This window comes from Triturus cristatus, chromosome 12, assembly GCF_964204655.1.
Source record: "Triturus cristatus chromosome 12, aTriCri1.1, whole genome shotgun sequence".
Classification (NCBI taxonomy): domain Eukaryota; kingdom Metazoa; phylum Chordata; class Amphibia; order Caudata; family Salamandridae; genus Triturus; species Triturus cristatus.
In genome coordinates, this window is record NC_140595.1 from 78,171,511 (window position 1) to 78,315,689 (window position 144,179).

The following is a 144,179-nucleotide window of genomic DNA, read 5'->3' on the forward strand; positions in this document are numbered from 1 at the left end:
CCGCCATCGTCAGACCTCACGGACTCAGCATAGTATCCTACGCAGACGACACCCAGCTCATCCTCTCTCTCACCAAGGACCCCATCATCACCAGACTCAGCTTCCAGGAAGGAATGAAGGATGTCACATCCTGGATGAGCAGCATCTGCCTGAAGCTCAACTCGGAGAAGACAGAAGTCCTCATCCTCGGACCCTCCCCCTCCGCATGGGACAACACCTGGTGGCTCTCAGCCCTCGGCAGCCCCCCGCACCCACGGACCATACCCAAAACCTCGGCATTGTACTCAACTCCTCCCTCTCCATGACCTGACAGGTTAACGCTGTTGCCACCAGCTGTTTTAACACACTCTGCATCCTCCGAAAGACCTTCAAATGGATCCCGCCCCCGAATCAAGGAAAACCGTCACCCACACCCTCATAACCAGCAGACTGGACTACGGCAACACCCTCTACGCCGGAATCAAGAAGGCGCTGCTCCAAAACCTCCAGACCATGCAAAACACAGCAGCCAGGCTCGTCCTCGGCATCCCCTGACACGAACACATCACCCAGCACCTGCGTAACCTCCACTGGCTCCCCGTCGAGAAGAGAATCACTTTCAAGATACTCACCCATGCCTACAAATGCCTCCACAACACCGGACCCCAATACCTCAATGAAAGAATCTCTTTCCACGTACCCAAGAGTAACCTCCGTTCCGCCAACCTCGCCCTCGCTGAACCCTCACAAATCCGGAAAGCCAGAACAGGTGGATGGGCCTTCTCCTACATCGCGGCCAAGACCTGAAACAATCTCCTGATCGACATCAGACGCGCCCACTCCCTGAACATTTTCAGGAAGACACATAAGAACTGGAGCTTCGACTGATCAGAGCTACACAAACTCCCCCCCCCAGCACCTTGAGACCCTCACGGGTGAGTAGCGCGCTTATAATTCACCTAATTGATTGTGAGGTTGAAGTCAGGAGTGCCGACGTCGACGGCATCGAGGCTGCGATGCGAAGTGTAGTGGTGTGACATGCTGGCAGCGGCTCGGTGGCGGCATGCAGCAGCGTCAGTGAGCCAGGGCTGTGGTGCGAAGTGGGACGGGGCGCATTGCAGTGCTGCAGGTCACGGTGCAGGAAGTGGCATCGTCATTGTTGAAGTGCTGTCATCGGCTGACGAACTGGAGTCACAGGCGCTGGTCGGTAGGTCAGGGCTGCAGTGTGGAACAGAGCGGTGCGTCGTGTAACTTACGGGTATTGCCCTCAAACCATGGTGCAGGCAGCGGCATTGATGAGGAGCGGCATCGTCGGGGATACCAGAGTGGCGGTGTGATGTGCGGTGGTGCGGTGTCCACAAGTTACAGTGCAAGCAGTGGCTCGGTGGCGGTATCGTCTGGTCATGGCATCGGCGGCGGTGTCGATGACGGTGTCTTGTTTCTTTTTCCTCTGTTGCAGCACAAAACACACATTTCCCAGTGCTGGTAGCAGATGAACTTGAAGTCTTCGCTTTTCCTGAGACTTCTTGAACAGGGGGCAGTCTCTACTTCACGACCTTGGAGAAACTCAGCAAAATAGGATGCAGAAAGTCCAGTTCTTTCCCTGCCCAAGACAGAAGCAGCCACTGCAAGCCAACACAGCAAAGTGGTACTCCCTCCTCACAGTTTCTTCAGCTCTTCTTCTTGGCAGGTTTCTTGGTCCAAAAGAGTTCTAAAGTTATGGGGTCAGGCCCCAAATAAATACACCACGTTTCCCTTTGACGCTGGTACAAAGTTCCACTGGCATATATAAACCAGTTCTGCCTGGTCCAGGCCAGGTTCACTCCTGGGGGTGGAGACAGCATTGTAGAAGGCAGGCACAGTCCATTCAGATGCAAGCAACAACTCCTTCCACTACTGCAGCTAGGTTTATTCAGCCTGGCTAGGAATCACCCAGGGAAGGCGGTATACACCTCAAACACCCCCCCCCCCTTGTGTCTGTCTAGTGTGAATGCACAAACCAGCCCCTGTCAGTCTAAAAGCCCAGACTGCTAATACACAAAACAGGCAGAGACACATGGATGGGTAGACATGGAAATACCCACTTTCTAAAAGTGGTATTTCCAAACACGCAATATAAAAATCATCTTTACTAAAAGATGTACTTTTAAATCCTGAGTTCAGGCATACTAAACTCCATTTCTCTATCTTTCCCAATTGAACATTATGCTTGTAATATGTTACAAAGCAACTCCCATGTTAGCCTATGGGACCGATGGCCTTCCAATAGTGAAAAACGAAATACCCAGTATTGTACTATCAGGACATGTAAAACACACCGGTACATGTCCAACCTTTCACATACACTGCACCCTGCCTAGGGGAGAATCGTGGGCCTACCTGAGGGGTGCCTTACATGTAAGAAGAGGGAAGGGTAGGGCCTGGCAAGTGGGTGTACTTGCCAGGTCGACATGGCAGTAAAAACTGTGCGCAGACACTGCACCGGCAGGTCTGAGACACCTTTGAAAAGCTACGTGTTTGGGTGGCACCATCAGTGCTGCAGACCCACTAGTAGCATTTGATTTACACGCCCTGGGCACACCTGTTCACTGTACGAGGGACTCAATAGTAAATCAAATATGCCATTCATGAAAAACCAATCATACCACAATTTACAGTAGGAGTACTTGTACTTTAACACTAGACAGCAGTAAAAAAGTGCGCAGAGACACTAAACCAGCAAAAACAAAGTCTGGCATACCATCAACCCAGGACGTCAGAAAGCAAAAAAGACAGGAGAAACATACCAAAAAATGCCAAGTCTAACAAACATTGATTAAGATGGTGGGGACACACAATGAAGGTAGTTTGTCTCCTGGATAGAGTACTTAGGTATAGTCGAGGGTGATCAACCCAGATGTCTGTCAAATAGGAGGAGCTTGAGGTCCTTTTTGAAGGTGACTATGCAGCTGGTTAGACAAAGGGAGGGAGGTAAGGAGTTTCAGATTCTTGTGGCACTGCCAGAGAGTGACTGGCTCATGTACTGTTCACGACTAAGGGTGGTGGGTTCCAGGAGCAGGGATTGGGAACCCCTATTTGCTCTAGAGATTTTCAGTTTATCACTTAGATAGGAGGGTGAAGAGGAGTGCAGGGTTCTGTGGGTAATGCAGGCGGTTTTAAATTGGGCCAGAGCTGAAATGTTAAGCCATTGGAGGGATAGCAGTGCTGGGAGAAATGTGGTCAAATTAATTGAGACCTAACACGAAGCACGTTGCTGCATATATAGTTGCTCTCAGTGGGCCTCGATGAACTTTGGGAATGCCTGAGAGAAGGGCTATTTCGTAATCTTCTCTGGAGAGGACGAGGGATTGCACCACTGTTTTCAGGTTTTGATCCGTTATCAGTTGTCTGACACCCCACAGCTGCCTGAGTTGATGTTGTGCAGTTTTGCACATGGCTGTGATGTGGCTTTGGAGATTTAGATGATTGTCCAGGGTGATACCAAGGGATTTAGCACTCTGGGCAATGGTGGGGCAGCCAATCAGGACGAGAAAGTTGGCCATCCTTTCCTGTACTCGGGTTTTTTGCTTCCGGAGGTGAGATCAAAAGAAATTCTGTGTCTAGTTGGGTTGAGTTTTAGATGGTGGTTTTACAGTTTTGAATCTTTAGGAGCGTTATTGAAACGAAGGCAAGATCTTCAGATGAAGAAATTTCCATGTATATTTGAGTGTTGTCAGCGTAGAGGTGGAGGAGAATCCCAGCTTTTCTGAGAATAACATATAGTGGTTCTAGGTACAGGTTAAAGAGAGTTGGGGAGAGGATTGAGCCTTGAGGGACCCTTTGATGTACATGTAACATCCTCATACAGGTGCTACATATGAAACACGTATTTATTTTTGCATAGTGTAGAAGTAACCATTATGGATTGTGTGTATGCACTTTACAAAGTATGTTGCTCTTCAGCAGCCACCTACAAGACATAGGGCTTTATTTGGACTCCCAGAGCATGGAGAACCAGATTCGAGTCTCCTCGTCAGCTCAACATCCTGAGATTCTAGGCAAATCACTTAATCTCCCCGTGTTTACCAAAAATGAATGTGTCCTTCTGTAATGTAACTGATGCTCATGTAAAGTACTCCAATACCTTCGGGTTGAGTTTGCGCTATATAAAAGTGCACAAAATAAAAAATGGCAGTGGAGAGTCCACCCTATTCAGAAATCCCAACCAGCCTGCCATAGATCTTCATGGCATGTAGGGGACTCACACGTAGTGTGAAGGGAGACACCCCTACAAAGACTTATGTCACAGGATTGAAGGTTTGCCAAGAACACCTTATTTATAGCACACACTCTGCAAACGTTTTTTGTGTTGTGAAAATAAACTCCACAAGTGGTACGAGTTTTGTCAGCACCAAAAATAAATGTCAGCGATGAGAAGGGATTTTATTCCGTGCAAGTGGGGGCCATTTGAATTTAGCCATTAGGGCAAATGAGTGATAGTTATTGTGCATTAAGTAGGGTAGGGTAGGGTGACTAACCGGTGTAACCCTGGTGGTGACTCCATCTCCAGTGCTTAAATTGAGTCAGTGGTTTTCAGTGCTCGGCACCGGCACTTATTTGTCAACACCTCTTATGACAGTTTGCCACATGGTGGCGCTGTCTGCCTAATTAGTAATGAGCACCACAACAACTCTTTATTATTGAATATACATGAACAATGACTCATAACTGCCACCCAAGCCATTCTTATAGCTTTGGGAGCCTGGGATAGTCTGGGTGGAGCAAGCTGCAGTGGCCTCCTGACAAGGGACCTGGGACTTATTTTATTACAAATTAAGCACTGCCCATCTTCAAATTGAGAAGGGGAACCGCAAGATTAATGAGGCGGGAGCACCGCCAGTTTACAGATATGCTTCAGCTTCCCTCAATCCTGATTAAGTCTTTTAATTCCGATTTCAATGACCCCTGAAAGATGAAATGCAGTGTCAGACTTACAGGGCACAAGCCTGAAACATGCAAGTGTCTGCAGTAAGTGTGTTAACCCGCCTAGCTGCCTTTCCAACATTATTAAAGAAAAGTCCAAAGAGTCAAATCAATAACACATTTCTTCCAGAGCACTTGACTGGTCTCCACAGAGTTAAATCCTTTCCCCAGTATTAATTAACAGAACTGCGTGAAAACGTTTTTATTTAAGAAAATAAAGAAAGGGAGGCTGTTGAAAAGTTCTGTTTGGTCTCGGCATGACAGAGGGCCAGCCAGGCTGCTCAGACAGCGCCCCTCCAGGGTGACTGGATTTCAGATGTCAACACCAGCTGTGCCCAGGGTGTGTGCGTGAGAAAAACCGCTGGTTTTACACACATGCCACGTTCGTCAGCTGGTATCGCGAGAATTAAGGCAGAGGACATGCAAAGAACAGGAAATGCCTGGCTTGGAATGTTTGTGGTGGACTTCAATGCGAGAGGCGCGCAGAAGGCGGGAAAATAAAACATCTTAATATGGTCATGGTTTGGGGAGTCAGGGGCCAGATTCGGGGGTCAGGCTTCTTACAGAATCCAGATGCCAGAGTTTGAAAATGAAAAAAATGTAATGTTGTCACTCCTGACTCAGGAATTGACACCTACTAGTTTAAAAGATTTGGAGTGGAGAAACTCGAACTGGAAGGCGATGGTAGGCACCGAATTCGGTGCATCGGGGACAGGGTTGTAAGAGTTGTCAGCCGTTCTGCTTATCCCCAATTCAGCAATGCAGTAACTTCTCATAGTAAGGTGGCAATCACAGTCAAACCACTGGCTAGCGCAGTGCTTGGTTTGTAATAATGTAAGTGCCAGGGCCCAGTGCTTTAAATGTAAATATAGAAATGCTGGTACTCACTAAATAGAGTACCTGTACGCTCCCATTAAATGTACTGCAGCAGTGCAAGTACTTTCCCTTTTAAATTAAATAAGTGCAGGTACTCCGTACCGGGCAGTGCCTGCCCATTTAAAGCACTGCCAGGGCCTCAGATATTTCCTCAGGAGGCCACATGGTTGGCATTACCCACTCAATCAACAAGGGGGGGGGACTATAGGGCCTTTTTTATATGGCGGTCCAGCATACATGCCCAGTCATATAGTAAGAAGAGAGGGTATGCAGTTCCTCTGGTGGTCGGACAAGGGAGGGAGATATGTCAGGAAGCCACAAAGTATGTGCTTATTCTGGATAAATCAAGAGGAGGGGAATTCCTCCTGTCGGAAACAGGGCCCTCACACACCCAGCCAGCTAGGTGTCATGCTTCATCATATGGGCCTGCTCCACGTCGGGTCGGCGCTGCAATACCCGACGGGCAGCCATAGAGGGGCTCTTTGGCGGAGATCTTTTGTTCCTTGCCGTTTGGTGCAGTAAGGGGCCTAGGAAGTGTAGATGTGGTGAGAAGTGATTAAAACAGGTTGGGTAGTCCAAAGACACTTTTATTCAAACTGGCTATCCACCTGATTAAAAACGAGGAAAGAGTGGCGGCTATCGGAAGTTATGGTTCAGTTTAACTACGCTCAACTCTATGGGTCAACATGTTTCAAGCCAATTGGTCAGGAGGATCCGTGGCAATTCATCAGGACCTAGTGGTTGAACTATCTACACATAGTGGTGGGTGTGTAATCTACCTACCACATATCAGCACTGTGAGTAAAGTACCTACAGTATCACGGATCGACCTAAGAGAAAAATACAGAATAAAACCACAACTGTATAAAATGGTAGTTAGGTCACGGCAAAGACAACTCTCTCTCTCCATGTCCAGACATACAGGTGACCATCCAACAGTGTGCAAAATATGGCAACGTCACATAATAAGTGGTAAGTGACAACAGTAGGTAGGTCAAGTGATAACCTACTACAAGTATAGGTAACTTATTCTAACGTTATTAAAAATCAGAAGACTAAGCTAGAAACAAGGGGGGTTCGCTATTTATAAAACCACTTGTTGTATGGGTGGATAGTGATGTGACTCCACTCCACTCACCTAACAGTGGTTAAAGTATCGCTTCTTTCAGTATCCGGCGGGATAGAAGGACATCTACAATGGGATAGAAGGGATAGAAGGACATCTGCAATGTAGTGTCCTAAGAAAACAATACACTGGTGCGGGCGAATTCCTTTGGCTCTCCATGTACTTCCATTCTTGACCAACCCCTCCTTAGTGCCGCTGTGAGACGGAAGGTGTACAGTGTGACAGACATGCGAGTTCCCCATCACCGACCCACAGTCATGCGATGGGCACTGGGGACACTAGGGATGCTTGAGTCTCCGCTTTCCTGCGCATTTGTGAGGAAGAAGTCGGCGATAGAGAAGGAAAAGGGAGCCAAGGGACACCGCAGCTCAGGAAAGTTATTTTAATTACTTTGCGCTTGCTTTTAAAAGTTTTGAACATTATCCCTGCATTTAAAAGAGGGCGGGAGGGAGGCGGATGTTGGGCAACTCCGCTCCGCCGTGGCGTGTGCGTAGCCTGCCTGCCCTACGCCTACTTCGCAGACCGCGAAGTAGGCAAAACTACGCACACTCTGCGGGCGGAGCGGAGCACTACGCCCAGGATTACTCTGAATCTCTAAAAGAGTCAAGTACCATAAAACTATTCATTGATAGCAGTAAATTGGAATTTTTCCACAAAAAGAGTTACGATTTTGACTTGTTTTGGCACTTCCTAAATCTCAGATGCTGAAATATGGCAACAGTTAAAAAATGTTATTTATATTTGGGTGGGTCTGAAGAGAGTAAGTTATTGAGCCAAGCCAAGGTGATGGATTGGCTAAACATTGAAGAGGATTTGTTGTTAAGAGGTGACAAATTAGATGCACCATCTGGAATTAGGATGTATTTAGTGTGGTTGGCTCACTCTGGGCCAGTGGGGGTCACGTCGACAAAGAAGAAGCTGCAGTTATACTGTTGGTGGCTAGGCATGGATGCACTTGTTGATGTTATTGTGGGAGCATGTTCTCCATGTCAGGATGCTGATAAGCAATTTCTTGATAGGAACGTGTCCTTGTCACCAATAGCGTTACCAAGGTTGCTATGGGAAAATATGGCAATTGATTTCATGGGTCTAATTTCAGTTTTCCCCATTGGAGTAACATTTTTGATTGTTCTCATTGACTACCATTCCAAGTGGATTTTTTACAGGCTTGTAGAATGGGAGGATTCTTGGTCATTGATTGACTTTTTGAAGTCAGTTTTTAGTAGTGAACATTTTGCTAAGTGGATAACGGGGTACAATTTGTATCATTAAAACACAGTAAGTTTCTAGAAGCTCCAGGGTTTCACACATTACTGTGTGTCTTTATAGCTCCAAGTCCTATGGGTTGGTAGAGAGGGCCAACAGGATGTTTAAAGAATGTTTGCAACTTACAGTGTAGTCCAAGTTATCGTTGAGAAAACTGTTCGCGAGCGAATTTGTAGTTATCCTTTAACTCCTCATTCCACAACTTGGGTTTCACCATTCAAGGTGCTGAGGGGTAGAGAACCACATTTAGGGTTGAAGCCATCACCGTTGTATGACCAGTTGGCCTGAGAGGACGTGGACATCAAAGTGGTCAGACAAACTGTGCATTTAGTTTGTTCAAAATGGCAGGGAAGTTGAGGCTGGTGGAGGTTAAACTGCACACAGTATTGTGACTGGTAGTGGCGGGTGTGGTGGTGGAGTTCATGGTTGCGATATTCAAATCCAGAATACTGCACTGGAAGAGCTGCAAGAATTGTGATTGGTTCATAATGTTTTTTACATTCAAAGTGGTGAGTACTCCGTTGGAGGGATCAGGGCCGGACTGGCCGTAGCGGGCACCAGGCAATCCCCCGGTGGGCCGCACGGGTGGGGGCCGGTTTTGGGCCCCTGGGTGCCGTGTTTTTGTTACAGGGCCGTTTTTTGCAGCTTTGCAAAACCAGCCCCGGCAAAAGAGCTCGGCGACACCCCCAAACCCCATGGGGGTCGGCCGAGCACTTTGCCAGGGCCGGTTTTGGTTCCCAGTATGTCCCTGGGAGGGATGCAACAGTTTGGATAGTGTTTCGGGGTATGATGACAGTGAAGATGTCCAGAGCAGTGATGGTGACAGTGAAGTCCCGTGAAGTATGCAAAAAGGTGATGGATGGAATGCTTCACTAATCTCAGCCACTGGTAATCACTCGGGCCCCATCCCAGTTCCCAGAGAGAAGGAGAAACATCGGGATGAACAGTTCATGGAAGACAAGAAATGCAAGAAAAAAAGATAAGAAAAGGAAAGACGCCGCTCAGAAGGTGTGTGACTTAGAATGCCTTTGATTATTTAATATCCGACGTATGGCTTTTTATCCGGGAAATGATGTTTGTGAAAATATGGCCCCATTTCATGGAAGGTTTATTAACTATACTTTGGCATTGTGTAGCGTACAGACCCTGTATCAGGGTTGACATACTCCAGGCTATGTTTAAAAGGCTGTCCTAGGATGGTACACAGCAGGCTAGACTCTTAATGATTAAGTGATGTGTACACTTGAACTAGCATGTTTTAAGCTGTCTGTATGGCGCACGATGTATAATGTTTTCTTTTTACAGCTTACATCCTCAGATTGCTTTCTGCAGCTTACATCCTCAGATTGCTTTCCGCAGCTCACATCCTTAGATTGGTTGCTATCCCAGAAAGCCGCTTTCCACCATACTTCCAAAACCCTGCAAGGAAAAAAATGAACTTGACTTAATTCCACTTGATTCCTTTAGGCTTCAAATCTCTCCTTTCTCTCTTCAGAGTGGCCCTCTTCTTCCCTTTCATCCTTCGCATGCTTTCCATAGCCAATGACCGCCTCCTCTCAGACTCATACGTACGTGCCTTTTTCTCTCTCATTGTAATTCTGCAAAAGGCTGACACCTCATTTCACAGATCACAGCATTTCCTGCTTTAAAACCCTATCCCTGCAACCTAGCATTACCTAGTCTCCCTTAACCTATCTCACCAATCATCAACTGAAACCGTGCAACCCCCACTAAAGATCGCACCAAACTGGTAATAATATAATCCATCACGAAGTAACTGACGTAAATGCATGAAGTGTTTTTTTCTTGAGAGCACATGACTAATCGCAATAACCAATATTTAACCACTGTATTAAACCTTGGGTTCTGGAGTAGCGTGATACTTGCTGTAAAGTGCTTGTCTGGGGGTAGTAAGCGCTATATAAATGCAATAACAAGTAATTTTGCACGCCATGCCACCTCAGTTGGACTCAGCCATATTCAAATCTGTCTTGACCCTGTTCCAACTGAGGTAGCATAGTGAGCAAAATAACAATGGACTGGGATGTGGATGCTCCAATGGGCGTGAACCTCAGCTACTCAGGAGCACTCCGTCATAGGTACACGCTCAGGCTCCGTTCTTCGATCCTTAATTGATCCATCAACCAAAATCTGTCGCACTGGATCTCTGTCTCCCTCAGTGTAACACTGGACTGATCTATAGTGCGCCGCAACCAATTGGCAGGGTGTTCATCCCTAGTGGCAACTGGAATTATGCACTTTTGCGGTCATAGCATTCTCCGCATAATTATGTGCTTGTCGCAGTTGCCACATAATCCATTATCTGAGCATAATCTGCAGATTTTAAATAACAAAAAAATGTGTTTCTAACTCAAATGGTTCAAACGTCCCTGAAAACCAGGCCACCCGCTTTGCTGCTAAGTGGAAGATCCCTTGCAAAGGCTGGCTGGCCACTTTTGCTTAATGCTGTATTTGGATTTTGAACTGGTACTAATGAAGCAAAACGCTTCCCCCAGACAGTGTTAGCATGTGTAAAAAGACAAAATATGGTAATATATCACAAAATAAATGTATCTTTTCTGCCCGCATAATGTAGTCAACTCTGCTGCTAATTTAGTACTCCCCTGCTGCATCATTAAAGTGGTCCTGCCCTTGATGTAACAAAGCTCAAGGCTCGCTCTAGAATCCAATGGGCATCCCCGGACTCCACACATCCCAGCCTAGAGTGGTGAAATCTTGTCATTGATGACCCTGACAGCCCCCACCCCCGCCCCCTCTGACTCCAGAGTGCTATCGTAACACGGTCCAAAGGTGCAGGCGACACCGCCCCAAACGGGCCTAACAGCGCTGATAAAAAGCCACCTTTTACAGGTGTTTCTGTTTTTAATGAGGAAGGTGTATGGTGTCTCGTGCTTTGCAGAGCGAACGGAGTAGGCCGTAAGCACGTGACGTCCCTATGCGCGTGTGTGGATTGAGTCTACGTCAGAGGCTCTCTAGTTGACTAGAACTAGAATCTACCACGCTGGTAGCTGGGGGTGGCACAGTGGAGGGGTAAAACGGCTATTTATACTCCTTGTGCGTTGTTTTCGCTAAAGATTTACTATTTTGTAATGTTTTACCTTGTATGAATATATTAGGTAATATTTGATGATGTTGAACCCTCTGTAGCTATCTGTGCACCACATACATTTATAATAAAGTGCACCAGCACCTTTGGATAATGTCGCCGATATAAAAAAAAGCAAAATAAATATATAAATACTCGACTTCTTCCTGTTCTGAGGGGGTTCCTCGTTAAGAAATTCCCACTCATTCCGCAGAGCTCGTGCGTATGTGTTCAGGCACAGCGCCGTCCTTGCACAGCTCGAGTTGCAGCGCTATCCTCCACCATACGTAACAGGGCATTTTTCCGTCATGAAACAATTGGCAGCGACGGGTGCTGTTCCGAGGACCTTTGTAACTTTGCTTCACCTGGAAGTGGGCGGGGCTGGACCAGTGGACCGGCTGAAGGCAGGGGGAGGGGCGGGGCCGAACCAGTGGACCGGCTGACTGCAGGGGGCGGGAGGCACCGGCTGCGATGGAGCCCGGCCCCCGTCGGTAGTAGAGGCCACCTGCCCGCAGTCCTTCAGTGTGCTCCGGGGCTCCTCTCCCAGTCACCAGTGAGTAAAGCGCCTTCTTCTCACCCCTAGCACCTGACCCGCGCGCCTCAAGATGACCGGCTACTCCACCAACATGCGGGTCAAGCTGCCCGTGATCTGCGCCATCCTGGAGGGCATCACCATCATCCTCTTCGCCATCTTCGTGCGCTACGACCACGAGACCGACTCCCGGGCGTGGCACGAGCACACCAAGAACCTTAGCGCCTCGGACATCGAGAACGACTTCTACTACCGCTATCCAAGTGAGTGGCGCCGACCTGTAGGGAGATGGCACTGGGACAGCGGATGCGGACTAGTAATTACGATTGCAGTTGTAGAACCAGAAAACTTCAATCCTGAGTTCTACACTGGACCAAGATGTGTGATCCTGGGCAGACTGCCCTGTAGGGAGAGGGTGCGGGGACGGGGGGTGGTGGGTGCGGACTAGAGATTAAGACCTACATTTGTAGAAATATAAAACTTCAATCCTGACTTCTACACTGGACCACGATGCGTGATCCTGGGCAGACTGCCCGAGGATCTCCGTGTTCATCGGCTTCTTTATCTGCTACAAGACTGGAGGGGAGCCTGGGTGAAATGCTGGACCTGCACGTGCACTGGGTGACCTAGCGTTCACAATTACCGCTAGTAAGCGAGAAAGGAAGGTAGGAGTATGAAGGAAGGTAGGACTATTCCTACAGCACACGAAAAAGTGCACCCTGTTAGGAAGAAGTGATCCCGATTTGTACAAGTCTAGGCTTCACGGGAGTCAGCGCAGAGTTGTTTTTAACCCTGTTGGTAATGTTCATGATTGTTAGTGGCATAGGTACGGAGGTCCATTTCTTTACCGACACACATTGAATGCGCACGTGGCATGTTTCATAATCTTGTCGCTTGGGGCTCTGTTGAATATGGGATATTCTGTGCCACTGAAGAGAGGTCAGCGGAAGGTATCCCAGGCATCTGCACGTGTCTCCTCAGATCCAGCGCTAGGGGGCTCGGGCTTGTCTCCTCGTCTACACCTGAGAAGGGATCTGTGTGACCCTCCTCTGTCGCACCTGTAGGGTGATCTCTGAGCATGCCTCGAGTAGATCACCTGTGCATGTTTTCAGACACAGCTGTAGGGGACCTGTGCATGACTGTTCATTCACACCTGAAGGGGGACCCGAGCCTGTCACCTGAGTCACATACGTACATGGAACTTTGTATGTCTCTTCAGTCACACCTGCAAAGGGACCTGTGCATTTCTCCTCAGCTACACATGTAGATGGACCTATGCATGTCTCTTTAGTCACACCTGCAGAGGGACCTGTGCATTTGTCTTCAGTGACACCTGTACAGGGACCTCTGCATGTCTCCTCCGTGACCTCTGCAAAGGAGCATATGTAGGCCTCTTTGGTCACACAGTCTCCTCAGTGACGTCTACAAATAATTTTGCGTATGTCTCTTTGACCACACATGTAGGGAGACCTGTGCATGTCTCCTCAGTCTAACTCCTATACTGGGACCTGTGCATATCTCTTAAGTCACTCCTGCAGATGAACATGTGCATGTCTCTTTAATCACACATGTAGAGAGACCTGTGCATGGCTTCTCAGTCACATCTGCAGAGGAACCAGTTGGTCTCCTCAGTCATGTGTGTAGAAGGATTTGTGCATGTCTCTTAAGTCATATATGTAGTGGGCCCTTTGCATGTTTCCTCAAACACAATGACAGAGGCTACTGTGCAAGTTTTTTTGGTTACACATGTAAAGGGACCTGTGTATATCTGTTCGTTTCACACATGTTGAGGGACCTATTCACGTATCATCAGTCACACCTGTCCAGGGGCCTGTGTAAGTCTCCTCGGTCGCATATTTAGAGGGACATATGTGTGGCTCTTCAGTCATACATGTAGAGGGATCTTGCATGTTTCCTCACACACTGACAGGCAACTCTGTAAGTCCCTTTGGTTGCACGCGCCAGAGGGCCCTGTGCATATCTATTCGTTCACACATGTTAAGGGACCTAAGCATGGATCTTCAGTCACACCTGTCCAGGGGCCTGTGTAAGTCTCCTCGGTCACATATTTAGAGGGACATATGTGTGGCTCTTCAGTCATACATGTAGAGGGAACTGACAAGGGGAACTCTGTAAGTCCCTTTGGTTGCACGTGCAGAGGGACCTATGCATATCTATTCGTTCCCACACATTGAGGGACATGTCTTTAGCCACACCTATCCAGGGCCTGTGTATGTCCTTATAGTCGGACATGGAGAGGAACTGTTGCATGTCTCCTCCGGCACGTCTCTAGATCGACCAGAGTATGGTTCCTCCGCTGCAACTGTAGAGGGTCCTGTGATTGTCTAACCTGCATAGGAACATATGTATGTCCCTTTAATCATACATGGAGATTACCAGTGCATGTCTTTTGAGTCACACATGTACATGCACATCTCCTCAGTCACACTTTACAGAGGGTTCTATGCACGTCTACGCAGTCATACCTGAGGAGAAACGTGTATGTCTCTTCGGTCACACATGTAGACGGACCAGTGCATGTCTGTCTGTTTCATAACATTATTTTTATTTATTTTATAACCAAACAACGTCATTCAAGACCTCCATAGATGGTGGGCGATATATATCTCATGGCAGCAGCAATACATTCGTAGGCGTTGGCCTGAATGCAACAATATTAGGCAACCTGTACATGAAAGTAGCCCCACCATTGCCCCATCTCCTGCGGGGCTTGCACGGACACCTACAGGCTCGGTTTATCCGTTCTTCCCGCGGGCACCATCTCTCCATTCCCCTCGTCCACAACTGTCCCAAGGCGTCTTCTTCGGATCTGCAGTCTTTAATCATGTCCCTTCTGGCTAACAGTGTGTCCAGTCCCAGCCAGGTTCTGTCCCTGAAACCCGCCAATGTCCTCCACAATCCCCAGCATGCCAAGCCCAGGAAAGGGGTCTGAGGGCCATCCACCCTCTTGGCCAGGCTTCTCCAACCAGAGGCTCGCGAGGGACTGGTAGCTCTCCAGCTACCTGCAGGTAGCCCACCTCGCCAATGTCCTCCACAATCCCCAGCATGCCAAGCCCAGGAAAGGGGTCTGAGGGCCATCCACCCTCTTGGCCAGGCTTCTCCAACCAGAGGCTCGCGAGGGACTGGTAGCTCTCCAGCTACCTGCAGGTAGCCCACCTCGCCAATGTCCTCCACAATCCCTAGCATGCCAAGCCCAGGAAAGGAGTCTGAGGGCCATCAAACCTCTTGACCAGGCTTGTCCAACGAAAGGCTCGCGAGGAACTGGTAGCTATCAAACTACATGCAAGTAACTCTCCTGGGTGCAGCCCAACCTCCTACACTGGAACCTTTTGCATGGTTGAATTAATGTACACATCCCACAATTATCAATTGAAGACGAAAATGTTTGGATTTGCACAGTTCATAAGCTGATGTTTGGAGGAAAATGGCTGGATTTCAAATATATTTTCAAAGTTAATTTTCGAGGGCTAAATCATTGGGAAGACTTGTTACTAATGTTACTGTTGTACCAGGGGCACTGCGACGTGGCTGGCATGTATCCCCTACATAGAGGCATTCCAAACAGACAAAGCCTTTTGTGCATTACTGATGGCAACTCTGCCTGATGCAGTTAGGCGGTCACTGCTGGTAAACTTGCATATGGTGACCACTAATGTAATCTTGTCTGATGTGGTCACTATTACAACACTAATAATAATAGCCGCTTGCAATGATTTCAACTGACCATAAGTAGCTCTTATTGCACAAGAGGCTGGAGACCCCCCTGGAATATGGTGAGCCAGTACTCCTGTATCATCGGGGAGCCCCTTGCCATGTGAAAGACATCAACCACTTCGCATGCCATCTGGAGCGGTCGGGTGAGGGGATCCCGCCCTTTTTACATAGCCTGTCTGTTGTATAATTCATTCTATGTAAATAATTTACTTGGATCCGGCACAGCCTAGTTGATATGCCTAGATCTCTAGCCACCATGCATGCATCTCTCTAGTCCTCCAGTCATCATTGGACCCACTCAATAAGATTCTAGATTTCCAAAGAGGTCGGGGTGCCGGAAATTGGATTTGGTAGAATCTTGAGATTTCTTTCCCGCCTAGGCTGTCTCTATTGTTAACTTTACCTAAAAAGATTGCATTCTGGAAGGATGTTTGCATCTGATCAGGGGAACTCCATTGTATATCTATGTTGTAAATGTTTGTGGAATTGGGATCTGTGTAGTTCAAATTGTTCCTGTAAAGTGCAATAACTTCATGTGGTCATTCGCCCACATATCTCCCAGGTTTGAGTTCTCTACTCGGTCTCTTTTCTTGAAACCAAATAGTCTGGGTGAGTGAAACAAGTGTGTGCCGCACCATAGTGAAGCCTCTTGTTCACCATCAATTTAAAATTGAATCAGACCTCATTCATTATATTTCATGCGCTGTAGAAAAACATGGTGGGTCAGAATCACTAAGCCCTTTATGGCCGCCAAACTAAGTTTATGGCTGAAAATGACTCCATTTATGCCAGTCCACAATCCACAAAATAATTGTAAATAGGGGTGGGCGGAATTTGCGTAGTTGCGCTATGCAAAGCTCCGCGAAATGGTAGAAAATCTCCGTGAGCACGCAGAAATTCCGCGAACACGCGGAATTGCTTGTTCGCGATGCTTTTTTCCTCTTCGTGAACGCTGTTTGCGTGCTCGGGGGGGGAAATATCTTGCGAACACGCATTTTGAGAACGCGAACAAGCAAAAAATTCAGCAGAACGCAGAATTTTGGGCAATTCCGCGTTCTCCGCGGAACACGAAATTACTCAAATTCCGCGAGCAGAACGGAATTTACCCCCAGGCCTACTTACTACTACATAATTGTATGTCATGACTGCATGTAATAGTAAACCCATTGCAAGCAGTGGGGAGTGGAAGGCTCAGGGGGTGTTTTGATAGGGAATTTGTGAATGCCTGCCAACCTTATGAGTATGTGGACATTCACATACCTCTCTCTGATACCTTCCCACCCTGGCAGAGTCAGGGATTTGCTCCAGAAAAAGGATGATGTTGACCCTTTGCCATCCTTGAGTGACTTCCCTTTCTAGGGTGTGAAAAGGAACAGAACATGTCCAGACGTTGTGGGAGTGCAGGGAAAGGGGCTTCACCACAGGCAAAAGTTCTTCTGAGTGGAGGAAAAAATGTGAATTTGTATATGGCCAGGTATCGCCGAGGCCCAGCCCTACCAATGAATGACCACAGATCCTCCCACCTGTACTTCCATCATCCCCCATTGCTAAAGACCGCACACACCACACTTTTAAAACCTTTGGGTTAGGGGTCGTAAACCTCTGGCTGTATTTATTATGATAACAAAAACATCTCACATTAAAATGCACTCAATATCACTTTATAAAAGTATCCTCAGAAACACCATAAAACAATATACAGTATTATTTACAATTTTGATGGATGGCGAACCTTAACAAAGACTGTAATACATAAAAATTCCTGACCATATCTAGTCTTGTCCCTGCGTATCCAGTGTTGAGCCTACGAGTGAGATCATGACTGGCCAACCTGTGTGGGCCTCTCCCTAAAGGGAGCAGCCCATCCCGTTTGCATTCCTCCCTCGAGTAAGTTACCTACCCCGGGCACCCCCTACACTATCCCCCCTCAAGGGCCTGTGCTAGCTTGGCGCCCATGCGGCCTTGCGGTGATTGGCTGTAAGGGTATGTTGGCAACGAGAACTTCCATACCCGCACCCTCTAGTGACTTGCTTCAAGCACCCCCTTGGAGGGCCTTGTGAGACGGCTGTCCCACCTATCCCAAGTAAAAGGATGCCTTCTATGGACCCGAAGCGCCCCACCAACATGACCTCACCGCCAACCTAAGATACAACAATAAATACGACAAAAACACAAACCGCTGCAAAAGATGAGTCAATGCGAAAGAAACAGAAGCATAGCGAACAAAAAACTCCAACTTAAATTATGTTAAGCTGAAAGAGAACATTTTATGGAAACATGACCGGAAAATTAAACTACACAACAATCTGCTGTCTAAGAGGATGGTGAGTGGGACAAAAAAATGTAGTTCTGGTCCCCCGTTTGGGGGACTAGCAGCTCCCTATAAGCAGAGCGGTGAGCAGAAAAGAGACCGCTTCACCCCACTGCAGCCCCTTTTAAGGGAGGGGGGGTGGCAAGAACCAGAATGGGCACAACCCAAAAATCACTTAAACTGTTTCCAGGTCTCATGGTGCCTGAGCCCCAATAATCAATCCACTATGGGCTGGTGGCGTCACACACCACCCCAACCCCGACGGGCTGGTCCCGTGCGGCCCCTAATTTGGGGGAGCCATGGCAAAGTAGGCTGGATATTCCCAATGAGAGGTTGCACCCTCCGTGCAACTCCTCGTAGGGGAAACAGCCATTGTTGCATGATGTGCCCAATAGTTCTGTGGAAAGATGTGACTGGCTGCTTCAGCGTGGAATTGGTCACATTTTCGAAGCATCCTTGGCCACGCTTCGGTTAAGACTGACATTGGCACAATTCAGATGGTATAGCTGTATACAACAGTTAATTCATTGATATGGTCACTTTTTCAGCAAAATAAAACCAGAATGTATGCCTCCAAATCATTAGAGGCCAACTTTGCCTCATTGGTCACCTGAAGACCCTCTTCAGTTCATCCTAGTTTGCTTCACTCATGTGCTAAATACTCGGGGCCAGATATCCGTGCCCAGCTAAATTGGGTGCAGATTGCCGATCTGCTAATTAACAATTGTCCGAGGTTTGCAAATTAGCAGGTGTGTAATTTGCCCTAGGTTACATGTTAAGCATCAGGGAGAGGGAATAACGCGCTAATCGCCCATTATAATCACCATGCCAATGTATGCAGAAATTTGCACATACTATATTTGTTCCAGCAACTTGCACCTAGTTTCACCAGTCACAAAACGTGGGAGCAAACACCTGAAATTTGCTCCCCAACTGTAATTCAGTTTTGAGATCAAAATGGAGTTTGCAACCAATACGGGACTAGAAAAAGCTCATGTAGAGAACTCCAAGCGAAACGTGTCGGCTGTCATGTGGGATAGTTATTGATTTATGACAACAATTACTCCAAAAAGACTCTTTGACTGGCTCTCTCCATTGTAAAGGGCCTCAGACGATTCAAAAAGTGTCTCTAATCACTATACCTAAACCAGTTTGTAAACTAGGTATTTAGGTAACCCGCAGCAAAACAGAAGACCATAAAAAAACAATTCTAAAAATTAGTTCCACAAGATCAAAATACAGAGATGGATTTTGCACTGTTTTAAGCTCTACACTGGTCTGTTGAGAGCAGGGCCTGGGTGAGGATTGGATGCAGCTGATTGGCAATGCAGGGAATGTTGGTAATCAAGCAAAATGGCATTTTGTCGTTGGAGTTTGTCATGCGTCTCACTACAAAGGCCACAATTTAGCATTTTCTTGTTCTTTGGCACTGTCCAGTGATAAAGCCCTGAGGCCTGGTCATTTGGAAGCACTGGCTCTGTGAGCGCTTGATGGGAGGGGGCTACTGGTCAATTGAATGCTCTCTATTGTATTAGGGCCTAGTATTTTTGCGTCCCTCGGTGAAGGGGCCTTATGTAATCTGCGACTGGGTTTAAGCGCATGATTTGCCATGGTACGCTCACCATACCTTATTTTGGTGGAGACATGCAACCGGATGTACCAATATTTTTTCTTTGAGGCAATGTGTGGTGTGAGGCGTATATAAGAAGTATGATACACGCACTCCTTTAAATATCTTTGAGAATAAGTCCCATTGATGGCCGCTTAGTTTTGACTTTGGGTGCAGCAGCCAGATGTGCCGCATCGAGAGCTAGGGATCCAAGTTCGAGTCTCGGTGTTGACGCAACATCCTGTGATTCTGGCTAAATCACTTAATCTACCATGCCCATGGATAGCGCCTGGATACCCTCGCGGGTGATTAGCCACACTATATAACTAAACAAACAAAAAAAAACTTGCACTAGAATAGGCCTTATTAGGGTCTCCTGTAGTGTTTGATGGCCTGATGGGGCATGCCATATTAGTTTCTTATATTGCACATGCTACCAACTACTGCATGCTTGCTGTTATGTTCAATGCCAGTTTGCCAGTTCTGCCACTCAAGTATTTGCCCGTTGGGCTGCAGGCGTGGGGGCTGCTTTCAGAGATGGATGGGCTGCCATGATCCAGCGTCTCCCCATGGTATACATCATGCATGCCAACATTTTAGAAGAGGAAAGAGGGAGATAAAAAAAAATATATTCCCCTCCCCCTTCACTTCTATTGAAAAAGAGGCGATTTCAGACGGGAGACGTCCAAAGGTAAAACATTTTTGGCTTTAAAAAATCGGGGATCTCCCTCTTGAACGGGGTCTAATGGCATGTATGATACATGCCAACATTTTGAAACTTGATCGTGGGAGATGCTGAAAAAGACATCTGGGGACTTTATTTACCGCATTGACATACATTGAAGCAAAGGCAGTATAAAGTGGGGAAAAGCTAAAATAAAGCCATTTTTGCTTATGAAATCAGGAGTGTCCCATCTGATTCGAGTCTGTTGGCATGTGTGCCATGGCAGCATTCAGTGGAGTTGTGGCCTCCTGCGCTCTGGGGCTAATTTGACATTTTTTACTAGGACTGTATTTGGTTTCCAGTCTGTTTTTAGTTATGTTGTGCTCAGTTATGTTATGGTAAGTTTTGCTATGCAGGATTAACCAATTTCTTTTTACTGCTGTCGCTGGTCCCGTTCCATACCTACAGAACGAGGTGCCCATTCCTGCCACCACTGCCCACCCCACCATGTTCCGATGGAGTGCTCACTTTTGAAAATTATCTCTGCCTCTTCCTGCCTGAGCATGCACACGGAGTTGAGCACCTGCCGTTCATGGTACTAAATCAGTTTGCAGTGTCTGTATAAAAGCCAGGGCGGGGCCCTTACTCGGGCTGTCAGACCAAGATTTGTGACCTTCACCAGGTGTGCTGCTGCACATAATCCCTGAGAACCTGAAGAACCTGATCCAAATGCTTCATTGTGAGGGAGAAAACAACGTGTTCGAGAAATGACTGTGAAGTCAGTGGCATATGTTCTGGACCTTGCAATCTTAGGTCGAAGCCTATCAGACAGCGCAGCTGGCTGGTTTGCTAAAGACATCTTGGGGACATTCAGAAATGTGATCTAGGAATGCATTCCGCCCATTGCTTACCATTGGCTCTGTGGTTTGTAACTCACGTTTTCTGACTTTCTATTTGCTGGCCGTATTTTCTTTAGGTTGTTCAGCTCGAGTTTCTCCCTCCCGTTGCGCAAACCTTGTTTACTGTATTCTTCCACGAACTCGCTTTCTGTAAACGGCCTTTAAATATTGTTCTTACCATGTTACATTTGCAGTACATTCAAAGACAGAGATCAATGTCAAAGTCTCTCTTCTGAGGGAGCTTGGTGTTTACTTTTCTTTCTCCGACTTCAAAGTGAGAGAATTTATGTAACAATCCTGAGTATGCATGTAAGAGGAGAGGGTGTGGGACGTATTTTTATTTTTCTAGTACACAAAAAAAATGAACTGGGCTGATGTCTCCGAATATATCAGAATTATTGCAAATGAAGCACATTTATTTTGTCATTCTAAAGTGTGGTGGATACAAATATTTGTATGCAATTAAAATATATCAGTACACTAGGTGTTAGTTTGTGTGCAGTAAAACCATATTTCGGTGCAAATGTAATGGTAATTTCAATAAAAAATGTGTTGTCTGTAATGGCAGTGCGCTACCAAGCCATGCATAGTCCCCACTAAGTCACTCCACTCTATGCCCTTCCATTCTGTGCCCCACCACTCCATTCTACAACAACTCACTCCACAACATGCCACTCTACTCTATACCTCTCAACTTTAAGACACTCTACGACACTCCACTCGACTCCGTCACTCTAATCTGTGCCACTCACTCCTCAACCTGCCCCTCTACACCACTTACCCCACTCTACTCCACTGTACCCCACCCCACTCTACTACAATCTACTCCACTCCAGTCTACCCCGCTCCATCCCAGTCTACCCCGCTCCATCCCAGTCTACCCATCTCCATCTCAATCTACTCCACCCCACTCCATTCAAATCTACTCCACTCAATCTACCATACTTCACTCAAATCTACCACACTCTGCTCGAATCTACCCGAGTCCAATCTATCCCAATCCACCCCACTCCAATCTACCCCAATCCAATCTACTCTAATCCACTGCACCCCAATTTACTCACTCTACCCCAGTATATACCACTCCACTTCACCCCATTCAATCTACCCCACTGCAATCTACCCAGATCTATTCCATTCAACTCTACCCCACTGCACTCTACTTCAATCTAGTCCACCCCGTCCGAATTTACCTCATTCCCCCAATCTATGCCACTCTAATCTACCCCACTCCACGCTGCTCTACTATATTCCTCCCAATCTACCCCACTACACTCTAACCCACTCCAGTCTACCACCTCACTCCACCCCAATCTTCTTTACTCCAATTTACCCCTGTCTACTCCACTCCAATCAACTCCTCTACCCCACTCAACACAATGTCACTGCAATCTACCCCACCCCACTCTATCCCACTCCAAACTACCCCACTCCATTCATCCCTCTTTGATCTACCCCACTCCTCTCCAATCTACCCTACTCAAATTCACCCAGTCTACCCCACTCCACTACACCCTAATCTACCCAATACACTTCACTCGAATCAACCCTCTTCAATCTACCTCATTTCAATCCAATCTACCATACTCGATTCCACCCAATATACCACACTCCACTTCAATCTACCCCACTCCACGCTTCCCCAGTCTACTTCACTCCACTCCAATCTCGACTTCACTCCAGTCTATCTAACCCCACCCCAATCTACCATACTCCAATCTACCCCACTCCAATCCACCCAATCTGCCCTACTCAACTCCAATCTACCAAACTCCATTCCACTTTACCCAGTCCACACTACTCCAACCTACCACATGCCACCCAAATCTACTCCACCCCAGGCCAATCTACTCCACTCCATACCAAGCCACCCAACTCCAATCTCTCCTACACAACCCCAAACTACCCTACTCCTGTATACCCCATGCAATCTGTCCCACTCCAACCTACCCTAATCTACCCCATCCCAATCTACCCTACTCCAAACTACTCCACTTCAATCTACCCTACCATAATCCACCCAATCAACCCCACTCCAGTCTACTCCACTCCAATCCACTGCACTCCACTCTTCCCCAATCTACTCCACTCCAATCTACCCCACTGCACTCCACTTCAGTCTAGTCCACCCCATCCCAATCTACCCCACACCACTCCAGTGTACGCCACTCCAAACAACTCCAATTCTCCCCACTCCATTCCTTCCATTGTACCCTACTACAATCCACTCAACCTACCCACTCCACTCCAATCTACCTGACTCCACTGCAATCTACTCCACTGCAATCTACCCCACTCCACTCTACCCCAATAGATATCCCACTCGACCCTACCTCGATCTACCCTACTCCCATCAACCCCACTCCAATCTGTACCCTCTAATCTACCCCGATCTACTCCACTTCAATCTACCTCACTCCAACCCTGTCTACCCCAAATCAATGTACCCCACTCCTATCTACCAGGCTAATCTACTCAACTCCAATCTAACCCACTCCAATTTGCCCCAATCCACTCCACTCTACCCCAATCCACTCCATCCCACTCTACCCCACTCCACTCTACACCAATCTACCTCACTCCACTCTACCCAATTTCACTCTACCCCACTCGAATGTACCCCACCCCACTAACTTTTAGCCATGATGAACAGTAGCACCACTGGTGTACATAATGGCTAAAACACATTGCCAAAGCCAATAGCTCTCGCACAGGTCAACGCTTGTTTTTTTTAAGTAACCTTACTTAGTGGGTGTGGGAAAGCAAATACTGCCTAATGTCCCCTGCAAATGGTAGTCTATGCGTTCAGTCGCAAAACGGAAAAACCAACTCCCCTGGCCCCATTCCTGCACGCTTCAGAGACTTTTATGTGTTTTTTTTACCATTAGGAACTTTTGCAGTGTATTCCACTACGTGTGTGCGTGCGCAGTGACTAGAAATGGAAACGAGGCAGTACATGTAACAGAGCAAAGGCTCTGCCCTTCACACTGCCCCAGCTCTCCCCAGGCCTGTCCTGGTGCGGCCCTCCTCTTCATTCGTACCAGCTGTGAGGTCAGTGTGTGCTGGAGAGTGAGAACGGAACCAGGCTCGCGCCTCCCTGCTACCATACATGCTGGTTGGAAGGTAAACCTGGTACCCGCCCCTTCCTCTTTATTCGAATCCTTTGTGATTTATGCCAGCCCCCTGGTTTCCAATTCAATGGACGTTATTTGACGAAACGTAATCCCCACGCACTCACCGTCAAAGTTTCGCAATATCTTGAGCTGTGGTCATTTTTCAGGTTATTATGGAATGTTGGGGTTTAAAGTAGGTTTGAGTCTGCACACAGGTTGTGAATTGGTGGTCGCTGTACGGCCAATAGGGAGCAGGGAGGTGCTTTGTAGGTCCATCTTGACAGTGCAGCTATTTATTACCTGTTGGTACAAAATCTTTAACATGTACATAGAGTTAGATTTGGCTCTACCCAGAGGAGTATCACACTTTCACTTTGTGCCATTGACTGTTTGCCATATCATTCCGCCATTTAGGAAGTTTTCCTTTGGAATGCATGATGGACTATTTTACATCAGAAAAGTATACTCTGCCATCACAGTGTTTGTCCCTGTCAGTTTTTATCTCCTACCGGTGGGGGCTCCTCCTCCAAGGCGGAGGAGCGTCACCCCACCAAACAAAAGGAAAAATAACATGATAATACCTATCGTTCTGTTATTTTTCCTATAGCTGTCAGTGCCTCTCGGGCGGGGCTGGCCAGAGCAGGGGAGGAGTGTTGTGCACTCCCAAAGTGCGCATGAACTGTTTGGCCGGCCCTCTCGGGCCAACCAAACAGTTCATGCACACTTTACATGATCCTACCAGGCTGCATTACACAGCCTAGTCAGGAACATGCACAGGCTCCCTGTTCCAGTCTGAGCGCCGACCAATCACAAAGCTGCATTGCAGTGTTGTGAATGGCTCAGGACAGCCTGTGTGCCGGGTGCTTCCTGCTGCTGGCCGGGAGTCTGCAGGAAGATGATGGAGGACGCAGGAGAGGTGGCAGCCAGCCGGTTGGTGGGCCGGCCGTGCCAGGTAAGTGTTTATGATTTTATTTTAAATTTTTCATCCCGTTCTTCGCCCTTCTTCCCCACGCCACACCACCCAGGTTCTGTAGCAGCCGCTACTGTCTACATGCATTTTAGGCAGAAAGCAATCCATATTGCAATTTTCCCAGAACGTGCAAAACATACAGGCCTGTCTGTAAAGGGATAAACAGCGTTTGTGCATGGAAACAGCATTTGTGCATGGAAACAGCGTTTGTGCATTTGTGCATGGAAACAGTTCAAGCTATCCTGGCTGAAGAGGAGTGAAACCCCCGAAACCGGTCCTAGGATGCTTGGTTCCAGTCCAGGGAGGACCTGGCTTGGCAGTTCGGGCTGGACTGTTCCCGTGAGGCACCGGGTCAAGACTGATTTGCATACGGCTGGGTTCAAACTGGAATGGCATGGTGAGCAAAAAAACGATGGATTTAGGCCCAGATCTCTGTACTGGGGTGAATGTATGACATTGTTCTGCATTCTGTCCATCAACTGTTGTTTTTGCATTGGAAACAGCAGTTGTGCATGCAGTGCATGGAAACAGCAGTTGTGCATGGAAACAGCAGTTGTGCATGGAAACAGCAGTTGTGCATGGAAGCTGCAGTTGTGCATGCAGTGCATGGAAGCTGCAGTTGTGCATGCAGTGCATGGAAGCTGCAGTTGTGCATGCAGTGCACGGAAGCTGCAGTTGTGCATGCAGTGCACGGAAGCGGCAGTTGTGCATGCAGTGCACGGAAGCGGCAGTTGTCCATGTAAACGGCATTTGTGCATGCAGTGCACGGAAGCGGCATTTGTGCATGTAAACTGCATTTTTGCATGCAACGCACGGAAACAGCATTTGTGCATGTAAAGAGCATTTGCGAATATCTGTGTTTACATACACTGGCACATTAAGCCAGACCTATTGACTTTGCCAAAGCTTCTTAGCCTTATGCTTATTGTGCAGTGGCATTCCCAGGGCCTAGACCAGTGCCATATAATGCCCCAGGTCCCTGGCTCTGTATATGATGTGCAGATGGCCCCAGTCTGTCATTGCTAGTGCAGTGACACTACAATATGCAGTGGCAAGCTTTGAACAATTTGGAAAGTCGTACCTGGACTACCTAACGAGCATCAATGCCATTTCAATGGGATTCTCTGCGCTATATTAATGGAGGCTAGCAATAACCCCAAAAGCGCTACACTTAGTAAAATTTTTATTTTACAGGACTTTATATAGTGCAAACTTAACCCAAAGGTATCCGGTATCAGAGCGCTTTACAAGAGCACCAGTTGCGTTACAAGAGGACACATTCATTTTAGTTAGGCACGGGGAGATTAAGTGATTTTCCCAGAATCACAGCATGTTGAGCGTCCTTACCGAGACTCGAACCTGTTCCCCAGATTTAAAGTCGACCGCCCTAGCCGTCAGGCTACATAAAAGCCGAAGGTGTATTGACAGCCGGTCTTGCCCAGGTAGGATCCCTGGGGTAAACGAGAAAAAAAGAGATGGGTAAAGGGCTTGAATTAATCTCAGTAACTGGTAATTACCCCGGGAACCAATCCAGTTCTCTTACAGCGCTGTCTAGATTGTACACCCAATATGGCATGACGCAGTGTACGTCTCTATTGACCGATTGCGGCAGAGAGAGAGAGAGGGAGGTAGATCTCTTGTGAGACCCAGGGGCTCAGTTTTCAGTGCCAGTTACTGTGTGGTTCCTTGTTTCACTTTCCTTCCCGGGGCCAGGACTATCTCTCCCATCAGGAGTTTTCAGCCAGATGGTGCCTCGTTTCGGCAGTCTCACAGACAACCTGTTTGTGGCAGGCAGAAGGAAGAGAGAAGGCATGTACCTTGTTTATACAGGCGAGAGGTTGTCCCACCGGCTCTCTCTGGAAGTTTTAAACACCAGTCTCTAGGACCCTTGCTGGGCCACCAGCAGCCACAATAGGGTAATTGGTTACCAGAATTAAACCTTGTTCCTGGGTAAAAGGGAACACGTGAACAGACAAATATTATTTTGCTGTGGGCTCTGTGAATCCCCGCACCAGGGCTACCCCTTTCCTTTGTAGCAAGGATTGCATGGGTCCTGGTGCATGCTAGGGAAAGGATCCCTTTGACTGCTGTCGGCTTAGTAAAATAAAGCAATCATTTTGGTTTAATAGGCTACTCAGGGTCTGAGCCCCGGAGCCTCTGCACCTGCTGCACCAATGGTATCTAGGCCTCTGTGTGCTACCACCTGAATGGGGAGAATACCGCCAGCAGCTTCCAAAGCAGGTTGGATGCACACAGTATGATAATGCCAGCAAAGTGTACTGGTGTACCGTGGAGGGGCTGGCACTGGTGCTCATTGAGCTAAAACATGATGGTAGATTGCGGAGGTGACGGGACGTCGGTCTAGCACACTGGAGGAGCCGGCACAGTTTGATCCAATCAATATCGATTGGTAGAGCACAGCTACTCACCCGATGTGGTATCCAGGCGCTTGCAGGTCCCGGAGGCTTATTCGAACAGGCAGGTCTTGAGGGCCATTCAGAACTCTGGGAGTGAGGTGATTGGTCTGGAGTTGCATGGGGAGGCAGTTCCAGGTCTTTGCTGCGATGTGGGAGAAGGCGCGTCCTCCACTTCTGCTTCCATAGATGTGGAGCGTATGGGCCAGTGATAGCAAGGCAGAGCGTAGTCTTCTCGACGGTGGTGGAAGTTCACGCAGTGGTTAATGTAGGCAGGTCCTTAGCTGTGTAGAGTCTGGTGTGCGTGGGTCAGCAGCTTGTATTGGTATCTCTCTTCTCTGGGCAGAGCCAGTGGAGTTATCTGAGGTGGGGTGTGATGTGGGTATGTCGGGGGAGGTCGATGAAGAGTCTGGCTGTGGCTTGAACTAGTGAGCAGTGTGAGAAGCGGGTGGTGTTGTGCAGAAAAGAGTGGGCATTTGAGAGTTGTGTGAAGTGCCTGCACTGACAGGAAGTATAACGGACAACGATGAAGGGTGTGAGAAACCAGCACCGGGGGCACTGTTCGGAGTGATAACTTGCTTGTAACAGTTTGCGGTGTGAGGAGTAGGAACTAATGGGCAATGGCTGCAGTCGCACTGATGTGAGGTGTTAAGGATGCAGCAGGAACCCCAAGTATGATGAGTAAGTAGAAAGTATGAGGAGCTGGCATTGGTGAGCAAATAGAAGGAGGATGTGGGACTATTGGTGTGAATAGGGGTCAATCGGTGACATCATCTGGTCTTAGGATGCATGATGTAACTTCCGCTAACCATGGTGTTTTAGTGAATCGCATCCATAGGCACAGGTGGGCAGTGTAAGGAGAATGAACCTGTGGGCAGTGTGAGACATCTGCGCTGGTGGAATATGTGAGGAGTTCATGTGGATGGGAAGCGTCAGACGCTGGCACTAGTGGGCAGTGCAGGGACTGCTATTGATTGGCATTGAGTCGTAAGCACGGACGAGCAGTGTGAAGAACAAGCATTGGTGGGTGGTGCAAGGAGTTCACTCTAGTAGGAAGCTTCAAAAGCCAGACCTGGACAGTGTTAAGAGGTGCAACCGGTACCTTGTGTGAGAAACAGGCACTGACATGAAATGAGATATGGAGGAACTTGCAAGAAGATGTGTGGGGCTGCTAGAGGTGGGAAGCGTGAGCAGTGGTATACGGTATATTCAAGACTGCGAGATATACGGTATATACAAGACTGCGAGATGCAGGTGGGCAGACTGTACCGTGAGCATATGTTTCTGCAGTGTGAGGGGCTCACAGTTTATGCGTTTGAGGAACTGCCGCAGGCATGCATTGTGGAGATGCCCTGCTTGGCAGCAAGAACAGTAGCCACTTGTCAGGATGATGAGCTGGTGATGGTGGCCAGTGTGTGAACCTTGTAGCTGGTTTCGTGGTAGCTTGTGGAACTGCCACCGATAAGCCGTGTGAAAAGATGGCACTGGAGGGTACCTTGAGAGTTTGCACTGCTCAGGATTGTAAAGTAAACATTGAGGAGCTACGACGGGTTACCAGTTTAAAGAGCAAGTGTACGGTCCCTGTCAAGGGCTGGTCGAGTAGAATTTGAAGTTCTTTGCTTGGTTTTGAGATATGCCTTGAAACTCTGTTCAGCCTGGGGAGACTCCAGATTGACGGACCAGCACTAGAAGCTAAAAAAACTCAAGAGAGAACTGGGATAAGAGGAAAATATCTATAAGTTAACAAAATCTCTAGTTTAGGGTAAAGCAAGATCACCAAGCAAAGGAGTAAGAAGGAGCAGCAGTAAAGAAGGAGCAAGTTGGGACCGATCAGACTGAACAACAATGTATCTATGTTGCGACATTTTGACTCCGCCTCGCGAATGTGTCTTTATACCGAAAGGTCACAGGGAATAAGGAGACGAACCAGAAGTTCCTTTCTGCCATCTTGGATTCGGAAGAAATGGATAAAGGTCATTCAGGCACACAGTTTCCAAAGTAATGTCAGGACTGGATTTCAGTTCAAGGAAGGAACTTTGAGTTTTCCTCTTTGGAAGCCAAACTCCTACTCACTAACATCCCTGAACACAAACTGTCGGAAATAAACTTAATGTTACTTCGATATATACAGGACTGTATGGCAGGAGTGAGGGAGGCATGGAAGCGGGACTTGGGCCCGCTCGACGAGGACTGGACCGAGGCTGTGGCTGCCCCAGAGAGGCAGTGAGAGCTTCCCAGTTCCACTGCTCCGACTGAAAAGAACTTCCCTCACCCATGATAAATTGTTCAGGATGGGTTTGATCACCTTGGGTGCCTGCATGCAGTGCAATGTCTGGGACTTGGTAAACACATTTTGGCACTGCCCAATCCTCCTGGAGTGGGGTGTTGGGGACCTTTGAGGGAGTTCTGGGGTGGGGGATACCCTGTGACCCCAAACTGACACTGCTCCACATAACAGACGATGTAGATTGAAATTGGTATCTTGGGGCACTGCTCTGGTTAGGCCTAATAAAAGCCAAGAGGGACATGGCACAGGCGTGTTAAGACTACAGCAGCCCCGTCTGTTGAGCGATGGGCCATGAATATGCATCAATGTATGGGACTAGAAGGTCCGATATACCTTTCGAGAGGGTGCCCTTAGAAACAACACAAAATCCGAGGGATGGGCCGACCTGCCCCCGCCATGGTCTGACCGAAAACCAGCTCTCCCCTCTCAGCGTTGTTACAGACTTGATAACGGGGGGGGGGCAGATTGCACGGGCCTGCCTCGCAATGCCGGCTTAAAGTATGTTTCTGTGGTTGCTTCCATGGGTGATTTATGTTTACTACGCAATGCCTTGTAATGCCTTTATACTGCATAGTATGTGATCGTGCCAAATGTGGGAGTTGACTTGGGTCCCAATAGGCAACCGATCATATAGCCGCATTTGAACCCTGCCTACCGTGATGAGTGCAGGATGTAACAGACACTACAATTTACCACCAAGAATTCTGGATTCGCAAATTTCACTTACTACCTTTTCCTCATCGCCATCTGCAAAAATAGTTTTGAGAAGTTGTGGAGCTGTCAGAAAATATCTAGGACAAGAAGGCTTTAGGAAAGACACTTGGAAAGAAGGATGAATATGGTAAAAACAAGATAACAAGGCAAAAATGACCTGCCTGGTCTATTTAATTGGCAGAATATCTCACCATAACCTAGGTATGGTAGCCAAACATCTAGGAGTCCCAATATATACATGTATTCATTGCAATAACTCTGGAATAGCATCAAAACTCATCGATTTCAATGTCCTAATTCTTATCAAAAGATGATGTTTGATGTTGTATAGCCAAACTTCACATATAGAAGTAAAGACTTCCAATTGGATTGAGTGCATTGACAAACCAACAAAGATCTCTTTCCATGGTTCTGTTAAATTTCTCTGTCATTGGTCTGAGGATGAAATCCAGAAGAGATGGCTCTGTGGATGCTGATGAAATGACAAAGCTAGGCCCAAAATTTGAAAACAAAATTGCACATCCTTGTCAGAAACTATCTTCGTTGGAAGTCAATGGAGTCTGACCATTTCAGAATATACGATGGTTATCTGTGGCTAATTTAGGCAAGAAAGAGAACTGAGCCGCCTTAGTGAAAAAATCTACAGTAACACTGATGGTATTACATTTCTTGAGTTTTAGGAAGATCCAATAATAACATCTATAGAAAGGACTTCCCATGGTTGATGATGTAACTCTAGAGGATGTAGAAGCCAAACCTTAAATTGAGTACTTTCCTTAGCTTGTGCACACATGCTGCAAGACTCAACGTAGTCTACTATGTCCTCATGGAGAGATGTCCACCAGAAATTTCTCCTGACTATATCTTCAGTGCTCTCCTGCTCTGTATCTTCGGTGCTCTCCTGCTCTTTATCTTCAGTGGTCTCCTGCTCTGTATCTTCAGTGCTCTCCTGTTCTATTTCTTCAGTGCTCTCCTGCTCTGTATCTTCAGTGCTCTCCTGCTCTGTATCTTCGGTGCTCTCCTGCTCTGTATCTTCAGTGCTCTCCTGCTCTGTATCTTCAGTGCTCTCCTGCTCTGTATCTTCGGTGCTCTCCTGCTCTGTATCTTCGGTGCTCTCCTTTCGGTGCTCTCCTGTTCTGTATCTTCGGTGCTCTCCTGCTCTGTATCTTCGGTGCTCTCCTGCTCTGTATCTTCGGTGCTCTCCTGCTCTGTATCTTCGGTGCTCTCCTGTTTTGTATCTTCGGTGCTCTCCTGTTTTGTATCTTCGGTGCTCTCCTGTTTTGTATCTTCGGTGCTCTCCTGTTTTGTATCTTCGGTGCTCTCCTGTTTTGTATCTTCGGTGCTCTCCTGTTTTGTATCTTCGGTGCTCTCCTGTTTTGTATCTTCGGTGCTCTCCTGTTTTGTATCTTCGGTGCTCTCCTGTTTTGTATCTTCGGTGCTCTCCTGTTTTGTATCTTCGGTGCTCTCCTGTTTTGTATCTTCGGTGCTCTCCTGTGCTGTATCTTCGGTGCTCTCCTGTGCTGTATCTTCGGTGCTCTCCTGTTACTAAAATGTTACTATCACAACTGCTTCTCGGGGCAGATCTATTGGCTTTGCCAATGCTTAATGCTCATGCCACAGCCCAACATGCTGTATGAAAGATACAAAAATTTGAAGCATGAAAGCATCTTTTTAATTTGCATCTTGATTTTTGTTTTGTTTTATAGTCTTTGATTTTTAACGCTGCCAACAATAAAATCAGTTGCTCTAGCTTCAATTTATATTTTCCCCTTATAAGCTTTAGTTTTAAAACTTAAAAAAAAATAAACTCTGGTGCATTATGATTTTACATTCTCAAACACATTTAACCTGTACATTTTTGATGTTTGGGGATAATGATCCTCCCGAACTATTACTTATACTTCATAAATATCAGTGAAAATATTTTTTTGATGGACAGAACCAGTGTATTCTCTTTTTAAATTAATATGCTGTGCAGAATGATACACAGTAATTTTGCAAAGGCAGGACATGGTGTATTTCCGCCAAGGTAGCCACCTGTGGGAAGTCTTTAGACCTGGGTCAGAAGTCAATGAGGACCATTAAGAATGAAAACAAGCATTTACAATGGCAATAGCTCAAACTCTTGCAAATGCAAGACCTATTTCACTTCAAAGAAGCGGCCACCATTATCTGGGGCTGCTTGAAAGTGAAAGCGCGCATGGAGAGTAAAGCATGTCGTGTGCTTACAGACTAAATCAGACATACCGTGTCGCAACAGAAGTAAAAGGACAAGTCCTCATGGGAGGTTACAAATGTAGACAAGGAGGGACTAACGAGCCTAATAACTTGCAAGACATCGTTTACGAAGGACAATGACACAAGTCAATGACAAATGTGGGCGAAAAGTGGGCGGGGCTTCAAAGCCATACTCCAATACTGCATAAAGCGCATGACCTGCCCAGGCTCGACCTAAAAATCGGCTTCTCCTCTTTCATCAAGACTAAAGATTGAATACACAGCTGCTTTTCCAGCTCGTTAGACTGAATCAATTCACTGGTTAAACTGACTGTGCTGGTTTGCAGCCCAGAATTTGGATCTCAGAAGTTTGCACCTCAGTGTACGAAACTTGTGTGCTGACGTGCAAGCAAAATGAACCTTTCGACCCGGATTCAGAATTGGCAGATGATGGGTTTTCCTGGTCTGCTAGATTTGGAAAATAAAATTAACAGATCAGGAGAATGCTAGTAAGACGGGGACAGGGTTTGAATTATGAGTTTGGTTTTATTTAGCGCAGTGGCGTAACATAAGTCCCTGCGGTGCTGGGGGGTCCGAGCTCCAGGGAGCCCCAACAGCAAAAGTGGTAGGTGGTGGGCCGGGGAGAGGGGGGGCCCCCTCCATGTACTAGGCACGGGGGGGGGGGCCTCAAGTTTTGTTACACCACTGATTTAATGCAAAAACAACAATTGATGGACAGAATGCAGAACAATGTCATACATTCACCCCAGTACAGAGATCTGGGCCTAAATCCATCGTTTTTTTGCTCACCATGCCGTTCCAGTTTGAACCCAGCCATATGCAAATCAGTCTTGACCCTGTGCCTCATGGGAACAGTCCAGCCCGAACTGCCAAGCCAGGTCCTCCCTGGACTGGAAACAAGCATCCTAGGACCGGTTTCGGGGTTTCACCCCTCTTCAGCCAGGATAGCTTGATTCCAGTGGCATGGAGAGCAAGGGACCCACAATTTGTTTGTTGTAGCGCTTTTCGCCCCAAGTGGGATGGGTATGCCCAGACGTGGGTCCCGTGCTCACTACGCCACTGGAGTCAAGCTATCCTGGCTGATTACGGCTGATAGCCAGAAACCGGTCCTAGGATGCTTGATTCCGGTCCAGGGAAGACATGGCTTGGCAGTTCGGGCTGGACTGTTCCCATGAGGCACAGGGTCAAGACTGATTTGCATATGGCCATGTCTGAACTGGGGTGGTGTAGTGGGCAAAAGAACGATGGATTTAACCCAGATCTCTTGACTGGGGGAGAATGTCTGCATTGTCAGCATTCCGTCCATCATTTGTTTGTTGTAACACCACTGATTTAACGCATCCATAATTATCAGCTGTGTTAAATAACAACCTTCGGAAGATTTAATGGGGGAAAAGCATGCAGTATTTACCATATCATGCAAATTTTGGGGTGTTATACACCAAATCGTGTGTTATTCCACAAAATCCTTTAATAGGTGCTATTTATCGCACCTGAAAAATAACGTACCCCACGGTGGTGGTGTTGGGTGCACTGAATAGCACCTAAACTCATGTCCAGCACTTAATTTTATCTAATCTGCTAATGACCTTGTATTTGGGCAGCATTGCCAGTACCACATGCCTCCTCTGATACACTGTACTTTGTAACTCTTCCTCTTTGATTGACCATCTGCCAATATCCCTGTCCACCAACTCTATGGTGTCCTTGCCCAAGCAAAATAAACACGAATGCTAAAGGGTTTTCGATAAAAGCTCAACTTCTCGTACACACATACATACACAAACCATTCTCTAGGCATGGATCCAAGTCAAACATTGGTATCTAAGAGGGCAACGGAGGGAACAGTACAAAAGAACAAATAGCTTTGAACAAGTAAATCAGAACTACTATCGAAACTCTACACAAAATGGACGCTCCCGGGAGCTATATATGCACCCAACCTTTAGTGTAGCATTATGAAATATCCGTAACCCTATTCATTGACCAATACATGACTTGTGTACCTGAGCTGCCGGTCAGGACACGTGACCAGGGTAACGGACAAAGATGAGCTTCAGTGATCAGCTCCAAGGTCAATAATACTCATGGCAGATTATTGATCCTCAAACAACTCTGCTTCTCTTCTCTCCGCTTCCTGTACTAGTAGCTATAGACTGCATTATCGACAACCTGGTTGGCTGCCCCCCCCTCTGAGCATTCCCACTTGCCAATAGTGATGTTGAGGAGAGTTACTGGTCACAGATCCAGTGGCGGCTCCTCCGCTAAGGCGGAAGAGCGTCGCCCCACTGCTCACAGAGCAGTGTATAAGAAAAAATAAAATGATAATAACTGAAGTTATCATTTTATTTTTAGTATCGTCCGGTTAGAACGTGGCTTGCATCCCCTGATGTCCGGGAAGAGGAGTGATTGCTGCCCTCTTAAGTGCGCATGACGCTTTGGCCGGGCAGCTTGTCCTGGCAAAACAGTCATGCACTCTTTGCATGTTTTCCATCCAGGTTGCATGCTCAGCCTCCTTGTCCAAGCGCTGAGCCACGGCACTCAGACCAATCATAACGCGGCATTGCAGCGTTGTGATTTGCTAAGGGGAGCCTGGGTGCTTACCAATCACAACACTGGCTATGGGGAGCCTGGGTGCTTCCTGGAAGACGCGCGGAGGAGACACGACGTGGGCGAGACAGAGAAGAGATGCAGCGATCAGGTAAGTGAAGTTGTGTTTTTTTTTTTTCTCCTCCCAATCCCCTCCCACCACGCCTACCAACCGCCACTGCACAGATCTTTTACTGTTTTTCTCATAGTTCTTTATTTAATTTCTGTAGTATGGCAACCTTTGCACATTCACTATTTTATTTGTTAGCATTTAGCTCTGAATTACAATTAAATCCAGCTTTTAAACGCCATAACATGTAAACAGTAAATACCATCATAGAATGGACAGTCGCATTTACTTAACTCTGGAAAAAGGCAAGGCGGAGGAGGTCCTCAATCATATCAAACATTGCTACAACAGCTGATGCATAACAAAATTCCCTATCACAGAAGGTAAAGCAACTTTTGTATTCCAATCTAAGCTTGAGCCTATTTCTGTTCAGTTGTTACCTTTACAACTATCTAGTAAAGGCAGTTAACCGAGGAATCCATGTCAGCGCAACTAGTACCCTTCCATTTGTGAAGATTCATCTTCTTCAGGGTCATAATTGTCTTCTGGATCCAGAGCTTTGATAGAGGGTACTGTAAAGGAATTTTGTAAACATCATGGAAAAAGCAGATTTTAATGAACACTTATTGTCTCAGCCAGTATCATTTTAATCTGTTCCATGGGGTATGGCTTGCTGGAAACCATAGTCTGGGGTTAAGGCTTTGCACCAATACACTCTTCGCTGCCACCATGCTGGTTCTATCAGTAAGGGTTTGTGGGAGGCTGCATACTCGCTGCAGAAGTTTTCAGAATGCCCCTGGATTACAATAAAATGTTACCAAACAAGAAATGCCGGCCTTTTACTGTTTGTCACCATTATGTAAAGTCAGTACAACTTGCACACAAGACATTCAGAGATACCACCAGCAGGTTTAAGAACAACATACAGCTTCTGATACATGTCCCACATTGCTTTAACCCCTATGTGTGGTACTCCCCATTTGAAGGGTGTTCACTACCTCGTTCGTGTCCTAATTGTGTTCCCCTCTTCATGAGCTGCTGACAGCTTCCAATGGTTCTTTATTGGTCCCCTTCCTCAGACTCTGCCCCCTTCCATTGACCCTTCTGCTCCCCCATTAACCCTTACAAACCTATCCAGTATGCCCCCTCATTTTTAAGTCCTCTTGCAGTTTTTTGTCATTCCTGGTTAGATGTGCTTTTCGTCCACTATATTTCATTCTCGCACATCACTACACCAGCTCCTGTTTTAAGACACAACCTAGGGCCCGATAGAGTCGGGAGGATGGGTTATATACGCCATCAGGGTGACTGAGTAAAATACTCCATTGCCCTGACGGAGTAAAGGTCCTCCGCGTTTAGAGTTGGCTGATGGCCCTGCGTACATCTCTAGTCATTGGCAGGAACCCCCATCACAGCAGTTGCTGTGAATGAGTTAAAGGTTTGACCGAAGGCTCCGTCACACATGACAGCTGTCCGTCAAACTTTTAACTTGTTTTTTTGATTGTTCAGAAACAAAATCCAAAACAGGATTTTCTTTTTGTAAAATCAAGAAAGAATAACCCCACTTTCATGGTGTGTGTGTGGGTGGGGGGGGGGGGTCATTAAATGTTTTTCTGCCCCTTACTGCCAGATTTTATATGGTGGTGAGAGAGAGAGTGAAAATTGGTTATTAGGCCGCCCACTCTAAATCGTGCAGGTGGTCAAATGGCAAAACTCTGATGGCCGTACTTTGGCAAGTATGTCAGCAAAGGAACCAGAGTGGACTCCATCACTGACATACTCTAGGTCCTCCTGCCAGTACATATTTTGGGTAGACCGAGGGTTTGGCGAAGAGGGTACTCTGTCCTAGTTTTGACAGAGTACGCTCTCCGTCAAACTTCAAATAAGTCCCTTACTTTTAATATGACTGGAGCATCTCCGCTGTGCAGAGACTTTTCAGCAATTTGTCCTGCCGGTCAGAAACCAACAATTCTAGCGGGGGGAGTTTCCATATGGGACACAAGGAAACCCCTAGTAGGCTAAGGACCCTGAGGCCGGTTTTGGGGGTGATGGAGGGAGGGATCATCAGTTAGCCACCCTGGCATGCACCCCACAGGGAACATAGAGAATTTTCTTTTGGATACATATATAACTTCCCTAACCTAAACTCCTCCTGGAGATGGTCGGATCCCATCGCTACACTCACTTGCTACACTATGAAGTTGAGCACATTTTCCAGGACTGTTTTTAGCTGCCAGTTCTCCGCTGCCGAGGATTCACAAAAGTGCCAGGGGCAGTACCCTTTAACCTACGATGACATCACAAAGCTTATCAGTTGTCCCAGCCTCTCAACTGCATCTGATCTACTGCAGGGAATCTCTGGAAAGGGCAAGGAATGGAAACCTACTGAAAACAAAGACAGACTGTTTCCTTTTATTCTGTTGCTGCTCTCGTGGCCTCTGAGACCAGGGGTAGAAAGGGCAGTGCTTGTGGTCTCAAAGAGCATGCCAGGTGTAGCAACTGCTACCCCTGGCCACCCATACATGAGGTTGATGGCTTCTCCTTTTGGTGCTCTGAAGCGTTTCAAAGCATCACATAATAAATGGCAATTAAATACAATGAATTCTGAGAAAATAAAAAAATACAGGTGTGCAAATTGTCAGTTTACAGGCTACGAGCAAATAATTATTTTATATCCGCCTCCTTAGTTGCATTGGGTTTGTTTTTAAAGGAGGTTGGTGCAGTATCTTTCAGTTCTTCCTGGCTTTCTTTGGATGACCACAGGGGGCAGTAGATGGTCTGTGAGTGGCATGCCTTCTCATGGAAGTGTGCCTTCACTAGGGAACAGAGCTTACACATGAGGTCAAGTCAACTGTTAGGGGCTCTCTCACTAAAAGCAAAGCAGTGCCCAATACAACGGCTGCAGGTCCCGGGACTTGATTAGCCCTGGCATCACCTTTCATTTCTTATCCGATTGCCAGAAGAGGGTAGGAGACTGGTCTGAGTGGGTGCTGCCAGGCTACCCCAGAGTGCATGGGGATGCTGGAGGGTGGGCACACCTATATAAATGTTAGTGTATGTAGGGATCCGTGCGTTAGATTAGACTTGTCAGAATCTGTAGAGTGACTTTGCAGTGAGGATAATGTTAAAACCTCTTTGGGCTACCACCATCACACCATCCCTGATTGGTCTGTAGCGAGGAAAACTTAGTTGAACAGATTCTGTTGAATATCCCCAAGCTCCAGAAAAAAAAAACTTATTGCTGTTTGTGAAAATGTGTGGTCCAACACCTTCAATATAAAGGAGACGATTGTGGTACATTCTAGGCAACCTAAAACAATAACATTTTTGTTTTACAGTGGTGTCTCATAATACAGCGTTTACTACAACTGTTGTTCCTATTAACAAGGGCAATGAGCTGGAGAGGTCAGCCTCTTGCTGGCACAGAGATCAGATGGTCTCCACCTAAGCAGAACTCATGCCCGTTGGAAGAGAATGCTGGGTAGTCTGCAATGTTTGTTATTGGAGTTCCATTATGGTACCTTTGAGAACTATTGTCTTTGACGACTTACAAAACGTGCTTTATCTGGTATTTTAGTCGAGGAGATATATCCATTAATCAAAGGTGGAGAAAATTAATACCCAAATATGTTAATTATTGGTTAATCGTACTCCTTGAGTAGATGTTGCAATATTAAGCAATCAACAGGAACCTTTTCCCCAACCTAAAAGACAAAGCAAATGCATCCGATTTTATTGATTGTGGGGCTAAGGCTAGGAAGGAGCAAGAATACTGGTGAAAACCCCACCACTGAAAGAATTTAAGAATGTCAGACTGGAAGCAGTCTTCTGTTATATGGTTGCCAACTCCAAAGATTCTCAGTCCTGGTTCTGATTCTGTAAATTAGAAGTCCAGTTTAGTAAACCAAGGTACCCAAGATTCGCTTTTCTGTCAAAGGGGAAATGCATAAGATCAAAAGTCTTAATAGGTATGCTGGGTTTGGTGGGGAATGCTCGCCAGATCCTGTGTAAAATTCGTGCTCCGTTTTCTACACTGCTAAGGTTTGAGAGTTAGAGAGTTTCACATCTTTCTTGGAAGTTGAATGGTCTTAAAACCAGTAACAGACCCACAATCGAGTACATCGTACTGCCCCAGCAGGGAGCTTGTCTTTACAATGTATCTGCTAAGGGCCCGATTCCGATGTCGTTCGGCAGGCCTCCGAATCGGATTTGGCTTTGCCAGATCCGCTTCGTAGCTCTTGTTTATGAACGAATCGTACACAGTACCGAACGACACGAAGATCGTTTAAGCGGCGACCAAATCGTTTCCGAACCCAAACCGCTCCTTACAACTCGTTCGTAGCTGAATCGTGCCGCGCAATGGAGCCAATTTCCGACCGAGTGAGTACGATGCACGATTTAGACAGCCGCTTCGCCTCAGTCTGAGCGGGACTAAATGGCTGTTGGAAGTGTTCTTCGGTGGGCCGTAGCAGGCCCCCCCCATCACCCGGGGCCCTCCGAATCTGTCACGGGGGTGTGCCCATGGGTCCCCCCAATCCAGGCATGTAGTGTGTTGGGCACCATGGGGTGCCCGCCACAAGGTGTACACTTTTCCCCACCCACCCCTTTTCTGCTATGGGATTCTGTGTAAGCGTCTGTACACAGGCTCCCATAGAGTTCAATTGGAGTCCGAGCGAACCGAGTCCGTAAGCATACGGCAGCATCGTACTTGCTCGTTTGAACTCCCGGAGCACATCTCGCTCAAAGTCCTCTGGATCCGAGTCGTACGGAGGGCTTTCCAAGCGAGATCGGAATGGGCCCTAAGTTGTGGTTCAAGTGTGTGAATACCACACTGGAGCCCTCATGGTGCATTAATTAGGCTTCAGCAACAACCTATTTTAGGCAAAAGTATCAAGAGCTCAATTGTGAACATTAGAGTGATTGTAAGGAAAGCTTCTTGATCAGGCTTGTCAGGTGTTTTTGCAATGGCTGGGGCCAAAACTCAATGCTAGGCCCTCTCAATGCTTCGTCCATTTTTTTGTCAGATGTCAAAATCACATACTTCGGTATATACATTTTTTTAATCCTGGGACAGAGAAAATATGGCATTTGGCAGCATCTAGAGGTCTTATCACATAAGCTGCCTCATTATTATTTAGGAAATCAAGCCTAATTGCAATTCAAAATCAATAAATAAATGTTGCTGAATAAGAGTGGGGCATTGGAACGCATGAGGCCGTGGACATAATGCCATCTTTCTGGTAACAAACCAGCATGTTTTCTCCAACCATTATTTATTTGTGTGTGTAGAAATTCATACAGAAAAGTCACTTGGGAAATACTGGCAAATGTATTAGGTCTAGTGCTGCAAAACTGACAGCGAGAAATAATCATAAAAAATTGTTCCAAAGGTTGTTGCCACACTTTATCAGACCTTTGCATAAATTATTTGAAGAACCATGCACTCCTGTATATCCACTGTGTACTATAACTGGTGTGCATCAACATGTTTCAGCCCATTGCACAATTTGAAAGGGGCCTTCATCAGGTCAGTATAATTAACAGTGCAAACTAACTGTTTTCCTTCAACTGCTGCAGTAAAGGTAAGATGTGACCTATATAGAACATCCGTAGTGGACTTCAGGATGAGTCTGCCAATATGACAGCCAAGGATGGGCACAAATCATCAGTTAATTCAGAGATCCATAGAGGAAGCAACATTGAATGTGTGTAATCGTAGTTTAAAAGGTTTAAAAAAACATTTAAAACCAATAAAAAATATTTTTGGACGTGACCCATTTTTTTTTATATCAAAAAGTCCTCTTCTCTCTAGAGTACCCTCTCCGATGTTAAACAAGGCCAGCTGTCATTAATTACAGCCATATAATTGAAAACGTCACGCTCGTGATAAGAGTGTGGCGATTACAGTTGAAGTGTATGGTCTCAGTGTTGGCGGCTTATCTTCTTTCGAGCTCTAATTTTGGATGGTGAATTTTTGGTTCTTTTTAGAAACACGTTTTAAAAGGGTTGTCTTGTAGCAACTTTATATATTCTCTATTGCAGGCTTCCAAGATGTTCACACAATGATATTCATCGGCTTTGGTTTCCTGATGACCTTCCTGAAGCGCTATGGCTTCAGTAGTGTTGCCTTCAACTTTCTTCTTGCGGCATTCGGCCTCCAGTGGTCAACGCTGATCCAAGGATTCTTCCACAGCTTCCACGATGGGAAGATCCACATTGGAGTTGAAAGGTAACCTGGTGCAACGTGACATGGTCTTCTGGAGTCAGACGTTCACAAAGAGAATTCTAGAATCACCCACAGACCAGATTTCTGATTTGATAGTTTTATAACCTGCTCTGCGGCACCTTAACTAGAATTTACCACAGTCCTGCTCTTTCGTTCCACGCCCTGGGTGATAGCAATGCTTCCAGAAAGGTTGTGTCACACTTTGCTAAGGTTATCTGCTCAACCTCATCTTCTACAAAGAGGTCCTCATATTCTTTCAAGTATGTATGAGCGGGCTGAATTCAAACCTTCGTATGAAGCACCAACATTATGATCACTTTTAAACACTTCTGACCCCTCAAATCAAAATCTTCTGAAAGCACCTGGAAATTTACTGATCACCATATTAAAGAAGATGAATTAATTTCTTGGTGCTTAAAAGACAATTAATCCTGTTACTAGATGCTCTAAGAAAAACTTGGTATTCACAATATAGATTCATTGAGTTTGTTAAATCCTATTTTATACACAATTTCAACTTCCAATCGTTTACAAATTTAATTTCATAATGACAGTTTGCTCATGTAACTCCTACTTTTTACAAAATTTCAACTTGCAAGTCTCCTACAAATTGAATTTAAATCACCCTTTGCCGAGAAACAACAACAATTCCAAAGATACCTACCCACCTAAGCATTTTCCTTCATTTTCTTTTTACCCTATTCTTTCCTATGACTGAGATGGACACACGTCGTGTGCATTTTTTTTATTATACTGAGTAGACATTTAAATTGACACTCCTCTCTGCTGCTGCTTTGCCTACTCCTTGCTATTGGTCGATGAAATCTACATGTTTGCCATCCTGTTATTAACCACAAATACCCCTTGTCCGTCTGATACAAATGCACGTTTGAACTCCTCCTGACCCCTTTCTTACAAGTAACACCATTTTTGCACTTTGTCACAAGGATTTAAAGCAACAAGGTGTGGGACCAAATGAAAACCTGGTGTTGTGTTGGTTTTTTGTCCTAGAATTTGTTGCTACATTTGAAGTGAGATCTAAGCATTTCAATCTATCCGCATAACAACCAACGGCCGTGCTTACAGAAAATAAATCTTTTTAGGTCTGGCATTATCCAAGACCTTCGATTCAAGGTAAATATCATATGAAATATACCTATAGGGGATTGAAACCAGCACTCTTCACCTTTTTAGGCTGTTGTGTCATTCACATTTTTCTTCCGCCCACTACTGAATATAGCATGGAGCATCGTGTCACCCACTTCAGCCATTGGCTAAGCGCACTGTGGGTGATGACACTACTCTCTTTCACAAGGAAAGCATCTGCACACTAAGCAGTTGGCTTCAGTGTCAAAAGTTAGTGTTGGAGTGTTTTTTTTTGTGTTTTTTTTTTAGACCAAAATAAACTGGTGGTTCTGGACAGTTTTCTTACTATGGTGAGACCCTGGTAGCTCCTTAAAAAATAAAGTTTTGCAAAAAAACATAACTAAACAAAACAAGCTTTGACAAAGTTAAAAAGATGGCAGCCAATGCCCGACCTAATATCTTTGCCAGTGCTTTGTTTTCAGTTCTGTACAAGTCTGCATCCTTTGGCCAGTAAGCACCTTGAAGTGTTTCATTTGGTACTACTGTGGAATAGTCCTTTATTCATTCCTTCACTCATTTTAAGGCCGAGCCTGGAAGCAGCACACATGCACTGTTGCCTGGCGAACTATTGAGTTTATATTTTTAAGAAAACCCTCAAAAAATGAGCTTTTGGCCCACTCATTACTTACCATTCATTGGCATCAATATCATTCTTGTTAGCTGTATTTTAATTCAGTAGTGCGTGCGAAGTGTCACTAGTCACTTCCTTTTCTTTTTGTGTTGCATGGACGAAGTACAGATTGATTTATCTTATTAGTGTCCGTCCGCTGCTCATACTGTGATTAAGGTACTATTTCTTCTTTTTTTAAATTTTGATATAGCGTACTTTACAAGAGAAGCAGTTACATTACAAAAAGTCACATTAGTTTTTGTAGGCACGGGGAGATTAACTGATTTACCCAGAATCACAAGTTGTTGAGCTGACGCCGGGACTTGAGTCTCGCTACTTGTCATGGTTGCATCTGTAAATAGACTGCATTGCGCCAGGTTAATACATTTCTTTAACACAACATAGGTTTGTACTGGCATGCAGGCAGCGACAGTAAAGCCTGTTTTTGGGTAGAAATAAAAATGAAAAAGGTACAAGGGGATAAACCTGTATTTCTTTTTCAGAAGACACAGATCAGTCAAACACACTATTCTGTAATTTCTTTAGTCAAATGTGAGATAAGGGTTTATTTTTACCAATTGTACCAAGTGCTATTGGCTGGGCCTAAAAGCCATTTCCTGTCTGAAGAAGTTGCACTGACATGCATACTTTCTGTAGTTACCATGCAGTAAACTCCACCTCCTTCTGCTAGGAAATGCTAGTTTCTTATAGGCTGTTACTCAATCAATCATTTGTAAAGCGCACTACATACCCGCGAGGGTCTCAAGGTGCTGGGGGGGGGGGGGGCGCTACTGATCGAACAGCCAGGTCTTGAGTATCCTCCTGAAGGTCGGCAGGTCTTGGGTCTGTTGTAGGCTCAGTGGGAGAGTGTTCCATGTCTTGGTGGCGAGGTGGGAGAAGGATCTCCCGCCGGTGGTTGTTCTTCGGATGCGCGGGAAGGTGGCGAGTGAGAGGTCGGCAAAGCGTAGCTGGCGGTTGGGGATGTAGAAGGAGAGCCGTCTGTTGAGGCAGGCTGGGCTGGTCTTGTGGAGTGCTTTGTGTGCGTGGATGAGGAGCTTGAAGGATATCCTCTTGTTGACGGGGAGCCAGTGCAGGTTTCTCAAGTGGAGGGTGATGTGGCCGTGTCGAGGAACAGTCGCGCCGAGGCGTTTTGGATGCGTTGTAGTCGTTTGAGCTTGGTCGGGGCTCCCACGTAGAGGGCGTTTCCGTAGTCGAGTCTGCTGCTGACGAGGGCCTGGGTGACTGTCTTTCTTGTATTTGTCGGGATCCATCTGTAAATCTTGCGGAGCAGGAGGAGGGTGTTAAAGCAGGAGGAGGAGACGGCGTTGACTTGCTTGGTCATTGAGAGCGTTGAGTCAAGGATGATTCCCAGGTTGCGTGCGTGGTTGGTGGGTGTTGGGGCTGCCCCCAGTGCCGTCGGCCACCAGGAGTCGTCCCAGGCTGAGGGGTTGGAGCCGAGGATGAGGACCTCTGTCTTGTCCGAGTTCAGCTTCAGGCGGCTGATCTTCATCCAGTCGGTGACGGCCTTCATTCCTTCGTGGAGGTTGGCTTTGGCGGTGATGGGGTCCTTGGTGAGGGAGAGGATCAGTTGAGTGTCGTCTGCGTAGGAGATTATGTTGAGGTCGGGCAACGTGTGCGAGCGGGGCCATGTAAATGTTGAACAGTGTCGGGCTGAGGGAGGATCCCTGGGGTACGCCGCAGATTATCTCGAAGGCTTTGGATTGGATGGATTGATTGATTGATTGAATGGTGTTGCGTGTGAAGTCTGTGGACGGTTAAACTGTGGGTGGGTGGGTGGGATGCCTTACCACCACATAGGGCCAGGCTCTGCCTGACCCAGTTGTTATGCAGACAGTGGACGCTACTCTAACCACAGCATTTTTTCTCCATTGCTCGTTATGCCTACTTCTCCTTTAGTTTCGCCTCCTTCTGAATCTCTATTTCTTTTTCTCCATTGTACGTGTGCTTTAAAATACCCGGCCTTTTTGACTCCGCGGGTTCAATACCCCAATGTTCAGAAACGCACAGGGCTTCAAGTGGACCGGGTCCCTCCGGCTCTCGGACCCAGTTCCAGATTACAAAATCAACATAGTAGGCACAGGCCTTTAGGCCCTACTCCTTTTAGGGATCCCGTAACAACAGATCAAAATTGGTAAAATTAAAAACGTATTGGGAGATAATTTGCGTGGGGGGAAATTTCAAATACCTAGGGGGCCGCCACAGGGTTTAATCGGCACTGCTCAGAGCAGATTGTATTTTATAACAGTCATTGAAACAGCTTCCTATCGGGCCCTATAGTCACGTCCTTAACTGTACTGGGAAAAACACTGATAATTTCTGAGGAATTAATGTAATAAATGTTCAGGTGATCTATGTCAGTGATTTAGTTCCTGTTTATATTTCACATGTTTCACTGAATCGTGCACTGCATTAGTGTTAGCTGTTCCAAGGATGATGTGTTCTTGCATTTGCCATGTAGCATGTTATTCCTGTATAGTTCATGTTTAGAACAGTCGCCTCCAGGTGTTCATAATGGCCACTAAAAAGGGCTCTGGTGTTCAGGCCTAAGGCAGTGCAAGTCATCGCAGTGCCTGTCACTGGGTCAAAAAGGTGTACAGAATACATGGTCATTCAAACCTTGGCCTCTCTAATGAGCGCATACAGACAACCATTGGCAAAGCCATAGTTATGCTGGTTTTAATTGTATGTCAGAATACATGGTCATCCAATCCTTGGCCTCTCTGCAGAGCACATACAGACAACTTTTGACAAAGGCATAGTCCTGGCTGGTTTTAGTTGTTAAAAAAAACCCACAGTTCACTGAATCGCGTAAAAACGACATCCCAAAGTGCTGGCAAGGACATTTTTTAAATAATCTCTGCGTTTGGCTTACTGTGTTGTAGGATTCTTGCTCTGCAACCTGATGCCTCACCCTGGACGGAAACTTTCACCCGAACTGGTTCTGCCAGCTTAGCAGTGGCACCTTTTACTTATTTACAGCTTTCTTTATTTTTAGCCAACAGTGCTCAAGCCCCTGACTTTAACAGATTAATAACACAGAGAGCAAACTGAAATCTACAGCACTTCGAGGGTCAATAGATTTTCAAAACCAAAAACCAGACAGCTAGTGAAACAAGCATTGGCAAAGCCAATAGGTTTCACCTAGGCAATGTCCCCACTGTTTCCTTTAGCTATGTTGTGCAACAGCGAGGCTGCTGTGAGGCATGGCAGAAAGTAAAGGAAAAGTGCTATGACTCAGCCAGCACCGATCGCACCACAGCGATTTTTGTTTGTTTACTTTCAGCCTTACTGCACAGCAGCCCCAGTGCTGTACAACATGGCTAAAACACATTGATTAAGGCTATTGCCCACGCATAGGCGAGACCTATTTGCTTTGCCAACGCTGGTTTAATTATAGTTTTCCAAAAGCACTTTCAGATTAGCCACCAACACTTGAAAGATATACTAGCATGAGGGGGTAATCTAGCGCAGGGGGGTCCAGAAGAGCTCCAGGAGGGCTGGACGCATGCCACATTCTTGGGACAACCAGTGAGTATGTAAATGATTTTCATTTCCATTCAAACTTATGCAAATTCATCTTCTTTGAATATTCTGATAGTCTGTCATGAATTCGACAATCCAGAACCTATGCTGGACCAGGGGCGTGGTGCAGCCTCTGCGCCGCAAAGCCTATGGATAGTGGTGAGATGTGGGAGCCTCAAGGACCCTTCATCACATTCTGCAAGGGGGGGCCATCATTTTGCGCTACGCCACGGTGTTGGACACCTCAGTCTGGTGGCTACTGACTTGGACTCATAGCGCTGGGGGCCCTTATGTATTAATGCATTCCCCCAGAGACGCAGAATGGTTAAGACCCTCTGATGCATAAGAAGACTTCCCTCCCACTTGACTGTGCTATGCAATGCTGGCTATATCCAGGGCCACTGGAATTATGCGGCAGCAGAGGGCCAAATTATGAGGTAGGGTTCAGTAAATTATGCAGCAAGAAAAGTCCTATTATGCAGCATATTTTGTGATAGTATTCCTTCATTTTTTTCGTCCTTTTTAAATTTAACACTGTCTGGGCATTGGTTGCACCTCTTTAGTTCCAGTTTGACACCCCAATATATCAATAAGCTACAGTAAGGTGACTAGTCAATGTTTGCAAAGTGCCTACGACTGTGCGGCAATGTGTCACAGCGTTTTTAGTAACTTTTGAACCATTTGAGCTAGAAACATTTTTTTGTTAACATCTGTAAATTATGGATTATGTGGCAAATGCGGCGAATCAATCATTATTAGTAAATTGCAGTGGCCGCTCAATTGCATAATTCTAGTGGCCCTGGCTATATCATTTCAACTGTGTGTGCGACGCTTCCTTCTGTGATCTCCATCTAAATTACCTACCGCATCTGCTCAGAACTGGAAGCGCTCTGGGGCACCTGAACATTTAAGGCCACCACGAGCTCCGGAATACTTTCTGAAAGTAAGGTGAAGTTGTGCTAGTTTCATGTGTTCACTTTGCAGAACGGCCTCTAAGCCCTATGCTTAAATAATGGGGACCCTGATGGACTAAAACGTACACTTCACGTATTCGCTAAATGATGCATTTCGAAGAAACTCCTATCACTTTTGCTACACATTGCCCTCTTTGATGTCAATCTCAGCAGGGAGACCAAAGAATGAATGAGCAGTTTTATCGTCCTGACTGGGTAGGCTGCACCCAGGTGGGCAGTAAGGGAAGTTCACATTGCAGCGGAGGACTTCAGCCTCAAGTACTCAGACTAAGGCTTTTTTTAATGGATGCACCTTTGTAAATTAAGCGTGTAGAAGTGCATCACGCTGCACTGTGCGCTATACTGAAAAAAATCCCGAAGAGCTGAGGAGACAGGGCAGAGGAAAATTACACCCATTCAACGCTTCTTACTTAACCCTATCTTTTTGGAAAAGTCTTCAGTGCCAGAACTTACATTTCCTAACTTTTAACCCCCACCCTCTCCCCAGTGATGATTAAACGAGTATTAACGTCATGCGATCCCAGGAGAAAAACATCAAAGGCATTTGTTGATTTTTCACTGGGTGAATTTCCAAACGCCCAGGTCATTGCACACCTGACATTGTTGTTGCCAGCACACCTGTGCTCTGTACATGCTTTGTGCAACAGCCAGGATATGTCCTAATCACTTCAAGGTCGTCACAAAATCACAGCTCTAGTCCTTGTGCCGGCCTCGCCTCAAGGAGATCCTGTGGAATAAGTTTTTCTTTTTTCTAAGTGCAGGTGTGAGAAAGGAGGCGGATTTTTTCTTGGAGTCTGCCACCAGAGTTGTGGAATGCCTGGGCTGCCAAATACCAAGTTTGCCCACTCTTTTTTTTTTTTGTTGTTTTTTTTTTGTTTGTTTCCAAAACCTTTATTAACGAAGTACATCAACTTTACAGCTTCACGCCTACAACCCCTCGGGCCGGCTACAATCCACCACATCTCTTGCCATCCTCTGTAAGATACACAGCCATTTGTCCGACAGCCCAGAGGCCCGGTGGCGAGAAGCTGCAACACATCCCACTTATCAGTGCAATTTTGTGCTTACTAATCTCAGGGTCATACAGGTGCACTTAGCTTATATTCGCATGTCTACCTTGTGTGGGATCGGCAGAGTCCGCCTGAAGGAGAAGCGTCCAATAATCTAATGCTAAATAGAAGGCACCGCCGTCGTAGTAATGTCTGATACACAGCAATGCCCCCACCATAGCCCGGGTGAACATGTCATGCGGCAGTCTCACACTTCCGCAGCTCCCGCCACAGCCACCTCGGGAGTAATCCGCAGTGATGGGCTAACCTCCCAGATACCCTTCCATAATCGCCACCACCCAACCATTTCCCTTCACATCCAGGAACTACGTGCTACCGTCCCTCCTACCACAACCACGTATGGACACCTCCACTCCTCTACTCCTAGAGAGTTCCCATACTGGGCAGCTCAGCCATCCAACTCCGCATCAGTGTTTTTCCCCTCGTAGCTGTAATGTCTCCCGCTAGAAACACAGCCCATCCTGTCAGCAGTCGTCCTCCAGCCAAGCATATCATCCCAGCAGATCCCGATCAAACTATCCCGCACCTTGCGCATCAGTCTCAGGGCCAGCCCCACCTGCCTCCAGAGTTCCGTCCATCCCTGAAGTGACCTCAGCCGCTAAATACGCTCTGAATGGGTCCCAAATGTCCTTGGCCCTACTACTCACTGGCTGCGTTTCTGCGTATATTATATTCTGTTCCTGACAGTGTAGTAAATCGGCTATCCACTCCTTAAATTTCGGTGCACGGCCCCTCCCCCACCTACAAGCCACTCTCCTTTTCGCCATCAACATTGCAATATCTCCAAATTTCCGATGTGTCTTAGGTATACCCATAGTGTAGCCCAACAACATCATTAGCGGATCACAGTCAATCGTGTCCCCTATCATAACCGTCAGCGCCTTGTGGACCTGCGTCCAATATTCAGCCACCGCCGGACACAGCCATGACAAGTGTAAAAAACCAGCCCCCTCCGTGCGACAGCGCTCACACCTGTCATTATCCGCTAGGCGAAACCGCAACTTCCTCGCAGGCGTGTAGTACATTCGCTGCAGGAACTTATAGTGAATAATTCGTAATCTGTAGCTAGCCGATATCTGTGAGGTTAACCCGCAACAGTACGCCCACTGCCCTTCCGTTATGTCCCTCCCTAGATCCTCACTCCACTGTCTGAGCGCTCTGCATTCCCCGCCACCACTATGTTCCCGAATACTTCGGTACAAGTGCGAGACTAGATGCCTGCCATCCTCCGACGTAAGTACAACTTGTAGAGGCATTACCACCGCAGGTTCCTCCGGGAAGTGCGGTAGGACGGCCTTCAGTCCCTGTCTCAACCAAATATAATAAGACATCTAACGGTGTGTGCTGAGCCCCATGGAACCACTGCTCTTTCGTCTTAAACCGACCATTCAGGAAGAGATCTCCCCAGCAGCGGACCCCCAGACCAGCGCACATCTCCTGGAACCCCTTTTCCTGCAACAAGGATAGCTCCGGGTGGTAAGCTAGTGGCAATTTTGGCGCGTATAAGAACGGAAGTGCAACTTTGCGGAGGATCCGCTGCCACGCGTCCATCGTGCATGTCACCGTTGCGGCCGGCGTGTCGAGCACACTGGTTGGGCCCTGAATAATACCTCTCAGTGGCAGCGGCCGAACTATCCAGTCCTCCACAGCCAGCTGTGGCATAAATGGCGTAGGCGCAAACCAGTGGTACGCGAAATGGGCCGGAGCGCTAAGGTAGTAGGCCAAAAAATCAGGGACATCAAATCCCCCTCTACCATAGGGCTGGGTAATAATTGACCATGCCATAATAATCGTATCAATTCCGTGCGGAAAAAAAAAAGCACCCGGATAATAAGGGACATTTTGGAACAAATATAAAAACCGAGGCAACACCACCATTTTAATAAGTGAGGCCCTCCCAGCCATGGTGAAAGGCAGAGAAATCCATTGCGTCACATCCTCAGTTAGTTTAGCGATGGCAGTACCGTAATTTAAGCGCACGGTCTCCTCCTTGAGCTTTGATATCTGTATCCCTAAGTAACGCAAATCTGAGTCACACCATTAGAGTGGATAATCCAGTGAAAAGCGGCACACCGCAGGAGTCAGGGGAAAAAACTGCGACTTCTTCCAATTTGTACACCGGATATCCGGCCAAAGACCAAGAACTCTCGGAGCAATGGATTGAGATTCGCCAGTGGATCTACCACATATAACGTCAAGTCATCTGCATACAGTGACACGTCTATCTGACATTGGACGCATTTAAAAGCGCTTTGTTTATGCAGTTGTCGAATACGGCATGCTAATGGCTCAATCGCAATAGCAAATAACAACGGGGACAACGGGCAACCCTGTCTGGTACCTCTGGTCAATGAAATCGGGCCCGACATTTCCCCATTGATTAAGACTCTCGCCTTCGGGTCAGTATACAGCAATCGCACCCAGGCAACAAATATTTTTGGAAACCCCATCCTGTACAAAATAGCAAATAGATAGTTCCACTCAACAGAATCGAATGCTTTGGTAGCATCAAGAAATATAGCAGCCACAGGCAGTTCCGGCGCTATTGTATGTATCAGGGAGAAAAGGGTACGCAAGTTGTGGGCTGTGCGTCTCCCCAGGATAAACCCGGACTGGTCTGGGAGGGCTATTTTAGGCATCAATAACGATAATCTATTGGCTAGCACCTTCGCCAAGACTTTAGCGTCGCAGTTTATCAAGGAGAGCGGCCTATACGTATCCCAGTCAGTAGGGTCCTTGCCCGGCTTCAACAACGAGGTGATCAACACCTCTCTCATGGACCCAGGCAACACTCCCACTTCCAGAGACTCCTCGTAGACCTCCTTGAGGACTGGGGCCATAATATCGATATAGCATTTATAAAATTCCGCCGGCAGCCCTTCCAAACCCGTCGCCTTACCGTTGCTAAGAGACATAACAGCTTCCCGGATTTCATCCAATTCAAACAGTGCACCTAGAAACTGTCTGTGGTCATCACTTAGCCAACACAGCGCGACATCATCTAGAAAACCCCCAAAATCCACCTCGCCAGCGCTGCGTGCCGTGTAAAGTTCTTTATAATGTGCAGTGAATTGCTCCAAAATACCTTTGGTATCGCGACGTGGAACCCCTTCCGACGTACATACCTCCAATATGTGAGTATTTTAACGCGGCTGCCGAGTAACTTCCGCTAGTGCGCGCCCTGGTCTCTCCCCCTCGCAGAATCTGCGAGCCTGCCAATATTTGCCACAGAATCGAGCCTCCCTATCCGCCTCCTTTTCATACTGTGTAAGTCGTTCTCTGAATTCCCCATGGAGGGGACCCATCGGCTCCCGGTTCATCCTAGTCTCCAGCCCTTTAAGTTCCACTTCCAATTTTGCAGGCGTTCTTCGTATGTCTTTCAAGACCCCAAAGCTCTTCGCAATGTAGTAGCCCCTGACCGTCACTTTAAACACCTCCCAGATGGTTTCCACACTGTCTACCGAATCTTTATTGCGAGGAAAAAACTCTGCAATCTCCTCCCCCAGCTCTGCTTGAAACAGAGGGTCCAGGAGGGCCATGGGTTGCATACGCCAATGTATGGCCGCTCCCCCATAACCCGGGAGTGCTACCTGGACAAGGACCGGGCAATGATCCGAGTACGTCCGCGGCAGGTGCATAACCTTCCCCAAATCCACCGCTATGCCCCGGGACTAAAAACAGTAATCCAGTCTAGCCCATGTGTTAGCGAATGTTGTAAAGTGTGTGCCCTCCCGCAGCCCAGCATGTACAAACCGCCAGCTATCTATTAAGTTCCCTTCCTCCAAGATACCTGCCAACGCATCTCGCGCTTTCTTGTTGTAGTGATGGCCGCTTTCCGATCTGTCCAATCCCGGGGCCAGCGCCACATTAAAATCGCCACCCCATAGAATATGCATGGAGCCAATGTTAAGTATCTGTCCCCATAGCTGTGTGAAAAAGGTCGGCGAGTCCACATTAGGACCATAACAGTTTATGATCGTGATCGTGTCAGTACCCAGCCTGCCCCATAACACCACAAATCTTCCGTCTGTATCCACGCGCTCACCAAGCTTCACAAAAGGCACTGTCTTTTTGATCCAGATCGCCACCCCCCTAGCATACCCTGAGTAGGACGAAAAACTGCGGACCGCCGCCCACTTGCCAGCCAGAGTATAGTGCGATCGGGGGCTAAGGTGTGTCTCTTGCAACAATGCGATCTGTACCTGGTGCTGTTCTAAATAAGCCAGCACCTTTCTGCATTTTCTAGCATCATTTAAACCACGGACATTCCACGATAGAACCGTGACCCTCTCCCTCCTTGCCATCTCAGTCATCTGTCAGCCTATACCCACACTCCCGGCAGCAACCCGGCATCCAGTACCACCCCTTCACATGCATCCGTATATTCAGCCATGCACACCACATCAGCACCAGCAACAACCCCCTATGAGTAAGCAGCTCAGCCGTCCTCGACCGTTCCATCCCAATTACCCTCCGTGAACGAAACTCCCCCCCTGCCCCCAAGCCCCCCTCCCCCAACCTCAAACTCCGAACACCCCCCTCCGCATTGCCCCCCCACACCCTCTCCCCTCCCACTGAAGCAAACCCCAACCTGCCAGCCATGTCCCCCCCCACACCCTCCCACAATTGCCCCCCGAACAAGGCCAAAAACCGTTTCCATAGCTCCCCATGAACTCTCGGGTATTTCCCTCCGGGGAGTTTGTCTAGGTGGCACCACTAATTCCCCCTCATCTACTCCAGACTCCCACCAATTCGGTAGTCTGACTCGATGACCCAGAGGGGGTGTCCGGCGGTATAATCAATGGCAACTTTAGAGTACGCATTCAGCCACAATGTAATTCACAACCTATGGAGGAGACACATTTACATCATCTACAAACAACTCGTGCAATACTGCAACACTCTCAACGGTCCCACTCATGTCTCCCATCCCTTCAGACCCGAAGAAATACGCAGAATATCCATTCCAGTGCAATGTCTGCATCAATTGATTCCCCAATCGCAGTGCCCACACAGAGTACTTACTCGCCCCCAGAAGACAGCGTACAATGATTGTCTACCCTACTCACTGTTCGCCATCCATCCTCTCCCCGGGCAGTGGTACCTGCTCATCGTCCACCTCCGCACCAGGTTTGTGGGTACGTTTGTAGTGCTTGAGGAAGTCCTCCACCTGCTGTGGAGTCGTGAAAAATCGCTGCCTGCCCTGGTATGTGACCCGCAGTCGTGCTGGATAGAGGAGCGCGTAGTCCAGTTGTAATGTTCGCAGCTTGGCCTTCACCGCCATGAATTTCCTGCGCTCCTCCTGGACTATTGGTGTGAAATCCGGAAACAGCGTAAATGAGTTACCCTCATAAGATTGGGACCGTGTGCCCCTCGCTGCTCTCAGGGCCGCGTCACGATCACGGTAGTTCAATAACCGGGCAATGATGGGCCTGGGAGTCGCTCCCGGTTTTGGTCTAGGGCCCAGGGCACGGTGTGCTCTCTCCACTATGAAGTGGGGAGAAAACGCCTCCGAACCAATCGCTGTGAGCAACATCTTTTCCACATACTCCTCTTGGTCGTCTCCGGAATTCCTATTATGCGGACATTGTTGCGCCTGCTTCTCGCCTCCAAATCCTCGTTCTTGGACGCTATAATGCGCAGCAGATTATCCATTCTGGTGAGCTGCGAGGTGTGCTGCGAAACTGTGTCCTCTGTATCCGATATCCGTTGTTCCGCACCCTTCAGCCGTTCCTCGTGCGCATCCAATTTATGCACCACTGCATCCATTCTCGACGATATCCTATCCACTTTGTCAGCAATCGTCGCAAACCCTTGGCGCATCTCACGCAGCACCTCCTGCAGGTTCGCCGTCGCAACCGAGGAGTCCCCCGCAGCTCCATTAGCTCCATCAAGGACTTGCGGCGCCTCCAGAGGTTTAGTCCCCTTCTTGCCGGACTCTAACGACAGCTTAGGCTGTCTCGTGTCCGTCTTGCCCATCTCGATCCGCTGGCAGGACAAGACTTTGCACCGTGAGCCGGAACGCTCTGCAATCACCACTTCAGCAGAATCAAGCCCGCAGTAATCAGCAGGCGAGTGCAAGGGGGAGACGAGGGCACCTCACCATTGCCGGACACAACTTCCCGATGTGTCCCTGCGTTCAGGCCTCAGCACTCCCGTGTCGTCAGCAGCTCCAATGCCCGGGCCGGTACAGTCGATGGTCACCACCAGCGACCCCGTATGTGGCGCTATCACCGCGCCAAAGGCATGACTTCCAATCCTCCACGATTTTGCCTCGTAGCGCCACCACCCAGCACCAGCGGGCAAAAAGACCGGCCAGCGGGAAATGCCGTGCGGGCGGCTCCCACTGACCCACAGCACTCCCTCCGCAACGAGCGGCTCACAGTGACCAGCAGCACAGTCCGGGGCAGAGGCAATATGTGTTCGTCCAGCACAGCCCCTCAACCCACTCAGGCAGCGATACGGGTGTCAGCAATGTCCTCCGCCGCCTTCTCGTGCACCTTCTGGGTCTCGTAGGCCCCTGGACGCCAGCGCCCGCGTATCCGAGGTACCCTGGGGCAGCACGCTAATCCACTCCGGGGCCCCTGTGCTTCGTGTCAGGTCTGTCCGAGTAATTAGGTGGAGGGGAGCTCTTTCGCAACCCACCCGGTCCTCCAGCAAATGTCCGCTTCCCCCCCGCAGCCTGCAGGGCTTACCACCATCCAGTCAGCCGGGGTGCCCTCAGCTGCCACCCCCAGCAGTGCATCCACTTCGGCTCCTCCGATGGGGGGGGGGAGGGGAGAATTTCTCCACCCGTCCCGCTAGCAATACCTCTGCTCTGGGGGGGCTCACGCCGTTCACCTCGCCAGTGCCGGTCCTCGGGGTCCGCTTCGCGCCCTTCGCATGCCAGTGGCCTACGGCCGTTATTGCAGCCCCGGCCTCGCCTAGGATGCGTCCCCAGCAAGCCGTCTCGCGTCCTCCAGCCGCTCACGCCGCCAGGGCTGCCGGAGCTCGTATCTTCCTCAGCGTCGCGTCTCCAATGCTGCAACTCGGACAGCCAGCACCGGACCTCTCTGGCAGTCGCTGTATGTAATTTCAGCCCTCCAAGTCGCCAATTAAGGATGTTATTCCGGATAAATGTCGCCGGACTGCGGGTGCCTTACACTAAGGCGACCATTCACTAGTGCGCCACCTAGCGTCCCCCAAGTTTGCCCACTCTTGGTTCCACCACCTAATGCCTCTTTCTTCCACAAACCCTGAACGTCTGACTCTTAATCGAACCTCTGCATTCTCTTTTTCATCCCTGCTTTCTCGATCTGTTTTACTATCTTTACCTTTCTCTTATATCTCCTCTTTTATCTCAGGCTCAAAGTCTGATGAAGAAAAATAAGTCCCTGTTCAAACGAGCACAGGTGTTCACCGCTGGCAAACACCGGCACAAATTAAGCACTCTCGTTGTACCATAGACTATGAAATATAAGTGGCTCTGCTCTGTCTCAGCTGCACTGTACAAAATACGACAAAAGGCCACATGGACAAAAGTTTGGTTGTGTTATATCCTATTTTCCAAGTGCTTCTGAATAAAAACCTGTTAGCTGCGTTTCACTGCCACCTAGTGGTCACTATAAAAACTGCAGCAGAAATGTGGAAGATACAACATTCATTTTGACAGACATTGAAGAATGCTGTAAATAAGCACTGGCCATGCCAGTTGTTCGCTCTTGTATGCAGCGCTCTAATTAAAAAAAAAAAAATACTCTGGGAACCCATAAATTGGGGGTGAAGGTGGGCAACTCAAAGGGGGTGGAGGCACAAGAGGTGGAGTCATGAAAAGCAGTCTTACAGTCAACGTATACATTTATTTTTAAAAATCTCTACCTCAAAGAAATTGGCACCAAGGAGAAATATAACAAAATATTTATTCTGGCTTAATTGGTTGCAAAGACTGCATTTTAAAATATCTCATGGGGTTAAAGCACATGTTGCATAGAGCTGTGTGCTCAGTAGATCACAGTGAATTATAATAATGGTAAGATAACTCTGGTGGTTAAAACACTTCCTGCAGAGATCTGTGTCTTCTTTAGTCACAGGTTTGACTCGTAAAGTAGCATAGAGGGCTAATGTGTCTCCTGCAAAGCACATCGGTAAACATGCAGATGGCATTGTTATTTTATATAAATAGGCAAGTGGGTCATTGCTTTTTTTACTTAGAGATCCTTTTAATACTTGCAGTTCATAAATTGCAATCCTTCTAATATACCACAGTGAGCTTTGAACCCGGACCAAGGACCTTAATGCAAATTGCAAGATATGGGTTTAGAACTTTGTTTTTTCTCAATCTTCCGTTATAAGGCTGCTTAAAAGACTTTAGACAGTAATAGAGGACAACCACAAGCTCTGCGTTACCATTGTAACCCTGACTTCGTGTTTCTCCCAGCTTCCCAATCTTAGCATATAATCTCTACCAGTAAAGACAATGTGTGACTCCTATACCTTGAAACCATCTGTCTTTTGTAACATCCTGTATATTGATTTACACTACACGCTTGTATGATTTATTTTCAATGCATAATGTGTGCGTGTGATGTAAAAGCACTCTGACACCCTACAGTGGAAAGAGTAGCGCTATAAAAGTACTAAATAAAAAATTAGCATGCTCTATTTAAATTAGCTATTCGTGTAAATACTCGTATGTACTGATACATCTGACGTTCTTATAGTACTTGCATGTCTCTTACATGTAGGATTTGCACAAAGTCAAAAACCTAAGTGGTAGTTTCACTTAAATACTTGTAAAGTGATAACAAGCTGTGTGCCTTTATTTACCCATTGAATAGGCATCTAGGTGTTAGGCTGCAAATAGCTTCCAAAAAAGGGCTAATGGCCCTTTAAATCTGCCATTTGTTTTGATCTCAAGCTGGAATAGAAACTATTTTTTAAAGCCCCCTCACTGGCTGCATTCTGCTGCTGTAAACAAAGCTGGCAACATGTAGGCACTGCTGAACTGTGTCCCAGTGTTGGCAAACGACACTGGGACCAATCGGCATATTTCACTGGGGCCAGACAGATCTCTGATCTGGCTGAATAATAGCTGCAAGATCGGGAATCCGGTGGTTTCCCGCTTCATTCCAGCACTGCATGTATGTAAAAGTAAGCGAGTCCGATTGGCATTGTCAGTGCTTATTAGAGATGTTGGCACCTTATCGGGGGGGGGGGGGGGATTTTGGCAATTCTAGAGTGGGATGAGCTGTAAATAGGAAATCTAAATACTGAGGCTGGGTCGCCATAATGTAGATGGAGAGTGCTGGCAGAATCACCACCTCCGCCTGCCTCTGCATCAAGCTGTAAAACCTGTTTCTCTTCACGCTGCTTGATCTACTTCACCGCCTCTTGTTTCTCTCCCCTGGCACTAGCATGATTAATGCAGATTTCTGCACCGGAGCGGTCCTCATCTCCTTCGGGGCGGTGCTGGGGAAAGCTAGTCCCGTCCAGCTGCTGATCATGACCCTGTTTGAAGTGACCTTGTTTGGCATCAATGAGTTCGTCATACTGAACGTGCTGGAGGTGAGTGCCTTGGAACGGGGCCTTCATAATACTTTGATTTATATTGATTTTGAAATCGCTAATGACAGGGATACGGAGCTATGGTTCAATGCACTTCTTCAGAAACAAAAAGGGAAGCAACCTATTTGTCTAAAAGTCAGTGGCGGTTGATGATTCGCAAAATAGTGGGTCGACTTGTATACAATTAAAAAACATACATCCCAATAAACCTAAACCCCTCCGCTTCCATGGAGGAACCGCCGCTGCTAAAAGTGCAGTGGAAAAAGAGGTCTTTAAATGTAAAATGGAATAGATGGATGGATAAACGGGAGATTGATAGATCAATAGATTTAGAGAGAAGGGTCAGATTTTCTTTTTTAAATGGGGGGGAAAAATTGATTAGTCCAAGATTAAGGAAAGACCAGGCAAATGTGAACAACTGAACAGCAAGATGGGGAAAATGTAATGGTCTGGAGGTAGAGATTGAGGGAAAAGTGAGAGTGAAGGAAAATGAAATGGAGAAAAATGTAATTTGAAAGTAAATTGAGAACAATATGAAATTGAGGGAAAACAAAATATTAGGTCTTGTGTCGCTTAATGCCTGATTATGGTTTGTTTGACACATGGTGACCAGTCAATGTTATAATTTGAAATTACACATTTACACTTTAGTTTTTTTCAGTACTAATACCAGTATAATAGGAACAGTATACAGATACACTGAAAAGAGGCTCTAGAAAGTAAATAAAGTGCTCACGTACTGGAACTATATGACTTGGAGGTACTTTGAAAGGGGCAAAGGAGTTTAAGGACCAAAAATACTGCAAAAAGCCAGAAACTGATGCAATTCCGATTTTCTTTGATTGAAGAACCAACAACTTTGGAGAGTCAGTTGTGGTTTCATAAAGTTTCCTTGTGGTACCATCCAACTTTTTCCATCACTTTGGGGTTCTTTTGTTTTGATAAGAACAGAATAATGTATTTGTTTAATGAAGTAAGTTGGAAAATAAAAGAATGTCTTTCAGAATTACTGTTCCTCTCATAAGCAGAGATGTTAAGCAGCTGGTTAAGATGGGGATATGGCTTTCCCAACATTGAAAAACATTACACATCCATCATCTTTTCCTTCAAGTCCCCAGTCAAGAATTGTTGCCATGGCTACACATCAGTCTTTATTTAGATGGATTCCTTTTTTACCACAGCTCTTCTGTGTAATAGTAATGGAGGAGCAAACCAATGCTAAGAAGTTGGGAAGCCTATCCGAATAAGTAATAATATATTTTGTAAGAAAGTGCAAATCAAAAATGTCTAATGCTTCAGCAAAGTACAGGATGTTCTATCTCCAGTCATAATCGCACCATATTTTGGGAAATGCACTAATACAAATCCATTAACTGTGTAAGCCAATGATTTAAAATGAATTTACCATTGACTTCAACAAGCTGATGGGCAAGTTTGAGAGCAGATGAAACATAATACACTAGAAACATGACTGCAAAATCCTCCATAGTCCGATCTACTAAGTCTTCCTGAATTTTAGAAATAAATATTGGAACGCGATGTCGTTATGTTCTCAAAAATGCAAAAGAAAAAAAATAGTCCGTATCAGAAATCAATAAAATAACTTTGTATCTGCAACTCAAACTATCTTGTAGCTATATACATAAAGTCATATGAAAGCTTGAAGGGATGTTTTTCATTACCAGAATGGAATACCGCTATCATTGTTAGCCTAGATTTGTTAATGTTCATAACCTATAAATATTACACCACACTAAACTCCTAAACATTGGAAAAAATATACATCCTCAAACAAATGTTGGAAGCGGTATGAAATAGTTGCAAATTGCAAGCATAGCAGTGTATAAAGAGAAAGGATAAATCAGTTGTAAGTGGAGGTAAAATATGTGGCTCATAAGACGATTGGTTACAACATGGAGCTTGGAGTTTAGAACATACCTTTTGACATCTTCAACACCAGCATAAATAGCCCCCTTATATGGATAAACTGCCCTAGTGTAGCAGGATAAGGAATAATTCTACCACTCTGGAAATGCCCCCACAGTACACAAGTTGAACATTTCACCCAAGTCTTGTTTGTTCCTGTATAATAAGGAAAGGGTCAAGCACTATATAAAACCGGATTACATGCCAGAGGAAAATTGAGCAAGGAATCGTCAAGGAGTGTCGGGGGTAGTCCAGGGTCAGCCTACAAGATTCTCGAAGTACGCAGGTCTACGGCATAGGTCTGCCTCTTACCACTCATCTGTCTCTTCTTCTTCACCGTTCAGGCAAAGGATGCTGGAGGCTCGATGACTATTCATACCTTCGGAGCCTACTTTGGACTGGTGGTGTCACGGGTGCTGTACCGTCCGAACCTGGAGAAAAGCCGGCATAAGGAGGGCTCGGTATACCACTCCGATCTCTTTGCAATGATTGGTATGTACATTGTGAACTAACCCTTCTGTGCTGCACTTACAAAGCGCTTCTATGAATTAGCGCAACAATCGATGAGCTCAAAGTGAAAGAACACAAACCAAGACACAGTTTGCCATATATATGTACTATGTTTCCCTGAAGAAGAGAATGGTTGACAGATTTGTTTTCTGCCTCAAAGGCCGACTAAGGATTTAAAAAATGCTGAAAATGCAAGAGTTAAGGAAATCTAAATACATCTGCATAATTTACTTAAAAAAATTGTACTGTACAATTGTACATTTGAAATAACTAATCCATAAAGACATTTAACATATTTATGTGGAATGCTGATGCCTAAAAGTGATGAAAGATAAGTTGCTAGACAATAAAATGATATTGTGCACCAACAATGCAGTTATTTTACATCTTCAAAATGAACACGTGTTGTCTGTCATATGCTGTACATGTCTGCAGAAAGCAGTACATTTTTAAAAGGCATTGAAAAGAAAATTGCAAAAAGTGATCTTGACTATTTTTAGATTTTTGCTACATACAAAGCAACAACATTATTCACTTTCAATATATTTTAGGATGATCACTCCTTAACTGCAATTGTTCCTGATGGGAAGTGACTATCCCAAGTTAGCAACCCAGCATATTAATGTTGTTTGGTCTTAAATAAAAAGATGCAATTTTAAGAATAATCGCTGATGACAAAAGTGCATTGGGCACCAGCATCACTCTTCCGAAAAGGTTTAGTTCTATAAACTACCAAGCAAACCTACACTGGAATTCACATAATATTTTTATTTAGCAGGACTGCCTATTTATTAGTTGACAGTGGTAGGAAAACCAGGTAACAGCGGTGTGTTCGCATAATATGCACTGGGAACACAATGGGGAAGGAATATGCTACTTACCAGTATGCATCTGTTCTTGGCATGTAGAGCTGCAGATATGTACACTTTTGCATAGATCGCCATCTGGTGTTGGGCCCGGATGTTTGCAGTCTGTTTTTCTTCTTGGACAGTCTTTGGAAGTCACAAGTTCGGTGACTCCTCCTTCGGTCCGTACTGCGCATGGGCTTCGGCTCCATCCTCAGATTGTTTTTCGCCAGCAGGGAAATGATGGAGCGTAGTGATAAGTGTAAGAAACCCATGTGTGTTGTATCTAAATAAGATAGACTGGAACGGATACAGGTAGCCGGGGAGGCGGGTGGGCGTGTACATATCTGCAGCTCTACATGCCAAGAACAGATGCATACTGGTAAGTAGCATATTCCGTTCGAGGCATATGAGCTGCAGATTGTACACTTTTGCATAGATTATATAGCAGTACCCAGCCCTAGCGGCGACCACCGGTATCCGTTGCAGCGGTTTGAAATAGTGTCTTTAGTACAGCCTGGCCCACACTAGCTTGTTGCTTGGAATGCACGTCTACACAGTAATGTTTTGTGAAGGTGTGCGGAGTTGACCATGTGGCTGCCTTGCAGATGTCATGTAAGGGTATGTTCCCTAGAAAAGCCATAGAATCCCCTATCTTTCTTGTAGAGTGGGCTTTAGGTGGAACAGATAATGTTCTTTTTGCTTTGTGATAGCAAATTTGTATGCACTTAACAATCCACCTAGCTATCCCTGATTTAGAGATGGGGTTACCTTTATGCGGTGGAGAGAAGGAGACAAACAATTGTTTGGTCTTCCTGAAAGGTTGCGTTCTTTGTATGTAGTACAACAAAGCTCTTTTAACATCAAGTGTATGTAGAGCCCTTTCCGCAACAGATTGAGGTTGCGAGAAAAAAACCGGTAATTCCACCGATTGATTAAGATGGAAGGGGGAAATGACCTTGGGCAGAAATTTTGGGTTTGTACGAAGTATCACCTTGCTGTGATGTATCTGCAAAAAGTGTTCTTGTATAGTGAACGCTTGTATTTCACTAACCCTTCTAAGGGAAGTGATAACAATGAGGAAAGCTGTTTTCCAGGTGAGGAACTGTAGCTCACATTTATGCATTGGTTCGAAAGGCGGACCCATTAGCCGTGTTAGAACTACGTTTAGATTCCATACAGGGGAAGGTGGTGCCCTGGGTGGAATTACTCGTTTTAGGCCTTCCATAAAGGCTTTAATAGCAGGAACTCTGAACAGTGATAAATGCTGTCTGTTTTGTAGGTAAGCAGCAATTGCTGCGAGGCGTAGACGTATGGATGAATATGCCAGGTTACACCTTTGAAGATGGAGCAGATAGCATATGATATGCTGTATGGATGCATCTAAAAGGTTGATTGTATTGTTACGGCAGTAAACAACAAATCTCTTCCACTTTGCAGCATAGCATGCACGAGTGGTAGGACGTCTGGCTTCCTTGATAATGTTCATGCAATCAGGGGGAAGGTTAAGGTATCCAAATTCTAAGATTTCAGGAGCCAGATCACAAGGTTGAGCTGAGCTGGGTCCGGGTGCCTGATTTCTCCATGGTTCTGTGTTAGGAGGCATGGGGACAGGTGCAGTTTTTGATGTGGTACTACCGAGAGCTGTAGCAGTGTGGTGTACCACGGCTGCCTGGCCCATGTTGGAGCTACCAGAATGAGTGTGAGGGAGTGCTGCTGTAGCTTCCTTACCACTAACTGAATTAGTGGGAGAGGTGGAAAGGCGTATGCAAATTTGCCTGATCAGTTCATCCATATCGCATTGCCTTTGGACAATGGGTGTGGGTATCTGGCGGCGAAGCTTGGGCATTTTTTGTTTTCGTGGGTGGCGAAGAGGTCTATCTGAGGATGCCCCCACTTGTGGAAGAATGGGCGAAGAACTTGTGGATGCAGTTCCCATTCGTGCATTTGCTGCGTTTGTCTGCTGAGCAGATCTGCCATGGTGTTTTGTAAGCCTGGGACGTGCTGTGCCAGGAGAAAGATTTTTTGTGGAATTGCCCATCTCCATATGCTCTGTGCTAAGCGGGAGAGCTGGGGAGAGTGTGTCCCCCCCTGTTTTTGAATATAATACATCGCAGTCTTATTGTCTGTGCGAATGAGGACTGCTTTGGCTGAAATTTGTTTCTGAAAGGATTTCAGGGCTAGAAAGATCGCCAATAACTCCAGATGGTTTATGTGGAGTACTTTTTGCTGTGGCGTCCATAGACCTTGCACTGTGAGGTGTAGAAGGTGCGCTCCCCAGCCGGAGAGCGATGCGTCCATCGTTAGAATCACCTGAGGAACCGGGTCCAGGAACGGCCGCCCTTTGGGAAGGTTTGTGGTGTTCCACCACTGCAGAGAGTGATGGGTGCGGCCGTCCACCAACACCAGATCCGTCAGCTGTCCCTGGGCCTGGTTCCACTGTCGTGCTAGGCACTCTTGGAGTGGACGCATGTGGAGTCTTGCATGGGGCACTATAAAGATGCAAGATGCCATCATCCCTATTAGCTTCATAAACACTCGTGCTGGGAGAGAGTGTTGAAGAGTGAATGTTTGGCACAAGGCTTGTATGCTTGCGATTCTGGCTGAATTGGGATAGGCTATAGCCTTGGAGGTGTCTATGGTGGCCCCGAGATATTGCTTTGTGTGAGATGGTATGAGGTGGGACTTTTGATGGTTCACCGTGAAGCCTAGCTGGTGGAGCAGTTGTTTGGTGCTGTTTGTATGTTGCACACATTGGCTGTAGGACGCGGCTTTTATGAGCCAGTCGTCCAAAATAAGGGAAGACGTGAATGTGTTGCCTTCTGAGGTGAGCTGCTACTACTGCTAGGCATTTGGTAAACACCCGTGGTGCGGTTGTGACCCCGAAGGGGAGAACCTTGAATTGGTAATGCTGACCGTCCACCACAAACCTGAGGTACTTCCTGTGAGAAGGGTGTATTGGAATATGAAAGTATGCGTCTTTCAAGTCCAGTGTAGTGAGAAAGTCTCCCTGACACAGGAGAGGGAGAACTTGTTGGAGGATGACCATATGGAAATGGTCCGAATGTATGTATGCATTTAGAGGCCGGAGGTCTAGAATGGGCCGTAGGGTCTCGTCTCTCTTTGGGATTAGAAAATACAGAGAGTAGACCCCTAGATTTTGCTGATTGACGGGGACCTGCTCTATAGCTTGTTTTTGGAGGAGGGAGATCACCTCCTGTTTGAGCAGTATGGTGTGTTCTTGTGTCATTGTACGGTGCCTGGGTGGGGTAGATGTTAGTTCGAGACAGTAGCCTGACTGAACAATTTGTGTCACCCATTTGTCTGATGTTATGGTCTCCCAGGTCTGAAGAAAATATTGTAGCCTGCCCCCGACTGGAGTGGAATGGTCTGGGGGAAGCGGGGGTAAGTCATTGGGCGGGTGGTGTGGCAGAACGGGTGTTGTTGGTTTTGCCCCTGCCTTTATTATTGTTTCCCCTATAACCACCTCTCTGATAGCCCTTTGAGAAGGTATTCTGAGGAGGGGACTTGTAGGAAGTAGAGGCGTTATCGGCAGAGTAACCTCTGCCTGTGCCCCGAAAGGAGGAACGACGAAATGAGCGTCTAGGGGTATGGGATTGTAATGCCCCCATAGACTTTGCCGTATCCGTGTCCTTTTTCATTTTCTCCAATGCTTCGTCCACCTTTTGGACCAAATAGGTGTTGTTGGTCAAAGGGGTGATTTAATATAGATGCCTGGACTTCTGGCTTAAACCCTGAGATTCTGAGCCAGGCATGACGATGAAGCAAAACACTGGTGTTTATCGCTCTCGAAGCTGTGTCTGCTGCGTCGAGGGCACATTTAATTGAGGTATTGGTGATGAGCTTTCCCTCCTGTATTAGCTCCTGAGCCCTGTGTTTATGTTTGTCTGGGAGGTGTTGCATGAGAGCCTCCAGTTCATCGTAATGTGCTCTATCATAACGTGCAAGCAGAGCTTGTGTGTTGGCAATGCGCCACATATTTGCGGCCTGCGAGGCAGTGCGTTTACCAGATGCATCTAAGAGCTTTGACTCCTTATCTGGTGGGGGAGCCTCCCCTGAGGATTGAGTTAGACTGCTTTCTAGCAGTGGATACCACCAAAGAATCCAAGGGAGCAGGTCCTTTAATATATGCAGGATCTGTGGGGGCTGCTTTATATTTTTTCTCTATCCTGGGGTTTAGTACCCTAGCTCTGACTGGGTCCTTGAACACCTCGCAGCATGTTTGGTTACCCCTTTTAGCATGGGCAATATTGCTGAGGCCTTATCTTGTATATCAAAGGTGTCCAGTAGGAAATCGTCCTCAACTGGCTCGCTATGTAATTCTACCCCATGGTAGTGTGCCGCCCGCTGTATTAAGTGGTGGAACCCCTGGGAGTCCTCTGGAGGAGACAGCCTGGATGGATAAATGTCATCCTGAGGCATATCTGGTACATCGGGGTTGTGGTAATCCTCCCATGGGTCCGGTGTCCCTGGAGGTGTGGGGTCTATTGGGGCGTCTGCCGGGTCATAATCTGGATCTCCATAATCAGGGTCTGGAGATGGGGTTGGAGAGCGGTGAGGCAAAGGTGGTGGAGATATGGGAGGTGGAGAAAGTGGAGGAGGTGGAGGAGGTGGTGGAGAGGGTACTCTGAAGGGGGATGTGGCAGAGTCCTTCCGTTTTGGCGGTGGAGGAGGATCTGGCTTGTGTAAATGTCTCTTTTTGGAAGACAAAGTAAAATGACCAGTCTTTGGATCCTTTGTTAAAGTTTTTTGATAAGGATCAGGCGTAAATAGTTCTTGTGGCACCGAATCATCTGTCGGTGCCGATGTTTTCGGAGCCGAGGGCTTCGATGGTTTCTCCATGCCATGCTTTTTCGGGGTCTCCGATTTCTTCGGTGGCGAGGCGGTCTTCGGCACCGGAGCGTCGGTGCCGAGGGACTTATGCTTATGCTTTATCGGCACCGAGAGTGCAGGTTTCGAGCCCGATGACTTCGGAGCCGAACTGTGCGTGGTTTTCTTCGGTGCCGAACTGTGTTTTTCGGCACCAGGAGTAGGCTGGCTCGAGCCCGAGCCGCCGGGAGACTTATGATGCTTCGACACCGGGCCCGAAGGTGGGGTGATAGAAGCTGTATGTTTGGTTTTCCCTAGGCCCGGAGGCGAAGGTGTAACCTGAGTCTCTTTTGGTGTGGGTAGGGGAGTTGGAGGGGGTAAGGTACTCACGACCCTCTGCGCCGGTGTTATCTCCTCCAGATCAGAGTCGTCGGCCTCGGAAGCGCTGACGAGTTCTTCCTCCTGCTCTGTGTGCTGCTGCCCCGAAGCTTCGGTGTCAACTCCGAAGATGTCGGGTGGAGCCGAAGTCGATGAGTGCGCCATGGTGCGTCGAGCTCTTCGATCCCGGATGGTCTTTTTCGATCGAAAAGACTTGCAGGCAGGGCAGTCTCGAGCCTCGTGTTCTGGAGAGAGGCAGAGGTTACACACCTGATGGAGGTCGGTGTGGGGAAATTTAGACCCACATTTTGGGCACTTTTTGAAGGGAGTCCTTTCCATCGGCCGAGACCGGAGTCGAGGGAGGCCCGTAGGCCGGTGCCGATGTCTGGGATCGAAAAGTGCCGCCGAGAGAGATGAAGAAGATGATTTCTCTTAAGAATCTCGATGGACGAGGATTTTCCGTCGAAGGTCGAACTGGAAAGGTTCAAAGCCGAAGCACGAAGTATCACATCCGAGCCCGATGGCGGAAAAAAACAATCTGAGGATGGAGCCGAAGCCCATGCGCAGTACGGACTGAAGGAGGAGTCACCGAACTCGTGACTTCCAAAGACTGTCCAAGAAGAAAAACAAACTGCAAACATCCGGGCCCAACACCAGATGGCGATCTATGCAAAAGTGTACAATCTGCAGCTCATATGCCTCGAACATTATTTTAAAGAGTTGAAGCTAATGCAGACACCCTAGGAATATCATTGCTCCTGAGTCTTCACATCAACCTTGCACCTGTTCAAAGCTAACAAAATCTCTGAGTGGAAAAACAACCATAAATGAAGAATAACGTGCAGGATTCAGTCTGAAAACATCCTTTCCTGCCCTTTTTTCCAGTTTCCCAGGGGAAAACTAATTGCCGGGTATTTCCACAATCCAAACTAAGAAATCAGAGTTATCAAGGCAATTGGCCTCTAACCAATTTGTTTAAAAAAAAAACAACAACAAAAAAACATGTATGTGTCTTTAGATAAGTGACAATGTCTATAGAGTTTGAGGTGATGAGATCCACAAATGTTTATAATTTGGCTTTATTTTTTTGTACAGGAACAATTTTTCTGTGGATGTTCTGGCCAAGCTTTAACTCTGCTGTCACCGCTCATGGTGATGATCAGCACCGAACCGCCTTGAACACCTATTATTCCCTGGCAGCGTGCACCTTGGCCACCTTTTCCACATCGGCACTCCTCAACGGCGAAGGAAAACTAGACATGGTGAGCATGCCTGAATTTAGTTGCTTTATTAATGTTCCCATGAAGGCTGGTAGTCTCTTTGGAAGTCGGCAAATTTCACACCGGTCCATGCTTGTTAAATAATGCTGAGCAGTGGTTGCCAGCATGCTCTGGGTCTAGTCCTACTTGCTATGTGACATGCATTGGCTTATTTGGAAATGCAGTTGTTTGCCAATAGGCCTCCAAACCTCTGTTTTTCCAAGTTTTTCTTACACTTGCTGACCATCTCCTGGGATCTGATTAACAAAATTCTTGCTCCTCTAAGTTGGATCTATGTGTGGTAATACCTTCATTTGTTAGTGTAAACTCACATTTGTTTGTCACAAAATGTGACATTACGCTATTTAATGAAGCCACTCGCACCCAAAATGTCACTATTATGGTGTAGTTTCATGTGTGAATTACTGTTAAAAGCAGCAGGTTCTAGACATACTAAGGCGTGGATGCGAGCCTAAGTACTTGAAAGCCCAGACACAGAATACTTTGTGGTTATTCACAAATCATTGACGGGCACATTCCCATCCTGTGCGTGGTCAGAGATTTACTTTAGCCAAGTATGGGATTTTTGGGAAGCAAACAAAAAGAACAAAATTGCATGGGCAAATGCACTTTTAAGTTATATTTTCGCATGCATAAATGTACACCTGCTAAACGTAGATAGTTATGAAATTCTTATGTGTGAGTACTCCTAGGAAACTACAATTGCAGTATCCCAAGTGTACCAGTGGAATACTTCGTGCAAACATTGTAGTGTTTTTTTGTAACTCTCTGATTGCTTTGGCAAAACAGTTCATATAGTATCTTTCCTTAGAACTTGAAAAAAATGTTCAATTAACCTCCAAGATTAATTCAAATGCACAGCCTAGCTCGAGTTTCAGTATAATATGTTCACATTCACTAATTAATCAAGTCATGGCTCTAAATTGTGACCTAAAACCCATGACATTTGCCATTTATGGTTCATTACGCAAACTATAACCAACGCCCCCAGCATGATAACTATAACTCGACCACCAAATCGACTATTGGTAAACTCAAAATATTTCTACCAGTAAACCACGCAGTTAACAATTCAACATCATTAAGTAATAACATACTATAACAAGTGATGCTGTGTCCATGGTGATGTCATTGAAAATATCAATAGAGTGTCATGTAGTGATGTACGTGTAATGTAGAGTGATGTGTAATCACCAGTCATGTCCTCAATGCAGTTTTCAGTGGCATCTGCCAGATCATCTTTGAAATCACGAGTGGTCCATTTTGGAGACGAGTTATGGTTAACATGATGAGGGCAGGAGTTTTGATTTCTGTAGCAGACCATGACAGAAGACTTGCAGGAATTTTCTAGGTAGGGATTTAAAATCATAGTACCACTTTAATGGCATTTTGTATTTGGTGAAGTGAGGTTTTTTCCATGTATAAGTTAGAGGGCTTGCACTATCTCAACTTAAGGAATTGTTTGGCAGTGTTGGAAACAGGACCTGGCCTATGGCCAGGTCCAGTGCTTAACCACCTCTGCATTCTACTTGGCCCTGGACACATCTATGTGCCTCAGACTTAATCTGCCTTTCTCAAAGTTCACAAATTCACTGACATTTGCCCATTTAGGAAAATTAAGCTCATTCCCTACATCAAAATGGTGGTAGTGTCCACGTGTGTTTTTCAGAATTCGCAAGTTTACCATTCACTAAATTTAGTTTTTTTAAGTTGAGCAATTTTCCCTCCCCTTTGGTAAACCTGCCTTACCCATCTTTGTAGTCCAGATCTGGTCGTGGTCTTCCTCTTTTCTCTGCTATTTTATTTCCAGTGACCTGAAGTTCATGAGGTTGGGCACAACTGTACATTCCAAGATGAAGGAAAAACATAATTCAAGTTTTGCATCACCCAATCTCATTTTGCAAAACATTCTAATATGATTGATAGAACTCTGTAGTTCCCAGCTTGTAAATTTAAAAAGCCACAATGCTTTAAATGCTTACTCTTCAGTGCCCACATAACCTTTCTTTCAAGTGCTAATATGTCATAAACAACTGAATGGAATTACCCAAACCCCAATTTCATGTCCAGTTTGGAATACATGCATACAAGTGTGTTTTGTAGTGAAGCAAAATGTGCTATGGAGCTAAAACAAATATATTTACTATTCCCCCATACAGATCTGCAAGATACTTGGGCTGCCCACCTTTAGCTAGTCTTTCTACAGGTGTGTCAAATTTCGTGCAGATTTATCACAAGGTTCCAAAGTTAAAAGCGAACCAAAAATTGAATTTTTAATTAAAAGTCCGGCCATACCAAAAACAGTCGATCTGTTATCTATCCTGTGCATTATAACTGTTTCTCTAGCTTGTATGTTGTCGCTTACCACCTACAAGCATAGGATTTTTAAAAATCTATGAAAAGTCCAACTGTATTGTTTTGTATTTTACAAAATTATCTGGGATAAACCACTCCTGTATTTCGTATTGCATGGTTATTTACAGAGTGTTTTCCTTTTCCCTTGAAATACTATTACGTGCTTAATGAATAAGTAAAAAAGTTCTTTTTTTTTCGTTATAAATAAGTTCTAATTCAAATCGGTGGTATCCAAATTTTTCGAGATGGTGGTAGACAGGATCTATATCAAAGATCTATATAATAATCTACTTTATAGTTGAAAAGTTGAGTAAACATTAAAAAGTAGGTAGAAGCATAAATTCACAGGGATACGAGGTAGCTGAGGATAGGGGGAGATAGCAAAAGGTGAATTATTTTTGTATTATGTAGACCACGGGCCACCCAAACTTTAGATATTATATCTTCTAAAAGAGGCCTTCCCAAGTTTTCAATATGAATGAGCTTCTCCTTCGTAGTTCTTAAGAATGGCAATTGTGTGAAATTGTATTTTCCTTTTGCTGCAGAATTATGTTCTGAAATATACCACCTCTGGGGAACTGTAGTTACAGATATGCACCTTGTTTATTCTTGCTCAGACTTTCTGGGTATGGATAACAATCTTGTTCTGTTTCTGCAGGTTCACATCCAGAATGCCGCGTTGGCCGGGGGCGTGGCCGTGGGTACTTCTGCTGAGATGATGCTGACTCCATTTGGATCCATGATTGCAGGGGCCCTGGCTGGCATCATTTCCACCTTCGGGTTCAAATTCCTCAGCGTGAGTATACTTCGTGCAGGATCAAAGGATATTTTAGAAGAAATGTACAGCTAGACTTTCATTCACCAGGTGTTTTGCTCTTCAACTTTATTGTTATAGATATTCAGAATGATATTTTCTTTAATTTTCCAATGTTCCACCTTGCAGAGACCCAAGACAATAATTAACAAGTCAAAAAGTCTTTATTGCGAATTTTTCATCATAAAAGACATACTAACATTTCATCATATACAAGTTAAAAATATACAGATATAATTTGACACAGTATGCATAAAAACCAGATACATTTTACAATTAAAAGCATCAATATTAAAAAGATATTAAATGTGCAAAGTTACAATGACTTGATCTATTAAAACCTATACCATAAAAGTCTCCGCAGTATTGGGATCAAATAATTAAAGACTAATCCCCCGGTTCTGTAAAAACCATGCCCAACTAATAAATTTAGCCACACGAGTAACCACAACACTTGATGTATCAGACTTCAATATTCTAGTGGCAGTCTGCGCTGATCTAACTCCAAGTTTGCAGCATACAGGGTGCAACCACAGCCGTCTTGGATGGATATACTCCGGGCAAACGAAGAGAAAATGGTCAACAGATTCTATCATATCCTCACAATGGGGAAATTTATCATTACCCGATGTAATCCAACTTTTTGTAAAACAACGTAACGGAAGGTTACCAAGTCTGAACTGGTGATAGAGTTTTCGGTCCTGCAGCTTTGTTATTATGTCCCAATACACTTTAAAAAGGGAATCATCCTTAGTGGTCAAATATGTTATGGTCAAAGAACCACTAGTCAAAGAAGCAAAACGCTTAACTTTAACCCATTGCCAATAAGTATCTCTGAAGATCTTTTTCGGGGGGAAAACGGCCGTCTCAGGGTTGGTCCACAACTCACCCAGTCCCATATCAGTCAGAATAATTTTGATTTCAGACAACCAGCTGATTCTATGAGAACCCCCAAGGGTTTTAACTTCTAACAATGCCTTAGCATATAAGGACAATTCTGGGGTGGTCCACAGGCGTCGCCATAGCGCCAGCGGCCTATACCGCACCATATCCTCAACAGGGTGACAACCTAGGTCATATAGGAGGGGTATACGTGGGGATGATTGTGGTAACCCTACTGCAGACCTAAGAAATTTGTTTTGTGCCACCATCAGGGAGTCCAATTTGCTAAACCCCCATAATTCAGCACCATACATTACCGCTGGAAGAATTTTAGACCCGTATATTTTGATCAGGGGAGCCATAGGTTTGGTTATAGAAAGCCTATGTTCTTTAAGTAAGGCTCCCCCTAATTGAATGTGCTTAAGGGTATAGAGGTCAATCTGGGGCTTCCAACTTAGGTTGTCACAAAAAGTGACCCCCAGGTAGGTAAAAGTAGAAGTCTGTTCCAGAGTGACTCCTCCCATTTCAACCCTAGCCTTTACTGGTTTAGCACCACGTAGGACCATAAATTTGGTCTTCCGCACATTTACCTCGAGCTCATGTTCGCGGAAAACAACTCAAAACTGGTCAGAGCTAGCTGTAGCCCCTGTCGCGTCTTAGATATTAAGAGAGTATCGTCCGCGAACATGAGCAGGGGGACCTTCATACCAGCTAAAGAGGGTGCGTCTGTCGGAAAGTTTGAAAAATAATTAATGACCCCATTAATAAACAAAGAAAAGAGGGTGGGGGCCAGTACGCATCCTTGTCTTACCCCCTTAGACACCTCAAATCTTGCTGTCGCCTCCCCTGGTTTCCCCCAACGAACCTGGGCGTATGTGTGTTCATGTAAACTAATCAGCAGCCTCAGTAGTTCAGGTGGCAAGGCCATCGCCTGAAGGACTTCCCACAGTTTAAGCCTTGGGACAGAATCAAATGCAGACCTTAGGTCCACAAAGGCAGCAAAAAGCATGCCACCCCCAAGATGTACTTCCTTCCAGTATAATAGGGTAAACCTGAAAGCTTGATCGATGGTTCCGACGTGTCCGAAAGCCCGCCTGTAGAGGTGTTAAAATATCAGTTTCAGAAATCCAACTCTGGATACGACCCAATAATAGGCGAGCTTTAATTTTTTGAGCAGCGTCTATAAGGCTAATCGGGCGATAGTTGGCCGGGGCAGAGCGATCACCTTTCTTATAGATCGGCAATATCTCAGCCCCGAACCAAGAATCCGGAACCGTTGCTCCACCAGCCAAGGCATTAGCTAAAATGGTCAAATAGGGGATCCATAGGTCCTGCTCCTGCTTAAATAAATCTGCGGGAATACAATCAGGACCCGGGGCTTTACCACTTGGAAGAGATTTCAAGATTGCCTTCACCTCACTGGGTGCAAACTGTAACTCTTCTACACCACTAGATGACCACATAACACTTTCTGGCCTATCCCTGGACTTAAACTGATTTTCAAAAAAGCTGACCCACTGTTCAGGTTCAACATAAGTTACCGGGGTCATATCCTGCGGGTTCCTGCCCCATTTGAGGAGGTGCCAAAATTGGCACATGTTTCTACCCTCACAAGCCTCATATAACTCGCTCCAACGGTTTTCGTCCCATTTGTTCTTGGCTTTTGTTTGGGAAGATTTGTACGAAATTCTACAACTCCTAATACTATCTGGTAGCCTAGATTTAATAGCTATTAAAAGAGCTTTACGAGACTCTCTACAACTTGCATCATACCAAGAGTTATCTCTCAGAGGTTTAGTTTTACCAATGGCATGGATACTTTTAATAAACTGGGATTTGAGCCCCACAAATAATTCTCTATGAATACCTGGGATGCTACACTTAACTCCTTCCTCCGACTCTCATCTAGTCAGTTTATTCATAGCTATACTAACCAAATTCCTAATGGCAGCCCGTGCATTAGCATTAGAAGCAATCTTTGGCCAACCAACCCTTCTCTGATCATTAGTCAACATAGCATGCGCTTGCACGATACTACCATCATCAATAGGAGGGCCATTGAAGCTACTATCTGATAATAACAACGTCAGGGGGTTATGGTCACTTTCTAACCTGTCAGTCACCACCATATCGGTAACAGCCGGCCACAACTCACAGTTAACCAAGATATAGTCTATTCTGCTCCCACTTCTACCATTGTTAAAAGTCATCTTCCCAGACCTTTCTGATTTCGTTCTGCCGTTGGCAGCCCTCAAACCCTTTTCAAGGCATAGACCCTTCACATATAAGGCTGCTTGGGTCCATTTCCTTCCCCACACAGAGTCCTCAGCCTCAGACAGTTTCCCGTCCTCATCACCCAGCGGCTCAAAACATGTATTGAAATCAACTGCCACCACCCTATGACCATCTGTGGACGCTGAACAAAGTAATTGTTCCAAAAGATGAACAGTCGGGGAACATTTGCCACCTGGAAGGCCTCTCACATAGATGTTTATAATGAGAATATTAAGGCCCCTTGTGGAGGTGACCCTGATAGCCAGAATATCAGGGTTTTCAATCGGAACTTCCACTATTGAAATGCCCTCGCATTGACGTACCCATATAGCCAGGCCTCCCACCGGTCTACCTCTAGGACCCTTAATGGCTGGTTTAAAGAAGTTCACAAACCCTACACGGAATAAGGGAACTATCGACCAGGTCTCCTGGAAACACCAAATGTCTGCCCGGTCGGCAAAAACCACCCAATCGGGTACAGCCAATCTAGAATTTAATCCGGCTATATTCCAAGAGGAAATGGTAACATTATGGGGGCCAATTTTTTTTTTTTCACTGCCTGGTTCACCAAATTAGAGTGGGGGACAGAACAGGCACTGGGTAAGCCATCATATGTGGGGCCTAAAATTAAAACAGATTCTTCTCCTTGAGCCAATGGGTTTGTTTGTACTGGTGACACCTGACTTGATGGTGGTAAACCCCCTGCTATCCCAGATCCAGGGTGAGCATTACCATCCCTCAGTCAGTCAATATCCTCCAGGGAAGAAAGGGCGGCGAAGCGATTATGTAACTTAATAGACTCAATAGGCTGCAAACCCTGCTGGCGAGCATTATGCAAAGCACGGTACTGTCTAATTAGCATGTCCCTTGCTGGTCTGTAAAAGTAACCAAGGGGTAAAATCATGATCTCATTGGGGTTAGGAGCATGATGGGAGGCCATTTCCAAAATATGTTCTACCAATAGCGGGGACCTAAAACTCAATACCACACAATCCCCTGCCATGGATTTTTTAGAGTGGCCAACCCATTTTACCCGCCTAACCATTTTGAATTCCTCGAACAAACTTTTACTGGCCCCGAGTTTGTTCCCAAGATAGTACAAAGCTTTATTTTTGAGATTAGACCAATGCTCCCTTGACCCTACTGGAAGTGTTGGAATTGGCTAGAATAACTGTGTAAGGAGTAGCTTCCGGAGGGAGGTGTAAACTTATTAACGCATCAGGATGCTCTGTTTCTTGGACAGCAGGCCTTAGCGTATTCCCCCTTGACTGCTGATCGGTCAAAGGGCCACCAACAGTGATGGTAGGGGCCATAGACCGATTAGAGTGATCCCTGATTACTGTGGGATCATGGGAGTTAACAACTTGGGAGCTTAGATCATGATGACCATCGAGAACCCCTTCACCTACATGGCTGGCCACTTCATTAGGGTTATGTTCAGGTAGTGATACGACTAATGAAATTTTACTTAACAAATTAGCTTCGATGCAATTTAGCCTTACCACCACAGATTCTAACTTTTCCAGGACAGGTTGGATAAGAGATGCTGACTGTTCCTTGAAAAGAGAGCATAATAGCTCAAAATTCTGCTGGGTCATAGGTTGCAATGGGGGGGTACTTGCAGAAACAGTGGGATTCCCACAGGATTGAGCCCCTGTGTTACCAAGGAGCACCTTAGGGGCACTCCTCTTACTAGGGCCCCTTCCTTTCCTTTTCTTACAGGGCGGTTCTCTGGCTTTAGGTCCAGTAACTTTTTGTTTCGCCCGAGTTGTTACCATAACTGGGCTAGGAGGGCTACTTACAATTAGCGAAGGATCAGTAAGCCCAGACCTAGATGTTAAACATACTTGATCCACCAGGGAGCAGTTACTAGGCCCAGTATTCTTAATGTTGACCTGCATGTCCAAGGGCTGCGCAGGGGGTAACACTGAGGCTGGTTCTAGAGATAGTCTTCGCTCCACTGCTAATATCTTGTGATTAATTTCTGACTCTGCCCTTGTTAGATAATCGTCAAGGGTCCCCACCAGCCTACGCTCGGCTTTCCTCTTACTCATGTTGTTAAGTAACTTGACACCTGTTGCACTTATGCTGGAGGCAAGCAAACACAAAACACAATGTATTATACAAACCCCACAATATTACTGATTAACTTCGTACAACCCAACAACATCTACACAGAATACCAAAACCGGGAACAAGGGAGGGGGCCCAGCCCAACCTCAACTGGCCACTGACGGGCAAGGACGGGCCCGCCGTTGGCCCGGGCGCAGCCCGTGCGTGTCCCGCGCTGCGGGGCACCAGGAGTCTCTTTATCTGTCACGGGCGCTGTCACCGGTGTGCGCCTGGGACTTAGAATGCTGGGGGTTGTAGTTGGAAAGGCCGTTCCCCTCACGGCGGCGATGATGCTGCACTTTACTTGCCCCCCAACGAAGGCCGTTCCCCTCACGGCTGATAGGTATTTATATATTTGAATCTCCCGCTCTCTGAGCGTGCGTCCCGCGCTGCGGGGCACCAGGAGTCTCTTTATCTGTTACGGGCGCTATCGAGCGCCGTCACCGGTGTGCGACTGGGACTTAGAATGCTGGGGGTTGTAGTTGGAAAGGCCGTTCCCCTCACGGCGGCCATGATGCTGCACTTTACTTGCCCCCCCCAACGAAGTCATACACTTTCTGTAAGTGTTCACCTCTTAGGTGCCTCTGACCAGTTCTTCATTCCTTCTGAGTTAGTCTCTTCTTTGACGGGCCTCTTCTGTCCCTTTGAGTCTAGGCCACTGTAGAAATAGAAAGAGAAAACGGACTTACATGGTCCTTTTTAGTCTTGCCTCCAAGAAATCATCTTTTGTATGTTTTGTTCTAACAATTCATAATATATCAGAAATTGGAAGACATTTTTTTACATACTGAACTTCAAATTCAGTCCTCGTCTTTTGATGAAACAGCCTTGCCCCAGAACAGATATTCACAAAAACAGTATTTCTCAGCCTTGTGCATTCTGCAAATGCGATTTTCGACTAGCGAACACCTTACTGGCACAGGGGAAGAGGCATAACATGAATATGTCCTATAACCAGAGTGGCACTGTGTGGGTGTGGCATAGGCTCTGAGAAGAGAGATCCAGGCATCCAAAAGCGCTCTCAAGAGACAGTAATGGAATGAAAAGCTAACAGTGGAGACCTTCCAAGCCTTTGCATGTCCAACAGAAAAAATTTCACTGTGGTAGAAAACGCCGTCCACAAAAGCATGTGAATTATCATACATAGCTCAGGCCTGTTTGTTGGTGTTGACATTTGTCTCTGGTGTCCCGATCACACTTTAATGGTCACTAACAAAGGAGATCTTCACAAAAAGTCCTCACTAATAATCAGTTAGATGTCCCGTAGAAATTATCCTATTTAACTCTCACCTCCTCTGTTTTGTGTAGCAGACTGTGAAATACAGTGAAAAGTGAATATAATGAAACAACCTACATTATTTGGCGAGTATAAGCAGAGTTGGCAGAACTGGAAAGAATCCACTGTAATGTGAAGTTTACGAAAATTGATTTTTTGGGGGGTCTAGTTTCTTTAGTTCCCACATTGGTGAGGACGGTTGATTCGAAGTGTAAGAACAATCAAAATTAATTGATAACAAGAACTAAGTCAAGCTATATAGAAAGAACAATGGACCGGAAGGTTATTGTAAATTATTGAACAGCTGCCTGTGGTTAATGGTTAAAGTCAATCATTTACATAGCTACCGCTTAGCTGTGGCTTTATATGCCAGTTTTTACCTTATCTCTTCGGAAGCTGTAAAATCTCTCCTTTATGATGGGCGTAGCTTTAAAACGCCTCTCATGGCTACTGGTTATCCCAACGAGGGTACGGTTTAGAGGATGTGCCCATAAATTTAGATTTTTCACAGCCTGCTGGGCAGAAAATCTGGATTTTATTGAGGACACGGAGGCCAATATTATGCAAATCTCCTTTATTGCGCAGCTCACAGCAGCAACAATGAAGAGATCTAGAACTTCAAAACATTCCAACAGGGTATATAGTCCATGACAACGTAGACACCTCCCTTCTTTGTTGCTGCTGCTCACAAGATAAGTACACATTTATCTCTTCTTGACCTATACTAGTTTAAGTACGTATTTATCTGTTTTTCGATCTGTAGTAGTCTTGGTTATGTGCGTTGACTCATAAGGTTGACTGATTACTGGCTGAATGTCACCCCCCTTTAATTAATGACCTTTTCTTACTGAGTTGGGCTTCTAACTGGCTTCGTGCCTCCCCACAACCCCTTTTTTGCACTCCTCTTTTATGCCTTAATTCGCTGACCTGTTTTTTCCTCAAGAAATGTTTCCTCCTGCTCTTTCCCTTCGCCTCGCACATCGCGCTAGACGGGGTTTTGAGTTTCTTCACACTCGTGTCCCCCAATTTTGTAACGCCTTAAACTAACTCCGGAGGGAGACTCTCCATCTCCCCCCGACACCGTTACTGCGCCTTTCATCGGCTTCTTTAGGCCGAGGAAAGCCCTTCTCACACGGGACCGGCGTCTTTCAAATGCCGATCCCGTGCCGAGACTAATACTGCCCTTCATACACGCGGATCGGCTTCTAACGCCGACCCGTTCCAAGCAGTGCTGAGACTCGCACTGCGACTTACGCACGCGGATCGGCTTCCTCCCAACGCCGATCCGTTTCACGCTGTGCGATGCAACTCATGTCTCCGTAGCGACTCTGCGGCCCCTCCCGAAGCCGGGGGGGCCGCGCAGGGTTGCTATGGAGACGGGTCTCACCGGAGATCTCTTGCATACACGGAGACTCCTTCTTTTACCCGATACCTCACATATTAAGGACCTTACCGGATCTCTTCCTCTACCGGATGCCCCTCAATCCCCAAAGACTCGTTTTTCTTCACTCGTTTCTCGATCTAAAGCATTCCTAATTTAAAAAAAAAAAAAAAAGGGAGACACAACAGTAGACAAAGAGGTAGGACAAACAAACCTGACTCTCAATCCAATCGTGATAATAAAAGAAGGACTTTCACAGTCTTACATCTACTCCAACCAAAGGAAAGTCCCTTAGCACACAATCACGTCCATTTTGTTTCCATGTTACCATAACAACCGGCACCGTTTTTCTCATTGCTACTTGACAGTTGCTCTTGCCATTACTACTTGACAGTTGCTTTCCTCGTCTTAGCTATGTCCTCAGATCCCTCATCAAATACTATGGCTGATAAACTAGAGGGACTCATTAATAAAGCCATAGATCAAGTTATGGGGTGACTGGATGACACCATTAACAAAAAATTGGAAGACCTATCTAAAAAAGGATGGCCATCCACAAGGTAGCTTTAAAACGCCTCTCATGGCTACTGGTTATCACAACGAGGGTGCGGTTTAGAGGATGTGCCCATAAAACAGGTTTGTATGAGCGACTGCTGAAGGCCCAAATTTGGAATATTTCACGGTGGAACGTCTTGGCTCTGCACCGACTAAGGCAATAGGCTTGTCTTGTTGATAGTGAAAAGATTTTGCTGTTGCACAAACACATTCTTTGTTTAGGCTCGCAGGGTTACTTTGAGAGCTACCTGTCAAAGTTCTAGCACTCCCCAATAATAAAATGCTGATTCAACTCCAACTTTCCCTTTACGTTTTTTGGCCTGACTGAAAGAGGACTTTTATTTTTTTCTTTTTTTAGCAAGGCAGCATTAAAGTGAATAGAATGAAGTTGGTCTCTAAGCGAGGGTCTCTGTAGGGCTCTGAAGGACATTGCTGTACTTCAGAGTATCCGCCTACAAGACCCATGGTGTTATGATGAGCGCTGCTGATGGCTGTGCCAGGGTTGTTTGGTGGAAGGCCCTGGCGGCTGTGCCTTGGCCCTATGATGACGTGCACCGGTGGCTGTGCCAGGGCTCTGTGGTGAGGCGTGCTGGGCAAGGGCTTTGTGATCAGAGTTGTTAGTGGCTGTGCCAGGGCCCTCTGATGATAGGTGCAGGTGGCTCGAGAAAAAGAGGTAGAGGGAGATAGGAAGCTAGAAAAATACACGGAGAAGAAAGGAAGGGTTATGTTACAGAATGGAGAGGAAAGGGGACATAAATACTGGTAATATTTTGCGTAGAAAGACAAATCACTCAGACAGACCAGAGATTGACTAGTCAGGTTCCCAATTTTCCATCCGCCTTCAACAGTACGAGGCACACAGGAGGTCAATGTGAGGAACTGGAATTGATGAGCAGAAGGAGGAGCTGCAAGGATCAGCGAGTAGAGTTAGAAGTGAGCGGGCACTCGCGGACTGTGTGAGAAGTTTCCAATGATGGGGCAGTGTTAGGAGTTGGTACTGGTGGGCAGTGTTGGGGGCTGGCATTGATGGACAGTCTCGAGCTGGACAGTGTGAAGAGATGAATTTGTTGGTCACTGTGAGGAAGATAGCATTGGTGGGCAGTGTGAGCAGCCTACACTATTGGGGAGAAGACACCTAGGACAATGTGAAGAGGAGACACTTGCGAGGAGATATCACAGATAACCTTAATTGTGACTGGGTAATTTTGGGCAGGCACCGGTGTGAAGCAGAAGTAGGTGGAACCAGTAGGCAGCATGAGGAGCTTTCACTTTACAATAATGTGAGGAACCGGCAGTGGTAGGCTCTGAGGAGCAGGCACTCTCAGTAAATATGGTAGGAAGCGTGAGAAGTTGGTAATAAAGGATAGCATGTGGCTGGCATTGGTGGACTCTCGGGAGCTGGCACTGGTAGAGAGCGTAATTAGAACACCTTGATTTGACTGGTGATAATATGAGAACCTGCACCTGTGGGCAGCTTGAAGCCCTGATACCAGTGGCGTAGCCTGGGTTGCCAGCACCTGGGGCAATGCAAGTGTTGCACCCCCTAACCTGTGGACCGTCAGCCCTTCCGGAGTCCTTTCCACATTCTTTTCTTTTAAAGTTCTGTGCCCCTAAGGAATTTTGTGCCCGGGGCAACTGGCCCTGTGGCCCCGCCCATGCTGCGCCACTGCCTGATACTAGTGAGCAGAGTTAAGTGCGGGCGCAGGTTGAAAAATGCGCTACCCATTGGTGAGCTTGGTGGAACCATGTCCTGTTAGGCTGTGTGGAGTGCTGGCATTGGTGGGATGTGAAGATTGACGCTGGTAGGCAATCTGAGCTGTTCACAGTGGCGTGCAGGATTTAAGGCAACCGTGCTCCCAATATGGCAGCCTGATTGGGGAAGAGGAAAGGGGTTAGGCTTGGGTGGAATGTTGCAATAGGAGCTGGGTGTAGTCTGATATGAATAATGTTGGTGTTTGTCTGTAGTAGCATTGTAAGCAAATAAATCTGTACTGGAATGCAGCCCAGAATAATAATCCAGTGCCTGAGAATAATTTAAGAATCACACCCATTACACTTGTGTTTTCTTCAGAAAAATGTTCATGGAATGTATACTTGTAACCAGGATCAGCTGTGAGTTTCTGGCATTTTTATTTTATTTTACAGCCTATCCTGGACTCCAAACTTAAGATACAGGACACATGTGGCGTTCATAACCTCCATGGGATGCCAGGCGTGATGGCAGCTCTCATTGGTGCCCTTGTGGCATCCCTCGCCACAGCAGAAATCTACGGTGATGGGTAAGTTCTGATTTCTCAAGCAGCCCATGAGGGAAGGAGTCTCGTTGACACACACAGGAGACACCGGCGATCTGCCATGCTCAAACAGTGTCAATACAAAACATAATCATCAAAGCTGATAAGTCCCGACTGTGATACAGGGAACCAGACCTTTTGGCTTTGCCAATGCTTGTTTTGTAAGATCGCTGGTCATGCATGCGCATGCACAGGCTTGCACCTTGGAAAGGCTTTAGAACCATTCACAGTTGGTCACTTGCCACTGTATATGTGGCAGGCAGCGGTAGAGCCCTAGAGGGAGGCAGGCGCACAACAAGCTGGCTCTACAGGAAGAGCAGAAAGGGAGAGTCTGGAGGGTGGGGAAAGGAACAGAGGTGGAGTGGGAACAGCAAAGAGAGATGGAGAGAAAGTAGTCCCTCTTGCATTGCAGTGCAGGTTTCTGACATCAGTAAAGGGTACAACTCATCCAAGGAACACATGGTGAGACTCAAATGCTCCACTGGGCAGGACAAACGGAAGATGAGGGAGGTGCGACATGAATCGGGGACAAGGAGCAGAACCAAAGCCTACTCTAAGTATACTGGATATAATATACAGCCTTGAATGCAGACTGGTTCATAATGCATTGTTGCACTTCTGTTTCAATCACGATGCATTGACCCATGAGGTAAAACATGAAAATTGTCCTCCATATATTGTAGAGCTTTTAACCTTCTCTGGAGGATACAACCACCTGAGAAGCAAAGATTATGTTTTGCTAGAAGTTACCAAATTTAAGTCTTCACTAGCGAGTACACAGGTATTCTCTGTAGCAGTCGTTATTGCATCGATCCTTTTACTAGTAACCGTAGACAGCTTACGCCTATCACTACTTTCAAGAAACAGCCAAAATACTTTGGTTCAAACTGATTCTGACCCATTTCCAGATTATTGCAAAGAAAGGCAACATCAATGTGACCTGATCAACCTTTCAACATTGAGCCCATTCACTCTACACAAAACCTTTTGACAGATAGATTTGTTTATATTATAGGCTCTTTAATTGTGAATTCAATCTTACCTTCTCTAGCCTGACCTATTCCTGGTACTGGTTTGATTGGGTATTTGTAAAACCCTTGCATATCTCCCAGGTCTCTTTTGATATATAGATATTTAACATAAATAAATGTGTTACAAACAAACAGCTAAAGCTATCTGGAGGCGAAACCTAAAAGACAAGCATTCTGGTTAGTATGTGTCTTGACTGATAAATAAAAATGTCTCGGGGGACATTGTCAGCTGCTAAGAAATAGAAAAATTCCTGAGGCGCACATGGTTTTATCACTGTCATTTTAAGCGAGGGGTGTGTAGAATTACACAATATGAAAATCCATGAAGGTGTGATTTGCATCACGTGCTGCATTTTCTTCAGTAATTTTTGATTAATTTGGGATAGAAGTAAATTTGTTTGCTTAAAGCTGCAAATTATCTAGCAATTATAGAATATGTGGCAAGTGCGAAAAATCATTTATTACGCAGAAAGCTTGCAACTGCATTATTACGTAATTTCAGTACCCCCTGATTAAAAGGTGACAAGATTTCGGCACCCTGAATGGATGGGGAAGGTTATGACTTTGTTGAATTATTTTCTTTGCTAAATGCACTGGTTTCTTTTTATTTAAAATTTTCTCAACTTTGGCCGTTCACTGGCTGTCAAACCTGAGGCACAAATTTCCCCTCTACCCATTCCATCTTATACTCTATTGCTAGTTGTGCAGGGCTTCACAATCCATACCTAACCGCTCCATGTCGCCTCTATTCCAGGATGGGCGATGTCTTCCCCCTGATCGCGGATGGAACCCGGACAGCCCAGAGCCAGGCAGTCTACCAGGCACTGTCGTTGGTTGTTGCCTTGGGATTCGCTCTGTTTGGAGGTATCCTTGTTGGTAAGTTAGTGCCCTACATGGATGTAAAAGTGAAGCATACCCATTGTCAAGTCTTTTAATTTTTGAATGTTGAGTACTTCCATGCTATTACATTTTTGACGTGACGATGGCTCAGGAAGTTGAATTTTCACCACTTACAAATGCAGCATTCCAATAGTGTTGTGAGCTTAAAAAAAGAGTATTGGAAGACTGGTAGGAAGTGGTAGTTCTATCCCACTGAAAGACTCACCTGTTTTTTATGAAGTGCCCTTCCTGACATTTTATGCAACAGTATCAGCTCAGTGAGAATTTTTTAATCCAAGGGAACAATGCAGTTATGCTGTTAGGTCTTTAGGTACAAATATGTGCCGTGTTAGCACGTTCATATCCACCTAAATGGCATGTATGTGCGATACTAGAGATGTGTAGTGTGATGTTCTGCCTAATATATGATGTAGGATGTAGTGCTGGTGATGGTGCTACTAGACATGCCTGTTGATGGAGTAATTACTCTCTGGTCATCTCTTTTGCTCCAAGGCTTCCCTGCCATGTCCTATAACAACTAAGTTAAGTAAGTCCATAAAGCCAGAAGGAAACCCTACCACTGTAAAATCTGAAATCAACTGCAAAATCATCCAGCTGTCCACTAGGACAGCGCTCCAAAGGGCATGCTAATCCGGAAAGCTTCTGGCGCTCCATCCGACTCCAGAAAATGTTCTGTGCCAGCAAATACCTTTGGGTTAGGAGGGATGTTAAGGGGTCTAAGAACTGAGCTGAGGATCAAAGTACTCAGAGTACTGGGTAAAAAGAATAACCAGCTTCCTCCTTTGCTCCTCAATGACCTAATCCTTACTAAAAATAGGATATGCACAACCATAAATGAGATTGCGCTGTCCCCACAGAATCAAACCTTAAACAAATACGACTGCAACATTAGCGGGGAAGTATCACAGCAAGCACCATAAACTCAATATCAGTCACGTTTTTGCCCACATCATCTGCATGGTAGAGAGAAGGTGATGGCTCCTGCAGCATAATTACATTTTGCCTGCTAGAGCTGAACATCCTGGTTTTGTTGTGGTGTGAAGGTAGTAGGCTACATAGTGGCAAAATAACTCTAGTCTGCAAACATTTGGAAAATCAAATCCCAAACTAACAAAAGGTGCTGCAAAAGCTGATTGTTCACTATACAAGTACTAATTAACAACGATAATAGTAGGATACAAAACAGAGTAATTTGTTTCTATCTGGTAAATTTACCAAAAATGAAGAACTACTACATCATCTTACTCATCTTTTTAAGAAAAAACAAGGCTAAATGGCAACTCTGCCAATTGGAGTCTGGCTACTGGACAAGTCTGAATGGCCCTGGCAACTTAGACAAGTGAATGCCCGCTGTACTCCAGACACCGAACAGGAGATTCCTAAGAACAAAAAAAAGCTCAGCGACATAGTAAGGGAGTAATACCTCTTGTCTCCACCTCCCCCCTCCTCCTAAAAAAATCACCTTGTCAACAATTTGGACTCCTCTTTAAAACAAGTAGTCTAAATGGAGAAAACCTAAGGAAAACTCACTAAAGAGGGTACCTTGACCGGAACCAGGAATTCCAAAACAGACTAACCTACAAGAAAAGGGCCAAGATAGCATTTGAACAGCATTTCCTATTTCCCAATTATGGGGTTCCCTAATATGGAGAATGCCGCGATGCTGGAATAGGAGTCTGGAGAAGGTCTGGTGATTTTTCAAACAGTGTGCCTGGACACCTGCGCCTGGTGTAGCTTTCCAGGTAGACTTTGGGGAATATGGTGAATAGGAAAAGTACGTTCAAGTGCAAGCGGAGATCTCTGCCCATACTCTTTCTTCTTTTGTGCTTGAGGCTCAAAGCGTTTGGACTGTCATACATTGTCACTTCTGTTTCTTTCTTAGTTTAGATCTTAGAAGCAATACCTAGGCGAACCAAATTAAATAAAGAATGTATTCAAACAACAATGAATGGTTATATACATTGCATAGATGTGATTACGCTGAATGTCCTGTGTCCAAGAGAAGCCTTTTTAAATCGTGATATCCTGTTTGAAAATGTGAATTCAGTGCTCACATGAATCCATTTAAAAGGAATAAGAATAGGCTTTGATTAGGAAAGTGATGTGAAATGAGGGCAGCAGGGGTACATGAGGATTCAGTGCTCCATGTGAATATGCCAGAGGTGCGAGTCCAACACAACTCTCAGATTTGACTGTGTCTAGGAGCTATCTGCAAGTAGGTTGGAGAACAGATGAGAGGGGAGAAATGACTCTGCATTGAGGGTCTGGAACAAATGCAAAGCCCTACACAACACAGGACCAGAATACCTAAACAGCCACATAAACTTACACCAACCCACCAGACACCTAAGCTCTGCCTCACTCTCTCTTGCCTACATTCGGTGCATTTGCAAAAGCAAAACTGGAGGTCGCTCATTCTCCTACATCGCTCCCATGACATGGAATGACCTCCCTCAACACATCACAGCTCCCTCCTCACTTCTTGAGTTCCGCAAGAAGCTGAAGACCTGGCTCTTCACCTTAGGCATCACACACCTACACACCTTGCCCAAGTGCCTGGATACCTTCTTGGGTGATTAGGGCACTATACCAATCAATATAACATAGCATGGACTGTTCAGCTGCACAAGTAGAGGCTGCTTGAGGGCATTACAGATGTGTTAACAGTGTTCTACCTGCCACACCTAGAAGGGAATTCACAAGCATTTTAACATAGACTCTGTAGTCTTCGTAACCCAAGTTTACTATATAAAGCTCGCAAAGTACTAGGGTCCAGCCACAAACACAATTCTCTAATCCATGTTTAGAAATAAAGCATGACATGATGGTTATTTTTTCACATGTACCTGAAGTTGGTAAACCAGCAGATTTTACAGAGGCTTTGCAAGAGCTGATAGAATGGATACAGGGTGATGGGTAGGGAGAATGTTGTAGTCAATCTTATTAATAGTTTGAGGCTTGGCCACCCACCAATTTGCTCAGGCGGCAGAGGCCATGGCTCAGTGAGTGGACTGGAACTAATATTAGCAAGATTAATGGTATTGAATTTAATGATCACAGAATGACGGAGGGGGCGATCGGCCATATAGGGATTCCATCTTGTAACCTGCAGGTTATAGCAGATGTCAGTAGCAAGGGCTCAAACCACTGAGCTATTCTGCCAGCCTGTTAGCCATGGGATGTTAAATAAGAAGGAAAAATAGAAAACTACTCTGCCCTGGTTGCTTTTATTTCTTAATGGGTCTATAGATTTCTGAACAGAGCAAATCAAAACAACATTAACAGTGTAAATTATTAATGTCAGGCGTAAATTATTAATGTCAGGATACAAACCTAATATTGCAAATTAAATGTTAAGAAGGAATGAATAATACTTCTCTTAGCTAAATACATTTGGCCCAGTCACAAAACCATCTGCTGTATAAACATCCATTTACGCCTGTCCGGTATCCATAAAAGGTTTTACTACTGTATGATTGTATGCCACAGCGGTGTACATTTACGCGATAGTAAGTTCCACTCATGGAAGCCAGTGGGCATATTATGTTGTGGTTTGCCTTGAGAGTTTGAGCATCCACAAACTCTCCAGACTCCCCTTTCATGCTCGGAAGGAGACCGAATCATCTTCCAACTTTTAGTACGTTTAGAGAAAAGGTTTCTGAATGAAAAAATATTTGCCCCATTAGAGGGGGGGGAAAAAATAAATAACTGTGCACTTTTTCCTGGTGGTAGCTTTTTCCCCAACGCGGGAATGCCCTGTGCTTGCAACTCCATAGTGTGGAAATAGCAGATGTCACATGTGATTCCCAGAAGTACGTCTTGAAAGCTACTGAAGCTTTCCATGGGTACTAATGGGAATGTTTGTGAATTCCCAAAAGTAGTCTTAGAAAGCTACAACTGCTGGAGCTTTTCATGGGTACTACTGGGAATGTTTTTGGATTCCCAAACGGACGCCTAGGAAGTTGCAACTACTGGAGCTTTCCATGGGTCCTACTGGGAACATTTGTGGATTTCTAAACGGACGCCTAGGAAGTTGCAACTACTGGAGCTTTCCATGGGTACAACTGGGAACGTTTGTGAATTTCTAAACGGACGCCTAGGAAGTTGCAACTACTAGAGCTTTTCATGGGTACTACTGGGAACGTTTTTGGATTCCCAAACGGACGCCTAGGAAGTTGCAACTACTGGAGCGTTCCATGGGTCCTACTGGGAACGTTTGTGGATTTCTAAACGGACGCCTAGGAAGTTGCAACTACTGGAGCTTTCCAATAGGTAATACTGGGAACGTTTGTGGATTCCCAAACGGGCGCCTAGAAAGCTGCAACTACTGGAGCTTTCCATGGTTACTACTGGGAACGTTTGTGGATTCCTAGACTGACACCTAGAAAGCTGCAACTACTGGAGCTTTTCATGGGAACTACTGGGAATGTGTGTAAATTTCCAAACGTATGCTTAAAAAGCTGCAACTACTGAAGAGTTCAATGGGCACTACTGGGAACGTTTAATTCCCAAACGGATGCCTAGAAAGCTGCAACTACTGATGATTTCCATGGGTACTACTAGGAATGTTTGTGAATTCCCCAAAGTCCTACATTTACACCGATATGCAGCAGTACGTGTACGGGTTTAAATGTGCAACGTTTTTTGTGAATCTGGTCCCATGCACTGAAGTAAAAAGATAACACAACCTTGTCCTTGATTGTCTTCCTTGCTGCTTTCTGATCTTTTTTTTTCTGTGTTCCTAGGTTTTATTTTGAAAATACCCATTCTGGGTTCTCCACCTGACACACAATGCTTCGAGGATGAGATCTTTTGGGAGGTAAAATATCATTTAATAATACACTGTACATTGCTTCTAATAATTGAAATAACTTTATAACTATTCCAATCAGGCCCTTGAAACATTACAACACCAATAATGTTCAAGTATATAATACGAGCAAGCTTTCAGATATCTCAAAAATAATGACCTATCAAATCATTCACTTTAGTTACAAATTTTAAAAAGTGATTTCTATTAAATTACGTTATCTACATCTGCACACAGCTAATTATTTTAAACATTTTTGCAATCAATTTTTCAATTTATATTTGTGCTGATTTCTATATCAGACGTGAAGCCACAATTTCTTAAGTAGTCATATTAGTTGATCATCTGTTTCCAGGAATATCACTGATTTGCACTGAGTGGCTGTTGATTAAGCGGTAATCTAAGTATGCTTTCTGTTACTTTCCAGGTGCCGGAAGAGGATGATGGGCACGGACAGATGGCAGCGGTTAACGGAGACGATATGGAGAAGCACACTATGACATAACTGCATTGATCCACATTCGAGCAAGGACCGAAGAACATTCATATTCCTTGTTGTAAATTTGTGCCCTTATAGATATACACAGCGTTTATGCTATGTGCCTACCAATGCAGATACACTGTGTTGATGGTATATGCCTACCACTGCAAACACATGTATATGATAAATAGTGCAGATACACACAGCATCGATGGTACATGTCTATCAGTTTAGATACACATGGTTATACTTGCAAATATCCACATAATGGATAAAATGCGCTTATCCATGCATATGAATACAGCACTTATGGGGCATGCCAGACCGTGTGGATACAGTCATCAAAGATGATGTATGCAACCCATGCAAATACCCCAACGTTAAAGTTATTTGACTGTATGTGAAGATGATCCTTGAAGGTATATACCTATTTACCTACACACAACACTGAAGGTATATGCAGAGATGTTCCAAATATCACTGTCTAATCCTGCCTATACACACAACACTGATGTACTCCTGCACACATATGGCAATATATTCAGCTAGCGAACCATGATAGCATAGGCCTCACGACCTAGACATGCTCAGTGCTGATGGTATTGGCCTACAAATGTAGGTGCACACTAATTAAATCCTGAAAATATATTCAAGCAGGTAGATGCGGGATTGACGGCACGTACCTAAATGTTTGTGCTTGTTAACTAAACAGTATTTGATTCCTGTATACAAGTATGTGCCATTCCCTGCAAAAGACCAAGCAGTAACCAATTAGAATGAAAACACAAATGTGTATTTCTGCAGAAGCATTATCTACGGAAACGGGATTCCCAGTGTGCTTCAGTAATGAAAGCTGTGACACAGACTTCATAGAGCACACTTTCATTCCCACATGTATTTGCCTATCAATGCAGACGAACACATTATTTACTGGCGCCCAAATGTGCCTGTGCAGAAATGCATACAACTAAGCAATTGCCATTGGCTTTCTAATATGCACACTGTAGATCTATTTATACACATGCAGCACAAACATTCCATTTTGTGTTTTGTTTTTAGAAGTCTGCACAATTAACCACCACCACAAGTATGATCCTCACTGCATTTACACATCCACAAATTCAGAAACCACTGGTATAGATCACTGAAAAGTATTATCCACGTACCCATGGAAGGTTTATTGGAAACATCAGGAGTCTCACTATGAGGTCGTCCATAATTCTAAGTAATTACTGGCCTTAGTGGAATTACAAGATCCGTGGTAATGCCTCGGTTCTGCTGCATTTCACTAAGAGATTTTGGCCACTGAATCTCCAAGTGAAATACCTCGAAATGGGTTGCAGTATTATTCATGATTCCCTTCGGGGGTCCTACTCCTAATAACTGGTGAGGCCCACCACACCCCACCTCTACAGTTACCAATGCCCTTGGCATCATGTCGCCAGGTTCTGAACAGAATTTCCAGGCCAAGCTCTGGGACTCTGCAAATTAGATACTGATATATAGTTCAGTGCCAAGAAGAACTGGATAAATCTATGCCGGACTTATCTTTTGTCGATTACCTTATGGGTAATGAGGGCTCACCACTGAAGACCAATCACGCCCAGCCATGGCCTAGGCAGTCATAGAATTATATTGGATTTTATAGGTCACTCATTTTAGCACTGTTGTTTTCTTTTCTGTATATAGCAAATCTGTGCATGTATATTCTTTATCTCTGTGTTTGCTTCTGAAGTGAATCTCAGTATACTCTTGCGCTAGAAAACAAAGACTGCATTCAACACAAACTGAAGGGATGAACTCAAAGACAAATAACAAAAACACGCACAGGGAAGCACTCGGATTCCTTTATATACTGCACACAGGCACATTAAATGTGAATAGAAGAATACACATACACAGTGTGCAGATAGGCATACTGCAGAATCCTCTCCAAGCGCACCCCTCCGCTCCTTCTCATGCATGCGCTCAAATGCAAAAACAGGCTCCACTGAGTCACAATTTACCCAACTACCAGTTATCAGGTATGTTGATAGATAGACATCACTTCCTAATACCATTTGCCCCTTTATTGGGTTGGAATATGAAATGCTTCTGCAATTTGCCCTTCCTGTGATGTTGCTGAGAAGCTCGCTCCCTGCAGAATCATGTAGGGCTGTACAGATATTTCTGGTTTGCTTTTTTTGTTTTTTATAATGTTTTGAATGCCCGTTTGGCTTGCTGTCCCTTTTATACTGTATAACTCTATATGGTGTATGTATGCAATGTGAATTTAGTATGGTTTCATGGTGCCGCAGTGACAAGGAGGCGATGGGAAGTCTTTCACTATGCCACACAAATGACCAGGAGTTGCTGTGGAAACTTTAAAGGCGATGAACTTTATAGAAAACGGTTGCTCACAGAAACAACTAGATGGCATCTAAAGAGAACCTTTGAGAAGCTGATGGTAAAATTGCCACTGTTTCTGATGCGGACAATCTTCGATGCTGACCATCTAGACTTTGATGCTGACCATCTGAAAGTTGATGCGAACAATCTGAATATTAATGATGCTTGGCCTAACGTTAATGCCGTGCATCTTAACATTGATGTTCTTACCATCTTAACATCAATACTGACTTTAAGCTTAGCAAGATCAGTTTGAAGTAATTGCTGACTTCTTTAACATCTCTGGGACCATCATTTTCCATCTAATACTCAGTTATGGGTTCAAGTGAGCAGTGTTTAAGTGCAGGAACTTTCATCCCTGTGGTAATTGTGTAGAGATTTTCCATTTAACTCTGATTCAACATTTGTAAAGCAGATACCTTTATGTTCATATGTATGTAAATGATGTGTATTGATGAAATAGGCTAACATATATTCCTATAATGTTCACAATATACCTTTTTTGTCTAAAAATCAAGGTGTCAATTCATCTATGCTTTCTTTTGGATGATTCTACTTTTAACCCATTTTAATTTACATTTAATCGCAAGGCATGAAGACATAGAGTTCCATGAAAAGATTAAAATGAAGAAGGCCACCTCTGGTGCACGAGTAAATGGTGCAAATAATGGGTAAATGTAGCATGCTTATTAGGGGCCAGGAAGACAACCTTAAAAAGAGTGGAAGCAGAGGAAATAAAATAACTTTAGCGGGAGGACAAAAATGCTGATGAAGCAAAAGACATCAGATTGGGGATGTGGAAGAAGGAAAAACCTTGCACTCAGTGCTATAGGGTATAGATTTGGACAACAGAGTTATCCCTTAGAAGGCCTAAAATTATTGTTTGGGGGCCCCAACAAAAACATTTTCTGCTGTGGTATTCTAAAACAATTAATGAAAACTGAATGAACATTTACATGAGGAAAGGGGAGATCTAGAGCAAAAAACAGTTTCAAAGTGCCATCCTGTGTACGACAGTGAGCTCTGGAAAAAAAGCCTTCGTAATAAACCAGTCTCTGAGATATTTCTGTAATTGTAGATCCGTTATGAAGGAACAAGCAAGTCAAGTGTAACCTGTAGAAGGAGTCAGCGTTGTCTTTTTAGCATAAGTAAAAAATAGAATATTTGCTATCTGCTATCCCCATATATCATTCTGTAAAGTGCAATAGCACACCATCTCTTGCTGGAGACAAAGATGGTCATTTAGAAGTTGGCAGAGCACTGCTGTAAATCAAAAGTGCCACTACCCTGATAAACTTAAGGTTGGCTCCCTCTCGAGTTGGTGAAGCACTGGGTTTCCTATGACTAAGCCTCCGCTTGCGTAGCTGTAGGAAACCTCTGACCCGATGACCTGTCGGCCACAGGGTTAGCAGGTCCTAGTTTTCGTCAGCCTACCCCATTTAGGTTAGGGCTATCATCATTAGATATACATAGCCAGGACTGCCAAGCAAAACAGGGTGGTGGTATGGAGGGGAACAGGTCATTGGTGTTCACAAGCAGTGAGAAGATTACATCTAAGTCAGCAATAATTGTTTTTTTTCTTTCTTTTTGCGTTTCAAAAATAAACTCTTGCTTTGGGACTTAATTCTTCAAAAATAAAAATCTCTGCTGCATGAGCACATCAAATATAGTGCCAACTTGGGTAAGCTTCGCTGCCTTCAAGTAGATCAGCTGCAGAGGTGTCTCCAGTGAAGTTAAAGAGGTGGGATCTCTAAGTATGGCAGGCGGCCTGCAAGTCGGTGGCCCAGCAGACACCCTGCCATAATCAAACCCCCAAACCGACCGATCTTCAGAATCCAGCTCACAAACGTTCTCCAACGAGTAATCATAATTGGTTCAAAGAGCCACCTACAAATAATGCTTACAGAGAACAAGCCAGATGTTCTATTGACCAGGCTACATTGTGGCACTGTTTTCTCAGCGCCTCAGATGCGACCTGAAGAATTGCACCGTGCTGGTTGAACTCATCCAAAGATTCACCAATTCACTAGCAAATTCTTGGGGGTGGCTGTAAATGTAGAGTTGGAAACATGTAACTGCATTTCATTTCGGTTTCATATTTCCAAAGTCACTTGTGACAAGTACAGCAATGTCAAAAAGTGGCACAATATTAAAGGGACACTTGGGGAAGAATGCAATAGTGCAATGTGAAAGGGGCACAGGGGGAAGCCAGTAGTAATCCAGTGTGAAAGGGACACTGGAGGAAGCATGGCATGTAGTTGTCCAATGTGAAAGGGACACGGGGGACCTGCAGTAGTGTGCGGCACCGCTGCCTGTTTTCTACAACGTCCACAGGTGCCTCTAACATGGAAGCTGATCCTCATTGACCGCTTCTACTGTGCAGATGGTTATTGTCTACCTTTGATGGCCGATCACTTTAATTCTTTGCAACTGATTACTATTGTGTTAATATCACAACTGCCATCTCTTCATCTCCATTGTTTCCGTGAAAAAGTTTTATCGACCTGCTTGTGAACCTGGTGTATCCGCACAAATACCATCAGCTTCACATGGGCAAGAAATGTTGTGGTAGGCCTGATAGAGTCTTTACCCTTTTACTATCTATGACAGGGGTGTCTGTCTTCAGGCCTAGGTACAAATGAGTCATTGTGGTCCATGACCTGTTGTAACTTTTCCGTTGTGTGTCCAGATAGATTTTTACTCTGTATTGGAGTTGATGGTTTGGTTGCTTACACATTGTGTCCGGTGATTTTTAGGCGGTACCAATACATTTTCTTGTGTGATGCTACTTTGGTCATGCTTGTCTTGGGGCTGGTAACCACAGCTTCTGTGCCATACTGAGTTGAAAAAAGGTGCCTTTGTTGCTAAAACTCTGAGATGGCTTCAACATTGCTACATAATTTGCAAGTTGAATCTAAAGAAAATCTCTGGAACTTTTGCTAGAACAGATGATTACAGAACTGTTTTGATCTTTCGTTCCAGGTAAGATACCTGGATATGACAGCTTTCCCCATGATATGTAGAACTTTGGTCCTGATATCACAAGAGAAAAACAAAGACTAGATACTTGCCATAAGAGAATACTGAATGCTCATGGAGCAAGGCTAAAGGCTTTTATACATCCCTGTCAAAATGCGAGAAGACGCTCGGAACTAATCACGACGATTCATCGGGGGTGGGGTGGGTTGACAGGGTCGCAATAGAACTGCAAAATATCCTCCTCTGTGTTCAGTGCCAGAGTGGTTCTCTGGTTAACATTATCAAGTGTCAGTAACCTGATTTATTTTCCAGATATGCAGTCACGAATTTGATCAATTCTTGCTTTAGTACAAAGACTACTGTGATATCATATGTTGCTCTGATGGTGTGGGTTTCCCTGGGAGGATCCACCTGCAGTGAGCACCAAAATGAAAGCGTGGGTGCAGGGATGAAAGTTGGAGGGAGACTTGGGGTGGAACGTTTTGACCGAATGCTTAGAACGAACACCGTGAACTAGTTCCCAGATTAGGTCTTTGGGGGTAAATCGATTTCTGGGCTATTAATTATTATCATGATGTGGTCCCTAAACAATCAATGTGAGGTCATGAACAGGTCATAAACACAATTCTGTGGGTCAAAGTTTTGAAAATGCTTTCAGTCACATGCTTTATAAAGCTTTAAAGAAGGCAGGATCCACTCCAGGTGTAACATGTCAAAGCTTCTCGGCCACCTGTGACTTTAGATCACGTTGAGAAACCAGTGAAGTAAATAAGCATGAAAATATTTCTCAGTGTCTCCCTTCAGCAGAGAACAGTCTTTCAGACCAGGGAAACAATATCAAGAGACACATTCTTATCACACTGGTCGACAAGGAACCAGAAAATATGTGAACTATTTTTCAACAAACAAAAACATACAAAAATGAAATTCTCCGTCATAATATGTCAAGGAATCTGGAGATCACATTGCCAATAACAGCATATTTCCCTTATGTCTATTGTTATCCCCTGATATCAAGAAAAGCCCACAAACCATGTACATATACTTCCGCCCACAACTCTAAACAGGAAAATCTCACATTGGGAATCCATGCTGAAGGAGACTATATATCCAAGGAAGGAGAAAGTCTCAAGATTGACAATAATAAAAAGAGACCAGACTGGCCCTTCTATGACCTACCTTCTGAGTAAGTAGCAAAGAGGCACAACACACAACATTTGTAAACAATAAGAAGTTATTATGTTTCATAATAAAGGGAATCTGCTACCTAGAATAATCAAAGATATGCATGATCTGTCCTGAATATACGAATAATATGTGTCAACATCATTCTATGGTACCTCGCCAGAGGTGTGTGTGGTCCACACAAGTACAACACGCATGTAATAAACAAACTCACTCTGATCAGATGCAGGCAACAGAGTACACACTGGCCCTGTACACAAAACCTGAAAAAAGTACGTAAAATTAGGAAGGCGGCTATATAATCCACTCTTCAACATGAAAATGGCCCTTACTTGGGCCCTGCCATGCATTTGTATCATTATCAAAGGGTTTCAATATGGTACCTTACCCTTGTTAGACTTATGGATGGTGGATGCATTTTTATGGTTCGTGATACCGTTCATGTCGCCTAGGACAGAAAATTAGGTAGTCTACAAGCAGGAGAGATATGCTGTGAGTTTGAGGAAGTGAAGTACTCTGTTTTCATTAGTTTATTTATACCTGTGCATGGTTTTGATATTTGCTCATTTCTGTCCATTTTTGAGCAGTGTTAAATAAATTCTACTGCAGTTTCTCATTCACCATAACACCTATAACCTTACCCAAAAGACGTGAATTGTTTTCCCTGTTTGAGAAGACCGGGCTTTCTGAAAGACTGTTCCTGCTTTCAAATTATCTTTATGGTACATATTGCCATACTCGTCAGAATCCCTTTAAAACTGATTTATCAAATCTGTCTAATGCAGTTGTCACAGAGGAAACAAGAGACTGTGACAGATAACACACAGAGCATGGTGGTTGGCTATTTAATAACATGTGCTATACTTTGTGCAAAGCCTGGAACGACCTCCCTTTCCACCTGAGGAATGTCACCCATCTCTTGGTATTCAGGAAGGGATTAAAAACCTGGCTCTTTGACAGGTAAACTTGTCCACAAAGTTCATTGCTCAAAGGACAGTAACAAGCGCCAGGACACCCTTGGGTAACCGCTGCGCTTTAGAAATATCTATAACATAACAATAACATTGCCTCTACTACATCAACCTAACCAATACAGAGCAAGGTAAGTCTGCAACTACTATACACAGGCCTGCCAACTTTTGAAAAAATTTAATCATTATAGGAGGTTACAGCTTAAATGGGCAGTGTCGGAAAAGGGACAGGGCCTTAAGCCCATTACTTTTACGAGGCATGAGGGGGTTCGGTCATGAAAAAGTGGCGAGGCTTTGTGCCGAGGACTGACCCTGACCCTACCCCATAACAAAACCTTCCATAGCTGCTGTTGTTCTCTTAGGAAGTTTGCAAACGCCCAGGGCCATCAGCAGTCCCCAGCCGCCAAACATGAGCTGGGAACCCACACTACACAGGGGTTTCCAGCTCATGTTATCCCACCTTGTGATATTGGCTCCTCACCTGGAGACATTGTCAGCAGAGCCGTTATCATGCAACACTAGGTGGGACTGTGTGGTTAGCAGATCTGCATGCACTCGGTGATCTCACCCATAGAACTATGTATGTGCCCTACTGATGAACACATATTGATCCCACAGCTGCCACGTGACACTGGCAGAGCTGATCCTCTCCTCAAATGCACAGAAGTCTGTGTACTAATGTGTGAATTGATGCAGCTAGTCTGTGACATTTAGCAAACTGTATTCCTGAACTTGCAGGGTTAACGGAGTAGACACCAGGGCACCTAGATTGTCACTTCCTGCTTGTTCCAGCCTGATCCAGCTGCCGCCTTTTGAGCAAGTGACACCGCCTCTGCCAGGGCTTTCCCCACTCATCATTAATCCCACCAACAGAAGCCCAGCCCACCCCAGGACCTACTTGATGCATGCTGCAACACAACCACATCAGTAGGCACCTGCGCACCTAGCTTGCCAGTGGCCTCCAATTCCTGCTTGTTCCAGCCTGATCCAGTTCCTGCTTTTGACCATGTGACAACACCGCTACCTAAGTTTTCCCACTCACTGTTCTTCCTGCCACTAGAAGCCACACCCACCCCAGGACCTACTTAATGCAGGTCGCAGCACAACTGCGCCTAAGGCAAGTCGGTTTGCTCCCACCAGCGCCTGGACCGTGCTCAGCGCCAGGAACCTTTCCCCCATGACCATCCAATGCAGGAGCCAACCAACACCACCACTACTTCTTTGTGACCTCGAAAACACACACTGGCGAACATGCTGCTCCCACGCATCCCCCGGCACCACGTCCTGATGATAACCCTGTCTAAATTGGATGCATAGGGTCAAAATGTTGATACAATAATAGCGTACAGTTTTTATTTGATTCTGGAGCATTTCACTCTGTCAGAATGTGTACCAACCACTATTGCATTCTGAATCAGTCAAAATCCATGTACATAGACTATATAGCACACGCACACTTTACACTCACTTATTTCACTTGCACTGTGCTGTTTGAGATCACCTTTTTTCCTTACAATTTGGCTTGAGTATAAAAAATGTAATGATTTTTTTTATTATTGAACAGACTGAATAAAATTGTCTTGTTTAGAAATAGAACCAATTTTTGATGGTCAAAATAATTTTCTCCAAGGAAATAAAGGTTTACACTTCCCCGCTTGAGGGACCACTGTTTCTTTATAATACTTACTACCATGCAGGGGGGGAGCGTTTCAGAGAGTAGAACAGCCAGATAAATAGGGTAGAGTACCAGCCATGAAAGAAATGGCTGATCGGGCTCTGCATTGTCCCTCTATAGCCACCTCGCTATAAAAATAGCCTGAGTATGACTCACACCCTTAGAGATATGTCCACCTATGTCTGCCTCTTCCATCTGCCCAAAACCGAGGCTCACTGGACGGGAGAACCACCTCATGTCCCAATCTTTAGGTTGATTGAAGGATTTCAGATTTTATCAGATTTATTTTCAGCACCCCATTGCTCAAAATCTTGACCTCCCATTGAAGGAATCCTGTCACAGGAATAATGCTGCAGGGATCCGATACTTATAGAAATCCTTGTTCTGAGCTGGGATGACCTCTCCAGCCAAGGTGTTGAGGACAGCTGTAACCCTCAGAAAACGATAGAACTCATCAATATCTACGAGATACTGGCCAGTAGCAATAGTACCAAGGAAGTCAACAGCTATCCTCCCATACATTGTGCAGCTCATACATTGTGAACAGCTCAGGGGGACTCTCCTAACATCAGGCAGAAACAACCAGGAACAAAGCATTTACTTCATCAGTTCATAATAGGAAAGGGAAAATTATATTTTGGCACAGGAGACTTTTGGTAACTGCAATGCCTTGATGACATTCATGACCGAGTTCAAGCATCTGCTTCCTCTGTGGACATGGAATGGTAAGTGTATGCCCCAAAATATGAGACCTTTCTTATGAAACCGAGCTCATTATGAACATGCCTGAACAACAGTAGTTGTTTTAGACTGAAGAGGTGATGATGTGCCTTGGTTGGCTCAAAGTCTCTTCACTGCTGAGATTCAAACCGGTATACAACCACTTGCAGAGTGTGGTCCTGTATAGCCTGTCAGCTTTGTTGCAGAGGCTACCCCCGAAGACGGCCTCACAGGCCGGTGCCATAACGACCGCCGGGGACCCAAAAAATCCAGTTTGGGCGACTGCAGTGCGCCCAAAGACAAAGGAGGGGGCTCGCCCCCACCCCCCAAGAGGTGGTGCACCAAAAGAGGCACACAAATACCTGGCCAATGGGGGTGGGGGGGGGGCAGGTCATGTTTTGAACCCCCCCAATGGGAGAAGCCACTGCCAACCAAGAGGGACAGTGGAGGGTATAAGGCACCAGCTCACTTCTTTCACCTTGTGGAGCTGGGGAGCGGTGCGCACGGAGATCATTTTGAGACCCACACCTAAGCAACATAATTGTCGCAATACTAGATGGCAGGCGAGTGCAATAAGAGAGGGTACATTTATTGGTTATGGAGGCACACCGGCAGGGAAGTGTGTAGGATAAGGGCCACTTACTTGGGGATGCCTTACGGCAGGGTGAGTAGATCGGAAAAGGGGGTAGAAAACGGAGACGGCACTCGCAGCCCAGACCTGCCGGATGGCGGGCAAAAAAGAGACAAACAAGTTAGCGAGTTGGAGCCTAACTCCAGGGAGAGGCTACCCCCCACACGCAATCGGCGTGAAAACCAACAGAACAATTAATGACCCCAAAACCGGGAAGGAATGATTTATGACTATAAAAGGAGCGAAGTAACGAACCGTCGTAGGATGATTTATGAACCTGTAAGATGGGCAAAATTATTTATGGCAGTAATTTATGACAGTCTGTGACGATGATTTATGGCCAGGGCCATAGAGTTATGACCAGGGCACTGTATTGTAAGACCTATTTATGCATGTCATGCAAATAACTGCGGCCAACGTCGACCACAATATAACAACAAGTGTTGGCAACTTCACTGTATGTACGTAGGTAATGGTTTGCATGCCAGTTGGAGTGGGCACAGTGCAGGGGTTATCCAATGCTAGAGCGCCAGTGGCTGGCTTAATGGCGTATCTTAATAGCTCGTCTGCAATGGACAAGATCTGGAGAAACGTTTGAAAAATGGGAAGCGGCAAAAGATATTATTAGAATTTATTTTTTAACCTGCCTTGTGAACGAACTGAAAATGATAATCTTCCTGTCATAAACTCCATTGATCACCGCGGGGCAGAATTTCAGCTTTTGGCTTAGTAAAACATGACATTAGACCTAGGTGGTCAGTCATAAGTGTGAAGTCTTTGCAATACAGGAGAAAATCCTTGCCGTACAGAACAAATAAAGGTTTTCACAAGTTCATGCACATACAGACTTTCCTTTCAGCTTGAGAGTAAGCCCTTTAAGTTGACATCAGTCTCCAGCTTGCAGATGTTACATTGGAATCTGGTAACTCTGCATCAGGGTCACGTTGAACCAATGCAGCACCCAGAAGTATAGAGTTCACATCTACAACCAGTTTGGTATGAAAAGCATAATCAGTGCACAGTATTATTGACTGCCTTGGCTATGCTAGATTTAATTTCCTCAGAAAGCACTTTGACCCAGTATCTACGAATGATCGGGCTAACCTTACTGTGAGATTACCCAGGGGTGCGTTAATGTAAGTAAACGCCTTGATGCACTTTGTACAGTAGCTGGCCAATCTCAGATTTGACTGGAGTACCAACACAGTGTCTAGGGCAGATGTTGAGGAATCTGTGATCCAACAAATAAGAGAGAATAGTTTTTCTATCACTTATTTATGTTACCAATTTTCCTGGGAAGGAGTATAACAGCTGTGCGATCTCTTGCATTTACTCACCACTATAATGATGATAGGCATGAAAAGATGCCTGCCAAACTTCATGACAGTGCATTGCACCTTGATGAGATGTCGATACCTCGATGTGAAGCATTGTCCTATTGAGTTTCGGCATTTTGTGAACAGGTTTTTGATGAGTCGTGCTCACTGTGCAAATATTTAGTCTACAAATGGTTACTGTAGGTTGCATTCTTGATTATCACCTTTGTGTTCGCACGAGGAGTCTGCAACATACTTTTCTTTAGACAGATGACAGCCAATCAGATGCTCTTTGTTGAGTATTTCACAATTCCAAATTTCGATTGCCATCTTGTCCTCCTTCCATTTTTTAATGGAAAACGTGGTTGTGATGCAGTCTGTTTGACCACCTACACCTCATCTGGATGAGAAATGCTGCTAGGGCTTCAACCCCCATCTTCAACCCCCAGTGAATCCATACTTTGTTGGTCTTCTTAGCAGTCCAGCAACTTCTGGCATAAAGTTTTACCAAATGTTCCCCTCAAACTGAGAACTTTACAGCAGATAATCTTCAATTGCGTCGTAATCTCCAAAGATCTGCGTACACTTATGTTGGCATAATCCCATCAGAGAGCTTTTACAATGTATTCCCTCTGCATGAGAACCTCGGAGTAATACTCATTATTTCACTACCACCGGAACCCCTGTTCCCGCGGGTCACAGCAATTTTGAGCAGTGTTTAATTGGTAAAAGAATAAGTGCCAGGGCCAAAGTTTTGCTCAGAAGCCTATGACCAGTGCTATTCAATACTGGCGTGCTTAGTACCAAGGCTAACTCGTCTTGATTCCACCTCATGTCTCTTTAAACAACCACAAGGCATCTCCTGGCCATTTATCTCACTCTTGCAGGTTCCTACTTTATCCCATTGTCACAGTTGTTTAATCTTTCTTCCTTCTTTAGCCCTTGTGCTTTTTTCTCTCTCTTGTTCAAAGACTGATGAAACAAAATAGGTGTTTATTGGGCCCCATCTGCAACCACTGGCTCAAATCAAGCAGTGATTACGGGGCCACAACAACAATAGGGCATGCCTTTTGCTTTTACAGTCTATCATATATAGTCTCTGCAAACTGCCTACACCTCATTCCATTGATCACAACCTCTTCTTTCCTTCAATGCAATACCAAATGAATTCTAGCTTGCCTCACCATCACACCAATGATAAGCATGCTGCTGGAAAGCCCCAACTAATTATGCGATCTATCTCTGATTAACCACAAAAGAAACTGATTTAAACGCATGGAATGCTTCTGTTGAGAGCACATGACCAACTAGCCACCGGATTAGCCAGTAACCTTGGGTTCTGGAGTAGCGTACTACTTGCACTAAAGTACTTCAACACCTCGTAAGGGGTAGAATTATAAATACAATTACAATTCAAAACAAAATAACGCAAAAGATGAGTCATTGAACAGCTCCTCGTTGAACTGCTCCACGTGACGTAACCTCCTTTCTTCCACCATCCTGTGCGTTCCATGAGAAAATGTTTTCTCATTCCAGCACTAGATGCACTTGGTATAGGTACATTTGTCATGACACCCTGTCACCTGCATTTTCGTGCATTCTCAGAGCAGATCAGCCACGACCATCAACATTTATTTTTAGAGTAAAATGTTTTGTAAGTATGTCCTATATTCTACAGCACACACAATATAAATCAGCAAGTATTTTATAAGTGACTACGGTACTAACATTAGACTGAAACATTAGTTCATTTTGTTTTGAGTTAAATTCCTTCTACCATTACTCGCTCTCCAGTTTATGTTTAAATGTGTCTGATGTTGCTTCTCAGTTACTCATGCCACCATACATGCCAATATTTTAGAATGCCGCTGACCGAGGCACCCATAGGGGGCCACTAGAGAGGTCAGCGCTCTAGTGTCGCCTGGGCACCTTACACCCCTCCTCGCCCCCCTAGGGGGCAGGGACTCCGGTTGGAGTCCCCCCCCCCCACTCCCTGCCTGGTCGTGACGTGAGGGGCGTCACTTCCGGGGCGTCTTGGTCTTGGGGGGAGGGTATATAACCCTCCCCCACCATGTTGGCGACCTCTTTATCGGCGTGCACGCTGCCTCCCACGCATCGAAGGTTGCGCCGCCTGCCGTCTCATCGCCCCGTGTGCCTGCAAGCTGCTACGGTGAGTGCTGCTCGTTGACTCCCCCCGCCCCGACCCTGGCAGTACGTACGGGGCCCAATGGCACAGCCTGCCATGGGTGGGGGGGCGCGAGTCCAAGGGCGGTTAGCCCGCTTGCAGCCCCTGCGTTCCATAGGCCCTTGGGGGGTCCATGCGGCCCCCATGCACATGCATTAGCAGGGTCCCTGGGTAAGCTCATGGGGGGGCCCCGGCCGATCTCCGTTGCGGCGTTGGGGGGTGCAACTCGGACTCCGACCCAGGTCCTAGCTCGCGCCGCCCCCGCCCGGGCCGTGACGCCTTGTCGCTGGGCGAGGCGCTGTCGTGCACATCTATCAGGTGGTAGAGAGCTGCCGATTGGTAGGGGGATCCAGGTCCGCGCACAGCGCCTGCTTCACTCGATTCCGCCGGGACACGGGCCGGTTCCCTAGGCAGAATGGGGGTGGTGGGGGTTTGTTTAGGCATGGGCCCTGCCCAAAGGTTGATGTCTGATGTGGCGGTCAGCAAGCACATTATTCCCTTGTGCACACGGGGGCACCCGCCGATAGCCCCCTAGGCCCTCCCGCAATGGTGGGTGCTGCCTCTAGGTGCTGCCTCAGGGATAGACAAGGTGCGGTTCACGGCTGCTCCTCCCCACTCAATTCCGGAACTTCACAGTTCACAGCCGTGTGTTTGCTTTCCCTCACCTGCACCCCCTGCCCGGGACCAGATGACGAGAAGCCCGGGCGGGCCGCGCGGTGCACTCCTCACATGACTGCCCGGCCGCTGCCCGCGTGGCGGCCGGGGAGGGAGGGGTGGGGGGGTGGTGGCCATATAAAAAGAGTCACCCTGGCCTAATGGTTAAGGTCTTAGACTCTTACTCTGGAATTTAGGTGTTCAATCCCTGGTCTTTCAATGTCACTGTTTGCTCAGTCTAAAGTGTAGGCAATGGAATTTTCGTCAGTAAGGTTGGGAAATATTTCCCACCAGCTCCCCAGCGCCTTAGGCTGCGACGCTCGCCCGGCTCGCACCCACCCACAGCGCACGCAGCGTGCGGGCCCAGGCAGGTCGCCGACTAGTGCTTTGCCCACCCCCTGACCTGCGTCCTCCGCGAGCGCATTCGAGCGCGCTAGCAGGGGGTGGGGGCCTTGCGGCGCTCGGCGCCAAATTCCACGCGCGGGGCCCATATCTTCCTCCGGCCAGCTCACAGGCGGGCAGGCGACGCCGGCCTCTGCCATGGGATTTCACCCATAGCCACCCCGTCTTCTGCCCTCATTCAGTGCTCCTGGGACGGGGGGGGTATGGGCCATCGGGCTCGCCCCTCACCCCTCCCCCTCCCACCCTGTCCCGGTGCAACACGCATGCACAGCGGTCCCTCTCTTCGCCAGTTCAGTTGGCAGATCGGGGGTCGGTGGTGGAGTGACCGACATCCTTAGGCCGCTGGTTCAGATCCGGCACGAAGGTATTTTGCAAATTCTGATCCCCTTTTTTTCTCGCGGGGCCGCGTGGGCCCGCCCCGGGGGTTCCCGCAGCCTCGTCCAGGGACCCTCGTCTGGCAGGTCTGGGCGCAGGGGGTCCCTTGCGCTCTGCGGGAGGTGGCCCTCCCCGGCGCGCACCGTGCGGCTTGGGCCCACTTGTCATCATGCTATTATCTGGCCTATGATTCGCAATGCGCTCCCCCTGTGTATGCCTGTCTTTGCTCCCTCCTGTGAATCAGCATGGACGCCAGGGAACAGTCACGCGGCGACTCCTACATCTAACGTGCCTTTCCCCGCTCATCTTGTTTTTCAGCTGCTGTGGCACTCCAAGTCCTGAGAAGTAGTGCCGGATCGTACGTTTGGAGTCAAGGTCAAGGTAACTAAACGGGGCGGCCAGAGGTTAGCTGGCCCCGGGGTGTTAAGGCTCGCCGCGTAGGGTGCTGTTCGGCCTTCCACCGACCTTGGCACAGGGGAGTGGACACTGGTTCACGTCGGTAGTGTAGGGCAGCGCCGTTCCTTCCTGCGCCTCACCCTTGGTTTTGTTTCTTCTAGCAGGTCTTCGAGAGATGATCAGCGCTGTTGACGCCGGACTCCATAGGGGATACACGCACGCAGCAGGTATGGGCACTGGGGAGGGTCACCTCGCAAGCCCGAGGAGCAGTATTCGCAGCCTGCGAGCAGGGATATCCCTTGCCCGGCCCCATCCCTGGGGGGGGCAGAGCTGGGTCATCGCTGTGCCCGTGTGGGGTGTGGGGCACGGAGGCTTGGGGGTACCGGCTAACCTCTCCTTCATCTCCACTCACAGTGCCTCTGAAGCTCGTCCGACCGGCCCGACGTTCCGTCCCTTGTTACCTTGGTCGTAAGTAAGTACCGAGCCACAGGGGGCCACAGTGTGTCCCCTGGACCAGGATCTGGGCTAGTTGAGCTCCGCGGGTGTGGCTTCTTGGGCTAAACTCTTTTCCCTTATCCTTCCAGATTGTGAGGCACTTGCAGGAGACTCGATGGATAGTCAGGGATCCCCACCGCTTTTCTCGCTGAGGTCCCAAGTTGAGGAGACCCAGACTGGCATCTCTGAAGATGCGCGGATCGCAGCTTTCCTTGAACTGGCCAAGACCAAGGGATTGGCTTCGGCCACCGAACTTTTGAAAGCCAATAATCCCGAGGACTCAGGAATCGCCAGCGAGGTCCCGTCCGCAGAACACAAGCCCAATGAGGAGGCAGGCCCCTCTAGGTCTAAGAGGATATGCAGACCCACGGTCAAAGACTTTCCGGCTGAGCAGCTGCCAGCGAAGAGCCGGGCCATGGTCACCCCTCGTGGCACCACCCCCCTCCTTGCGCCCCCGGCCCTGGCACCTGGACCAGCGCCCACCCCGGCCAGCTGCCCGCCCTCTGTGGCTTAGGCTACATCAGATGACCTTGGTAAGCTCTCAGACACCCTGCGGAGCTTCATGTCCAAGGTCAGAGCGGGCCTAGCCCTGGCCAGCCCGTCCAGTGCAGGTGGGATTGCTGCTTCTCCCCTCCCTGCTGGTGCACCGGGGGTCCAGTCCTTCACGCAAGTCTGGGAGGGGGGGTGGGGGCAGCCCGCCTTGCGTATCACCTGCTCAGGTTGGGGGACCGGCCTTGGCGAGCCTCTCATCCATGGGAGGACAGCTACCAGTGGTGGGGGGGCCCCTCTGTTGCCGGCCACCCCCACCCCCACCTTGGTCCAGCCTACGGTGGCGACTGCGCCCACCACACCAATTGGGGTCCCCACGGCCACGCATACAGCAGTACCACCCCCACAGTAGTTCCCAAGCCCCTGGTCACCATGGCGCCGCTGCTATCTGGTCGCTGCTGTCTGGGGTGGGAAGTTCCTCTGGCAGTCAAAGAGGGTATCCGGAGGAGAGAGTTTATTGACATTTTCACCCTCCTCATGCATGGGGCCGAGGGGGCCAACACTAGGAAAATGGGGGGTAAAGTGTGTTTCCAATCCTAGCCTGAAAAGAACATTGGCACGTGGGGGCAAGCCTTCGCCATTTTGGCGGCTGTGATAATGGAAAGATTCCCGGAGCAAGGGCCAGGGTTATTCCAATATGCCAGCATTATCACTAAGGAGACTGAGACAAGTGGGGGGATGGGTTGGTACCGCTACGACTGTGATTTCAAAAAGAAGATGGCCATGTGCCCTGAATTGGAGTGGGACCAACTAGAGGTGAGGCTTTGGGTCATGCACATGGGAAAGCGCACAGTTGAAGGGACAGCAAAGCCTAGCACCTCCAATAGTGACAAGCCCAAGGACACGAAGCAGGAAGCGAAGGGCCAGTCCAAGAAGTCCTTTCGGGGGGGTCACGGAGGGGGCCGGAAGCAAGGTAAACGATCACTGTCCAACGGGACCTGCAGCCTATTCAACGCGAGGGCTTGCTCCTGGGAGAAAGCATGCAGGTTCGCACACAACTGTAGCAAGTGTGGGGCCTCCCACCCTGCCTCCTCCTGCTCCAAGCGAGTCGGCTCAGCTCAGCTCCCGGCCAGACAGGACAAGTAAACCTTCCCCTTCCCCTGGCTACCCCCACCATCCCGCCCCCTCCTTTCCCCCTCCCAGCGACGCAGGCCGCCCAGGGCTCCCTGGGGGTGGATCTGCTCTTCTCCCTTTGGCTAAGGGTCCGTCCCCCATCATCATCGCCAACCTCCTTCCCCTGATCCATGGGTATCCCAACAGCAAAGATGGCTCGCTTCTCGCTGAGGGGTTTGTGGAAGGATTTAGAATTCCGTACCAAGGCCCCCTAGTGAGCAGGAACGCGGAGAACCTCAAATCGGCTAGGCATCATCCTGAGATCGTGTTGGCTAAAATAAAGAAGGAAGCGGCCCTTGGGAGGGTGGCGGGCCCCTTCATCCTACCACCTCTTCCGCACTTTGTAATCTCCCCGCTGGGGGTCGTGCCCAAGAAAGAGCCCGGGTCCTTTAGGTTGATCTAGCACCTGTCGCATCCAGAGGGGGACTCTGTGAACTCTTGGTTGGATGAGGGGATGTGTTCTGTGTCCTACTGCTCCCTGGACCTGGCGGTGGACATGGTCAGGAGGGCGGGGAAGGGAGCTTGGTTGGCAAAGTCAGACATTGAGTCGGCTTTCCGCCTGCTGCCGGTCCACCCTGACAGCCAGCACCTCCTGGGTTTCAAGTGGCAGGGCAAAGTCTTCTTTGACAAGTGCATGCCCATGGGTTGCTCAGTATCTTGTGCATACTTCGAGGCGTTCAGCTCGTTCTTGCAATGGGTGCTGATGAATAGGTTCGAGGCTGAGGGAGTGACCCACTACCTTGATGACTTCCTGTTTATCGGGGGGCTGACACGCAGGAGTGCAGGAGAGCCCTGCTGTGCTTTCAAGACTTGGCCAAGCACCCGGGGGTGCCGTTAGCACCTTGCAAGACTGAGGGTCCGGCGCAAGTACTGACTTTTTAGGCATCGAGTTGGACACGGTCAAGGGCGAGTCCAGACTCCCAGTGGAAAAGGTACAGGCGCTGCGTCAGGACATTCAGGCGTTGCTGGGGAAAGACAAAGCCACTCTGGGTGACATCCAATGCCTCTTGGGCAAGCTTAACTTTGCAGCGAAGGTGATCCCTGCTGGGCGGGTGTTTGCTAGGAGACTAGCAAGGGCCACATCAAAGGTTAAGAAGAAGCATCACTGGGTCCGACTGGGGACAGGGTTGAAGCATGACCTTGCCATGTGGGGTGACTTCCTCACGCAGTTCAATGGGACGGTGATCTGGCGGGAACCCTGGGTGGACAGTCAGGAGCTATGCCTATTCACGGATGCTTCGGGTAGGGAGGGCTTTGGGGCAATTCTGGGCGAGAACTGGTGTGCTCAGGAGTGGGGCAATGAAACATGTTGGCTCAGTATAATGGTATGCACAATAGGCAACCTTATTTTTAATTTGAGTGAAGTGCACAAGGAATACTAAAGTTGGTATCGAGAAAGGTACAATTTCCTTCAATTTTAAATCCACTTGGTCGCATCGTGGGATGTGATTAATTCACCACCTTTCACCACACAATTTCCTTTTTGTTTTGGTTTGGACACTGTATTTTTATTTTTCAAAGTAAGATGACTACCAATAATGATAAAAGTGGGCACAGCTGGTGAGTACCAACCAGCGAGTCCAATTGGTGGCGCGCACGTGAGGGGTCATCTTACTTTTCCACATTTTTTGTGATGGTTTGAAAATCTTTGTGCACGCATCACTTTATTCCTCCTGCAATTTGGCTAGGGGAGAGAGAAAAAGTGGGGATTCCCATTTGTAAAAAAAACAACTTTGTTCCTTTTTTATAAAAAAAAAAAAGAATTTGTTTTTTTTTAAATTGAAGGTGGAAAAAAGCTGGAGGTTACTACCTCATGATGTTAGAGGCGTATATGGGTTTTTAAAAAAAATTGTGAATCCCAACCTCAGCTTATATAGATAATTTGTGTAGCCTTAGGAGAGGCACCTTCACAAGACCAGGTCTATTTTGTATTTACATGTGCTCAGGAGTGGCCCAATGCCTGGCGCAGGCGCAACATCACTGCGAACATTACTGTCCTTGAACTCTTCCCCATCGTCATTGCACTACACCTTTGGCCGGAGACCCTGTCAGAAAGAAAGGTCCTAATCTGGTCTGACAACATGGCGGTAGTCCAGGCCATCAATGGGCAGACAGCCAAGTGCACGTTGGTCCTCTGCCTGCTCAGGGAATTGGTCAGGGCTTGCCTGGGCTGTAATGTTGAATGCAGGGCCAGACACATTGAGGGGGTCAAAAATGTGGCAGCTGATGCTCTTTCTCGTTTTCAGTGGCTTCGCTTCAGGGAGGCCTGGCTGCGGGCAAGAGCACAGATGACCCCCTTCCCGGCGCACCTCTGGAGGATCCTGTAGTGGACCAACGACTGAGATCTATGGGGGGAACGAGCACTGGCTCCAGGTACTAGGAAGCGCTATGGGGCACATCTGGCCACCTTCAGATCTGTGTCTCAAACCCTGGGTATTTCTTCCGCACCAGTTGAGGGCAGAGTACGGGCATTTGTGGTGTGGGCCAGGGAGCATGGGAAGAGCCACTCCTGGGTGTGCGGCCACCTGGCGGCCGTGAGCGTGACGCCAAGCTGTCTGGGGGGCTAGACCCAACCAAATCTTTTGCCATAAGGGCAGCTCTCAAGGGGGGGCTAGGGATGAGCCCAGGGCCCCCGATAATAGGGACCCCTTCGATTTCAACATCCTCATGGCCATGCTGGGTGTCCTTGACGGGGTCACCTATTCCAAGTATGAGGCAACCCTCTTCGCGGCAGCTTTCTGTTTGGCTTTCTTCGGCGCCTTCCGGATTAGTGAACTGGTGGCTAGGTCCAAGACCGACAGTTCGGGGGATGCCTTAGGCATCCTAGATGTGTCCCTCACTGATTCCCTGTCCATCCGCCTCCGGAGGTCCAAGACAGATCAGGCTGGGCAGGGTGTTGATGTGGTCCTCAGGCCACTCGGGGACCCCAGGTTTTGCCCGGTCCACTGGTTCAAGAAATACCTGTGTGCCGCCCCCGGCTATCTACTGATGCATGTGGACCAGGGCCCCCTGACCAGGTATCAGATGGAAAGAATAATTAGGGCTAGCTTATCCAGGGCAGGCTTGGCTCAGCCAGACAAGAGATACTCTAACCACTCATTCAGGATAGGGGCGGCCACGGCAGCTTTTAAGGCGGGTTTGGAGCCCGGGAGTGTGAAGAAGGTGGGACGGTGGAAGTCGGATTGTTACAAACGATACGTTCGCCCTTGATGTACCTTATTACTTATTGTTTGCAGTGTACTGCAGTGGTTATTGTCTTATTTTGTGTGTTTTGACAAGTTATTAAATGATTAGAGAGTGTAAACCGTGTCTCTTGTCTTACTAGGGCTACCGGTATTGGTGATCGGGCATTCATGTATCTCCAGGTTGTCTCAGTGGGCGTCGCACCGGAACTGGATGCAGCATTTCCCACAGACACAGTTTGAGTGGATGGGTTTCCCTGGTATGAGATAGAGCTGGCTCAGGAACAAATTTGAACAGAGACTGGCAGCGCGGGGGCTCCACCCGAAATCTTAGTGATTCACCTGGGGGGGAATTACCTCATTGCCTTCGGTAGAAGGCCTCTCCTGAAGGCCATGAAAAGCGACTTAGGTGAGATCTGCAAGCGCTTAGGGCAGTGTGAGGTTCTCTGGTCAGAGATGATTCCACGCAGAACTTGGCGAGGGGCCAAATCAGGGGAGGCGGTTGAGCATTCCCGGAAGCGACTTAATGGGGCAATTGGCAAGTTCACTGACCAGAGGGACCTGGGATTCATCAGACACGACATGATCCAAGAGAATGTGAAGGGGTACTTTGAGGACGATGGAGTTCACTTATCGCCAGTAGGCATGGACCTTTTTCTTCTAGACTTAAGTGAGGTGCTAGAGATGAGAGGTTGCAGGTAGACTACAGCTGTGGTGGGGGCCCTGGCGGTAACGGGGGCCACCTCCAGAGCTGTGGCGGAGTTACAGGGATATCTGGAAGCAGGCCGGTACCAAGGGTACCTCTGCGCGGCACCATAGGGGGTGCCAGAGCAAAATCCGAGGAGCCTCATGGGAGGGTCCTTGAAACCGTGTCGGCGCCCCGCTAGTCCTTCGGGTGGTTGTGGGCCTGAACAACCGGGGGGGTTTGCTATGCGACGCTCCGCCCTGGAAGGGGCGTGAGTAAGAAGTTACCAACGGTCACGTGATCCGGGAAGAGGATCACTAGTAGGGCAGCAAAGGCGGGGTTCGCCCCGGTGCTGCCTGGCTCATCAGGCGGCCAAGTTGGTAGCCTGCCCTTGGATCGCCCGTAAGATAACCCACCTATTACATAATGGTGTATGTAATAAACCTGCAGCAATTGTACCCAAACAAGCAGTCTGTGTTGTGTGTTTATTCTTGGGAAATGTATATATTGTTGGAGGGGTGTACAGAAGAATGCCAATGACGATACTATGCCGCTGACCGAGGCACCCACAGGAGGCCACTAGAGAGGTCAGCGCTCTAGTGTCGCCTGGGCACCTTACACCCTCGCTGCCCCCCTAGGGGGCAGGGACTCCGATTGGAGTCCCCCCCCCACTCCCTGCCTGGTCGTGACGCGAGGGGCGTCTTGATCTTGGGGGGAGGGTATATAACCCTCCCCCACCATGTTGGCGACCTCTTTATCGCCGTGCACGCCGCCTCCCTCCCTACCGCTTACCCGGCGTGGTGGTGGCAGGAGGGGGGCAGAGAATATTGTAATGTTTTCCTTTTTCGTTGCAGGCGGAGTTACAGGGCGATCTGGAAGCAGACCGGTACCAAGGATACCTCTGCGCTGCACCATGGGGGTGCCAGAGCCAAATCCAAGGAGCCTCATGGGAGGGTCCTTGAAACCGTGTCGGTGCCCCGCTAGTCCTTCGGGCGGTTGTGGGCCTGAACAACCGGGGGGTTTGCTATGTGACGCTCCGCCCTGGAAGGGGCGTGAGTAAGAAGTTACCAACGGTCACGTGATCCGGGAAGAGGATCACTAGTAGGGCAGCAAAGGCGGGGTTCGCCCCAGTGTTGCCTGGCTCAACAGGCGGCCCAGTTGGTTGCCTGCCCTTGGATCGCCCGTAAGATAACCCACCTATTACATAACGGTGTATGTAATAAACCTGCAGCAATTGTACCCAAACAAGCAGTCTGTGTTGTGTGTTTATTCTTGGGAAATGTATATATTGTTGGAGGGGTGTACAGAAGGATGCCAATGACGATACTAGAGGAAAGTGGGAGATTTAAAAAAAAAAATTGGGAGAGTGTATTTCCCTCATTGGCCTCTATTGAAGTAGAGGCCATTTCAGACTGAAGACAGCCAAAATAATGTTTTATAAAATTGTGAGTCCCCCGCCTGAATCGGGTCAACTGGAATGTATGCCATGCACCGCCTATCGGAGAACTTTACTTATGTACAGCTTCTCTCCCACCTACTCCCAATTTCCTTTTTTTCGTTTTCCTCCTCGATTGCATGGATCTCTAACATATTTTTGATGTGATTTTTGGTAACGGTTCTTTTGGAAAGGGCTCTACTGCCCACGAGCCAAGACCGTGCCATACCATACATGCCAAGCCAACAGACTTGTCAGACAGGAGACGCCTTATATTTTTTTAAGCCAAAAAAGGCTTATTTTACCTGCGTGTCACCTAAAATGAATTGCCTTTGCTTTCATGTATGTCAGGTGGGAAAAAAATCCTCCATATGTTTTTCGAAATCTCACTGTTTCTAGTCTTAAATGTTGCCATTTTGCTTTATTAAATCATCAAAAGAAATCAATAAAGTCACCAGCTCCTCCTTACCTACCTCCTACCTCAAACAGCCAATAGCCGGAATCCCCCATATGTTTTTCGAAATCTCACTCTTCCTAGTCTTAAATGTTGGCATGTTTGCTTTATAAAATCATCAAAAGAAATAAAGTCACCAGCTCCTCCTTACCTACCTCCTACCTCAAACAGTCAGACAATAGCCGGAAGAGGACTAGACTCTCGTGCCTTATATTGCCGTTAACCATTTGGGTTCACGAGCGCATGCTCCCCGCCATCTGCTATTGGTTAACTCTTTCATGCGCCAAGATCTAGCAGCTGAACCGTGCGTGCCCGATTGGCTGCAACGCAGGGTTCCAGCCTGATTAGCTATTGGTTACGATGCCGCAACGGCTGCACGCTGCAGTGCTGTTCAGCGCTGCTTCTTATTGGTTGATGTCGGGTGCTGGAAAGGGTTTGGGAGGGCTGTGATTGGAGGTAACGAGGGATGCTCTGAACGGAGTCGGTGAGGAGACAGAAGCAGGTGAGGAGTGAGAATGGAAGGAGCTTTGCTGCGGAAGGTTGTCAACACCTAGACATGTCGTCCAATCTTCCTGGCCCCTTAATCCCCCCGACCCATACCCATCCTAACTGGGCTTCGCAGCACTAGGTTTGCAAGATACTTCCAATACGCACACGGAACCGACCGACTGCCTTTTTTAGGAATTTAGGCCGGTGTTCCCAAGAGAGTCCCACATCCGAATCCGCCCTCCGTCCTGCAGAGGCAAAGGGGTTCACTATGTAGGACGCGGTTAATGAGATACTGAGCTGGACGTCTATCTTTTCAGTGCCCAGTCAGACCCCTGTGCTCTGTGACCGCATGCTGCGTTGTCTGGCTAGTTATAGATGGATTGCCACCTTTACCAGACAAAAATACCAGCTATTGTTTTCCCAACATACTGCAAAGGGCAGGACATGATACTTAAATATAACTTCATATAACATTTTAATCTTTTTAACACAGCTTTTTGTCTTTATTTATCAATTAAGCTTCATTAAGGCAGCAATAGAGCACATTTTAAAGAGCGTTCCTAAGTGTCCTGTTTAAACAATGTGCTGATAAGGGGATAAAGTCCCAGCTTTACCTGATTTTCCTAATTTTTGTACATGCTGGGTCACAAAAATACTGGCCATTCATGTAAAGAAGCGGGCAGGTGCCAACAACCCTAGTTATAGGGAGGACTGTGTCTGCCAAAAGGCAACTTGCTTGGAATGAGGAAACGTCTGCTGTACCAGCAGATTGTTCTTAAACAGCCCAGGTTTTAGCAGAGCTTTCGTTTTAACAAGAAAGTGTGTTTTTTATCAACGTTGTTTCAGCTTAGACGGAACCGTCCACTTCACTTTCCCTTCCAAAGCTCCTCCAAACAGGCCAGTGACCTTGTCGGGAACGTGAATTACTTGAAAGGCAAGGTAGAGACCCAAGCAAAAGGAGTGGTGGTTGCCGTTTAAGTGAAGCATCCGTCTTATTTTCTGAGAGGTTAGGTATAACCCATGCCTCTTCTACCATTTCTTCCCCAAAGGCCCTTCAAACAGGTCCAAGGCAAGGAGGGAACACCAGCAAAAGCAGTGGTTATGGCCCTTTTAAGTGAGGCATTTATGTTTTAACTAACTGGAACTGTAAGTAAAATACCTCAGTAGGTAGCTGCTCTGAACGCAAAGTACAGACATTTTGTTCATCTGTAACTGGGGGCCAGCTTGGCTCCAGCTCAATAATAGATTTCCGAACTAGAAATACAATACATACTAGAAATTACTATATACTAGAAATACATTTTTAACTGGTGGACGTTTTTATCACTTCTGTGCCACAGCAGCCTCTGCAACCGCTCTTTATAGTTAAAAATGTATCCTTCATTTACAGATACGAAAATGAAACTAAAGTGAAGGATATATATAAAATTGCAACTCCATATTTAAGAACCAGAAAGTAGGGTTATGTTTGTGTAGAATGGAGACCTGTCTGCTCCACAGAACTTGCAAAAGTGGTTGATTCGTTATTTACTGCTTAAACTCCTCTACTGTATATTACTGTCTACCTGCTGTGTGGTTCTAAACTCGAAATGCATGCAGAGATATTATAGCTGAGACGTACATTGAAGTTGCAGAGAATACATTTTCCCCTTTGCAACTACCACCCACCTCCCCACTACTGAGCCCTTTTTTTAAAATTTATTTAAATGTCTGGGCTGTTTGCACTTAAGCTTTAATTTTTCTTCTCAAAAGGTATTGAGGACAAATTTGGGTCCTGTTCTCCATGTGTTGGAGATTCAAAATGCACCCAGGATTTGTGGGTTCCTTTGGAGGGAACCAAGAAATGAAATTAGCAGATATAGTATCTTGTGTTCTTTATCTGTTGCAAAGATGTGTTGAACAGTTTTTTTCACCTCTAAGAATCGTATTAACAAAAGGCTTACTGTGTTAAGATCACCCTTGTACCAGCTTTCAGAAACAGGCAAAGTTGTAAAAAAATAATAATAATGACCACAGTGTTTGCAGTTTTCTAAGTGGAAGTTAGTTTTTCCAATTCTTGTGGTTTCTGCCTTCTTGCAGTTTGTGTGAAACTCTCTGGTGAACCCAGAAAGCTAGGAGTCATTTATGTAAATCACTCAAGGTTTTCCCATGGAAAATATTGGTTGAAATAAAAACAAATGACAATAAGAAAAACAGGCCACTATAAAATCTACTCACCAACTCGCTATTGCGAGTCAGAATTTGAGGGCGAGCTATATTTAGGGCTTACTCGCCCGTTCATGTGAGCTGATAAAGAACAGCTGTTCTGTTCCCTTAACTCCTTGTGTGCCCATGACGAGCTGGACTCGTCATGGAGCACAGTCGCGCTGTGCCCATGACGAGTCCAGCTCGTCATGAGGCATTCCCTGGGGGATCCCTCTGGTGCGGGCACCAGAGGGATTCTCTTTTAGTGAAAATAGCCTCGGGAGCTGGGGAAGAGCTTCCCCAGCTCCGGAGGCCCCCCCCCCTTCACTGTAATGACGATCAAGTACCCGCGACAGGCGAGGGCCCACAACGTAGTGCGCCTCAACAGGCAAGGGTCCTAAACGTAGTGCGCCTCACTACGTTTTGGGCCCTTGCCGAGGGAGGCACCGTTTTTATTGGGAGACCCGGGGGAACGCCGGGTGGTAGGAAATTTGTGTCAGCCCGTTGATGCCACAACTTTCCCACACAAAAATGTGTGAAAAAAGTGATTTTTTTTTCAGCAAAATTTTAGGTTTGCAGGGCATTCTGGGTAAGGAAACGTTGGGGGATCCACGCAAGCCATACCTCCCTGGAATTCCCAAGGTGTCTAGTTTTCAGAAATGTGTGGGTTTGGTAGGTTTCCCTAGGTGGCCGCCGAGCACCGGGCCAAAAACCCAAGTGACCCCCCCCCCCCTTGCAAAACCAGGTCGTTTTGAGATGGGCAATTTTCATGTTGCCTCACTACGTTGTGGGCCCTTGCCTGTCGCGGGTACTTGGGCCTCCCACACAAGTGAGAATAAACACAGGAGTTATACCCATAGACCCAACTGAGATTGGGTAGATACTTGTAAATGCGACAATATCTCAGCAGGATGTACTGAATTATTTACAAAGGTATGTACAAGACATTACAACGAACAGAAGAGAGGAAACTCAAAGTTATTTTTTCAAAAACGCCAATCGGCGTCATATATTTGGTGGATCAAAAGAGCACAACAGGGTATAAAATACTCTGGCAACCCTAGTGATAAAGTGTACAAAGTGCTCGTGCTAGTGAAACAACGGCGCTAGTGACAACGTGAAAAAACAACACCACAACAGCCGGCGCATGAAGGCAATATTTACAGTACAGGGTCCATATAGCAATTTACTCGATAGTAAAATTGGTATTTTTCATTTTCAAATGGACCAGGTTTGTGTGCGCAAAGAACGTTTAGGCTGGTGGATAATGGTCAACGGCGTTTCGATCCTGTCAATTTGAGGATCATCATCAGGACCTGGGTTGCTTAAATTGGGAGTGCTCTTGTGCATGGGCAGAGGGCTAAGTGTTCAGCAATAAGTGAATAAAGGTAGAGGGCACGGGGAGGGCCCTCGGAAAGCGAAGTGGAAAGGGATCGGTTACCGACCTAGTGGGTGCACACGTAGTTGGCTCCTCTAGTCCCCGCGGTATTCTCTTCCGCCCTGGATTTACTCCTGGTTTGCTGTTGATCGCCACTTTGACTGCGCGACCAGATTCTTGACTACGGCTCCATTCACCCTTGGGCTGCACCTCGGTCCTCCTCCTGCATCAGTTGCTTTGCCCGCAAAGATCCCTTTCCACTTCGCTTTCCGAGGGCCCTCCCCGTGCCCTCTACCTTTATTCACTTATTGCTGAACACTTAGCCCTCTGCCCATGCACAAGAGCACTCCCAATTTAAGCAACCCAGGTCCTGATGATGATCCTCAAATTGACAGGATCGAAACGCCGTTGACCATTATCCACCAGCCTAAACGTTCTTTGCGCACACAAACCTGGTCCATTTGAAAATGAAAAATACCAATTTTACTATCGAGTAAATTGCTATATGGACCCTGTACTGTATATATTGCCTTCATGCGCCGGCTGTTGTGGTGTTGTTTTTTCACGTTGTCACTAGCGCCGTTGTTTCACTAGCACGAGCACTTTGTACACTTTATCACTAGGGTTGCCAGAGTATTTTATACCCTGTTGTGCTCTTTTGATCCACCAAATATATGACGCCGATTGGCGCTTTTGAAAAAATAACTTTGAGTTTCCTCTCTTCTGTTCGTTGTAATGTCTTGTACATACCTTTGTAAATAATTCAGTACATCCTGCTGAGATATTGTCGCACTCCCACACAAGTGAGGCACCGTTTTTATCGGGAGACCCGGGGGAACGCTGGGTGGTAGGAAATTTGCGTCAGCCCGGTGATGCCACAACTTTACCACACAAAAATGTGTGAAAAAAGTGTTGTTTTTTTCAGCTAAATTTGAGGTTTGCAGGGCATTCCGGGTAAGGAAACGTTGGGGGATCCACGCTACCATACCTCCCTGGATTCCCCTGGGTGTCTAGTTTTAAAAAATGTATAGGTTTTCTAGGTTTCCCTAGGTGCCGGCAGAGCTATGGTTCAAAAACTACAGCTAGGCACTTTGCCAAAAAAGGGTCATTTTTCACAGCGAAATTGAGGTGTGTCCACGTTGTGTTTTGCGCTGTTTCCTGTCGCGGGCACTAGGCCGACCCACACAAGTGAGGTACCATTTTTCTCGGAAGACTTTGGGGAACGCGGCGTGGGTGGAAATTTGTGCATCCACGCAGATTCCAGAACTTTCCACCAGAGAAATGTGGGGAAAATGTGGCTTTTTTGGGCAATTTTTTAGGTTTGGAACGGATTCTGGGTAACAGAACCTGGTGGGAGGCAGTCAAGTCGCCCCATCCTGGATTCCCCTGGGTGTCTAGTTTTAAAAAATGTATAGGTTTGCTAGGTTTCCCTAGGTGCCAGCAGAGCTATGGTTAAAAAACTACAGCTAGGCACTTTGCCAAAAAAGGGTAATTTTTCACAGCGAAATTGAGGTGTGTCCGCGTTGCGTTTTTGCGCCGTTTCCTGTCGCGGGCACTAGGCCGACCCACACAAGTGAGGTACCATTTTTCTCTGAAGACTTTGGGGAACGCGGGGTGGGCGGAAATTTGTGGATCCACGCAGATTCCAGAACTTTCCACCAGAGAAATATGGGGAAAATGTGTTTTTTTTGGGCAATTTTTTAGGTTTGGAAGGGATTCTGGGTAACAGAACCTGGTGGGAGGCAGTCAAGTCGCCCCATCCTGGATTCCCCTGGGTGTCTAGTTTTCAAAAATGTATAGGTTTGCTAGGTTTCCCTAGGTGCCGGCAGAGCTATGGTTAAAAAAACTACAGCTAGGCACTTTGCCAAAAAAGGGTCATTTTTCGCTGTAAAATTGAGGTGTGTTCACGTTGGGTTTTGAGACATTTCCTGTCGTGGGCACTATGCCTACCCCTACAAGTGAGGTACCATTTTTATCGGGAGACTTTTGTAAAGGAACTGTTATTACCAATTGACTTTCGATGCGTTTCTGCCTTCCAAATGAAAGACCATGTGTAAAAAAGAAGTCATTCTAAAAAATGACTGATAATTCTCATGCTAGTATGAGTATTCCCAATTTCGGAAATGTGCAAATATCTACTGTTTCTAAACTCTATATTTTGTTCCCATTTCAGAAATACATAGGTGTCTTTCATACCGTTTTTTCCAAGTACACATTTTTACAGACTAATTACTATATATCCAGTACATAATCAAAAACCATTGCAAGTTGCTGCTCAGTTTTTGGATCTGGGTTCGTCCGGTTCTTGGTGAACCTACAAGTCCTATATATCCCCACAACCAGTAATGTCCAGCGGATGTAACGGTGTATTGCTTTCAAAGAGCTGTCATAATTAGAAGTTGTTACAGGTGAAAACGTTGACACACAAGTCTTTTTTTTTTTTATTCAACAAATTTTCAATTTATCCTATATTTAACTGTTTCTATAAAAAAACCTTGATGGATCTACACAAATGACCCCTTGCTGAATTCAGAATTTTGTCTACTTCTCCAAAATGTATAGCTTTCCAGGATCCATTATTGCTTTTGTACCCATTTCTACCATTAACTGGAAGGAGGTCGAAAGCACAAAAAATTGCAAAAATAGGCTATGTCCCAGAAAAATGCCAAAACTGTGCAAACATTTTTGGGTTTCAGACAAAAGTCTGGTATCCCCTAAAAGCTGGGAAAATGGTGATTTCAGCCCCACACACCCTTTTTTGATAACACTTGCAGGGAAAAACTCAGAAGCTTTCATTTGCAGCCCGTTTTTCCCATTTTCCCCACAAAAAACTAAATTTTGCTGTATTTTGGCTAATTTCTGTGACCCCTCCAGGGGAATTCACAAACCCCGAGAACCTTCAGAATCCCCATGATGGAAGAAAAGGACGCAAATTTGGCGTCGATACCTTATGTGGTCAAAAAGTTACAGTGGCCTCAGCGCGCACTACCCCAAATAGCCAAAAAAGGGCGTGGCACAGGAGGGGAAAAGGCCTGGCAGCGAAGGGGTTAAAAACCTAAAGGAGCAATACGGAGGACTTTGCTCTGTGTTCAAAGGCAGAAGTCAGTTTGTCCTCGTACAGTTACTTTTCTTTCTGTGCAGAGTTCCAGTATTTTGTAAAGTCTAACGTGCTGTACAAGTGTGAAATGAAAGGCTTTAGAGTGTCAGTTTGTTGTCTAACACACAATCTTTAAATAGCTTGTCGTCCCCTACCATCACCCATGCTCTTTGTGCTCCACCAACCTTTTCACAGTGTCCCGAGTTAGATGCACCACGATGTGTGGCTGCTCGTTCTCTTTTCTGGGCCCTAAGTTTGGAATGTTCTTCCTGAATCTCTGAGGCTGCGCTTCCTTGTCCACTTTTCTCAGAGAGCTAAAATCCTGATTAATTTAGGTCCTACTTCGAGGCTGATGAACCTGTTCCTAAGCGCTGGGAAACTCTCTGGGTAGCTGTGCGCTATACAAGAACATAATAATAATAGCTAACCAGTGAGCTGTACACACATTAAAAAAAAAAAAAAAAAATCAATAGTTATGAAAGCCCAGTTTTGTAATTGTATGATGAAAAAACATCACAGCACTTTACTTGGTGATGTGCAAAATATAAATATATTTGCTGAAACGCAATTTTCACTGATTGTTGTTAATATACCATACAATGATGTCAGTAAATCTGAATGTTAGTGGGAAGGTTTTGGGCCATTTTCATTGGACATTTACTGTCTGTAAATGAGTGTGCTACCACATCATGCTTTAGTAATCTATGGTCACATATACAAAACATTTTTTTAGGCTGCAAATGGCCCAATTCTCAGAACCGGGTCATTTGCAACAGCAGAAAAGGTTTTTAAAATGCACAAAAGCCAAATTGCGATTCGGTAACCTGTTATCAAATCGCAGTTTGGGTTTGTAAATCGTATTTGGAAGGGACGTGTTTATGGCGTCCCTTCCTAATACCAATTTGCAGTGGTATGTATGAATGTTTTGCGACCAAATTAAGTTCACAAAACATTCATTTTTGACTCCCCTCAAGGGTGGTGGTGGTAACCGTTCACAAAAGAGAAGGGATCCCCCGGGGAGCCCCTTTACCTTTGTGAATGTTGATACAAATATTTTTTTAAGAGCAGGCAGTGGTCCCACAAACCACTGTCTACTCTAAAAAAAAAAATATATATATATACTGAAACGTTTAATTTTTTTCTTTTTAAACGCATCTAGTTTTTCTTTTAAGGTAAACGGGTTGCACTTAAACAGAAAATGGTAGCTTTATTAAAAAGCAATCAGACATGGTGGTCTGCTGACCCCAGCAGGCCACCATACCTGTGATGGCTGCAGTTCCTTATGGGTCCCAAACAGCGACCTACCTCATAAATATTCATTATGTAGGTCTAGTGCGATCCCATTTGGAATCACTATTTCCAACTTCTAGGTTTTTGTACCTTAGGACATGGTAGAGTATCACAATTTCTAAATTACCTACATATGTCCCCAGGCCTCGAAAAATTATAAAAATGTTACTAGACCTGCAGGTCTAGTGACTTACATAATCAACTCAACCTATTTGTAATGCTCTTGACACATAACCTGGTTTCAAATGATGCAATTGTGGGCAAATGGTTTAATTCATTGAGCTGCCATCTTCATGATGATCACATATGAGAGCACCTTCAAACATGAGAGTTCAGCATGTCTGCACAAAAATCTATTTTGTTTGATTTAATAGACTACCGTTGCTCCATATATAATGCAAATCTAGCCACATATAGGATACACATGACCTGACTTGCCTCTTAGTTCATTAGCCGCATTGTCAGGGTGGGTAAGAAGCAGGAATGTTTCTCAAATCATGTTAAAAAAACCATCACTTTTAATAAATACATGACTATAAAACATGAAGTGATAGCACACTGTAATTTGCAGTCAGCAGGTTTTACATTGAAATGGCCAAAAAAATTCCCACCGACATGCAGTTTTACTGATAAACTAGATAGTGTACAAACAATGTTTGGAAATAGTTTCTTAAAATGTGTCATTTACACATCACAAAGTAAAGTGTTCTGAATTCTTTTGCTCCCATTTAACTTTTTGTTTGCATCACACTTCTTAATTTTGAAATAGTTGTAATATTTGTTGTCAGGCTATTTATTTAAATGTTATGTGTCGGAGAAACAAAACGGACATGTTCAGGCGCTCACTTGACAAAAACCACCAACTGTTGTAAGAAAAAGAATAATTAACTCCATTTTCTAAGCAGCAATTAGTAAAAAGACAAACTGACATTTTTACTTCTTCCCTTGAACAGGCTGCAGATGTGTCAATATAAACATGATTTAATGGCATCCTTATTGCTCATTCACTTTACCAATGAACAGAACACCTGTTCTTTTCCAGCTTAAGTTCACTCTCCAACTGGGACTAGTAGGTGCTAAAAATAGCTCGACCTGTTATTTGGCTCCCAATTGTGAGTGAGCGAGTAGATTTTTCGAGGCCTGACCCCATATTTATTAAAAGTAAGGTTTTAAACATGAACTGAGAAACCCTCCTTATCCTGCCCTGGTGGCAATGCTATTAGTGAACTAAGGCAAGTTGGGGATCATGTGTACCCTATATGTGGGCAGGTTCTAATTATACGTGGAGTGAACGTTTAGTCTGTTTAAGCAAACAAATGTTTTTTTTGTATATAGGAAATGCTGAACTCTCATATTTGAAATGGCTCTCAAATGTGATTATGAAGAAATAGGCAGCTCTGTAAAATATATAATATTTTCCTTGGATGACACAATTTAAGACCAGTTTATGGGTCAAGTACATTACTGTTAGGTAGAGTTGATTCTTCAAGTTACTAGACCTGCAGGTCTAGTAGGATCTTTGTGTATTTTCAAGGCCTCAAAAATAGAAATGGGTGACTATGTATTTTTCTGTTTTTGTTTGCCACTATGGCTGATTTACAAAAAATAATAAACCCTTACGTACATCACTCTTCTGGTTGCAGGCATATGTAGTGCTTGTTGATTGTCCAAAAATAATTGACACCAGAGCCATCAACTGAGTTTGCTTATGATTTTGCATTGTGTACCAACCATACATCGATTTGTATGGTAAAATCTAGTAAATGTAAAATGAACAAAGAAATCATGCATTTTTTTAAATGTGCCTTAGGTAGTCCGCACAACAGCCTTTGTACATCTCCCAATTTGGGGTTACCCATAATATTTGATTCAGAGGACATCTTGCAGAAGTGCTCTTTCTTGCACACATGCTTACATTTGTAAGCCAATGATAACAAATGTGTTCCTCACTTGTTCTGATTAAAAATGTTATCCCCCCCCCCCCCCCACTTGTGTCGGACCGGAAAGGCCCCAAAACGAAACTTCAATATTTTTCTTTTGAAATTCATTCATTCTGGCCTGTGGGTAGCTGCTGTGTTTGGCTGACACTCTGGTAAACCTACCAGCCCCAGACGTTTCTGAAATCTAGATGCCAGTAGAGTCCAAGTTGGTGTGACATGTATGGATTCCACTATGTTTTCTTACACAGAAATGCAGTGCAAAGCCAATCCAAACCTTGGGTAAAATTGCTAAAATTCTAAAATCTGCAGGGATCCACAACATTCCTACCACCCAGCGTTTCCACATTTTTCCTGTTAAAAGTAATACCCTACTTGTATGGATGGGCCTATAGCCCACAACAGGGACTGGTCAAAACTTGGACGTTGTGATGTCAATGATGTCTTCACCGGTTATAGTTTTGGCTCGTTCCTATGACGTGTTATTCACGCAAGCCACTCCACCTTTTGATTTCCCCTTGGTCTCTAGATTTCAGAAATACCCTGGGTTGCTAAGTTTCCCTGGTTGTTGGCTGACCCAGCGCAAGAATAGTGGATCTATTCCCCCAAGGCAAAGGAGGGGGAACTGGGATTTCTTTGGGTGAGGGTGTGGCATATGGGCTGGCAGAGAGGGATGAATCTTCCATTCTGCTGCTTGCTCCTGGGGTTGGTGGCCTGATGCCAAGCTAGTCCATTGGCTCCACCCCATTGTTTTTCTCACTTTCCTTCCTCTTGTACTCTGTTGGGCTTGCAACACCCCCACCACCCCTTGGTGGGCATACATCCATTATCAGTCCACTTAACGGAGGGGCAGAGCTAATTCGTGTGATGAAAAGTGAGTAACAGACGGCAGAGTTGCCCATCCTGGCACTGCAATGCTGCTCTCACCCTGGGAACATTACAGTACCCCCAATCCTCCAACCCCAACAGGGGAAGATTGAATAGATTCAGCTGCTACCTTCCTACCCTTGTGGCAGAGGGCCCATTAGATACCAGGGATCAGTGTGCAAAAAAAAAGATGGCGATGGGCGGGCATAGGCTTGCTGGACATCAAGTTTTAGCTGTGTTTGTTGATGGTAGGTGCAAGATCTACACGCCCTCTCTCCTTAAACCTGGTGTGTATTTGAAAGTTCCAGTAGCTAAATTGATGTCCTAAGACTTTCTACAAGCCAGTGCTCAGATACTGATGACCAGATTGGGTTCTGACCAACAAGCAATACGTGGCCATCTGCTAGTTCCATAACTCGCCCCATATCATAAAAAATCTCTCAATAATATTGCCTTTCTGCAAAGAAGTCTCTATCTTTCATGGAAGTTTTTGAATAACCGTGACATTTTTGATGTCTTGCATTGTTTTTCGACCCAAACAACACAACAGAAATTCAGAAACCTGGAATCTGTGTCAGCCTTGGTGGAAAGGGTTTTATGTATGAGTTAGGGAAGTGAAATGTAGTTGCCCTTTGAAAATGAAATACTCAGTTGACCATGTTATTCTCGGTTAACACGTTTTTCCTTAATCGTCAAATAGCCATTATTTAAAAATAAAAAAAAAAAAGTTTACATTTTTTTTCACTACACTTGAATTGTTGAAAGTAAATCCTTGGAAGTGACATAGTTTGGGCCATTTTTGGGTCTCGCGCCTAGCGTTGCAGTGCGCAGGCATGCTCGTGCAGCGCGAGACCTCTTGTAAGGAGGTTTTGAAAGCTGACCACATGCTCGTGCATGTGATCAGGCTTTCTCCGGCAGGCATTGGCTTTCGTGTGTTTAAAAAAAAAAAAAAAAGGAAAAAAAGCACGCAATTGGGCAAAGGCGGGCGCATGTCCTGCCGTTGCAAAGCCCATTCCCGTCTGTGTCTAGCACGCGCAGTGGCGCGCGTTTGACGCGCTCCCCCCGCTCCTCTGTAGTGTGCACGCACCACTAGTTTCCATTTGACAAGGGAAAGTTCAGCGCAGCATCTGATTTCCAGGCCGTCACGCGCATCTTCTGTTTCCTCCATCCCTTCGCTACTCTACCCCCACCCCACTCTGTGTGTAGCATTGGAACATTTTCCCTTCAACCCTATTTCTTTTAAATACGCCAAAAGGATATTGTTTATTCGACTCCATATTCCAAGAGGAGTTATCGGGGCAGTTCCTGCTGTTCGTTGAGACCATTCAAAAACGAGAGAGTGATTGCGGTGGGAGGAGGTGGGGGGGGTCTCTTTGTCGAATATTCGCATTCTGCTGCTAAGGCAGTGCATACAGTGAGTTGATGCACTTGTCGCAGTTGTTGAAACTTGCAAGGCAGATTCTACGGGCATACAGCAAATTTCGAAGACCTGGATACTTTTGCATCCCTTATTGGAGTTAAACTGTTATAAAAGCAGACCATTACACCCTGTGTCACTCTGTTCTGCCTTTCACTGTTTGCCTGCGTATTCACTTTTCTGCGTTCCTCCTTGTTGTAATTGTTGCATTTTTTCCTGACTGGATTTGGCCCGAGGTACATGTGGGTCTGGATGGGAATTGCAAGGTGATCAAGCGCTGCCTTGTTTATAAAACGATTGGCTTGCCCGTTTAAACTTTTATGAGCAGCCTGGGTTTGAGGTGCGCTCTTCACGCGAACTAAAACAATAATCTACGGATAACAGGATGGGAGGCGGAATCGAGATAAACAGTACAGTAAACTTGAGTGACATTTCATGGCAGGAGACGCCAGTTGGCATGGCGAGTGTAGCTTTGCGGGGCTGATATCCCAGGACAGAGTGTGCAGTATCAGTTTAACACTTAAAGATGCTGCCGGCCAGCAGCGTGAAATCCTCAAGAACCCCCTCCGCCTTTCATCTTTACCTCATTACAGCTACTTCGGGCCGGGCGAGAGAAACCTGTTTTATGTTTGAGTTTATATCGGCGCCTATTACAGCCCGTCCCCTGGGCACAGAAAATCCAGGAATGTGGCAATTTTCTGGTGAGAAAAAGATAGGACTGTCAAGAATTCCTGTCATGCGAGGGGAGGAAAACGGTAACCAGCGAAAACGGACTACATCTCCCAGGATGCTTAGCGGTTGAGGTTATGTAAACAGGAGAGCTGTTACATAACTCAAGGAAAACACGCCCTTATGTAAACAGGAGAGCTGTTACATAACTCAAGGAAAACACGCCCTTATGTAAACAGGAGAGCTGTTACATAACTCAAGGAAAACACGCCCTTATGTAAACAGGAGAGCTGTTACATAACTCAAGGAAAACACGCCCTATAAAAGGAGGAACCGGGAGGTACAACGCTGTCGGATATTGTGTTTACACCGACGTACCTGCTTAGTGAAGAGCAGTGTTCCGGAGTGGTGCTCCAGTAAGGCAAGAACGGAGGTAGGTCGAGTCGTTACTCCCTGGGCCGTGTCTTGCCCCATCGTCACCTGTGAAGGACCCGGAAGCTCTACCGGATAACCATTGAGCTTCGCTTTTTGACTCGGCTGAGTCAAAGCGCAGTGGCGCTTTTGCTGGATGGAGTCGTAACTCCCAGCCCGACCAGAGATACAGGGACTGCCAGCTGTAACGCACACCAGGAGGTGTTTGCCGCGTTACAGACTCGGAAGTCCACAGGATCGATCGAGCGGCTGCTCTCGGTTCAGTCTTCTTTGCTTGTGATTGGGGTATCGGTGACGCATCACCAGGAGGTGACTCCGCGTCCCGGTGCAGTCTGAGGAAGAGGTTGAGCGGCTGCTCCCTTCAAGTAGAGACCCCGGCTGGGTGTTTCCCTGACTCCTCGATTCTCCCCAACACTCTTCGTGCCCCTCACAGCCTACCGATTGGCATTTTCGGCCATTTCATTTCTGCCCTCTGTTGGCATACGCCGGGATCGGCGTATATGCAGAGGACGGTTAGGACCATCCGTGCTGTGGGCTGGTAACGTACTTAGCCTGGAGGATTCCAGTGACTATAACCTTTGTTTATTCCTTGTATTGTTTTTGCCTTCATTAAAATAACTAAACCTTCACAAGTGGTTGCGTTCTCATTATCGTGTCTGTTAAACGATCCTGAGACGTTCAGGGCGTTACAAGGACACGCTGCTAATGCTGGGAATGCGTGCCACATGCACAATTCAAAACCTTATAGAGCCATATTCCTGACTTAGTTATTTATAACAGCTATAATATTTCGTTTAATAGACTCCGGTTCCATGGTCTTGTTGCTGATTTGGCCTAGTGTACTGAGATGGCTACGGGTATTATGTGCGTGTGTGTGTGCACACACTCACCACGTTTGGTACACTAGAGTGTTTTGCAAACTAGGCAAAGCACTGAATTTGACACACTGTGCAAGCATGCTTTGGGATGCGTGCAGTGCTTAATTTGACCCCGTGTTTGCAGGTGGGGCCCATGGTAAGTGTTAATAATAATATTATTATTCTGCAATACATGGCACTCCATGTATTGACCACCACGGAAGCCTAGACAGTTACATTGGCCTTGGCAGGTTCAGACTCAGGGCATCAACCACCAAGCAGCTCACTGGTGCGTTTTTATCTCCCTGAGCTGTAATGCCAGCTTAACTGTGCCTAAACCCACAACAGACACCATTCCCTTAGTTTCTAGCACCAAGACCCCTTTGCTAGGACGGTCAAATCCTCCCCTGGAGCCCCTGATTAGATACAAAAACGACCCATCATTTAGGTACAATGGGCCACTGAAATCCCTTGGTTCAGGCGGCAACGTCCTGCTCTTCCGACCTTTGCAGAAAACAGAAACTTTTATGTTGTGTAGAGTTCTAAAAGAAAAAAAAAAAACTGAAATAGGCCAAAATATATCTAAATATCAGGTTGCACCTCTTACGCAGCCCCTCTGTACTATTAAACTGTTGCAGTGTTTAATATTTGTTTAAATTAAATGTACGTTTACCATCCATAGCGAATTATTGCACCTAATGTACAGCAGGGGCTCGGGTATGGTATGAAGGATTGCTAAGAGAGCGGATGAAAGAAGTATACAAGAGTCCTATGTCAGAGACCGAGTATGCCTTTCTCGCATACTACAATTGTATTCTTCTTGACATTAATAGAAAACTGGCACTGCTGGAAACAACGGGCTGTTTGTGCAGCGACCACATCCGGGCAGGCTTTTGTTGCACAGTTATGCGATTCACATCAATGCCTACCAGCTGACGGTATCATACCCTCATTTTCATAGAAGGGCTCGCTACTCCCTTCTCGATATAAAGTGATTTATCACCAAGAATCAATCGTCTGCAATTAAATACACAGATGCATATAGCCAAGGGTGATAAATGAACTAATGGGAATTGGGGGAACCGTTGCTACTCGTGTTGCCAACTGGGAAAAATCTTTAATTCTTTTGAAAGTAGCAACAAAAAATAAGACTTCTAGATCATCGGAGCGCTGCGTGCGGCCAACTCCCAGGCGCGTGGGCTTTCCTTGAGTCACAGGAGACTGCTGCGTAGGTGATGCAAGTCTTCGGATATGCCTATGGTGTGGGGTAGGTGGGACTTGGGTGGGGGAAGGCGCAGGCCAACCTGAAGACTTTCAGGAACTCTGATTCACACACCATCATTCTGCTCACACCCTTCCATTACCTCACTGACGGTCTCGGTCTTGCAGTCCCACCATCCATCTGCCAGCACCCCCTCTCTCTCGCTCTACCGCCTATCTCTCCCTTCGCCTCTCTCTCTTCCCTCTCTTTTTGCAGTTCTCCCTTTCTCCTCTCCTCCTCCCTCTCTTCCCCTCCAGGGGTGTGGAATTTTAATAAAATATCTACTTGTCCATGGGGCAGGCAGCTTCATAAATCTACTTGTCCTTTAACAAAACCCACTTGTCCCTTTGGTGCCATGTAGTGCGGCGACAAATTATGGCAGCAATCTCATTATATAAGAGCTCTGATATAGCCTCTCTGATTATGCCAGGACTCATACCATAGTAGTGTTTGAATACTTGCAGTCCCCTGTTTGTTGCCATGTTTCCGCAGATCTACATACTGGAGCTGAAGGTAGTGGTAAGCAATAGTTCCAGGGTTATAATGCACCTTTGAGTCTGTGCAAACCTACTAACTTGCATGTTTTAAGGATTTTCAACAACTCTTCTCTAATCTTTTCCCATACTGAGAAATGTTGGTAATTTACTCCTGACAATAGTAGACGTAAACCTTCTTCCAGAGTTGGGGGAGAAAAAATGGTTAGAGGGAAAGTGAACTTGCAAACACTCAGGTTTTTGCCTGAGCAACTCTACACTTTCATATTTTTGCATGCTAAAATGCAGTTCACAAATATTTTCTAGGAGTACTATTTCATGTCCTACTTCTGTAAATTCTTGGCAATTAACAAAAGTTGTATAGCTGCACTTAATGCAAGGACATACGCCGTGGGTGCACTTTTGAGGGTTTCTTCAATAATTGGGCCCCTAATTTGGTCTGGCGTTGACCATGACCTTTTGTGTTTATTACAATTGTCTCTCTCTCTCTCTATCGGCTAGCTTCACTGTGAGTGAAAGCATCCTGCTCTTTCACAAGGAACTTATCGGCTCACAAAGTAGTTTTGTTCAGTGCCAGTAACTACTGTGGCAGTGTGTGCTTTTTGATACCAAAAACAATGTTTGCCTTTCCCAATGTGTGTTATAATGGTGAGGGCCCGGCAGCTCCCACACCAATAAGGTTTTACAAAACCATGCCAAAACAAGTCAAACATTGACAAAAATAAAAAGCTGACCACCAATTTCAGACCTACTGGCTTTGCCAATACTTGTTTATTTTTGTTTTCCCATAATCTTATTGAAACTGGATACACTGATTTTTCTATTATGAATATTTTTGGGAAATACTAGCATGCATCAACAAGTTACTAAATGATGCTGCAAAGAGATGGTACTTGAAATTTTACAGTAGTTTAGCTAAATGTTGTTTTTCCCTGCTTTCATTTTTTATGAACATTTTATTTTGAAAACAAAGAATCCTCAATCTTGCTTTCAAGCGTTTGCAAATATTTGCATCAAATCGGAGAGCATTTTGGGAGCGTTATACACAGCCTCATTATTGCTAAACTTTGAAACCGTATATCCACATTTTTATACTGGAACCACTCTCAGTAGTGCAGTCGGAGCTTACAACATTTACTTGGAGCGCTCACCCTAATAATCAAGGCTTTCAATTAATGAACCATAAATACAAGTTTCAACAGCAATAACATATGGATAAAAATATTACCTTAATTGCAGACAGTGCCCTTCACTGAGCCATAATGTGGTACTGCAAACTGGCAGCCAAAGGTTTTGTGCTGCAGGGGTTTGGCCTACTTTTCCCAAGGACAAAATACAAATGAAAACCTGTTGCCCTGGACCCCAAACAATCTGTTCTGGGAGTTGGGCTATAGGATTTCCACACCCCTGCCTCTCTCTACCTCCTCTCTTTCTCTCTCCACCACTCTTTCTCTCCCCTCGCCTCTATCTTTTCCCTCTCTTGTTGCAGCTTTGTCTTTCTCCTCCACTCGTTCTTTCAAACTCTCTCTTGCCCTCGTCTTCTCTTTAATATTCCCAGCACATTTCTGGGCCCTCGCTCTCTTCCAACCTCTGCCCTCCCACTCTCCTGTTTTACACTCCTCTCTTACATCACACCATTCGTCGCCCTTTCTCTGGGTCCCCAGAGTTTGAGGTGCTTCTCTCTCATCCGTTTTCCTTGCCGTGCCTGTTCCTCTTTCTCTCCACCCACTGGTCTCTTCATCCCTCCATCATTTTCTCTAACCATCGCCTCTTTTCCCTCTCTTCTGTTCAACCCTACGCCGTCCCTCCTTCCACTGTCCCCATCTCTCCTTAGCTCTCCCCTCTTTTTTTCCTCTCCATCCCTCCTCTACATCCTCCTCTTCCCACCTCATTGCCTCTTTTCATCTCCTCATCCTCCACTCTCTCCACCCAGACTAGCCGCCTCGCCATGCTTGCATGTGCTTCCCTTGTTCTCCCACCCATTTACCTGCAAGCGCCCCCTTCATTGTCTCCCTCCAGCCTCAGGTCTCTCCTCCTCTCCCCATCCTCCACCCTCTCTTCTCACCTCCCACCCTCTCTCCATTTCCCACTCTTCCCAGGTCCTCACTCAGCCTTTGATTCCCTCTTAATTTTCTCCATTTCCACACCACACTCTCACCCCTTCTCTCCCTCATGTTTTAACATATCCCTGCTCCTCTTCCCATCTCCCCTTCACATCCTGTCAAACCCAAACCTCCTCTCCCCTTTCCAATCTCTCTCCTTACGTTCCAACCCTGATCCTCTTCTCTCTCCACTGCCTCTTCTTTCCACCCATCTTTCTCATCTTCTTTTACCTCTCCACACCCACTTTTTTTCCCCTCTCCCCCTCACTACTCATCTACCCTCCCCTCCTCTCCCAATCCCTCTTCTCTTCTTCTTCTTTCTTCTCTTCGCACATCCACCTCTCTTATGCCCGCAACCTCTTCTCCCCGCCTCATGTCATTTTCGCACCCTGCTCTCCCCTCTCTCTGTCTTCTCAACTTTTCTTTTCTTGTTTAGTTTGTGGTGATGTGTTTATAGGTGTTGTGTGCTGGGCATGTTCAGGGGTCGGTACTGTTTACCATTCTCATTTGGCCCATATTCACACATCACCTTTTATTTTCATAATACATAATAAACTACACTCTATAGGTCTCCATTACTAAAAATTAGAGCTATTAGTGTTGCATTATTATTTGCTACGCCAAAAACTCAAACTTTTACTAATGTGAGACCTATTGCATTGCAAATGCTTGTTTCACGTTCTATATAAAGGCTAATTATGTTGTGCTATTTTTTTACGGTATTTTTACATTTAGAGCGAGGCCCTGTGCCTAAATCAATGTTTAAAGTCTCAAACAATGTAAAGCGGTGCAATTCAAATTTGCCATCGTTGTCCTACTGGCTTTGGGAATTCTGCAGTGCTTTCTAAGAAAACCGCTGTTAAGAGCAAACGGATATCAGTGAAGCATCTTATAAGATTTTAAACATATTTTTGTTTTATCTATAGGTTAGAGCTCCGACTCGGGCATCTGAAAGATGTTGGCTAAGACAAGTTCATGGAATAACCTCAGCACTCTGCAGAAAGTAGCCTTGGGGCTTGGTATTCCAGCCAGTGCCATCATCTTGTACATACTTTACCGAAGATACCAAGAAAGCAAAGGTACGTGTCCGTTGCCTTAATATTCCTAGCATCTTTCCTTACACTCTTCGTAATGTGATTTTAAGGAAGCAGTTGTATGGGTGCTCCATGTGCTTATTCTCCAGTTGAGAAATTTTGGCCAGGAACGGGAAGGAAAAGGTGGTTCCTAATAACGTTCTAACCTGCAAGTATCTTAGTGTCCAGCAATGTATACCACATCTAAACTATTTCAGGAAAAGTAGTCTGTCTTCTGTTTCACTCATGTCTAACAGTTTCTAAGTAGGACTGTGAGGCTAGTTTCTCTAATATGCAAATGCCTTGATTGATGCAAATCAATGCAGAAGCCCCGTTCTGCAACGTGCTACTGTAACTTGGCACTGTGCACAGCGACTTGAGGTCTATTGAATATTTCACTTGCCCACACAATTCTAGACTATTAATCTGGGCAGGAAATAATTCCCATTGGGGTACTTAATTAAGAGTCCGATTTCATACATCCTTTTAAATTCTACTGCTTTCAAATACAGACAGGTCAATAAAGAGAAAGCAAGTATGCTATTATTATCCTGTGTCCCCTTGGAACAAGGAAGTTAGAGGCAGTGATGCTTCTGTGGTCATATAGGTCCCAAAAGTCCCATCTGGGTCAAATCTGAATCTGACGCAGGTCTTAAAGAATCTCCAAATTTCACTTCATCCCTTTGTACTTTAAAATCAGCGCTAGGTGCTCTCCAACAAAAGTTTGAGGTGCACACCTTTACAATGGCTATTGAACCCAGCAGCACAGCAACTTAGTTTACAAGAGATCCTATATGCACATGCTTTATTCATTTTATCAGAAGTGTGTGGTTTGACTTGCCGAATCTCATCTAGGTTTACACTAACCCTCTTTCTTACTCTCTTGCTCTTCCGCTGTCTGACACGGTCTCGCTTGTTGTGTCGCAAGTATATGTCACGAAAATAAACTGAAATCATGCAGACCAGCTTGCACCACTACGCAACCCTGACAGACTACGTGCCAGAAAAGCCACCTGGTTCACCCCTGACCTCCAAGAATCCAGATGCACCTGTAGACATCTTGAGAAGAACTGGAGAAACAGCAAAATGCCAGAAGACCACACCACCTACAAAAACGCCATGACGGAATACCACCAAAGCATCAGATCCACCAAAAGGACCTTCATCCAAAACAAGATCCTCGCCAACTCCAAGCAACTCTTCAGTGTCCTCCAGGAATTCACCAAGCCCCCCACCGAAACCAGACCTCTCCCCTTCCCAGGACCTCTGCGACAAGCTCGGATCCTACTTCCATCTGAAAATCAAGGCACTCTACAACAACTTCAACGACCAGACACCCAGCTCCGAATCCACTTCCTGCTCCAGCAACGCCATCCAGCCCACCATCTCCTCCTGGACCCTAGTCACCACCGAAGACACCACTTTGACCATGAAAGGCATCCACTCAGGGACCCCACGGACCCATGCCCCCTGCACATTTTCCTCAGAGCCGCCATTGCTCCTGAACTATGACACACCATCAACACCACCTTCAGGACCGGCACCTTACCCGACTACTGGAAACGCGCAGAAGTCAGACCCCTACTCAAGAAGCCCTCAGCAGACTCCACGACCTCAAGAACTACCGACCTATCTCCCTCCTCCCCTTTGCTGCCAAAGTCACAGAAAAGACCGTCCATGCACTAGTAACCAAATTCTTCTAAGAGAACTCCATCCACAACCCCTCCCAATCTGGATTCCGCAGCAACCACAGCACCGAAACCGCCCTACTCGCCGCCACAGACTACATCCGCACCCTCCTCGACCAAGGACACACCGCTGCCCTGATCCTACTAGACCTCCTGTAGCATTCAACACAGTTTCCCTCCACACACTAACCGCCAGACTCCACGACGCCGGCATACAAGGAACCTCCCTCGACTGGATCCACTCGTTCCTCACCGGCAGAACCCAGAGAATTAGACTACCACCCTTCCTCTCCAAGCCCACGAAAATCAACTGCAGAGTGTCCCAAGGATCATCGCTCAGCCCCACGCACTTCAACCTCTACATGGCCCCCCTCGCCGCCATAGTCAGCATGGACTCCGCATAGTATCCTACGCGGACGACACCCAGCTCATACTCTCCCTCACCAAGGACCCAATCACCACCAAACTCCATTTCCAGGAAGGATAAAGGATGTCGCATCCTGGATGAGCAGAAACTGCCTGAAGCTTAACTCTGAGAAGACAGAAGACCTCGTCATCAGACCCTCGGCAGCCCCCCCCCACACCCACGAACCACGCCTGAAACCTCTGCATCCTACTCTACTCCTCCCTCTCCATAACCCAACAGGTCAACGCCGTTGCCTCCAGCTGCTTCAACACCCTCGGAATCCTCCGAAATACCTTCAAGTGGATCCCCCACGAATCAAGGAAGGCAGTCGCCCACACGCTCATCACCAGCAGACTAGACTGCGGAAACGTCCTCTATGCCGGGATCAACAAGTCTCTGATCTGCAAGCTCCAGACCATGCAGAACACCGCAGCCAGACTCATCCTCGACATTCCTCAGCACGAGCACACCACCCAACACCTACGGAACCTCCACTGGCTCCCCGTTGAGAAGAGTCACTTTCAAGATACTCACCCACGCCTACAAATGCATCCACAACACCGGACCCAATACCTCAACGAGAGAGTCTCCCTCCACGTACCCAAGAGAAACCTCCGATCCGCCGCCCTCGCCGAAATCCTGCGCATCTGCAGAGCCAGGAAAAGTGGAAGAACCTTCTCCTACATCGCAGCCAAGACCTGGAACGAGCTTCCGCTCAATATCAAACTTGCCCCCTCCCTGAACATCTTCAGGAAGACGCTCAAGACCTGGCTCTTCGACTGAACGGAGCTGCCCTCCCTCCCCCAGCGCCTTGAGGCTCTCATGGAAGAATAGCGCGCTTACAATCCCCTGATTGATTGATTGACAGGGGTGTGGAATTTAATACAATATCTACTTGTTATTGGGACATGTGGCTTGATCAATCTACTTGTCCTATAACAAAATCCACTTGTCCCTTCGGTACCATGTAGTGCGGTGCCAAATTATGGCTGCAGTGACAATATAGAAGAGCTCTAATAGCCTCTCTGATTATGCCAGAGCTCCTACCATAACAGGGTTTGAATACTATCATATCCCTTATTTTGCCACCATTCCGTAGATCTACATTCTGGGGCTGGAGGTAGAAGTAAGCAATATTTCCCCATAGTTGGAATGCTTTTTTGAGTAGGTGTAAACCTACTAACTTGCATGTTATATGGGTTTTCATCAGCTTGTCTCTAATATTTTTCCATCTAGAGAGAGGATGGAAATGTACTCCTGACAAGGGCAGAAGTAAAACGTCTTCCAGGGTTTGAGGAAAAAAGGATTTGTGAATTTGTTACCGCGCAACAGATTTTCGCATGAGCAAATCTATACAAGCATATTTGCAGTTCACAAATATTTTCTAGGGGGACAATTTCCTGACCTACTTCTGTAAATTCTTGTGAACTAACGACAGCTGTAAATCTACACTATTGGAAAGACCTATACCATGGGTGCGCTTTTGTGGCTTTCTTGGGCCCTATTTGGGTCTGGTTCTGTTTCGCTGTCTCTCGCTCTTTCTCTCCCCCTCCCCCCCCCCCCCCCCCCCCCCCCTCCCCTAGGGCTGGCTTCACTAACCGCATTCTGCTCTTTCAGAAGGAGCATATCGGCCTGCAAAGTAGTTTTGTTCAGTGTCGGGAACTACTGTGGTACACTGTGATTTATTAATGTATTACATTTTTATTTATTTTTTATTTATTTTTTTTAGACCAAAAATATTTTTTCTTTTGCCAATCTTTGTTATAATGACGAAGGCCTGGATGCTCCCACAACATTAACCTTTTTAGAAAAAACTTATCCAAACAAGACACGCATTGGCAAGATCAAAAGGCTGACCACCAATGTAATGCCTATTGGCTTCGCCAATGCTTTGTTAATTTTCCCTAGAATTTCGTTGAAATTGATTACACTGATTTTCCATTATGAATACTTTTTGGAAATGCTAGCATGCATCAACACATTTCATTAAATGATGCTTCACAGAAGTGTTACATAAAATTTCACAATAGTTTAGCAAAAAAGGTTTTTCCTAGTTGCTTTTTGTTTTGGTGAACATTTTATTTTGCAAGAAAAGAATCATCAATCTTGCTTTCGAGCTTTTGCATATGTATGCATATAATCGGAGAGCATCCTAGAAGCATTGTATGTACCTTGATATTGTTAAACTTTGCAAACGTGTACACATTTTTATACTGGAACCACTGTCTGTAGTGCAGTCTGAACTTGCATTTCCTTAAAGCGCTCACATTAATAATAAAGGCTTTGTATTAATGAACCATAAATACAAGTTTGAAGAGCATTAACATATGGTCACAAATATTACCTTAACTGCAGACCTGATACATAATGTGGTACTGTAATCGGGCAGCCAAAAGTTTTGTGCTGCAGGGGTTGGCCCTACTTGTCCCAAGGACCAAATACACATAAACTTGTTGTCCTTTACCTCGAACAATATGTCCTGGATGTCGGGCTATAGGAAGTCCACACCCCTGAATCTAGACATCTAAACTTGTGCTTGCTGTTTTATTTGTGCAGATTTTTTTTTTTCCTTCATTAAAGCTTGTCAGTTCTATCATGCGGTCTGTCAGTTGTGAAGCAGAAAATAAATTATAAGCTTAACAGGCACTCAAACTGCAATTCCCACACCTAGGCCGTGATGTGTCCACCGCTTGCACCATATCTTCCTGATTTTACGGTGACAGCCTCTGAACTCATATATTGGTGGTTCCAACTGGGCGCACCAATCTATTCCCCTCTGCCATCAAAGGGAGTTTTGCAGATCTCCATTTACTGGCGATATCTAGTTCAGCTATCGGTGTTGCCACCATCCTTTTCCCCTGTATATCCTCCAAAAATTCCAGCATAGCCACCCTGGGGGTAAGAGGAATCTGGCGTTCTGAGGTCGCCAACAGTTCTCTTGCAGTTGCCTCCTAGAAGGGAACTGGCCGGAGCAAGACCAAACTATGTGAAAGAAATCTGCGTCCGGCAGGGATCATCCTAAGAGGCTCTGCCAGCACTGCAAAGCCGCGAGGTAGTCATGTATGTAAAATGTAAATAGTTAAGCTGGGCCAGTCTATACCTTGCAGAAATGGCGAGCTCTCTGAGGCCCATTCTGGCCTCGATCCACTCCACGTCTTCCGACTCCACTACTTGGGTTTCTCCTCACTTTCTTTGCAGTTTCAGGAAGGAGTCAAGGCCATTAGTAATCCATGAATGATAAATCGGGGAGATTGCCCCTCTATTTAGTTTCCCCCCCCCCCCATCAAAAGTTTGGCCTTGAGAGGATGAAACTCTGGGATCTGTGTGGCTGGTGGAATATTCACAGATGGAGCGTGCTGCAGGTATTTATCAAACTGGGTACATGATAGTTGGTACTGTTCCTGCAACGCCTGAAACATCTGCACATGGACACTGGCCAGATGTCTCCGAGATGAGTGATGCCTATCCTTTCCCACTGCATAAAGCCCTCCAGACTCTCAGTATAGTGAAGCAAAGTCCCATGCCACAAGGGGAACTACCCAGGGAGCTAGCTAGTGATCCCAGCCCATGTAACGGAGCCGACCTCATGCACATCAACACTACCAGAGTGCGATCAGGAAGGGATCAAGGAATCTGGGCTCCATACAGCAAGCGCCTCAACCTGTTAAGACCAAGCGTGGCCAGTTCCACAAGAAAGGTCAGGTCGTCCCACCCCCCCCATAAAACCAGTCGTTCATCACAACCAACTGCAAAGCCAAATAATAGTTGTGGAAGTCTGCCATACCCATCCCTCCCTCATAGGGAGATTGACAGCAATTGAAAGCCACCCGAGGGCGGCCACCTGCCCACAGAAAGGTTCGGATAGACGAGGTAAGGCCCTGGAACAACTTCCTGGGAATTGAATGGGGAAAGTTTGAAAAGACCTATAGAAAACGCGGAAGGACCATCATTTTGAACCAAGCCATCCTTCCTAGGTTATGCAGTGGTAGACTGGCCCACCTCCGCAGATCCTCCTTCGTTCTGACTGAAGGAGTTCGATTAAGACTCCAGGCCAAGTTCGGAAGACACAAGATGTAAATACCTAAGTACTTGAAGGAAAGGTGACGCAAGGAGATCGCGGCTCGCCAGGCACAGACGTTCGCAGAACCAGATATGGGGACCAACAGAGATTTGGACTCCCTCTCCTGGAGGCCCGAGTCCTCCACGTACAACAGCAGGATCTCCAGACAAGGCGACACAATGTCTGTGGCTATATTAGGGACACCAAGATGTCATCTGCATACAGCGTGATAGGCTCCTCTGGGCCACCGTCCCAGGACCACCCCTGGATACGAGCATCGCACCGAATAAGGAGCGCCAGAGGCTCGATAGTCGGGGTTAATAACTGGGAATATACGACAACCCGGTCTGTTGTCCATAACTATAGGAAATGGGGGTGTTAAGACTTCATTAACCCAGACTTGAGCTGTCGGGTTGGCATAGAGTAAACCGACGAGAGCGCAAAGGTGGGGACCCAACCCGGCTCTCTCCAGCTCTGCATTTAAGAAGGACCAGTCCACAGTGTCAAAAGCCTTCTCCGGACCCACGGAGGCAGTGAGCCTGTGAGAGGGTTACCTGGACTCTACAAACATCTCTTACCTCGTGCTGGCATGAAGCCGCATTGATGCAGGTAAATCAAAAAGGGAAGGACGCAAAACCTCTATTTAACCAAAACTTTGGCCAACACTTTACCATCAGAATTGATGAGAGGGAGAGCGGCCGGTATGAGGATCATCTTTCCCAAGGTTGGCTCAGTTTAGTGAGCACCACAATTGTGGCCGCGTTTAGTCCCTTGGGAAATGCCACCTGGGCCACAGCCTTGCCATACAGTACTAACAGATTAGGGAGTAGAAGATTCTGTAACCTCCAGTAGTCCTCCATCGGGATCCTGTTGTGCCCCAGAGTCTTGCCCGGGGACACATCCAAAAGCACCTCCCCGATCTCTTCCAAGGTAAGCGTTTGATCTAGATTTTTGGCCATCGACGGGGGAATCGAGGGCAGCGGGATGTCCCTGAGCATTGAGAGTTCAATCACACGAAGGGGCTGTACAAAGCACGGTTATAGTCTGCAAAGGTCTGCGCCACAGACAGGACCTCCATGAGTAGGTGTCTGCTGTTGTCCATAACAGAGGGCACCACCCTTGAAGAGACCTCCCTAGTGGCCAACCAATAGAGAAGCTTCCTGGAGTTATCCCAGTCTCCGTACACCTTCTGTGTCAATGCCCTCCATCATTGTCGTGCTTCCTCCAGCGAGGCCTGCTGCAAGTGGGAGCGAGCCAAAACCAGTTGGTGACCTAGGGCAGCAGAAGGCTACTGTTGGGCCCTTCTTTCCAAGGAGGGTATATGGGCCCCCAGCGATGTTGTCTGCTGCAGCTTTTGTGCCTCCTTGCCCCACACATACCCCCCGTGATAACACCAGGGAGGGTAGGTTTACTGACCGCCCACAGTGTACCCACTGACTTTACAGATCCCTCTTTCACCATAAAGTAAGAATGGATTTCCTCTTCCATAAGGTCGGAACACTCATGATCCGTAAGGTGCCATGCGTAAATACCTGGGAGCTCAATCTGGAGAACAAGCGGGGCGTGTTCTAAGATTCTGCTAAAGAGGGCCTTGATGTGAAAACTGGATAAAATCCGCAGCAAGGAGTCCGACCCAGGTCCATGTGTGATGAGGTCTTGTGAGCAGCCATCATATGGGTATAGGCGCGGTCACGGGGATGCCACATTCTGCAAATGTTTCACAATCTCAGGGAGTCTGCTCAAACCGAAAGGTGGCGGAACCATGTCTGATGCTCCTGTGGTGGGGGAGCCAGAGACATCCAGTACCGGATCAGGGACTGCACTGCAGTCACCCCCCCCCCCCCCCCCCCCCCCACCACTGTAACTCACCTGTGGGAGGGTCAGCAGGAGAGCACCCAGAGAGTCCAACTTGGCCTGGAGCAAGTTCTGCGGAACATAGACTGTAAAAACCTAATCGTGCCAACCTTCCAGCTGGTCGTCAATCCCCACGTAGCGCCCCTGAGAAAATACGTGGAAAGTGGACACCGCCAGAGGGAACCCCTTGTGCATCAAAATGGCAACCCCTCTGTGGCCCCGGGAAAACCCTGTGTGGTAAACCCTGATGTAGCCGAAGTAACTTTTAAAGGTGCAATGTACGCCTAGCAAGTGAGTTTCTTGGAACATAAGAACCGCTGGCTGGAATTGTTTTGCATATGAAAGGACTGCAGATCTTTTTAATATGATCAAACAGGCCGTTTATGTTCCAGGACAATATCTTAACCGCCACCATCTGAGCAGGGTGTTACTCTGCTCAAATCCGGGTCCTATTGATCTAGTAGATCCAATGCAGGAGCAAACGTGCCTGGGACAGTAGCTTCTTCAACGTGGACAATGCATACTGGAGAATGACTAAGAATATGTATGGACTGCATGATCAAACAATTCTTAACAAACATAACCTGCCCTCCCCCAACTCCCCCCCCCCCCCCCCCTCCCCACCTCATACTTCTACCCCAGAAGAATGTCACCCTCAACCCCACTCATAACAGACTCAAACACAGCCTCTGGCCAATAACTCCTACACCCACAGGAGCACCCCTAGTCCTGAGGATTGCAGCACTTGACAACCATGTTAATATATTTGCATATCACTCCCATTTGGGGCAGCCCTGAAATCGGGCACGATCTTCACTGAATGAAAACCAATGCTGCCAAGGTCTCACGCACCCTCTCACTCACAAACACACAATACCAGGAACAGCCCAATTGTTCTCTTGAAGGGCCTCACAATTTGCTTCCTGGGCCCTCCTCCTGGGACCCAAAGGAGTCTGGCATGCACATCTGCATGGTGTCCTGTACAGCATCCTCAGCCCCCTTGTCCGCCCGGTCCAAGCCGGTAGAGCCCCGCCATCCAAGGAGTGCAGTGAGTTCTGCGGGATCAAGTCTGCTTCCTCATGGGCAGCTTGTGGAAAGACTAGAGGAAGAAGCAGCCCCACCCCCACCCCACCTCTGGCTGGAGGCCGGACCTCCAGGATGAAGCCACTAGCGGCCCAGAAGCAAGGCGAAATCACGGTACCCATGGTAGTCGTAGGAGCACCAGGTCCAAGTTCTCAAACTGCTGTTGTCCTCAAGGGTGAGGCAATGAAAGGGAAAAACCCCTGCAGGCAGCAGAAGAGGGTGACTGGGTGTCGCAACAGTGGCAAACCCACCTGGAGCAGTCCCGTCCAAGATCACTGGCCTCTATCCAGACAAGAAGAGGCACTCGTCCTTATGAGAAAGTCCTTACCTGCTGGCCCAGGCACCTGAGGCACACCGTTCACCACCCCCCAGAAGGTACTCCACAGGGCAACCCCGGCTGCCTGGTCCACACTGCAGTCTTCGGCTGATGAGACTTGTCTGCCCACGTTCTGAGCCAATTACACCATTGAGGGGCACCCACCCCTTCCACTTCGAAAAGGAGGCCAATCACAAACCCAATACCACTGGACCAGTGCCTGAAGGCCCAAAGTATCTCTCATGGCTCCCTTGGTCCTCTAAGAGCCCACCGGGTTGCAGATCCCCCGCGGCAACGCGGCGCCTATGCAGCTCTTCTGCGGCTTTAAGCTGCACCAGCTGGAGGACCTCGCCGCCTCTCGATTTGGAGCCAGAGAGTAGGGGTCGCAACAGAGAGGCGCATGCTTCACTTGCTTAGCTGTGGTGCCCAACCACTGCAGAGTCCCAGCTTTCAGGCAACAGCAGCTTCGGCCTATGTCCAGCCGCCATCTTTGGTGTGCGCGCGGCAGCAGAGCTCAAGGTCTCCTATGCTCCTCCCTGCCTCTGTCGCAAAATGCTTCTTCACAGATCCCACTTTTCTGGGGCACCGGGGAAGAAGGGGGTGCGGCGTCATGGCCATCATAGCCACGCCCCTACGTGCACTTTATTAACCTGTTAATATTACTTAGTTTTCTAAGCTGTCGCGGACCGCCTGAGCAGATGTCGCAGACCCCAATGTGTCCCTGGATCACAATTAAGAACCACTTATCTAACAAGCTCCTGTAGATGTTATTTACAAATGTCCTCATTGCTGCAGATGTCTTATTCGCAGTACTTGGCTGTAGGTGATGCGGAGTACTGTCAGTAAGTCAATACTGATTACTAGTTTGATTCAAGTGAGTGGATCTATGAAACATCCAATGCTGAAGAAGAAACCAGCTACTTACCTTTAACTGCAGTTCTGCATTCGTTTTTCATTGATTCACCTGCGGCTGTCCCTCTTCCTGTCCGGAGACCATAGTTATTTATATGCTTTCACATGGTGCAATAAAAGTCTGAACTTTGGTGGCCTGGTAAAGAATGGGAGGTCTGTGTGGTCACACCTCATTGGCTGAGGTTTGGGTATTATTTATTAGGTCTCGGCTAGACCGTGCACATACAGTGGACTTGCAGCCCACTCATAGCTTAACAGTGGTTTGCTTCTGAGTTGGTCTTATTTCAGTAATTCCTGTTTGTCAAGCCATGCCTGCGTCACATCCTCTTCTTATGTTTAACCATCCCCTGAAGGATGGACCAAGTACTTGTGTCCTTACACTGCTTCCGTTTTTGGGGCTACTTTTTTGTGTGCTCCTGCACTCCACAAGTGGTTATATTTTCCTCTCCGCCCTAGTCAGTTTCTTCTCCACCCATTCCTACCCACTCCCTGTTTCATAATTGACCCCCCCATCCTCCACGCTGAGCCCGCTCACCTCCCACCCGCCATTGTTCCTGTTTTGTTTGCGTGTTTCTGCTCCTATCTTATGCACAAGGTAGCTGTATACAGCTATTATTACTATACACGTAGCAGGTGTATAAATGCATTAGATTTCCAGTTAAGTACACAGCCAGGAGTGGATGCCACATCTCACCCACATCACTCCCCTCCATATCACCCATATATTGCGCCTCTTTTAATTTTCCAGCTCCGATTCAGAGCATTAATGAGGTTGTGTACTCCGATGCACATACATGTACCACATAAGTTTGTGCATGTTGAGCAGACGCCAGTTCATTGAGAGCACCTCAGGTTGTGTATTAAGACCTCAGACACAGTGGCGTTCACAGCCGGCCACAGGACATCCCCTCTGGGGCTGGGAGAAGAGTTGGGGGGTGTGGGGGGGGGGGGGACGGGAAGAGTGCCGATGGCTCCTTTGTTTATCCAGTGAGCAGCTACTCTTGAATTGCTTTGTTT

General features: G+C 46.4%; 2 protein-coding genes across 9 annotated transcripts in view; both read left to right on the forward strand.

The window, feature by feature from the left end:
• The first annotated feature begins 11,513 nt into the window (after window positions 1-11,513).
• On the forward strand, window positions 11,514-92,407 carry RHBG (Rh family B glycoprotein). Its single transcript, XM_085639767.1, has 10 exons — window positions 11,514-12,110; window positions 41,503-41,689; window positions 58,422-58,572; window positions 60,843-60,990; window positions 68,157-68,323; window positions 71,355-71,492; window positions 82,136-82,269; window positions 84,070-84,191; window positions 88,961-89,034; window positions 89,453-92,407. Exons 1-10 carry the CDS (start codon window positions 11,921-11,923, stop codon window positions 89,528-89,530), a joined length of 1,389 nt encoding a protein of 462 aa, XP_085495893.1. The 5' UTR covers window positions 11,514-11,920; the 3' UTR covers window positions 89,531-92,407.
• A 21,278-nt stretch (window positions 92,408-113,685) lies between these two features.
• TDRKH (tudor and KH domain containing) overlaps window positions 113,686-144,179 on the forward strand; it is a 375,719-nt gene continuing 345,225 nt past the window's right edge. For 7 of the 8 annotated variants that reach the window (XM_085639768.1, XM_085639770.1, XM_085639771.1 and 4 more), the window contains exons 1-2: window positions 113,686-113,798; window positions 132,697-132,849. In XM_085639768.1, the coding sequence (XP_085495894.1) occupies window positions 132,726-132,849 (124 nt within the window). In that variant the 5' untranslated portion in view covers window positions 113,686-113,798; window positions 132,697-132,725. Of the gene's footprint in view, window positions 113,799-113,903; window positions 113,925-132,696; window positions 132,850-144,179 lie in introns of those variants that run through there. The other variant, XM_085639769.1, reaches the window with a different exon arrangement.

Excerpts from the sequence above, each read along its gene's own strand:
- RHBG (XM_085639767.1), top strand. The coding sequence starts at position 11,921 with ATGACCGGCTACTCCACCAACATGCGGGTCAAGCTGCCCGTGATCTGC. Across the intron at positions 82,270-84,069 it reads GCAGAAATCTACGGTGATGG|GATGGGCGATGTCTTCCCCC; the intron begins GTAAGTTCTGAT and ends CCTCTATTCCAG. Across the intron at positions 84,192-88,960 it reads GTTTGGAGGTATCCTTGTTG|GTTTTATTTTGAAAATACCC; the intron begins GTAAGTTAGTGC and ends CTGTGTTCCTAG.